This window comes from Bombina bombina, chromosome 3 (genome assembly GCF_027579735.1).
Source record: "Bombina bombina isolate aBomBom1 chromosome 3, aBomBom1.pri, whole genome shotgun sequence".
Lineage (NCBI taxonomy): Eukaryota > Metazoa > Chordata > Amphibia > Anura > Bombinatoridae > Bombina > Bombina bombina.
In genome coordinates, this window is record NC_069501.1 from 461,802,895 (window position 1) to 461,947,073 (window position 144,179).

The 144,179-nt window shown below is 40.0% G+C and overlaps 1 protein-coding gene across 1 annotated transcript; it reads right to left on the reverse strand.

Annotated features, from left to right (window-relative positions):
• Positions 1-19,333: 19,333 nt before the first annotated feature.
• Positions 19,334-103,680, reverse strand: MDM4 (MDM4 regulator of p53). Its single transcript, XM_053706694.1, has 11 exons — positions 103,559-103,680; positions 97,507-97,624; positions 91,902-91,976; positions 76,764-76,897; positions 72,825-72,874; positions 71,565-71,626; positions 70,877-70,973; positions 65,647-65,798; positions 37,187-37,339; positions 36,990-37,073; positions 19,334-20,856 (listed from the first exon to the last, which is right to left on the reverse strand). Exons 2-11 carry the CDS (start codon positions 97,585-97,587, stop codon positions 20,314-20,316), a joined length of 1,431 nt encoding a protein of 476 aa, XP_053562669.1. The 5' UTR covers positions 97,588-97,624; positions 103,559-103,680; the 3' UTR covers positions 19,334-20,313.
• Between the last annotated feature and the right edge of the window lie 40,499 nt (positions 103,681-144,179).

Here is a 144,179-nt window from a genome sequence, read left to right on the forward strand (position 1 = left end):
AAACAGAATTTATGTTTACCTGATAAATTACTTTCTCCAACGGTGTGTCCGGTCCACGGCGTCATCCTTACTTGTGGGATATTCTCTTCCCCAACAGGAAATGGCAAAGAGCCCAGCAAAGCTGGTCACATGATCCCTCCTAGGCTCCGCCTACCCCAGTCATTCGACCGACGTTAAGGAGGAATATTTGCATAGGAGAAACCATATGATACCGTGGTGACTGTAGTTAAAGAAAATAAATTATCAGACCTGATTAAAAAACCAGGGCGGGCCGTGGACCGGACACACCGTTGGAGAAAGTAATTTATCAGGTAAACATAAATTCTGTTTTCTCCAACATAGGTGTGTCCGGTCCACGGCGTCATCCTTACTTGTGGGAACCAATACCAAAGCTTTAGGACACGGATGAAGGGAGGGAGCAAATCAGGTCACCTAAATGGAAGGCACCACGGCTTGCAAAACCTTTCTCCCAAAAAATAGCCTCAGAAGAAGCAAAAGTATCAAACTTGTAAAATTTGGTAAAAGTGTGCAGTGAAGACCAAGTCGCTGCCCTACATATCTGATCAACAGAAGCCTCGTTCTTGAAGGCCCATGTGGAAGCCACAGCCCTAGTGGAATGAGCTGTGATTCTTTCAGGAGGCTACCGTCCGGCAGTCTCGTAAGCCAATCTGATGATGCTTTTAATCCAAAAAGAGAGAGAGGTAGAAGTTGCTTTTTGACCTCTCCTGTTACCAGAATAAACAACAAACAAGGAAGATGTTTGTCTAAAATCCTTTGTAGCATCTAAATAGAATTTTAGAGTGCGAACAACATCCAAATTGTGCAACAAACGTTCCTTCTTCGAAACTGGTTTCGGACACAAAGAAGGCACGACTATCTCCTGGTTAATGTTTTTGTTAGAAACAACTTTTGGAAGAAAACCAGGTTTAGTACGTAAAACCACCTTATCTGCATGGAACACCAGATAAGGAGGAGAACACTGCAGAGCAGATAATTCTGAAACTCTTCTAGCGGAAGAAATTGCAGCCAAAAACAAAACTTTCCAAGATAATAACTTAATATCAACGGAATGTAAGGGTTCAAACGGAACCCCCTGAAGAACTGAAAGAACTAAGTTGAGACTCCAAGGAGGAGTCAAAGGTTTGTAAACAGGCTTGATTCTAACCAGAGCCTGAACAAAGGCTTGAACATCTGGCACAGCTGCCAGCTCTTTGTGAAGTAACACAGACAAGGCAGAAATCTGTCCTTTCAAGGAACTTGCAGATAATCCTTTCTCCAATCCTTCTTGAAGAAAGGATAGAATCCTAGGAATCTTTACCTTGTCCCAAGGGAATCCTTTAGATTCACACCAACAGATATATTTTTACCATATTTTGTGGTAAATTTTTCTAGTTACAGGCTTTCTGGCCTGAACAAGAGTATCAATAACAGAATCTGAGAACCCTCGCTTTGATAAGATCAAGCGTTCAATCTCCAAGCAGTCAGCTGGAGTAGGACCAGATTCGGATGTTCGAACGGACCTTGAACAAGAAGGTCTCGTCTCAAAGGTAGCTTCCATGGTGAAGCCGATGACATATTCACCAGATCTGCCTACCAAGTCCTGCGTGGTTACGCAGGAGCTATCAAGATCACCTACGCCCTCTCCTGATTGATCCTGGCTACCAGCCTGGGGATGAGAGGAAACGGCGGGAATACATAAGCTAGGTTGAAGGTCCAAGGTGCTACTAGTGCATCTACTAGAGTCGCCTTGGGATCCCTGGATCTGGACCCGTAGCAAGGAACCTTGAAGTTCTGACGAGAGGCCATCAGATCCATGTCTGGAATGCCCCACAGTTGAGTGATTTGGGCAAAGATTTCCGGATGGAGTTCCCACACCCCCGGATGCAATGTCTGACGAATCAGAAAATCCGCTTCCCAAGTTTCCACTCCTGGGATGTGGATTGCAGACAGGTGGCAGGAGCGAGTCTCCGCCCATTGAATGATTTTGGTCACTTCTTCCATCGCCAGGGAACTCCTTGTTCCCCCCTGATGGTTGATGTACGCAACAGTCGTCATGTTGTCTGATTGAAACCGTATGAACTTGGCCCTCGCTAGCTGAGGCCAAGCCTTGAGAGCATTGAATATCGCTCTCAGTTCCAGAATATTTATCGGTAGAAGAGATTCTTCCCGAGACCAAAGACCCTGAGCTTTCAGGGATCCCCAGACCGCGCCCCAGCCCATCAGACTGGCGTCGGTCGTGACAATGACCCACTCTGGTCTGCGGGAGGTCACCCCTTGCGACAGGTTGTCCAGGGACAGCCACCAACGGAGTGAGTCTCTGGTCCTCTGATTTACTTGTATCTTCGGAGACAAGTCTGTATAGTCCCCATTCCACTGACTGAGCATACACAATTGAAATGGTCTTAGATGAATGCGCGCAAAAGGAACTATGTCCATTGCCGCTACCATCAAACCTATCACTTCCATGCACTGTGCTATGGAAGGAAGAGGAACGGAAGGAAGTATCCGACAAGAGTTTAGAAGTTTTGTTTTTCTGGTCTCTGTCAGAAAAATCCTCATTTCTAAGGAGTCTATTATTGTTCCCAAGAAGGGAACTCTTGTCGACGGAGATAGAGAACTCTTTTCCACGTTCACTTACCATCCGTGAGATCTGAGAAAGGCCAGGACTATGTCCGTGTGAGCCTTTGCTTGAGGAAGGGACGACGCTTGAATCAGAATGTCGTCCAAGTAAGGTACTACAGCAATGCCCCTTGGTCTTAGCACCGCCAGAAGGGACCCTAGTACCTTTGTGAAAATCCTTGGAACAGTGGCTAATCCGAAAGGAAGCGCCACGAACTGGTAATGCTTGTCCAGGAATGCGAACCTTAGGAACCGAAGATGTTCCTTGTGGACAGGAATATGTAGATACGCATCCTTTAAATCCACCGTGGTCAAGAATTGACCTTCCTGGATGGAAGGATTGTTCAAATGGTTTCCATTTTGGACGATGGAACCTTGAGAAACTTGTTTAGGATCTTGAGATCTAAGATTGGTCTGAACGTTCCCTCTTTTTTGGGAACTACGAACAGATTGGAGTAGAACCCCATCCCTCGTTCTTTTAATGGAACAGGATGAATCACTTCCAGAAGATAACCTTGGAAGACTATTTCTAGCGCCCAAGGATCCAGAACATCTCTTGCCCAAGCCTGAGTGAAGAGAGAGAGTCTGCCCCCCACCAAATCCGGTCCCGGATCGGGGGCCCGCATCTCATGCTGTCTTGGGAGCAGTGGCAGGTTTCTTGGCCTGCTTTCCTTTGTTCCAGCCTTGCCTTGGTCTCCAGGCTGGATTGGCTTGAGAAGTATTACCCTCCTGCTTAGAGGACGTAGCACTTGGGGCTGGTCCGTTTCTGCGAAAGGGACGAAAATTAGGTTTATTTTTGGCCTTGAAAGACCTATTCTGAGGAAGGGCGTGGCCCTTGCCCCCAGTGATATCAGAGATAAACTCTTTCAAGTCAGGGCCAAACAGTGTTTTCCCCTTGAAAGGAATGTCAAACAATTTGTTCTTGGAAGACGCATCCGCTGACCAAGATTTTAACCAAAGCGCTCTGCGCGCCACAATAGCAAACCCAGAATTTTTCGCCGCTAACCTAGCCAATTGGCGTCTAGGGTGAAAGAATTAGCCAATTTAAGAGCACGAATTCTGTCCATAATCTCCTCATAAGAAGAAGAATTACTAATAATCGCCTTTTCTAGCTCATCGCACCAGAAACACGCGGCTGTAGTGACAGGGACAATGCATGCAATTGGTTGTAGAAGGTAACCTTGCGGAACAAACATCTTTTTTAGCAAACCTTCTAATTTTTTATCCATAGGATCTTGGAAAGCACAACTATCTTCTATGGGTATAGTGGTGCGCTTGTTTAGAGTAGAAACCGCCCCCTCGACCTTGGGGACTGTCTGCCATAAGTCCTTTCTGGGGTCGACTATAGGAAACAATTTTTTAAATATGGGGGGAGGTACGAAAGGTACACCGGGCCTGTCCCATTCTTTATTAACAATGTACGCCACCCGCTTGAGTATAGGAAAAGCTTCGGGGGGCCCCGGGGCCTCTAGGAACTTGTCCATTTTACATAGTGTTTCTGGAATGACCAGATAATCACAATCATCCAAATTGGATAACACCTCCTTAAGCAGAGCGCGGAGATGTTCCAACTTAAATTTAAAAGTAATCACATCAGGTTCAGCTTGTTGAGAAATTTTTCTTGAATCTGAAATTTCTCCCTCAGACAAAACCTCCCTGGCCCCCTCAGACTGGTGTAGGGGCCCTTCAGAAACAATATCATCAGCGGCCTCATGCTCTTCAGTATTTTCTAAAACAGAGCAGTCGCGCTTTCGCTGATAAGTGGGCATATTGGCTAAAATGTTTTTGATAGAATTATCCATTACAGCCGTTAATTGTTGCATAGTAAGGAGTATTGGCGCGCTAGATGTACTAGGGGCCTCCTGTATGGGCAAAACTGGTGTAGACGAAGGAGGGGATGATGCAGTACCATGCTTACTCCCCTCACTTGAGGAATCATCTTGGGCATCATTTTTACTAAATTTATTATGACATAAATCACATCTATTTAAATGAGAAGGAACCTTGGCTTCCCCACAGTCAGAACACAATCTATCTGGTAGTTCAGACATGTTAAACAGGCATAAACTTGATAACAAAGCACAAAAAACGTTTTAAAATAAAACCGTTACTGTCACTTTAAATTTTAAACTGAACACACTTTATTACTGCAATTGCGAAAAAGTATGAAGGAATTGTTCAAAATTCACCAAAATTTCACCACAGTGTCTTAAAGCCTTAAAAGTATTGCACACCAAATTTGGAAGCTTTAACCCTTAAAATAACGGAACCGGAGCCGTTTTTATATTTAACCCCTTTACAGTCCCTGGAATCTGCTTTGCTGAGACCCAACCAAGCCCAAAGGGGAATACGATACCAAATAATGCCTTCAGAAAGACTTTTCTATGTATCAGAGCTCCACACACATGCAGCTGCATGTCATGCTGTTCTCAAAAACAAGTGCGCCATACCGGCGCGAAAATGAGGCTCTGACTATGATTAGGGAAAGCCCCAATAGAATAAAGTGTCTAAAACAGTGCCTGCCGATATTATTTTACAAAAAATACCCAGATTAAATGATTCCTCAAGGCTAAATATGTGTAAATATGATCGATTTAGCCCAGAAAATGTCTACAGTCTTAATAAGCCCTTGTGAAGCCCTTATTTACTGTGTGAATAAAAATGGCTTACCGGATCCCATAGGGAAAATGACAGCTTCCAGCATTACATCGTCTTGTTAGAATGTGTCATACCTCAAGCAGCAAAAGACTGCTCACTGTTCCCCCAACTGAAGTTAATTCCTCTCAACAGTCCTGTGTGGAACAGCCATGGATTTTAGTAACGGTTGCTAAAATCATTTTCCTCATACAAACAGAAATCTTCATCTCTTTTCTGTTTCAGAGTAAATAGTACATACCAGCACTATTTTAAAATAACAAACTCTTGATTGAATAATAAAAACTACAGTTAAACACTAAAAAACTCTAAGCCATCTCCGTGGAGATGTTGCCTGTACAACGGCAAAGAGAATGACTGGGGTAGGCGGAGCCTAGGAGGGATCATGTGACCAGCTTTGCTGGGCTCTTTGCCATTTCCTGTTGGGGAAGAGAATATCCCACAAGTAAGGATGACGCCGTGGACCGGACACACCTATGTTGGAGAAAAAAACATAATTTATGCTTACCGGATAAATTTATTTCTCTTGTAGTGTATCCAGTCCACGGATCATCCATTACTTATGGGATATTCTCCTTCCCAACAGGAAGTTGCAAGAGGATCACCCACAGCAGAGCTGCTATATAGCTCCTCCCCTAACTGTCATATCCAGTCATTCGACCGAAAACAAACAGAGAAAGGAGAAACCATAGGGTGCAGTGGTGACTGTAGTTTAATTAAAATTTAGACCTGCCTTAAAAGGACAGGGCGGGCCGTGGACTGGATACACTACAAGAGAAATAAATTTATCAGGTAAGCATAAATTATGTTTTCTCTTGTTAAGTGTATCCAGTCCACGGATCATCCATTACTTATGGGATACCAATACCAAAGCTAAAGTACACGGATGATGGGAGGGACAAGGCAGGATTAAGCGGAAGGAACCACTGCCTGAAGAACCTTTCTCCCAAAAACAGCTTCCGAAGAAACAAAAGTATCAAATTTGGAAAATTTGGAAAAAGTGTGAAGCAAAGACTAAGTCGCGTCCTTGCAAATCTGTTCAACAGAGGCCTCATTTTTAAAGGCCCAGGTGGAAGCCACAGCTCTAGTAGAATGAGCTGTAATCCTTTCAGGGGGCTGCTGTCCAGCAGTCTCATAGGCTAGGCGTATTATGCTCCGAAGCCAAAAGGAAAGAAAGGTTGCCGAAGCTTTTTGACCTCTCCTCTGTCCAGAGTAAACGACAAACAGGGTAGATGTTTGACGAAAATCTTTAGTAGCTTGTAAGTAAAACTTCAAGGCACGGACTACGTCCAGATTATGTAAAAGACGTTCCTTCTTTGAAGAAGGATTAGGACACAATGATGGAACAACAATCTCTTGATTGATATTCTTGTTAGAAACCACCTTAGGTAAAAACCCAGGTTTGGTACGCAGGACTACCTTATCTGCATGAAAAATCAGATAAGGAGAATCACATTGTAAGGCAGATAGCTCAGAGACTCTCCGAGCCGAGGAAATAGCCATCAAAAACAGAACTTTCCAAGATAAAAGTTTAATATCAATGGAATGAAGGGGTTCAAACGGAACTCCTTGAAGAACTTTAAGAACCAAGTTTAAGCTCCACGGGGGAGCAACAGGTTTAAACACAGGCTTAATTCTAACCAAAGCCTGGCAAAATGCCTGGACGTCTGGAACCTCTGCCAGACGCATGTGCAAAAGAATAGACAGAGCAGAAATCTGTCCCTTTAAGGAACTAGCTGATAATCCTTTGTCCAAGCCCTCTTGGAGAAAAGACAATATTCTAGGAATCCTAACCTTACTCCATGAGTAATTCTTGGATTCACACCAATAAAGATATTTACTCCATATCTTGTGGTAGATTTTCCTGGTAACAGGCTTTCGTGCCTGTATTAAAGTATCAATGACTGACTCGGAGAAGCCACGCTTTGATAGAATCAAGCGTTCAATCTCCATGCAGTCAGTCTCAGAGAAATTAGATTTGGATGATTGAAAGGACCTTGTATCAGAAGGTCCTGTCTTAGAGGCAGAGTCCATGGTGGAAAGGATGACATGTCCACTAGGTCTGCATACCAAGTCCTGTGTGGCCACACAGGTGCTATCAGAATCACCGATGCTCTCTCCTGTTTGATTTTGGCAATCAGTCGAGGGAGCAGAGGAAACGGTGGAAACACATAAGCCAGGTTGAAGAACCAAGGTGCTGCTAGAGCATCTATCAGCGTCGCTTCTGGGTCCCTGGACCTGGATCCGTAACAAGGAAGCTTGCCGTTCTGGCGAGACGCCATGAGATCCAACTCTTGTTTGCCCCAACGATGAATCAACTGAGCAAACACCTCCGGATGGAGTTCCCACTCCCCCGGATGGAAAGTCTGACGACTTAGAAAATCCGCCTCCCAGTTCTCCACGCCTGGGATATGGATTGCAAGAGTGGTACTCTGCCCAGCGAATTATTTTTGAGACTTCTAACATTGCTAGGGAACTCCTGGTTCCCCCTTGATGGTTGATGTAAGCCACAGTCGTGATGTTGTCCGACTGAAATCTGATGAACCTCAGAGTTGCTAACTGAGGCCAAGCCAGAAGAGCATTAAATATCGCTCTTAACTCCAGAATATTTATTGGAGTCCACGATCCCTGTGCCTTCAGGGAATTCCAGACTGCACCCCAATCTAGAAGGATGGCATCTGTTGTTACAATTGTCCAATCTGGCCTGCGAAAGGTAATACCCTTGGACAGGTGTACCCGAGACAACCACCAGAGAAGAGAGAATCTCTGGTCTCTTTATCCAGATTTAGCAGAGGGGACAAATCTGTGTAATCCCCATTCCACTGACTCAGCATGCATAATTGCAGCGGTCTGAGATGAAGGCGCGCAAATGGCACTATGTCCATTGCCGCTACCATTAAGCTGATTACCTCCATACACTGAGCTACCGAAGGGCGCGGAATGGAGTGAACACGGCAAGCATTTAGAAGTTTTGATAACCTGGACTCCGTCAGGTAAATTTTCATTTCTACAGAATCTATAAGAGTCCCTAAGAAGGAGACCCTTGTGAGTGGGGATAGAGAACTTTTCCTCGTTCACTTTCCACCCGTGCGACCTCAGAAATGCCAGAACTATCTCTGTATGTGACTTGGCAACTTGAAAGCTTAACGCCTGTATCAGGATGTCGTCTAGATACGGAGCCACCGCTATGCCTCGCGGTCTTAGAACCGCCAGAAGTGAGCCCAGAACCTTTGTAAAGATTGTCGGGGCTGTAGCCAACCCGAAGGGAAGAGCTACAAATTGGTAATGCCCGTCTAGAAAGGCAAACCTTAGAAACCGATGATGATCTTTGTGAATCGGTATGTGAAGGTAGGCATCCTTTAAGTCCACTGTGGTCATGTACTGACCTTCTTGGATCATGGGTAAGATGGTCCGAATAGTTTCCATTTTGAAAGATGGAACTCTGAGGAATTTGTTTAAGATCTTTAGATCCAAAATTGGTCTGAAGGTTCCCTCTTTTTTGGGAACCACAAACAGATTAGAATAAAAACCCTGTCCTTGTTCCGTCCGCGGAACTGGATGGATCACTCCCATAACTAGGAGGTCTTGCACACAGCGTAGGAATGCCTCTTTCTTTATCTGATTTGCAGATAGCCTTGAAAGATGAAATCTCCCTTGTGGAGGGGAAGCTTTGAAGTCCAGAAGATATCCCTGAGATATGATCTCCAACGCCCAGGGATCCTGAACATCTCTTGCCCACACCTGGGCGAAGAGACAAAGTCTGCCCCCTACTAGATCCGTCGCCGGGTAGGGGGCCGTTCCTTCATGCTGTCTTAGAGGCAGCAGCAGGCTTTCTGGCCTGCTTGCCTTTGTTCCAGGACTGGTTAGGTTTCCAGGCCTGCTTAGATTGACCAAAAGTTCCCTCTTGTTTTGAAGCGGAGGAAGTTGATGCTGCACCTGCCTTGAAATTTCGAAAGGCACGAAAATTAGACTGTTTGGCCTTTGCTTTGGCCCTGTCCTGAGGAAGGGTGTGACACTTACCTCCAGTAATGTCAGCAATAATTTCCTTCAAACCAGGCCCGAATAAGGTCTGCCCCTTGAAATGAATGTTAAGTAATTTAGACTTCGAAGTCACGTCAGCTGACCAGGATTTAAGCCATAGCGCCCTACGCGCTTGGATGGCGAATCCGGAATTCTTAGCCGTTAGTTTAGTCAAATGAACAATGGCATCAGAAACAAATGAGTTAGCTAGCTTAAGTGTTCTAAGCTTGTCAATAATTTCAGTCAATGGAGCTATATGGATGGCCTCTTCCAGGGCCTCAAACCAGAATGCCGCCGCGGCCGTAACAGGCGCAATGCATGCAAGGGGCTGTAAAATAAAACCTTGTTGAATAAACATTTTCTTAAGGTAACCCTCCAATTTTTTATCCATTGGATCTGAAAAAGCACAACTGTCCTCAACCGGGATAGTAGTACGCTTTGCTAAAGTAGAAACTGCTCCCTCCACCTTAGGGACCGTCTGCCATAAGTCCCGTGTAGTGGCGTCTATTGGAAACATTTTTCTAAATATAGGAGGTGGGGAAAAAGGCACACCCGGTCTATCCCACTCCTTGCTAATAATTTCTGTAAGCCTTTTAGGTATAGGAAAAACATCAGTACACACCGGCACCGCATAGTATTTATCCAGCCTACACAATTTCTCTGGTACTGCAACTGTGTTAGTCATTCAGAGCAGCTAATACCTCCCCAAGCAACACACGGAGGTTCTCAAGCTTAAATTTAAAATTAGAAATCTCTGAATCAGGTTTCCCCGAATCAGAGATGTCACCCACAGACTGAAGCTCTCCGTCCTCATGATCTGCATATTGTGACGCAGTATCAGACATGGCCCTTACAGCATCTGCGCGCTCTGTATTTCTCCTAACCCCAGAGCAATCGCGCTTGCCTCTTAATTCAGGCAACCTGGATAATACCTCTGACAGGGTATTATTCATGATTGCAGCCATGTCCTGCAAGGTAATCGCTATGGGCGTCCCTGATGTAATTGGCGCCATATTAGCGTGCATCCCGAGCGGGAGGCGAAGGGTCTGACACGTGGGGAGAGTTAGTCGGCATAACTTCCCCCTTGTCAGAATCTTCTGGTGATATTTATTTTATAGTTAAAGACTGATCTTTACTGTTTAAGGTGAAATCAATACATTTAGTACACATTCTCCTATGGGGCTCCACCATGGCTTTCAAACATAATGAACAAGTAGTTTCCTCTGTGTCAGACATGTTTAAACAGACTAGCAATGAGACTAGCAAGCTTGGAAAACACTTTAAACAAGTTTACAAGCAATATAAAAAACGTTACTGCACCTTTAAGAAACACAAATTTTGTCAAAATTTGAAATAACAGTGAAAAAAGGCAGTTACACTAACGAAATTTTTACAGTGTATGTAACAAGATAGCAGAGCATTGCACCCACTTGCAAATGGATGATTAACCCCTTAATACCCAAAAAGGAATAATAAAAGACAAAAACGTTTGTTTTTTGTTTGTTTGTTTGTTTTTTAAAACAATCACAACTGCCACAGCTCTACTGTGGCTTTTTACCTCCCTCAAAAACGACTTTGAAGCCTTTTGAGCCCTCCAGAGATGTCCTGGATCATGCAGGAAGAAGCTGGATGTCTGTGTCTGTAATTTTTGCTGTGCAAAAAAATTGCAAAATAGGCCCCTCCCACTCATATTACAACAGTGGAAAGCCTAAGGAAACTGTTTCTAGGCAAAATTCAAGCCAGCCATGTGGAAAAAAACTAGGCCCCAATAAGTTTTATCACCAAATACATATAAAAACGATTAAACATGCCAGCAAACCTTTTATATTACATTTTTATAAGAGTATGCATCTCTATTAATAAGCCTGATACCAGTAGCTCTCACTGCATTTAAGGCTTTACTTACATTAGTTCGGTATCAGCAGCATTTTCTAGCAAATTCCATCCCTAGAAAAATATTAACTGCACATACCTTATTGCAGGAAAACCTGCACGCCATTCCCTCTCTGAAGTTACCTCACTCCTCACAATATGTGAGAACAGCCATGGATCTTAGTTACTTCTGCTAAGATCATAGAAAACGCAGGCAGATTCTTCTTCCAAATACTGCCCGAGATAAACAGTACACTCCGGCACCATTTAAAAATAACAAACTTTTGATTGAAGAATAAACTAAGTATAAAAACACCACACTCCTCTTACGACCTCCATCTTGGTTGAGGCTTGCAAGAGAATGACTGGGTATGACAGTTAAGGGAGGAGCTATAAAGCAGCTCTGCTGTGGGTGATCCTCTTGCAACTTCCTGTTGGGAAGGAGAATATCCCATAAGTAATGGATGATCCGTGGACTGGATACACTTAACAAGAGAAAAACATTTTGGCGTTTCATATGCCATTAAAACTCTACTCCAAAACAGCACTTCTTACCACAGTTGGTGACTAGTATGCTCTAACCTGCTAGAGCAGTGCTTTCCAAACTGTGTGTCAGGACACGTTAGTGTGTCCCTGCTTCAGCACAAATTTTTTTTTAATTTAAAATTATTTTTACATTTATTTTTTTTTGGTTTCCGACTTTCAGCCTGCCTGCTACGCATATCAAGTGGTTGACATGTGATTGATACCTAGTGGGTCACATAACATCTTAACCTATTGGCGCAGCTCAGCCGGAACTGAAACTATTCCCATTGGCGGCACATTGGCTCCTGACTGCACGTGTAATATTCTCAAATCGGCTCGTGAATGCATGTGTAGTCAGTGAGTCAGACAGCAGTGTTTTTTTGCAGCGCGGGCAGTAGTCAGTCGGACTTGCAGAGCTCTGAGGGCAGCAGCTTAAACGCTGAGGTGAAGTCAGAAGTCAAAGTGTTGTGTTTTTTGCAGCTAGCTCCCAGTAGTGCATTGCAGCTCCTGCCCTTGATATATGGATAGGAAGTGGAAGCTTAAAAAACATAATTTATGCTTACCTGATAAATTCCTTTCTTCTGTTGTGTGATCAGTCCACGGGTCATCATTACTTCTGGGATATTATCTGCTCCCCTACAGGAAGTGCAAGAGGATTCACCCAGCAGAGTTGCTATATAGCTCCTCCCCTCTACGTCACCCCCAGTCATTCGACCAAAGACCAACGAGAAAGGAGAAGCCAAGGGTGTAGTGGTGACTGAATTATAATTTAAAAAATATTTACCTGCCTTAAAAAACAGGGCGGGCCGTGGACTGATCACACAACAGAAGAAAGGAATTTATCAGGTAAGCATAAATTATGTTTTCTTCTGTTATGTGTGATCAGTCCACGGGTCATCATTACTTCTGGGATACCAATACCAAAGCAAAAGTACACGGATGACGGGAGGGATAGGCAGGCTCATTATACAGAAGGAACCACTGCCTGAAGAACCTTTCTCCCAAAAATAGCCTCCGAAGAAGCAAAAGTGTCAAATTTGTAAAATTTGGAAAAAGTATGAAGCGAAGACCAAGTTGCAGCCTTGCAAATCTGTTCAACAGAGGCCTCATTCTTAAAGGCCCAAGTGGAAGCCACAGCTCTAGTGGAATGAGCTGTAATTCTTTCAGGAGGCTGCTGTCCAGCAGTCTCATAGGCTAAACGTATTATGCTACGAAGCCAAAAAGAGAGAGAGGTAGCAGAAGCTTTTTGACCTCTCCTCTGTCCAGAATAAACGACAAACAGGGAAGAAGTTTGGCGAAAATCTTTAGTTGCCTGCAAGTAGAACTTGAGGGCACGAACTACATCCAGATTGTGTAGAAGACGTTCCTTCTTTGAAGAAGGATTTGGACACAAGGATGGAACAACAATCTCTTGATTGATATGCCTGTTAGAGACAACCTTAGGTAAGAACCCAGGTTTAGTACGCAGAACTACCTTGTCTGAGTGAAAGATCAGATAAGGAGAATCACAATGTAGGGCTGATAACTCAGAGACTCTTCGAGACGAGGAAATAGCCATTAAAAATAGAACTTTCCAAGATAACAATTTTATATCAATGGAATGAAGGGGTTCAAACGGAACACCCTGTAAAACGTTAAGAACTAAGTTTAAACTCCATGGCGGAGCAACAGTTCTAAACACAGGCTTGATCCTAGCTAAAGCCTGACAAAAGGCCTGGATGTCTGAATTTTCTGACAGACGCCTGTGTAACAAGATGGACAGAGCTGAGATCTGTCCCTTTAATGAGCTAGCCGATAAACCCTTTTCTAAACCTTCTTGTAGAAAAGACAATATCCTAGGAATCCTAACCTTACTCCAGGAGTAATCTTTGGATTCACACCAGTATAGGTATTTACGCCATATTTTATGGTAAATCTTTCTGGTAACAGGCTTCCTAGCCTGTATCAGGGTATCAATAACCGACTCAGAAAAACCACGTTTTGATAAAATCAAGCGTTCAATTTCCAAGCAGTCAGCTTCAGAGAAGTTAGACTTTGATGTTTGAATGGACCCTGAATCAGAAGGTCCTGTCTTAGAGGTAGAGACCAAGGCGGACAGGATGACATGTCCACTAGATCTGCATACCAAGTCCTGCGCGGCCATGCAGGCGCTATTAGAATCACTGATGCTCTCTCCTGTTTGATTTTGGCAATCAATCGAGGAAGCAGCGGGAAGGGTGGAAACACATAAGCCATCCTGAAGTTCCAAGGTGCTGTCAAAGCATCTATCAGAACCGCTCCCGGATCCCTGGATCTGGATCCGTAGCGAGGAAGTTTGGCGTTCTGGCGAGACGCCATGAGATCTATCTCTGGTTTGCCCCAACGTCGAAGTATTTGGGCAAAGACCTCCGGATGAAGTTCCCACTCCCCCGGATGAAGAGTCTGGCGACTCAAGAAATCCGCCTCCCAGTTCTCCACTCCCGGGATGTGGATTGCTGACAGGTGGCAAGAGTGAGACTCTGCCCAGCGAATTATCTTTGATACTTCTATCATTGCTAGGGAGCTTCTTGTCCCTCCCTGATGGTTGATGTAAGCTACAGTCGTGATGTTGTCCGACTGAAACCTGATGAACCCCCGAGTCTTTAACTGGGGCCAAGCTAGAAGGGCATTGAGAACTGCTCTCAATTCCAGAATGTTTATTGGCAGGAGACTTTCCTCCTGACTCCATTGTCCCTGAGCCTTCAGAGAATTCCAGACAGCGCCCCAACCTAGAAGGCTGGCGTCTGTTGTTACAATTGTCCAGTCCGGCCTGCTGAACGGCATCCCCCTGGACAGATGTGGCCGAGAAAGCCACCATAGAAGAGAGTTTCTGGTCTCTTGATCCAGATTCAGAGTGGGGGACAAATCTGAGTAATCCCCATTCCACTGACTCAGCATGCACAATTGCAGCGGTCTGAGATGTAGGCGTGCAAAGGGTACTATGTCCATTGCTGCTACCATTAAGCCGATCACCTCCATGCATTGAGCTACTGACGGGAGTTGAATGGAATGAAGGACACGGCATGCATTTAGAAGCTTTGTTAATCTGTCTTCTGTCAGATAAATCTTCATTTCTACAGAATCTATAAGAGTTCCCAAGAATGGAACTCTTGTGAGAGGCAAGAGAGAACTCTTCTTTTCGTTCACTTTCCATCCATGCGACCTTAGAAATGCCAGAACTAACTCTGCATGAGACTTGGCAGTTTGAAAGCTTGAAGCTTGTATCAGAATGTCGTCTAGGTACGGAGCTACCGAAATTCCTCGCGGTCTCAGAACCGCTAGAAGGGCACCCAGAACCTTTGTGAAGATTCTTGGAGCCGTAGCCAATCCGAATGGAAGGGCTACAAACTGGTAATGCCTGTCTAAGAAGGCAAACCTTAGATACCGGTAATGATCTTTGTGAATCGGTATGTGAAGGTAAGCATCCTTTAAATCCACTGTGGTCATGTACTGACCCTTTTGGATCATGGGTAAGATTGTCCGAATAGTTTCCATTTTGAACGATGGAACTCTTAGGAATTTGTTTAGGATCTTTAAATCCAAGATTGGCCTGAAAGTTCCCTCTTTTTTGGGAACCACAAACAGGTTTGAGTAAAACCCTTGTCCTTGTTCCGACCGCGGAACCGGATGGATCACTCCCATTAATAATAGATCTTGTACACAGCGTAGAAACGCGTCTTTCTTTATTTGGTTTGTTGACAACCTTGACAGATGAAATCTCCCTCTTGGGGGAGATAATTTGAAGTCTAGACGGTATCCCTGAGATATGATCTCTAGCGCCCAGGGATCCTGGACATCTCTTGCCCAAGCCTGGGCGAAGAGAGAGAGTCTGCCCCCCACTAGATCCGGTCCCGGATCGGGGGCCCTCGGTTCATGCTGTCTTAGGGGCAGCAGCAGGTTTTCTGGCCTGCTTGCCCTTATTCCAGGACTGGTTAGGTTTCCAGCCTTGTCTGTAACGAGCAACAGCTCCTTCCTGTGTTGGTGCAGTGGAAGTTGATGCTGCACCTGCTTTGAAATTCCGAAAGGGACGAAAATTAGACTGTCTAGCCTTAGCTTTGGCTTTGTCTTGAGGTAGAGCGTGGCCCTTACCTCCTGTAATGTCAGCGATAATTTCTTTCAAACCGGGCCCAAATAAAGTTTGCCCCTTGAAAGGTATATTAAGTAATTTGGACTTAGAAGTTACATCAGCCGACCAGGATTTTAACCACAGCGCCCTACGTGCCTGAATGGCGAATCCTGAATTCTTAGCCGTAAGTTTGGTTAAATGTACTACGGCCTCCGAAATGAATGAATTAGCTAGTTTAAGGACTCTAAGCCTGTCCGTAATGTCGTCCAGCGTAGCGGAACTAAGGTTCTCTTCCAGAGACTCAATCCAAAATGCTGCCGCAGCCGTAATCGGCGCGATGCATGCAAGGGGTTGCAATATAAAACCTTGTTGAACAAACATTTTCTTAAGGTAACCCTCTAATTTTTTATCCATAGGATCTGAAAAAGCACAGCTATCCTCCACCGGGATAGTGGTGCGCTTAGCTAAAGTAGAAACTGCTCCCTCCACCTTAGGGACCGTTTGCCATAAGTCCCGTGTGGTGGCGTCTATTGGAAACATCTTTCTAAATATTGGAGGGGGTGAGAACGGCACACCGGGTCTATCCCACTCCTTGGTAACAATTTCAGTTAATCTCTTAGGTATAGGAAAAACGTCAGTACTCGCCGGTACCGCAAAGTATTTATCCAACCTACACATTTTCTCTGGTATTGCAACAGTGTTACAATCGTTAAGAGCCGCTAAGACCTCCCCTAGTAATACACGGAGGTTTTCCAATTTAAATTTAAAATTTGAAATATCTGAATCCAATCTGCTTGGATCAGAACCGTCACCTACAGAATGAAGCTCTCCGTCCTCATGCTCTGCAAGCTGTGACGCAGTATCAGACATGGCCCTAGAATTATCAGCGCACTCTGTTCTCACCCCAGAGTGATCACGCTTGCCTCTTAGTTCTGGTAACTTAGCCAAAACTTCAGTCATAACAGTAGCCATATCTTGTAATGTTATCTGTAATGGCTGCCCAGATGTACTAGGCGCCATAATATCACGCACCTCCCGGGCGGGAGACGCAGGTACTGACACGTGAGGCGAGTTAGACGGCATAACTCTCCCCTCGCTGTTTGGTGAAATTTGTTCAATTTGTACAGATTGGCTTTTATTTAAAGTAGCATCAATACAGTTAGTACATAAATTTCTATTGGGCTCCACCTTGGCATTGGAACAAATGACACAGGTATCTTCCTCTGAATCAGACATGTTTAACACACTAGCAATAAACATGCAACTTGGTTACAATCTTATTTAACAAAAACGTACTGTGCCTCAAAGAAGCACTAAACGATTAAATGACAGCTGAAATAATGAACTGAAAAACAGTTATAGCATCACTCTTTAAAAACAACACAACTTTTTAGCAAAGGTTTGTTCCCATTAGTAAAGTAACACTAATTAAATTTTAAACATAAAAATCACAGAGCAACGTTTTAAAACACAGTCACTACATAAGTCTCACAGCTCTGCTGAGAGAATCTACCTCCCTTCAAAGAAGTTTGAAGACCCCTGAGTTCTGTTAGAGCTGAACCGGATCATGCAGAAAATACAAGAGTAACTGACTGGAAATTTTTGATGCGTAGCAAAGAGCGCCAAAAACGGCCCCTCCCCCTCACACACAGCAGTGAGAGAGAAACGAAACTGTCATAATCAAAACAAGCAAACTGCCAAGTGGAAAAATAATGCCCAAATATTTATTCACTCAGTACCTCAGAAATGCAAACGATTCTACATTCCAGCAAAAACGTTTAACATGAATTAAATACCTATTAAAAGGTTTAATGTACTTTTACAGAGTAATTCCGGTGAAATACCATCCCCAGAATACTGAAGTGTAGAGTATACATACATGTCATTATAACGGTATGGCAGGATTTTCTCATCAATTCCATTCAGAAAATAAAAACTGCTACATACCTCAATGCAGATTCAACTGCCCGCTGTCCCCTGATCTGAAGCTTTTACCTCCCTCAGATGGCCGAGAAACAGCAATATGATCTTAACTACTCCGGTTAAAATCATAAGAAAAACTCTGGTAGATTCTTCTTCAAACTCTGCCAGAGAAGTAATAACACGCTCCGGTGCTATTGTAAAATAACAAACTTTTGATTGAAGTTATAAAAACTAAGTATAATCACCATAGTCCTCTCACACCTCCTATCTAGTCTTTGGGTGCAAGAGAATGACTGGGGGTGACGTAGAGGGGAGGAGCTATATAGCAACTCTGCTGGGTGAATCCTCTTGCACTTCCTGTAGGGGAGCAGATAATATCCCAGAAGTAATGATGACCCGTGGACTGATCACACATAACAGAAGAAATGCTTGATGATGAAATGCGAGTGTCTTTATCTAATATTCCACTAAATATTCAGAAACTGTGTTCATCCCATCAGCCTCATACATCCCATTAAAATAGTAAGTAGCTATTGGTGTTATTAAACTTTTTTTTAATTCTTGCACATAACATGCTGTTAATTGTAAATACATTTTGTTATTATACAATTTATGTATGTGTCCGTATCTCTTAAAACAAGTTAGTTTAACCTCCTGTTTGCTAGTACAACTGAATTACTGAGTCACGAAATGATGTAGGTCTAAAAAGTGTGTCAGCAACATGAAAAGTTTGGAAATCTCTGTGCTAGAGCATCTATTATTGTATTATTGTTCTGAGCAGGATGCAGTTGTTGATTGGCATATCAAGCTCAAAACAATAATAATGCTCCAGCAAATTAGAGCATTTTAATACTGCACTTTGTGTCTCACAAAAACTGAGATCCCAAAAGCTGTTCTCACCACTGAGTGAACAATACTTTGCATTATAGGGAAATTTAACACAATGAGACTTCTGTATAAAAAATTTATTTATTTTTAAATAAAAAATACACTTAACAATAAAAAATTTGCAATTCATTAATTCCCAATATAAGCTAAATTAATGTTTAAATCTAGAGAGCTAGTTTTTCAGTGCAGGAATACATTTGTTTTGTTTGTTTTTTATTTAATTAGCACAATAAATTAAAGGGACACTGAACCCAATTTTTTTTCATGATTCAGATAGAGCGTGTAATTTTAAGCAACTTTCTAATTAATTCCTATTATCAATTTTTCTTTGTTCTCTTGCTATCTTTATTTTAAAATCATGAATGTTAATCTTAGCAGCCAGCCTATTTTAGGTTCAGCACCATGGATAGCACTTGCTTATTGGAGGATGACATTAACCCACCAATAAAGCAAGCATAACCCAGGTTCTCAACCAAAAATGGGCCGGCTCCTATGCATCACATTCCTGCTTTTTAAATAAAGATAGCAAGAGAACGAAGAAAAATTGATAATAGGAGTAAATTAGAAAGTTGCTTAAAATTGCATGCTCTATCTGAATCATAAAAGAAATAAATTGTGTTTAGTGTCCCTTTTAACAAAAGCACATTTGCAAGATGAGCAGCCTATAGAAGCGCAGGAGACAACAACTAAAAAAATGTGGCAATCTTCAATCACTTTCAAACCAAAGAAACAACTAGAGTCTAGAGATTCAACAAGTATCAACTTTACTGAACTTGTCATCAGGAGACAACAGGTACAATATAAAAAAAAAACACCATATTTGGATTCACAATAGTATTTTGCCTTCATTAAACAAAACATACCAGATTTTTCAATATGCAGTAATACTGCTACTATGTGTCAAAAGTTGTGAAATCTGCTTAACTACAAACCTAAAAACACAAACTGCAGACTAGTGAATTAAAATTTTGCATCAAACATTGCAACAACAAACAAAGATGCCCAAAATAAAAAAAGGACATATTTGTTATTACTGAACATTGAAAGAAACTTTATACACATTTACACACAAATTATTCCAACTTATTCATTTTCTGCATGGGCATTTCTATTGCCAAAAGAAAACAAGAATATCAAAACATATACAGCAGGCTGTTTAGGGATTTTTCCTTCCCTTGTAAAGGTGCTTCATTTTGCTGATTCTGCACATAATGCTTAAGGTTTGAAGATGTTAAGTTCATTTTAAATTACTCCATACTCCATCTGCAAATGATCCCATGCATAAATAGATATACCTCTTCAAGATTTATATACATTTATATAGATATATATATCTCTTTATAAATACTTAGAAAGTTCACAACACCTGTTCTCCTTGGCATTTGGTAGTGAATAGTGTCAAGCAATAAAGGCAAAACACTTCAGTTATTTATGGCAGTGATAACGCATGCTCTCAGGCTTTGCGAAGAGTCAATGATGCTTCATTTCATATCCAAAAGTGAAATGACGGGAGCATCCCAATCTCCTGTGTAAACAAAACTCTTGAAAAAGCTGGAATTTGCTTGCAAAATTGTTGTGGTTTCTCATATCAGCATGCTGTGAGAAATTAACATAAGAGCTTATATAACCACATGTAAGTGTCATCAACTAAGACTTGCAAAGGGCAGTCAGTGCTGGCTCAAATCCAGAAGGATTGAAGTTACCCTATTGTTCTTGACACTAGTATACTATGCCACATATGTTTTTACCACCATCTGTATTGGTTTCTGGCACACCGGACAACCCTTACGTGTCTTCTGCAGGCTGCGGCCACACGGGAAGCATGTGACCAAATGAGCAGTGCGCCCATGTATTACATTTCCATTACGTGGACGGCGATGACAAAGTTGACAAGGCTCAAGGAGTGGGCGGCTAGATGCCAATGATGCCTCCTCAGACTGAGCCGTCAACAAAGTGTCTGTACTCTCTGAGAGTGTCCTGACCGGAATGTTGGTTTTGGCCAAGTCCAGCGACTCCAAGGAAGGAGCCTGTGTTTTGTCTACAAGAGAATGTGGCCTCACCACAGGGGCAGATATAGTCCTGCGGCAATCAGGGATATCAATACCACTCTTTTCTTGTTTACTGCTTTTGTCAACAAGTGTAGGAGTAGAAAGGGCATGGGTAAGGCGAGGACAATCCAAATACCAATCTTTACGCAGTGCCCAGCAACGGAAGCAGTACCGCTTCATAGGAGAGTTGAATTTGTGGCAATTTGTACACTGCCAACAATCCTATGGAAGGAATGAGGGAGGAGGAGTGAAAAGAGAAAGAAAATTATTTTGCTTGATATCTTAATTATTTTAACACTTTCCATATATAAACAACTATATAACAAAACTGTGACTAATTAAAAAAAAAGATAGTAAACATGCAATAGAGGAAGATATGGAGTATACACACATACACAATATACACAACATACATAAATAACACACAAATCCCCAAATCCAAACATTCTGAAATCCAGACTTTTTAAATTTAAATTAAAAAAACATATATATCAAAATAACTATTTTCCCCACCTGTAAATTGTAATATTTTCTGCCTGTGTCATTAGTTTGGTTTGTTTATGCAAACAATAGTTTTTATTTATTTAAAAACAACAAATATTACATTATAGATGTATATATATATATATATATATATATATATATATATATACACACACACACATATATATATATATATACACATATATATATATATATATATGCCGCTTACAACTCAATACAATGGATACAACGTTATGAATAGGAAAGTGAGTGTGGACTGCTTATTTGAGCTCTTCTCTATACTATTTTGTGATAAGAACTGTAAATAATTGTGAATATACTTGAGGCAACCTATAGCTGGTTGGCAATATCCATGCACCTCATTTTCTCATTTGCAGAGATTAAACTATTATTGAGTGTATATCATATTGTATATATTTTCATGTCATTGTGGGTTTTGTAACGGACTTTCATTTATAAATGCCTCAGAATCGAGCGGATCATGTGATGCAAATGTTTGTGTTTAATTCTTGTATTTATTTATTTTAAACCCTTAATAAAAATTAGTGATCAAAATGTCACCCAGTTTTCACTATGTTCCAGCATTCATTTTCAAACAATATCCCTTATGAAGAATAAAGCAAGGTAAGCAGATAGAAAGTCAAGATGATGTTCTTAAAAATAGGGATAGATATTTTGAATTTCTGAAATATCGGTATCGGCCAGAAACTTACAGATATTGCCGATATGAAGTAAATAAAATGAAATTTAGCTCTGTGTGCCTCAGGAAAACTATGTAGTTTTAAGTGACACAAATCATCACACAAATCATCTATAGCACATATAAGCTGGACATAGCATCTAATAATAAATAGCACTGATGAATGAGTCCAAGCCATACCACCAATGGCAAGCATGTAGAAGGACTTGCATAAACAAATATATATATGATGATTTGTGAAATGGAAAAAGTAAATTTATGCTTACCTGATAAATTAATTTCTTTTACGATATGACGAGTCCACGGATTTCATCCTTACTTGTGGGATATTAACCGCCTGCTAACAGGAAGTGGCAAAGAGCACCACATCAGAGCTGTATATATAGCCCCTCCCTTCCCCTCCACCCTCAGTCATTCGACTGAAGGTTTAGGAAGAGAAAAGGAAAGGATAAAAAGGTGCAGAAGTGACTGAAGTTCATAAAATATAAAGAAAACTGTCCTAAAAAGAACAGGGTGGGCCGTGGACTCGTCATATCGTAAAAGAAATTAATTTATCAGGTAAGCATAAATTTACTTTTCTTTTACAAAGATATGACGAGTCCACTGATTTCATCCTTACTTGTGGGATACAATACCAAAGCAACAGGACACGGATGAAAGGGAGGGACAAGACAGGAACCTAAACAGAAGGCACCACTGCTTGAAGAACCTTTCTCCCAAAAATAGCCTCAGAAGAAGCAAAAGTATCAAATTTGTAAAATTTGGAAAAAGTGTGAAGGGACCACCAAGTCGCAGCCTTACAAATCTGTTCAACAGATGCATCGTTTTTAAAGGCCCATGTGGAAGCCACAGCCGTAGTAGAATGAGCCGTAATTCTTTCAGGAGGCTGCTGTCCAGCAGTCTCATATGCCAGGCGGATGATACTTCTCAGCCAAAAAGAAAGAGAGGTAGCCGTAGCTTTCTGACCCCTACACTTTCCAGAATAAACAATGAATAATGAAGATGATTGACGGAAATCCTTAGTTGCCTGTAAGTAAAACTTTAAGGCACGGACCACATCCAAATTATATAACATACGCTCCTTCTTAGAACAAGGGTTAGGGCATAAGGAAGGAACAACAATTTCCTGATTAATATTCTTATTTGAAACAACCTTAGGAAGGAATCCAGGTTTAGTACGTAACACCACCTTATCAGAATGAAAAATTAGATAACGAGAATCACACTAACGCTGAAAGCTCAGAAACTCTTTGAGCAGAAGAAATAGCAACTAAAAACAGAACTTTCCAAGATAACAATTTGATACCCATGGAATGCATGGGTTCAAACAGAACCCCTTGAAGAACTCGAAGAACTAAATTCAAACTCCAGGGAGGAGTAATAGGTCTAAATACAGGCTTAATTCTAGTTAGAGCCTGACAAAAAGACTGAACATCTGGCACATCTGCCAAACGTTTGTGAAACAGAATTGACAAAGCAGAAATTTGTCCCTTTAAGGAACTTGCTTATAACCCTTTCTCCAATCCTTCTTGGAGAAGACAGAATCCTAGGAATCCTAACTTTACTCCATGAGTAACTCTTGGATTCACACCAATAAAGATATTTACGCCATATCTTATGATAGATTTTTCTAGTGACAGGCTTTCTAGCCTGCATCAGAGTATTGATGACCGAATCAGAGAATCCTCTCTTCGATAAAATCAAGCGTTCAATATCCACGCAGTCAGCTGCAGAAAAATTAGATTTGGATGTTGGAAAGGACCTTGAATGAGAAGGTCCTGTATCAAAGGAAGTTTCCACGATGGCAGAGAGGACATGTCCACTAGATCCGCATACCAAGTCCTGCGTGGCCACGCAGGCGCTATCACGATCACTGAAGCTCTCTACTGTTTGATTCGAGCAATCACGCGTGGAAGGAGAGGAAACGGTGGAAACACATAAGCTAGACTGAACAACCAAGGCACTGCCAAGGCATCTATCAGTTCGGCCTGAGGATCCCTTGACCTGGATCTTGGAAGTTTAGCATTCTGTCAAGATGCCATCAGATCCAATTCCGGTCTGCCCCATCGGAGAATCAATGAGGCAAATACCTCTGGGTGAAGTTCCCACTCCCCCGGATGAAAAGTCTGTCGACTTAGAAAATCCGCTTCCCAGTTCTCTACTCATTGGATGTAGATTGCTGACAGATGACAAGAGTGGGCCTCCGCCCAACGGATTATCTTGGATACTTCTCTCATCGCTAAGGAACTCCTTGTTCCCCCTTGATGATTGATATAAGCCATAGTCGTGATGTTGTCCGACTGGAATCTGATGAATTTGGCCGAAGCCAACTGAGGCCACGCCTGAAGTGCATTGAATATTGCTCTCAGTTCCAGAATAATGATTGGAAGTAGGGACTCCACCTGAGTCCAAACACCCTGAGCCTTCAGGGAGTTCCAGACTGCACCCCAGCCCAGAAGGCTGGCATCCATTTTCACTATCACCCATGAGGGTCTGCGGAAACAAGTCCCTTGGGATAGATGATCCGGCGACAACCACCAAAGAGAGTCTCTGGTCTCTTGATCCAGATTTATCTGAGGAGATAAATCCGCATAATCCCCATTCCACTGTCCGAGCATGCACAGCTGCAGCGGTCTGAGATGAAAGCGAGCAAACTGAATGATGTCCATTGCCGCTACCATTAATCCGATTACCTCCACACACTGAGCCAATGATGGCCGATGAAAGGACTGAAGTACTCGGCAAGTATTTAGAATCTTTGATTTTCTGACCTCTATTATACATGATTAAGAGCCTGTTTAGGCTTGAAGCTTTGTAATTTCTACTCAGGACCCTATATGAAATAAAGGTCTTTTAAAGAAATTGGAGGCTGGAATATTCTTTATACTTGGATTTTCTGACCTCTGTCAGAAATATTTTCATGGCTACCGAGTCTATCAGAGTTCCCAGGAAAGGAACCCTTGTCTGTGGAACAAGTGAACTCTTCTCTATGTTCACCTTCCAACCGTGAGTTCTCAGGAAAGACAAGACAACTGTGTCCGTGTGAGATTTTGTCAATTGATATGTTGACGTCTGAATCAGAATATCGTCCAGATAAGGTACCACCGCTATGCTTCGCGATCTGAGAACCGCCAAAAGAGACCCTAGAACCATTGTGAAGATTCTGGGTGCTGTGGCCAACCCGAAGGGAAGAGAAACAAACTGATAATGTTTGTCCAGGAAGGCAAACCTTAGAAACTGGTGATGATCCTTGTGGATAGGAATATGAAGGTAAGCATCCTTCAAGTCCACGGTAGTCATATATTGACCCTCCTGGATCATTGGTAAAATTGTTTGTATAGTCTCCATCTTGAACAATGGGACTCTGAGAAACTTGTTTAGACACTTGAGGTCTAAGATGGGTCTGAAAGTGCCCTCTTTTTTGGGAACCACAAATAGATTCGAGTAAAACCCCTGTCCTTGCTCCGATTTTGGAACTGGACAAATTACTCCCATGGTAACAAGGTCTTTTACACAGCGTAAGAACGCCTCTCTTTTAATCTGGTCTGCAGATAATCTTCAAAGATGAAACCTCACTCTTTGAGAAAATCCTTGAAATCCAATTGATAACCGTGGGTCACTATTTCTAGTGCCCAGGGGTCCTGAACATCTCTTGCCCAATCCTTGACAAAAAAAAAAAAAAAGAGAGAGTCTGCCCCCTACTAGATCCGGCCCGGATCGGGGGCTACCCCTTCATGCTGTCTTTGTACCAATAGCGGGCTGGTTCCCAACAGTTTGAGTTCCCAACAGTTTGAGAAATGTGATTTTAAAGTGCTACTTAAAGCTACATAGTTTCCCTGAAGTACACAGAGCTAAAATACTTTTGATTTGCTCACAGGGGTCAGCAAAACATAAAATAAATCTGCTTGCTAATTACTGTGACAAATAGAACATTATTTGTTGCATTCTGATAAAGTTTACACATTTGCAAAACATTTCACTAAAGCTGCTATATTTATTGATTTTTTTTTTAATTTAAATATTTTATTTTCCCTTTTCATGGGCATAGAAAAAACATTTTTTTTTTAAAAATGATAGTTCAGACACGTAAATGAAATGTCCACAAGAACAAACCTTGAGTAGAAAGCTATGCAGTATAGGAGACTAGTATCAATATTCTCTAGCAGTTGATAACAATGCTCTGACCATTAGGTGGCGCTGCTACACATGTATAAAACTGCCCATAAGTGACATAATAAAGAAACGTATAGTCCACTCCTCAGTACCAGGGAAATTATTTGCAATCCAATAAATATATGAGCATATTAAAAAACATAATTTATGTAAGAACTTACCTGATAAATTCATTTATTTCATATTGGCAAGAGTCCATGAGCTAGTGACGTATGGGATATACAATCCTACCAGGAGGGGCAAAGTTTCCCAAACCTCAAAATGCCTGTAAATACACCCCTCACCACACCCACAATTCAGTTTAACGAATAGCCAAGTAGTGGGGTGATAAAGAAAGGAGTAAAAAGCATCAACAAAGGAATCTGGAAATAATTGTGCTTTATACAAAAAAATCATAACCACCATAAAAAAGGGGGGGCCTCATGGACTCTTGCCAATATGAAAGAAATGAATTTATCAGATAAGTTCTTACATAAATTACGTTTTCTTTCATGTAATTGGCAAGAGTCCATGAGCTAGTGACGTATGGGATATCAAATACCCAAGATGTGGAACTCCACGCAAGAGTCACTAGAGAGGGAGGGATAAAAATAAACAACAGCCATATGCTGAAAAATTAATCCACAACCCAAAATATAAGTTATTCTCATGAAGAAAAGAAAAACTTAAAACATCAGCAGAAGAATCAAACTGAAACAGCTGCCTGAAGAACTTTTCTACCAAAAACTGCTTCTGAAGAAGCAAATACATCAAAACGGTAGAATTTAGTAAATGTATGCAAACAGGACCAAGTTGCTGCTTTGCAAATCTGATCAACTGAAGCTTCATTCTTAAAAGCCCACAAAGTGGAGACTGATCTAGCAGAATGAGCTGTAATTCTCTGGGGCGGGGCGGGGCCTGACCCGACTCTAAATAAGCTTGAAGAATCAAAAGCTTTAACCAAGAAGCCAAGGAAATAGCAGAAGCCTTCTGACCTTTCCTAGAACAAGAGAATATAACAAATAGACTTGAAGTCTTTCTGAAATCTTTAGTAGCTTCAACATAATATTTCAAAGCTCTCACCACATCCAAATAATGTAAGGATTTTTCCAAAGAATTCTTAGGATTAGGACACAAGGAAGGGACAACAATTTCTCTACTAATGTTGTTAGAATTCACAACCTTAGGTAAGAACTTAAATGAAGTCCGCAAAACCGCCTTATCCTGATGAAAAATCAGAAAAGGAGATTCACAAGAAAGAGCAGAAAGCTCAGAAACTCTTCTAGCAGAAGAGATGGACAAAAGGAACAACACTTTACAAGAAAGTAGTTTAATGTCCAAAGAGTGCATAGGCTCAAATGGAGGAGCCTGTAATGCTCTCAAAACCAAATTAAGACTCCAAGGAGGAGAAATTGATTTAATGACAGGCTTATTACGAACTAAAGCATGTACAAAACAGTGAATATCAGGAAGAGTAGCAATCTTTCTGTGAAATAAAACAGAAAGAGCAGAGATTTGTCTCTTCAAAGTACTTGCAGACAAACCTTTATCCAAACCATCCTGAAGAAACTGTAAAATTCTAGGAATTCTAAAAGAATGCCAAGAGAATTTATGAGAAGAACACCATGAAATGTAAGTCTTCCAAACTCAATAATAGATCTTCCTAGACACAGATTTACAAGCTTGTAACATAGTATTAATTACTGAGTCAGAGAAACCTCTATGACTTAGCACTAAGCGTTCAATTTCAATACCTTCAAATTTAATGATTGTCCGGCCTTAACGGAAGTGGCCAAGGTTGGCAACTGGACATCCGAACAAGATCTTCATACCAAAACCTGTGGGACCATGATGGAGCCACCAGCATCACAAATGATTGTTCCATGATGATTTTGGAGATCACTCTTGGAAGAAGAACTAGAGGCAGGAAGATATAAGCAGGTTGATAACACCATGGAAGTGTCAGCGCATCCACTGCTTCCGCCTGAGAATCCCTGGACATGTATCTGGGAAGTTTCTTGTTTAGACGAGAAGCCAGATCAGATCTATTTCTGGAAGACCCCACATCTGAACAATCTGAGAAAACACATCCGGATGGAGAGACCATTCCCCTGGATGTAAAGTCTGACGGCTGAGATCCTAATTGTCTACACCTGGGATATGAACTGCAGAAATTAGACAAGAGCTGGATTCCGCCCAAACAAGTATCCGAGACACTTCTTTTATAGCTTGGGGACTGTGAGTCCCACCCTGATGATTGACATATGCCACTGTTGTAATATTGTCTGTCTGAAAACAAATGAACGGTTCTCTCTTCAACAGAGGCCAAAACTGAAGAGCTCTGAGAATTGCACGGAGTTCTAAAATATTGATTGGTAATCTCGCCTCTTGAGATTTCCAAACCCCTTGTGCTGTCAGAGATCCCCAGATAACTCCCCAACCTGAAAGACTCACATCTGTTGTGATCACAGTCCAGGTTGGCCGAACAAGAGGCCCCTTGAACTAAACGCTGGTGATTTAACCACCACGTCAGAGAGTGTCGAACATTGGGATTTAAGGATATTAATTGTGATATCTTTGTATAATCCCGGCACCAGTGATTCAGCATACAAAGATGGAGAGGTCTCATATGAAAACCAGCAAAGGGGATCGCGTCCGATGCTGCAGTCATGAGACCTAAAACTTCCATGCACATAGCTAATGAAGGGAATGATTGAGACTGAAGGTTCCGACAAGCAGAAACCAATTTTAACCGTCTCTTGTCTATTAGAGACAGAGTCATGAACACTGAATCTATCTGGAAACCTAAAAAGGTGACCCTTGCCTGAGGAATCAATAAACTTTTTGGTAAATTGATCCTCCAACCATGTTTTCGAAGAAACAACACTAGTTGATTTGTGTGAGATTCTGCAGAACCTAAAGACTGAGCTAGTACCAAGATATCATCCAAATAAGGAAACACCACAATACCCTGTTCTCTGATTACAGAGAATAGGGCACCCAGAACCTTTGAAAAGATTCTTGGAGCTGTTGCTAGGCCAAATGGAGGAGCAACAAATTGGTAATGCATGTCTAGAAAAGAGAATCTCAGGAACTGATAATTTTCTGGATGAATCGGAAAATGAAGGTAAGCATCCTGCAAATCTATTGTAGACATATAATGTCCTTGCTGAACAAAAGGCAGAATAGTCCTTATAGTCACCATCTTGAAAGTTGGTACTCTTACATAACGATTCAAAATTTTCAGATCCAGAACTGGTCTGAATGAATTTTCTTTCCTTGGGACAATGAATAGATTTGAATAAAACCCCAGACCTTGTTCCTGAAGAGGAACCTGTATGATTACCCCTGAAACCTCCAGGTCTGAAACACACTTCAGGAAAGCCTGAGCTTTTACTGGGAGAAAAAATCTTCTCACAGGAGGTCTTACTCTAAATCCTATTCGGTACCCCTGAGAGACAATGCTCTGAATCCATTGATTTTGGACAGAAATTGCCCAAACATCCATGAAAAACCTTAATCTACCCCCTACCAGCTGAGCTGGAATGAGGGCCGCACCTTCATGCGGACTTAGGGGCTGACTTTGGTTTCTTAAAAGTCTTGGATTTATTCCAATTTGAGGAAGGCTTCCAATTGGAAACAGGTTCCTTGGGGGAAGGATTAGGTTTTTGTTCCTTATTTTGACGAAAGGAACGCAAATATTAGAAGCCTTATATTTACCCTTAGGTTTTTTTTATCCTGAGGCAAAAAAAACCTTCCCCCAGTAACAGTTGAAATAATAGAATCCAACTGAGAACCAAATAAATTATTACCTTGGAAAGAAATAGTAATCTAGATTTAGATGTCATATCAGCATTCCAAGATTTAAGCCACAAAGCTCTTCTAGCTAAAATAGCTAAAGACATGGATCTAACATCAATTTTGATAATATCAAAAATTGCATCACAAATAAAATGATTAGCATGTTGTAGTAAACAAACAATGCTATATAAGTCAGAATCCAATTCTTGTTGCGCTAAATTCTCCAACCAAAAAGTTGAAGCAGCTGCAACGTCAGCCAAAGAAATTGTAGGCCTAAGATGACCTGAATATAAATAGGCTTTCCTTAGATAAGATTCAAGCTTCCTATCTAAAGGATCTTTAAAGGAAGTACTATCTTCCATAGGCATAGTGGTTCGTTTAGCAAGAGTAGAAATAGCCCCATCAACTTTGGGGATCTTTTCCCAAAACACTATTGAAATTGCTGGTAAAGGAAACAATTTTTTAAACCTTGCAGAAGGATTAAAAGGAGTACCCGGCTTATTCCATTCCTTAGAAATCATATCAGAAATAGCATCAGGAACAGGAAAAACCTCTGGAGTAACCACAGGAGGTTTAAAAAATTAAATTTATGCTTACCTGATAAATGTATTTCTTTTACGATATGACGAGTCCACGGATTTCATCCTTACTTATGGGATATCGCCTCCTGGTCAGCAGGAGGAGGCAAAGAGCTCCACAGCAGAGCTGCATAAATAGCTCCTCCCTTCCCTCCCACTCCAGTCATTCGACCGAAGTTAGGAAGAGAAAAGAAAAGCCAAGGAGCAGAGGTGACTGAAGTTTAACAAAAATAAAAGACCTGTCTTACAAAATGACAGGGTGGGCCGTGGACTCGCCATATTGTAAAATAAATAAATATATCAGGTAAGCATAAATTTCCTTTTCTTTTACAAGATAGGACGAGTCCACGGATTTCATCCTTACTTATGGCATACAATACCAAAGCTATAGGACACGGATGAAAAGGGAGGGACAAGACAGGAACCTAAACGGAAGGCACCACTGCTTGAAGAACCTTTCTCCCAAAACCAGCCTCCGATGAGGCAAAAGTATCAAATTTGGAAAAAGTGTGAAGAGACGACCAAGTTGCAGCCTTGCAAATCTGTTCAACAAAAGCATCATTTTTAAATGCCCATGAGGAAGCCACAGCCCTAGTAGAATAAGCCGTAATTCGTTGTTGCTGTCCAGCAGTCTCATATGCAACACGGATGATACTCTTCAGCCAAAAAGAAAGAGGTAGCCGTAGCCTTCTGACCCCTACGTTTCCCAGTAAAAACAACAAATAATGAAGATGTTTGACGAAAATTCTTAGCTGCCTGCAAGTAGAGCTTCAAGGCACGGACTACGTCCAAATTATGTAACAGACGCTCCTTCTTAGAGGAGGGGTTAGAACACAAGGAAGGAACAACAATTTCCTGATTAATATTTTTGTTAGAAACAACCTTAGGAAGAAAACTAGGTTTGGTACTTAACACCACCTTATCAGAATGGAAAATAAGATAAGGAGAATTACATTGTAATGCCGAAAGCTCAGAAACTCTGCAAGCAGAAGAAATAGCAACCAAAAATACAACTTTATTAATAACTTCAAACGGAACCCCTTGAAGAACATTAAGAACTAAATTCAAACTCCAAGGAGGAGCAATTGGTCTAAGCACAGGCTGGATTCTAGTCAAGGCCTGACAAAAAGATTGAACATCTGGAATATCTGCCAGACGCTTGTGTAGCAAAATAGACAAAGCAGAAATCTGTCCCTTTAAGGAACTTGCTGACAACCCTTTCTCCAATCCCTCTTGGAGAAAAGATAAAATCCTGGGAATCCTAACCCTACTCCATAAGTAGCCTTTGGATTCGCACCAATAAAGATATTTACGCCATATCTTATGGTAAATTTTTCTAGTAACAGGCTTACGTGCCTGAATCAAAGTATCAATGACCACATCAGAGAACCCCCGCTTAGATAAAATCAAGCGTTCAACCTCCAAGCAGTCAGCTGCAGAGAAATTAAATTTGGATGATGGAAGGGACCCTCAATGAGAAGGTCCTGCCTCAATGGAAGCTTCCACGGCGGCAGAGAGGACATGTCCACCAGATCGGCATACCAAGTCCTGCGAGGCCACGAAGGAGCGATGAGAATCACGGAAGCCCTCTCCTGTTTGATCCATGCAATCACCCGGGGAAGGAGAGCAAACGGTGGGAACACATAAGCTAGGTTGAACGACCAAGGTACTGCCAAGGCATCTATCAGTTCGGCCTGAGGATCCCTGGACCTGGATCCGTATCTTGGGAGCTTGGCATTCTGACGAGACGCCATCAGATCCAATTCCGGTCTGCCCCACCTGAGAATCAGGGTGGCAAAGACCTCCGGATGGAGTTCCCATTCCCCCGGATAAAACGTCTGTCTGCTTAAAAAATCCGCCTCCCAGTTGTCCACTCCTGGGATGTAGATTGCTGACAGATAACAAGAGTGAGCCTCCGCCCACCGAATTATCTTGGATACTTCGGTCATCGCTAAGGAACTCTTTGTTCCTCCCTGATGATTGATGTAAGCCACAGGCGTGATGTTGTCTGACTGAAAGCGGATGAATTTGGCCGAAGATTGAATATTGCTCTCAATTCCAGAATATTGATTGGAAGTAGAGACTCCGACCGAGTCCACACACCCTGAGCCTTCAGGGAATTCCAGACTGCCCCCCATCCTAGTAGACTGGCGTCCGTTGTTACTATCGCCCATGAAGGTCTGTGGAAGCACGTCCCTTGGGACAGATGATCCAGCGACAACCACCAAAGAAGAGAGTTTCTGGTCTCCTGATCCAGATCTATCTGAGGAGACAAATTTGCATAATCTCCATTCCAATGTCTGAGCATGCTCAGCTGTAGAGGTCTGAGATGAAAACGAGCAAACGGAATGATGTCCATTGCCGCCACCATCAATCCAATTACCTCCATGCACTGAGCCACTGATGGCCGCGGATCGGACTGAAGGGCTCGGCATGTATTCAGAATCTTTAACTTTCTGACCTCCGTCAAGAATATTTTCATGGATACAGAATCTATTAGAGTACCCAGGAAGGGGACCCTTGTCTGTGGAACTAGTGAACTCTTTTCTAGATTCACCTTCCACCCGTGAGTCCTTAGAAAGGACAGAACCATGTCGGTATGAGACTTTGTCAGTTGATAAGACGACGTCTGGATCAGAATATCGTCCAGATAAGGCCACTTCAATGCCCCGCGGTCTGAGAACCGCCAGCAGAGACCCTAGAACCTTTGTGAAGATCCTGGGTGCCGTGGCCAACCCGAAAGGAAGGCCCACGAATTGAAAATGTTTGTCCAGGAAGGCAAACCTTAGGAACTGGTGATGATCTTTGTGGATAGGAATATGAAGGTATGCATCCTTCAAGGCCACGGTAGTCATATATTGACCCTCCTGGATCAATGGAAGAATTGTATGAATAGTCTCCATCTTGAAGCATGGAACTCTGAGAAATTTGTTTAGACTCTTGAGGTCTAAAATGGGTTGGAACATTCCCTCTTTTTTGGGAACCACGAACAGATTTGAGTAAAACCCCTGCCCCTGTTCCTGTATTGGAATGGGACAAATTACTCCCATAGTGGAGAGGTTTTCTACACAACGTAAGAACGCTTCTCTCTTTATCTGGTCTACAGACAATCATGAAAGAAGAAATCTCCCTCTTGGGAGAAAATTTTTGAATTCCAGTCGATACCCTTGGGACACGATTTCCAGTGTCCAGGGATCCTGAACGTCTCTTATCCAAGCCTGGACAAAGAGAGAAAGTCTGTCCCCTACTAGATCCGGTCCCGGATCGGGGGCCGCCCCTTCATGCTGTCTTGGAAGCAGCAGCAGGCTTCTTGGGTTGTTTACCCTTGTTCCAAGCCTGGTTGGGTCTCCAGATGGACTTGGCTTGTGCAAAGTTCCCTTCCTGTTTAGCGGAAGAAGAAGAGTGGACTCCCTTGAAATTCCGAAAGGAACGAAAAATTTTTAGTTTACCCCTTTGCTTAGTAGCTTTATCCTAGGAGATGACCCTTACCTCCCGTAATGTCAGAAATTATTTATTTCAAGTCAGGCCCGAATAGGGTCTTTCCTTTGAAAGGAATAGTCAAAAGCTTTGATTTAGAGGATACATCGGCAGACCAAGATTTTAACCATAAAGCTCTACACGCTAGAATGGCAAATCCTACATTCTTAGCCGCCAACTTGGCGATCTGAAAAGCGGCATCTGTAATAAAAGAATTAGTCAGCTTAAGGGCCTTAATTCTGTCTAGAATTTCCTCTAAAGGAGTCTCAGTCTTAAGAGACTCCTCTAAGGCGTCAAACCAAAAAGCATCCGCAGTTGTAACTGGTACAATACAAGACGTCGGTTGTAATAGAAAACCCTGGTGAATAAAAAGCTTCTTTAGAAGACCCTCCAATTTTTTATCCATAGGATCTTTGAAAGCACAACTGTCCTCAATAGGAATAGTTGTACGCTTAGCCAGGGTAGATATAGCTCCCTCCACCTTAGGGACTGTTTGCCAAGAATCCCGAAAAGTGTCAGCTATAGGATACATTTTCTTAAAATTAGTAGAGGGTGAGAACGGGATACCCGGTCTTTCCCATTCCCGCAAAATAATTTCCGAAATTCTCTTAGGAACTGGAAACACATCCGAGTAAGCAGGGACCCCTAAATGTTTGTCCATCTTACACAATTTCTCTGGTGGTACCACTATAGAGTCACAATCATCCAGATTCACTAAAACCTCCCGAAGTAACAGGCGGAGGTGTTCCAGCTTAAATCTAAAGGACATGACGTCCGAGTCAGTCTGCGGTAACGCACTCCCCGAGTCGGAGAGTTCCCCCTCAGAGAGAAGTTCCCTACCCCCCTGAACTCAGATCCCTGTGAAGGTACATCGGAGATAGCCATCAAGGCGTCAGAAGTTGCAGGAACCACATGAGTCTCAGTCCTGCTACGTTTGCCCTGTAACACTGGCAACTTAGACAAGACTTCTGTGAGGGTGGATGACATAACTGCAGCCATATCCTGCAAGGTGAACAAAGTAGACGCCGTTAAGGAACATGACGTTGTTTGCGTGGGCGTTAAAGGCTGTGATGCTTGGGGAGAAATTAGCGGCAAACCCTGAGTCTCATTGGTCTGAGAGCAATCTCCAGGAATATCTGTATTAGAAAATATTTTCTCTTTACATTGTAAGGCCCTCTCTATACAAGTGTCACATAGGGTAACAGGGGGTTTCACAATGGCCATTTAGACACATATCGCTTTGTTTAATGTCCTCCATGACACACAGAAAACAAGCAAATTTGGTTGTTACAAAAAGATCCTATAACAGAGTAGGTACTGTGTCTTTAAAAGAAAAACCATCTCTGTAAAAAACGTCCGTATAGGCAGAGGGATCGAGAACAAACTTTCTTAAATAATCTTATGTACTCACTGTGTCATATAGCTTTAAGGGGAAAAATAACACATTGTTATAAGAAAAAAAACTCAAACTCAATCACCCTGCCGCAGCTCAGCTGCGGCTCCTACCTCTACCTGTATCGAGACCTCTCGCCCGGCGCACCTACGATCGCTTGCACTATATTTCAACAAGCGAACTAGGAGCCGTGAAGAAAATGCTGCTGTCGGAACCCAGTAGTAGAAACAACTGCGCAAAAGCGGGCCAACACCAAGCCCCGCCCATCGTGGGCGTAAACAAGTTGCAGAGAGCCACAAACAGAGCCGCCATGTTTTGGAGCCATAATAAAGCAAAAACTGCATACTCCTGTACTACCCCCAGCATCAGCCTATGTAACTCTGAATAAACTGGAATAAAAAGATGCCCAAACGTTGTGTGTCATCATGAATCCCCCAGCGCTTCTAGTCCTTAACCTATCTGAGTCGCACTAGAATGTCTGGGAAAAACATAAACAATATGATGGTTCTCAGTCCCTGTACTAATGAGAATCTGCATAGTGCCACAGATCAACAATATGACAGTTCTCAATCTCTTAGCATTAGTGAGAATCTGTATACTGCCCAAATGAAGCCTTTAAGCCTATGTTCCCTGATAGAAACAAGGTCAGAGCACAGTCACTTCTGAGATAAGCTGCAGAGCCCCAGAAAGAAAAGACTGCACTTACCTTCATGTTGAGGAACAACATGAGAAATTCACAGTGTCAAGAGGTCCCTTCTCCCTCCTGAGGTCCTGTGAAGACAGATAGGCCTTAGTTAATTATCTCTAAGACCAATACTGAAGAGCAGTATAATGATCGGAGGCACAGTGCAGGGTAAAACCTCACCAGTTCCCATAATCATAACTTCCAGAAACTGCTCTTATATAAAAATAGTACACATCGGCACCATTTAAAAATAAAAAACTCTTGATTGAAGAATCTAAACTAACACCTTACTTTACCTCTCTCCTATCACAAATGCAAGATAACAAGACAATACAATAGCATTTACTCTGAATTTCAAATGAGTAGTAGATTCTTTTCTAACACATTTCAAAGTTATGTATATTTCCACTCCCACTGTACCATGTGATAGCAATCAGCCAATCACAAATGCATATACATATAGTTCTTGCACATGCTCAGTAGGAGCTGGTGATTCAAAAAAAAGTGTAAATATAAAAGTGTGCAAATTTTTTTTAATGGAAGTAAATTGGAAAGTTGTTTAAAATTACACGCTGTATCTGAATCATGAAAATTTAATAAAACCCGAGTGTCCCTTTAACTGGGAGTACTGAAGAAATTGTGTAGTGTCTAGCTTTGCAGTAGTGACTTAAATTTAATTTTATATCAGTGTGCAGTTTAAAAGGGATTTATGCCATATTTCTATATTTTATGAAGCAATTTAATAAGTTCATTTTCAAGCACTTTATTTTCCCCAGTTGTTTACTTTTAATGTTTAAAATTTTAATAATCATGTTCAGTTTATACCAGATTTGTGTAGAAATTGTGTTGATTTTTCAAAACTTTAAATTTACAGAATACCAGACCGTTATCAGTTATCGGCCTGAAAAGCGGTCAATAAATAGGTCTATCCCTACTTAAAAACACTCCTTTCAACCAAAAAGGTTGTGATAAGGGGCAAATAAGGCTTTACATAAAAATGGGCAATTTAATTTATACTGAAACATTGCCTAAAGGCATTTTTACATAACTACACCAGCCACAAACCTCAGAAGTGATCTCAGTGTCTGTATCGTCACTTAGGCTCTGAGTATCTTCTAAGTTGTCCTCATAAATTGTGAGCTCAATGACCTAGGAGGTGAAAAGACAATCCTGAGACTAAAAGTGGTTAAACTGAAATATGGTCTAATCATCAATAAATGAGGACGATGATGAAACAGAAAAAAGACTTTTGTTATGCTCACCTTTTTCTCCTCAGCTTCCCTAACTTCTTCCCCTACACTTCTTGGAGAGTCCATAGCTTCAACTTTTACCTCCATGTTGATTTGATCTGATCGGCAATCATTAAGGAACCACAAGTCATCAGTGGTGTCTGACACAAGAGCTGTGTCTATGTCCTGCAGGAAAATGGAAGAAATGTTAAAACATTGCACTCCTATACGCCATAGTAATAAGGAAGCCGACAGAACCTCCCAATGACACATTTTAGACCTGAATATTAACCCCATTCCTTAGGACTACATCATGAGAAAACTATAATAATATCACAAATTGACATCTTTAGTGACCAAATCGTCATCAGGCATCCATCCCTAAACTTTAAATTTAAAAGCCAATACGAATAATAAGAACTTATTTTGTATGTGATCTACTTATTTTGTAGCAGTGCTGTACAATTTCAAACGCTATTCTTTAAATTTCATTTTCTCATCAACTGGATATTAATAGCAAACCAAATTACATATCCTTACAATGCACAGGGCAAAGACTAATGAGGTTGACTTGGAAAACTACTGCTGTTGCTTTTTTTTTTCAAAGCACAGGTTATGACAGGTTATGTAGTGGGAAGTAGGCTGCAAGACCCACAAGAAAAGAAGGGGGGAACCAAACATTCTTGGAACGGTTATGTCTTTTCTTCCTTATAAAATGGTCTAGATTTTATTCCAGTTAATTAAATTTTTCTACAAAATCTCCACTTTTTTTTTTTTTTTTTTTTTACTGAAATAATTATATTAAAATATACCGGTAGGGTTTTAAAAAACAAATAATTTATGTAAGAACTTACCTGATAAATAAATTTATTTTGTGGTGGCGAGAGTCCACGAGCTAGTTACTGATGGGATATACATTCCTAGCAGGAGGGTGCAAAGTTTCCCAAGCCTATAAATACACCTCCCACCTCACTCATACCTCAGTTTAACGTATAGACAAGTTAGTGAGGTTTATAAGGAGAAAAATCATAAAAAGAGGAACAGGATAAATAATGTGCTTTATACAAAAAAATCATAACCCCCAAAAAAATGGGTGGGTCTCATGGACGCTCACCACCACGAAAGAAATTAATTTATCAGGTAACTTCTTACATAAATTATGTTTTCTTTCATATAGGTGGCAAGAGTCCATGAGCAAGTTACTGATGGGATATAAATACCCAAGATGTTGAAGTCCACAAGTAACTATAGAGGGAGGGATAAAATAAAAACAGCTATTTCCGCTGAGAAATTAAATCCCCAAAAAATAATTAAAGTTTTCTTAAAAATTCAGCAAACTCAAATAATAGGCTCTATAATCAAACTGAGGCAGCTGCCTGAAGAACCTTTCTACCAAAAGCTGCTTTCGAAGAAGCAAAGAACATTAAAATGGTAAAATTCATAAAATAATGAAAGCTCTCTAAGCATTTTCTGAGAGCACTGAATGAGCTGGGGTGGAGCTTATAACAGCAAATTTGGGAAATTTTGGTGCCAAAAAAAGATGCAAAATGATGACGTCATAAATAGCATCATCACATGCGAGCCAATTTCTAATACACCTATTCACTTTTGTTGCAATGTCAAACAAAACCGGTAAGAATTTAGTTTGTATATACAAAAAAAAACAAATGTAGCTAAATAAAGCCTAATGGATATTTCTATTATACTGTGTAAAAATGTGATTATCAACATTCCATGAAACATAATACGTAGCATCCTAATTTACAAATTAATTACTAGCTGCATAAAAAAAAAAAAAAGACTAACCTTAATAATATTTAGCCACCAAAATAAAGTCGCTAAAAAAGAGCACTGAATTACTGACTCAAGGCATGTATACAAACAATATATAACAACTTTACTTAAAAAGTGCCTAATCCATAGCTAAGAGTGTCTTATATAATAAAAGTATATACTTACCGTGTAAGAGACCCATTCACATATAGCAGACAGCCAAACCAGTACTGAAACATATCAGCAGAGGTAATGGTACAAGAGTATATTGTCGATCTATAAAGGGAGGCAGCAGATGAATCCCTGCGACCGATTTACAGAGAGCCTTATGAATAGATTTCCCATAGGCGAAAACATAGTATCATCAGGCAATACTCCCTTCACATCCCTCAGACAAACACTTCACTTAGAGAGTAACTGGGCTTTAATATACTTAGAAGTGCCTTTCATTGAAGAAATTAAGCACATCATGCTTTACCACCTCCTAAGGAGGCAAAGTTTTCAAACTGAGGTATGAGTGAGGTGGAAGGTGAATTTATAGGTCTTTGAGGTTTGGGAAACTTTGCCCCCTCCTGGTAGGAATGTATATCCCATCAGTAACTAGCTCGTGGACTCTCGCCACCTATATGAAAGAAATACATATTCATCAGAAAAAAAAATCCTTTGCTTACAGAAGATGTAAAGTCAAGAGGCTAATTTACCATATGAGACATACTAGAGTAATACCAAATAATGTGGAAATGAAGTACCAGTAAATATTTGCACAAATACAGCTCAGTGCAAAGCCATCACACTGCCCGATGGTTTGCCACAGTTTTGCCTAACCTGAAGCTCTATGTCTTAGTCTGGATTATGATGACTAGATATAAACTTTGTTTTGCCGATTTGAAGCTGAGGTTTTTCCCTGATGTGCAGTGAACAAAGTAAAGAGTATAATCAAGTGGCTCGCAAGTCCTCTGAAGCTTGTCAATGCTGGATAGTACGTTGACATTACACTGCAAAGAAGAGTACACTTTCCCAAAGTTAGCTGTAGGTAACCATGTCAGGCATCTGTAAATATCAAAAGGAGGTTTTTGGAATCCCATAGTTTTTAGAGGCCAAAAAAAAAAAAAGTAAGTAATAGTTGTCCAAGAAACGGGACAAAACAGCGGAATAGAAATAGCATGCTCTATATTGACTACTTTACCAGAAGCATGCTGGTAAAGATCACAATACTAAACAATGCTGGTAGAAAAATAAACAGGATTTTTTCTTTACAAAAATACTTGCATTTCTGCTGTTCCTTTATCTGGGGTTGCACTCTCTTCTTGAAGTGATGTTTTTCTGCAGCTGTTTGAAGGAGTTAACACTAATACCTGTAAAACTGGAGGTAGATCCCACAGAGAAGAGAGGTTTCTTGCCGTTTTTGATTATTTCCTCTCTCGCTTTGAAGAACCAGATCAAAGTCACTTCTACCCACCTGACCGCAGATATTTCCAAGACTGTGGATATTTCAATATTCAAGGCACCAGTACAAAGGACTCAAAGGAGCAAGATAAATGAGAATTTCTGAAGTTAATCTTGAACTGTACGTAAAGGTAGTGTTCTTCACTCTGTTTTCTTCAAAATGTTAGCAGCCTATTACTACATTACACTAAACCTTTCTTCTTAAAAGGAACATAACAGACTAACAGCAAAATGCTTGAAGCATTATAGCTTTTAATTACTGCACTACTACATGCCTTTTTGCGTTTAAAGGGCCATTATAGTGATATTAGAGCATGTAATTGTATCACTAGTAATACTGCAACGCTATGTCTTTAACACCAACAAAATGGTTAAAACACAATTAAAAGTACAGCTTGGAAGCCGCAAAGCACTGCTGATTTTGAGCGGAACCTGCCACTGATCCAATTGGGATCAGTGGCAGTTTCAGCCCAAGACAAGCAATGCTCTACGGTTTCTGAGGGGTACTTTAACTGCACATTTAACCCCCACAAAGGGCATTGCAGAGTCGCTAGCAATAAATTAAACGATCTAACAAATTAAAGCATTTAATTTTATCATGACCCTTTCTATGTTCCAGGGGGCAAACACAAAGTCTGCTTTAAAACTCCCTTCTGCTCCTGAGCTGGAAATGATTGGACATGAGCAGTTATCTACATATGTGGTTCCTGTAGAGCAGGGGTATCAAGCTCATCGTATCCGGGGGCCACTGGCCAAGTGTTCTTCTCCCATGGGGGGCCACTTCAACACAGTGAGTGCTTTGTAACTGTATATACTAGAAACTGGAAGTGACATTTACACAAGTGGTAGTGCATGGTAGGAACTGTAGTCCACAGTAGGCATGCACAGTTTATATTTATCTTGTCAGTGCCAAGTGAAGTAATCGTTCTGAAACTAAATTAATAGCAATATATTTGTTCTGATTAATTATTCTGCTTTGCAGGAGATATAAATTATCCATTCCAACAATGAATCTATTCCATGGGTAAATCTGTTTTCTATAATTGTGAATTTGTGACCATCCTTCTGTATTTATTATTTTAATTAATGGGCGTTTGTTGACATGTTTTTCATATCAATGTATTTCAGCTTCAGGTTAATTGCTCTAAATGTAATACTATTTAATACTCTGTAGATTTTAATATAAATTTGTGAAACATCAGGTTTCCTGACAACATCTAAACAAGATGTTTTGGAGAGAAAATATAGCTACAGCTAAACAGGTCTCGGGTGTAAAAACAAAAAAAAACAAAAAAAACTTGTGGCTACTTCTGGTAAATAACTGGAACCATGTCTATCAACGCATGTCTGTGCCACATTATAAAAAGCATATTATTAGTTTGATTTTCTAATTATTATTTTTTTTGTGACGTCTGCCATCCTTCATGAAAGTACTTTTTAAAAAAAGTATTACTCATCTAGGTAGGCACTGCTAATTCTAAAATAAATGCTTAATACAAAACATCAATTCTACAAAAACTGAGTTTGTTAATTCCAAAACGGTTTTGCCAGTGTCTAACTTTAAAATGTTAATGATACCCTTTGTTCTGGGATACTGAACCAGGATAAGTGTCCAAACCCACGGGTCCTCATCACAGATTTTATCAGAATGTCAAGCAACTTTACATCAAAGTCTCCAGACTCCTCATTAGCATACTCAGGAGTCCACTGTCTATATGCATGACAAAGATAAGATGGCCCATCATCCAGATTTTCAGATGCAGATATTTATGGGAAGATAGACTTTGGAGAGTTAAATGGCCAACCTCATGGGGTCACTAATGACTTTGGTAATATAGTATTATGATGGAATAGGCAAACTCTCGTAGAAAGCTTCCCCCGATTAAATCACAAACGGAGCAGACTTTTTCTTTATATATCTTTCTTTCTACAGCAAAGCTGTAATACAAGAAACATAGGCCAAGAGAAAATATACTTACACAAAAAAAGGCACACATAAATAAAAGGCAGGATTCTCCTGGTGCACCTGAGCCTCCAGGACATGTCTTCCTTAAGAACAGGCTCCAACTGCGAAAAGTATTGTTTCACTTCAACCTTGAGGAATAAGGAGGGAAAACATCAGCATGGTATGATGTAAAAGAGCACACTTGCATTGCATACACAAATACTTTGAGAAAAATACTCAAATATTCATTTTTGGTCCAAATGCAGCAGAGAGTAGACTCCGAATGCCTAGAATTCTCTGCAAAAAAAGGCCAGGTGAGTCAAATTCCCAACAAAAACATAGCCTTTGACCCAACATCATGGCTGGTAAACAGGTACAAAAAAATGGAGCCACAATGGTCCTTTTAAAACTTGTGAGCAACTATGTTCTTATGCATAGACATATAATCAGAACTGAACGCATCTTGTAAACCGATTTATTATGCATACATTTTTAAGGGGACATCTTATTTTAAGTCAAAGACAATTACGGAAATGGTGCAAACTGATGGCCCTCTTAGCAAGCTCACAGCAGAAAAACAACACCAAAATATTGCCGTGTTTCATTGAGCAATGTCCATTTTCATATTTATGAGAAGAAAAATGTAAAACGACTGCATGTATTCATAGAACAAAAACTTTTTGCCAACTTTTCCCTGGCACCAACTGCAAAGCAAGGTTCAGAGGGCTATGCCCATGTGGGAGTAAGTTTAAAAATCATCACAAAGATAATGAGTTGTGAAAACACTGAACATTATATCCTTATGGACAAAAGTGGCTTAGCTGTTGTACAGTAAGATAGGATGCAAGATGTGTTTATTGTATGCATACTTTTAAAATTAAATACTAAATTGACAAAGTTATATTTTTCCTTTAAGTCGACGGAAGGAAAAAATGTGGAATAGTGGATGTGAGACCTATAAATAAGGATAGACACAATGTCATATAGTTCTGCTGGCTGTAACATTTGTATTGATAGCTAGTGCGGCGTTTAGATTTATTTTATATATTATTTAAAAGAAAATTAAAACCTGATAACACTTTAACCACGACTATGTGCAATGACAGTATTATAATAAATACACCAATACAAACATTAAAAAAAAGGATTAAGGTGTTTAAAAATATTTATTTAGCTGGCTGTTAACAGTAAAATAGTTGTGAACATCTCTTCATTAAAAGAAAAAATAAAATGAAAATACTGACAAACTATTCACTGCATTTTTTGTTCACAACTGTATACAAATGTTAAACAGAACAACAGATTTAGTAGCTACTGTTCTGTAGATTATATTACATTCTGTATAATCCATATGGACAAAAACGCCTGCTGTGTTGGCAGCTGCAATAGAAGCTAAGCACACTGTGGAATCAACAATTACCACTAAATCTTTCTAAATTCTTACTACTTCCAAATGTATGGAATTCTTTAGATTTGTTATTAAAAGAAGAAAAATACTGGGGAGGGAATATCCCACTTGTAATCCTACCATCACTTGCAGTGAGAAGTCTGGTGGCTACTGCCCCACACTGTATGAAAAGACAAGAAAATGCCTGAAATTTTGATTAAACTTATGGTTGCTGCAGGCATCACTTAACAATGGTTTTGGTTAACATACACTTGATGTATTTTAAAATATTGAAACATACCAGATTTTTTTCTTCTTTAAATAAACACTTGCCACATAGTATAGTATAATATAGTGTTGCAATAACATCTATAAATGTTTGTGTATGCATTTACTATCAGTGTCTTATTTACTTTATTTTCTTGTTTAATTAATTACTACTCATCTGTGTGAAATCTGACACTCTTTATGCTTCCCAGTAGTAAATATGAAAAATCCATTAATCAAAAATATCCTACTTTGTATAAAAGGTTTTCAACATTCCAAAATCCACACCTATTAAACTATATGGTTACATTAACATGCTTCTCAGGTTTTATGTCTGTGAAAAAATGCACTTTAGTTTTAGGCTTCTCACCTACATATATCATAGTTGAGCCATCTTGATGGATTTGCTTCCTCTCTTTACCTTTCAATATGGGGGCAAGTATTCACTTCCTAAAGCACAGTCTTGACATTTTATTTTTCCCTCCACTTTATGTGATCTTCCGTAGTACTCCAAATACATGTATCATAATCTTAGCTTGTAACAATGTGTTTGAATTTTGTTTCAATACGAGTAAATATACTAAAGTCTCTTTTATTGATCGCTTTTTCACTTTGTGAAGTTTTGCTGCTTGAAAGAGACTGCAATAATTATTTCAGATGTCCAGACTTGTAACAGTAAATTATTAAAGTAATTCAACTTTAACCCTTTTTTTTTCTTGTCTTAAGAGACTCCCGAGTCACACTTGCAGTCATATTCTCATTCATTTTATTAAAAAGCATAATTTATGTAAGAAGTTACCTGATACATTCATTTCTTTCATATTGGCAAGAGTCCATGAGCTAGTGACGTATGGGATATAGAATCCTACCAGGAGGGGCAAAGTTTCCCAAACCTCAAAATGCCTATAAATACACCCCTCACCACCCACAATTCAGTTTAACGAATAGCCAAGTAGTTGGGTGATAAAGAAAGGAGTAAAAAGCATCAACAAAGAAATTTGGAAATATTTGTGCTTTATACAAAAAATCATAACCACCATAAAAAGGGTGGGTCTCATGGACTCTTGCCAATATGAAAGAAATGATTTTATCAGGTAAGTTCTTACATAAATTATGTTTTCTTTCATGTAATTGACAAGAGTCCATGAGCTAGTGAGGTATATAAGATGTGGAACTCCACAGAAGAGTCACTAGAAAAAATAAATAAATCCACAACCGAAAATATAAGTTTATTCTCATAATGAAAAGAAAAAACTCAAACATAATCAGAGGAATCAAACTGAAACAGCTACCTGAAAAACTTTTCTACCAAAAACTGCTTCCGAAAGAGCAAATACATCAAAACGGTAGAATTTAGTAAATGTATGCAAAGAAGACCAAGTTGCTGCTTTGCAAATCTGATCAACTGAAGCTTCATTCTTAAAAGCCCACGAAGTGGAGACTTATCTAGTAGAATGAGCTGTAATTCTCTGAGGTGGGGCCTGACCCGACTCCAAATAAGCCTGATGAATCAAAAGCTTTAACCAAGATGCCAAGGAAATGGCAGAAGTCTTCTGACCTTTCCTAGAACCAGAAAAGATAACAGACTAGAAGTCTTCCTGAAATCTTTAGAAGCTTCAACATAATATTTCAAAGCTCTTACCAGATCCAAAGAATGTAAGGATCTCTCCAAAGAATTATTAGGATTAGGACACAAAGAAGGGACAACAATTTCTCTATTAATGTTGTCAGAATTCACAACCTTAGGTAGAAATTTAAATGAAGTCCGCAAAACTGCCTTATCCTGATGGAAAATCAGAAAAGGACTTCACAAGAAAGAGCAGATAATTCAGAAACTCTTCTAGCAGAAGAGATGGCCAAAAGGAACAACACTTTACAAGAAAGTAGTTCAATGTCCAAAGAATGCATAGGCTCAAACGGAGGAGCCTATAAAGCCTTCAAAATGTTGTCAGATTCACAACCTTAGGTAGAAATTTAAATGAAGTCCGCAAAACTGCCTTATCCTGATGGAAAATCAGAAAAGGACTTCACAAGAAAGAGCAGATAATTCAGAAACTCTTCTAGCAGAAGAGATGGCCAAAAGGAACAACACTTTACAAGAAAGTAGTTCAATGTCCAAAGAATGCATAGGCTCAAACGGAGGAGCCTATAAAGCCTTCAAAACCAAATTAAGACTCCAAGGAGGAGAGATTGATTTAATGACAGGCTTGAAACGGACCAAAGCCTGTACAAAACAGTGAATATCAGGAAGCTTAGCAATCTTTCTGTGAAATAAAACAGGAAGAGAAGAGATTTGTCCCTTTAAGGAATTTGCAGACAAACCTTTATCCAAACAATCCTGAAGAAACTGTAAAATTCTAGGAATTCTAAAAGAATTCCAGGAGAATTTATGAGAAGGACACCATGAAATATAAGTCTTCCAAACTCGATAATAAATCTTCCTAGAAACAGATTTACGAGCCTGTAACATATTATTAATCTCTGAGTCAGAGAAACCTCTATGACTAAGCACTATGCGTTCAATTTCCATACCTTAAAATTTAATGATTTTAGATCCTGATGGAAAAACGGACCTTGAAACAGAAGGTCTGGCCTTAATGGAAGTGGCCAGGGTTGGCAACTGGACATCCGAACAAGATCCACATACCAAAACCTGTGAGGCCATGCTGGGGCTACCAGCAACACAAAAGATTGTTCCATGATGATCTAGGAAATCACTCTTGGAAGAAGAACCAGAGGTGGGAAGATATAAGCAGGTTGTTAACACCAAGGAACTGCTAACACATCAACTGCTTCCGCCTGCGGATCCCTGGACCTAGACAGGTACCTGTGTAGTTTCCTGTTTAGATGGGAAGCCATCAGATCTATTTCTGGAAGACCTCACATCTGAACAATCTGAGAAAACACATCTGGATGGAGCGACCACTCCCCCGGATGTAAAGTCTGATGGCTGAGATAATCAGCTTCCCAATTGTCTATACCTGGGATATGAACCGCAGAAATTAGACAGGAGCTGGATTCCGCCCAAGCAAGTATCCAAGATACTTATTTCATAGCTTGGGGACTGCGAGTCCCACCCTGATTATTGACATATGCCACAGTTATGATATTGTCTGTCTGAAAACAAATGAACGGTTCTCTCTTCAACAGAGGCCAAACCTGAAGAGCCCTGAAAATAGCACGGAGTTCTAAAATATTGATTGATAACCTCGCCTCTTGAGATTTCCAAACCCCTTGTGCTGTCAGAGATCCCCAGACAGCTCCCCAACCTGAAAGACTTGCATCTGTTGTGCTTACAGTCCAGGTTGGACGAACAAAAGAGGCCCCTTGAACTATACGATGGTGATCTAACCACCAAGTCAGAGAGAGTCGAACATTGGGATTTAAGGATATTAATTGTGATATCTTTGTATAATCCCTGCACCATTGGTTCAGCATACAAAGCTGGAGAGGTCTCATATGAAAACCAGCAAAGGGGATCGCGTCCGATGCTGCAGTCATGAGACCTAAAACTTCCATGCACATAGCTAATGAAGGGAATGATTGAGACTGAAGCAGAAACCAATTTTAATCGTCTCTTGTCTGTTAGAGACAGAGTCATGGACACTGAATCTATCTGGAAACCTAAAAAGGTGACCCTTGTCTGAGGAATCAAAGAACTTTTTGGTAAATTGATCCTCCAACCATGTCTTTGAAGAAACAACACTAGTTGATTTGTGTGAGATTCTGCAGAATGTAAAGACTGAGCTAGTACCAAGATATCATCCAAATAAGGAAACACTGCAATACCCCGTTCTCTGATTACAGAGAGAAGGGCAACGAGAACCTTTGAAAAGATTCTTGGAGCTGTCGCTAGGCCAAATGGAAGAGCAACAAATTGGTAATGCTTGTCTAGAAAAGAGAATCTCAGAAACTGATAGTGGTCTGGATGAATTGGAATATGAAGATATGCATCCTGTAAGTCTACTGTGGACATAAAATGCCCTTGCTGAACAAAAGGCAGAATAGTCCTTTATAGTCACCATTTTGAAAGTTGGCACTCTTACATAACGATTCAAAATTTTCAGATCCAGAACTGGCCTGAATGTTTTTTTTCTCTTTGGGACAATGAATAGATTTGAATAAAACCCCAGACTCTGCTCCTGAAACGGAACTGGTATGATTACCCCTGAAAAGCTCCAGGTCTGAAACACACTTCAGAAAAGCCTGAGCCTTTATTGGATTTGCTGGGATGTGTGAGAGACAAAATATTCTTACAGGTGGTCTTACCCTTGAGAGACAATACTCTGAATCCATTGATTTTGGACAGAATCTTCCCAAATGTTTTAGATTTTCCCAAATCTACCGCCTACCAGCTGAGCTGGAATGAGGGCCGCACCTTCATGCAGACTTGGGGACTGGCTTTGGTTTCTTAAACGGCGTGGATTTACTCCAACTTGAAGAAGGTTTCCAATTGGAACCAGATTCTTTGAGGGAAGTATTAGGTTTCTGTTCCTTACTTTGTCGAAAGGAACGAAAACGGTTAGAAGCTTTAGATTTACCCTTAGGTCTTTTATCCTGAGGCAAAAAAAAAACTCCCTTCCCCCTAGTGAAAGTTGAAATAATCGAATCCAACTGAGAACCAAATAACTTATTACCTTGGAAAGAAAGAGATAGTAATCTAGACTTAGATACCATGTCAGCATTCCAATATTTGAGCCACAAAGCTCTTCTAGTTAAAATAGCTAAAGACATAGATTTAACATCAATTTTGATGATATCAAAAATGGCATCACAGATAAAGTGATTAGCATGTTGAAGCAAGCGAACAATGCTAGACAAATCAGGATCCATTTCCTGTTGCGCTAAACTTTCCAACCAAAAAGTTGATGCAGCTGCAACATCAGCCATAGAAATGGCCAGAATATAAATAAGCTTTCCTTAGATAGGAAACTTGAATCCTATCTAAAGGATCTTTAAAAGAAGTACTATCTTCCATAGGAATAGTAGTACATTTAGCAAGAGTAGAAATAGCCCCATCAACTTTGGGGATCTTTTCCCAAAACTCCAATCTAACTGCTGGCAATGGATACGATTTTTTAAACCTTGAAGAAGGAATAAAAGTACCAGGCCTATTCCATTCCTTAGAAATCATATCAGAAATAGCATAAGGAACTGTAAAAACCTCTGGAGTAACCACAGGAGGTTTATAAACAGAATTTAAAAGTTTACTAGTTTTAATATCAAGAGGACTAGTTTCCTCAATATCCAATGTAATCAACACATCTTAACAAGGAACAAATATACTCCATTTTAAATAAATAAGTAGATTTGTCAGTGTCAATATCTGAGGAAGGATCTTCTGAATCAGAGGATAATTCAGTATATTGTCGGTCATTTGAAATTTCATCAACTTTATGAGAAGTTTTAAAATACCTTTTACGTTTATTAGAAGGCGGGATGGCAGACAAAGCCTTCTGAATCGCATCAGCAATAAAAACATAATTTATGCTTACCTGATAAATTCCTTTCTCCTGTAGTGTAGTCAGTCCACGGGTCATCCATTACTTATGGGATATTAACTCCTCCCCAACAGGAAGTGCAAGAGGATCACCCAAGCAGAGCTGCTATATAGCTCCTCCCCTCTACGTCATACCCAGTCATTCGACCGAAACCAAACGAGAAAGGAGAAACTATAGGGTGCAGTGGTGACTGGAATTTAATTTAAATTTAAGACCTGCCATAAAAAACAGAATTTATGCTTACCTGATAAATTACTTTCTCCAACGGTGTGTCCGGTCCACGGCGTCATCCTTACTTGTGGGATATTCTCTTCCCCAACAGGAAATGGCAAAGAGTCCCAGCAAAGCTGGTCACATGATCCCTCCTAGGCTCCGCCCACCCCAGTCATTCGACCGACGGACAGGAGGAAATATATATAGGAGAAACCATATGATACCGTGGTGACTGTAGTTAGAGAAAATAATTCATCAGACCTGATTAAAAAACCAGGGCGGGCCGTGGACCGGACACACCGTTGGAGAAAGTAATTTATCAGGTAAGCATAAATTCTGTTTTCTCCAACATTGGTGTGTCCGGTCCACAGCGTCATCCTTACTTGTAAGAACCAATACCAAAGCTTTAGGACACGGATGAAGGGAGGGAGCAAATCAGGTCACCTAAATGGAAGGCACCACGGCTTGCAAAACCTTTCTCCCAAAAATAGCCTCCGAAGAAGCAAAAGTATCAAATTTGTAAAATTTGGCAAAAGTGTGCAGTGAAGACCAAGTCGCTGCCTTACATATCTGGTCAACAGAAGCCTCGTTCTTGAAGGCCCATGTGGAAGCCACAGCCCTAGTGGAGTGAGCTGTGATTCTTTCAGGAGGCTGCCGTCCGACAGTCTCATAAGCCAATCGGATAATGCTTTTAAGCCAAAAGGAAAGAGAGGTAGAAGTCGCTTTTTGACCTCTCCTTTTACCAGAATAAACAACAAACAAGGAAGATGTTTGTCTGAAATCTTTAGTAGCCTCTAAATAGAATTTTAGAGCACGGACTACGTCCAAATTGTGTAACAAACGTTCCTTCTTTGAAACTGGATTCGGACACAAAGAAGGTACAACTATCTCCTGGTTAATATTTTTGTTGGAAACAACTTTCGGAAGAAAACCAGGCTTAGTACGCAAAACCACCTTATCTGCATGGAACACCAGATAGGGCGGAGAACACTGCAGAGCAGATAACTCTGAAACTCTTCTAGCAGAAGAAATTGCAACCAAAAACAAAACTTTCCAAGATAATAACTTAATATCTACGGAATGTAAGGGTTCAAACGGAACCCCTTGAAGAACTGAAAGAACTAGATTTAGACTCCAGGGAGGAGTCAAAGGTCTGTAAACAGGCTTGATCCTAACCAGAGCCTGAACAAATGCTTGAACATCTGGCACAGCTGCCAGTCTTTTGTGAAGTAAAACAGATAAAGCAGAGATCTGTCCCTTCAGAGAACTTGCAGATAATCCTTTCTCCAAACCTTCTTGTAGAAAGGATAGAATCTTAGGAATTTTTATCTTGTTCCATGGGAATCCTTTAGATTCACACCAACAGATATATTTTTTCCATATTTTATGGTAAATTTTTCTAGTTACAGGCTTTCTAGCCTGAATCAGAGTATCTATTACAGAATCTGAAAACCCACGCTTTGATAAAATCAAGCGTTCAATCTCCAAGCCGTCAGTTGGAGGGAAACCAGATTCGGATGTTCGAATGGACCCTGAACAAGAAGGTCCTGTCTCAAAGGTAGCTTCCATGGTGGAGCCGATGACATATTCACCAGGTCTGCATACCAAGTCCTGCGTGGCCACGCAGGAGCTATGAAGATCACCGAGGCCCTCTCCTGATTGATCCTGGCTACCAGCCTGGGGATGAGAGGAAACGGTGGGAATACATAAGCTAGGTTGAAGGTCCAAGGTGCTACTAGTGCATCTACTAGGGTCGCCTTGGGATCCCTGGATCTGGACCCGTAGCAAGGAACCTTGAAGTTCTGACGAGACGCCATCAGATCCATGTCTGGAATGCCCCATAATTGAGTTATTTGGGCAAAGATTTCCGGATGGAGTTCCCACTCCCCCGGATGGAATGTCTGACGACTCAGAAAATCCGCTTCCCAATTTTCCACTCCTGGGATGTGGATCGCAGACAAGTGGCAGGAGTGATCCTCCGCCCATTGAATTATCTTGGTCACTTCTTTCATCGCCAGGGAAGTCCTTGTTCCCCCCTGATGATTGATATATGCAACGGTCGTCATGTTGTCTGACTGAAACCTTATGAATTTTGCCTTTGCTAGTTGAGGCCAAGCTCAGAGCATTGAATATCGCTCTCAGTTCCAGAATGTTTATCGGGAGAAGAGACTCTTCCCGAGACCATAGACCCTGAGCTTTCAGGGATTCCCAGACCGCGCCCCAGCCCACTAGGCTGGCGTCGGTCGTGACAATGACCCACTCTGGTCTGCGGAAGCTCATTCCCTGTGACAGATTGTCCAGGGTCAGCCACCAACGGAGTGAAGCTCTGGTCTTTTGATCTACTTGAATCGTCGGAGACAAGTCTGTATAATCCCCATTCCACTGTCTGAGCATGCACAGTTGTAATGGTCTTAGATGAATTCGTGCAAAAGGAACTATGTCCATTGTTGCAACCATCAATCCTATTACTTCCATGCACTGCGCTATGGAAGGACGAGGAACAGAATGAAGTACTTGACAAGAGCTTAGAAGTTTTGATTTTCTGACCTCTGTCAGAAAAATCCTCATTTCTAAGGAATCTATTATTGTTCCCAAGAAGGGAACTCTTGTTGACGGGGACAGAGAACTTTTTTCTTTGTTCACCTTCCATCCGTGAGATCTGAGAAAGGCTAGGACGATGTCCGTATGAGCCTTTGCTTTTGACAGGGACGACGCTTGAATCAGGATGTCGTCCAAGTAAGGTACTACTGCAATGCCCCTTGGTCTTAGAACCGCCAGAAGGGACCATAGTACCTTTGTGAAAATCCTTGGAGCAGTGGCTAATCCGAATGGAAGTGCCACAAACTGGTAATGCTTGTCCAGAAAAGCGAACCTTAGGAACTGATGATGTTCCTTGTGGATAGGAATATGTAGGTACGCATCCTTTAAATCCACGGTAGTCATAAATTGATTTTCCTGGATAGTAGGTAGGATCGTTCGAATAGTTTCCATTTTGAACGATGGTACCCTGAGAAATTTGTTTAGGATCTTTAGATCCAAAATTGGTCTGAATGTTCCCTCTTTTTTGGGAACTATGAACAGATTGGAATAAAATCCCATTCCTTGTTCTCTTATTGGAACTGGATGTATCACTCCCATCTTTAACAGGTCTTCTACACAATGTAAGAATGCCTGTCTCTTTATTTGGTTTGAAGATAATTGAGACCTGTGGAACCTTCCCCTTGGGGGTAGTTCCTTGAATTCCAGGAGATAACCTTGAGAAACTATTTCTAGCGCCCAAGGATCCTGAACATCTCTTGCCCAAGCCTGAGCAAAGAGAGAAAGTCTGCCCCCCACTAGATCCGGTCCCGGATCGGGGGCTATCCCTTCATGCTGTTTTGGTAGCAGTGGTAGGCTTCTTGGCCTGCTTACCCTTGTTCCAGCCTTGCATTGGTTTCCAGGCTGGTTTGGGTTGTGAAGTATTACCCTCTTGCTTAGAGGATACAGAATTAGAGACTGGTCCGTTTCTGCGAAAGGGACGAAAATTAGGCTTATTATTAGCCTTAAAAGACCTATCCTGTGGGAGGGCGTGGCCCTTTCCCCCAGTGATGTCTGAAATAATCTCTTTCAAATCAGGTCCAAATAATGTTTTACCCTTGAAAGGAATGTTAAGCAATTTTGTCTTGGAAGACACATCCGCTGACCAAGACTTTAGCCAAAGCACTCTGCGCGCCACGACAGCAAACCCTGAATTTTTCGCCGCTAATCTAGCTAATTGCAAAGCGGCATCTAAAACAAAAGAGTTAGCCAATTTAAGTGCTTGAACTCTGTCCATAACCTCCTCATACGAAGATTCTTTACTGAGCGATTTTTCTAGTTCCTCGAACCAGAAACACGCTGCCGTAGTGACAGGAACAATGCATGAAATTGGTTGTAGAAGGTAACCTTGCTGTACAAAAATCTTTTTAAGCAAACCCTCTAATTTCTTATCCATAGGATCTTTGAAAGCACAACTATCTTCGATAGGAATAGTAGTGCGTTTGTTTAGAGTAGAAACCGCCCCCTCGACCTTGGGGACTGTCTGCCATAAGTCCTTTCTGGGGTCGACTATAGGAAATAATTTCTTAAATATAGGGGGGGGGGGACAAAAAGGTATGCCGGGCCTTTCCCACTCTTTATTTACTATGTCCGCCACCCGCTTGGGTATAGGAAAAGCGTCGGGGGGCACGGGAACCTCTAGGAACTTGTCCATCTTACATAATTTCTCTGGAATGACCAAATTGTCACAATCATCCAGAGTAGATAACACCTCCTTAAGCAGTGCGCGGAGATGTTCTAATTTAAATTTAAATGTCACAACATCAGGTTCAGCTTGATGAGAAATTTTTCCTGAATCTGAAATTTCTCCATCAGACAAAACCTCCCTCATGGCCCCTTGAGATTGGTGTGAGGGTATGTCAGAACAGTTATCATCAGCGTCCTCTTGCTCTTCAGTGTTTAAAACAGAGCAATCGCGCTTTCTCTGATAAGTAGGCATTTTGGATAAAAGATTTGCTATGGAGTTATCCATTACAGCCGTTAATTGTTGCATGGTAATAAGTATTGGCACACTAGATGTACTAGGGGCCTCCTGTGTGGGCATAACTGGTGTAGACACAGTAGGGGATGATGTAGTATCATGTTTACTCCCCTCATTTGAGAAATCATCTTGGGCAATATCATTATCTGTTGCATTACTGTCCTTACTTTGTTTGGACACTATGGCACAATTATCACATAAATTTAAATGGGGAGACACATTGGCTTTCATACATATAGAACATAGCTTATCTGATGGTACAGACATGTTAAACAGGCTTAAACTTGTCAACAAAGCACAAAAAACGTTTTAAAATAAAACCATTACTGTCACTTTAAATTTCAAACTGAAAACACTTTATTACTGAATATGTGAAAAAGTATGAAGGAATTGTTCAAAATTCACCAAAATTTCACCACAGTGTCTTAAAGCATTAAAAGTATTGCACGCCAAATTTCAGAGCTTTAACCCTTAAATTAACGGAACCGGAGCCGTTTTTACATTTAACCCCTATACAGTCCCAGAATGAGGCTCTGTCTATAACTAGAAGGGCAGCCCCCTGGACAGATGTGGCCGAAAAAGCCACCATAGAAGAGAATCTCTGGTCTCTTGATCCAGATTCAGCATAGGGGACAAATCTGAGTAATCCCCATTCCACTGACTTAGCATGCACAATTGCAGCGGTCTGAGATGCAGGCGTGCAAAAGGTACTATGTCCATTGCCGCTACCATTAAGCCGATTACCTCCATGCATTGAGCCACTGACGGGTGTTGAATGGAATGAAGGACACGGCAAGCATTTAGAAGTTTTGTTAACCTGTCCTCTGTCAGGTAAATTTTCATTTCTACAGAATCTATAAGAGTCCCCAAGAAGGGAACTCTTGTGAGTGGCAATAGAGAACTCTTTTCTACGTTCACCTTCCACCCATGCGACCTTAGAAATGCCAGAACTAACTCTGTATGAGACTTGGCAGTTTGGAAATTTGACGCTTGTATCAGAATGTCGTCTAGGTACTGAGCTACCGCTATTCCTCGCGGTCTTAGTACCGCCAGAAGAGAGCCCAGGACCTTTGTAAAGATTCTTGGAGCCGTAGCTAACCCGAAGGGAAGAGCTACAAACTGATAATGCCTGTCTAGGAAGGCAAACCTTAGGTACCGGTAATGATCTCTGTGAATCGGTATGTGAAGGTACGCATCCTTTAGATCCACTGTGGTCATGTACTGACCCTTTTGGATCAAGGGTAAGATTGTCCGAATAGTTTCCATTTTGAACGATGGAACTCTTAGGAATTTGTTTAGGATCTTTAAATCCAAGATTGGTCTGTAGGTTCCCTCTTTCTTGGGAACCACAAACAGATTTGAGTAAAACCGGGTGGATCACTCCCATAAACAAAAGATCTTGAACACAGCGTAGAAACGCCTCTTTCTTTGTCTGGTTTGTTGACAACCTTGAAAGATGAAATCTCCCTTTGGGAGGAGAAGCTTTGAAGTCCAGAAGATATCCCTGGGATATGATCTCTAACGCCCAGGGATCCTGGACATCTCTTGCCCAAGCCTGGGCGAAGAGAGAAAGTCTGCCCCCTACTAGATCCGTTGCCGGATCGGGGGCCCTCACTTCATGCTGTCTTAGGGGCGGCAGCAGGTTTTCTGGCCTGCTTGCCCTTGTTCCAGGTCTGGTTAGGTTTCCAGCCCTGTCTGTAACGAGCAACAGTTCCTTCCTGTTTTGTAGCGGAGGAAGTTGATGCTGCTCCTGCCTTGAAGTTACGAAAGGCACGAAAATTAGACTGTCTAGCCCTTGGTTTGGCTCTGTCTTGAGGCAGGGCATGTCCCTTACCTCCAGTAATGTCAGCGATAATTTCTTTCAAACCGGGCCCAAATAATGTCTGCCCTTTGAAAGGTATGTTAAGCAATTTAGATTTAGAAGTCACATCGGCTGACCAGGATTTTAGCCACAGCGCTCTGAGCGCCTGGATGGCGAATCCGGAATTCTTAGCCGTAAGCTTAGTTAAATGTACTACGGCATCAGAAATAAATGAATTAGCTAGCTTAAGGACTCTAAGCTTGTCTATGATTTCATCCAATGGAACTGAGCTAATGGTCTCCTCTAGAGACTCAAACCAAAATGCCGCCGCAGCCGTGACAGGCGCAATGCATGCGAGAGGTTGTAATATAAAACCTTGTTGAGTAAAGATTTTCTTAAGGTAACCCTCTAATTTTTTGTCCATTGGGTCTGAAAAGGCACAGCTATCCTCCACCGGGATAGTGGTACGCTTAGCCAGAGTAGAAACTGCTCCTTCTACCTTAGGGCCGTCTGCCATAAGTCCCGTGTGGTGGCGTCTATTGGAAACATTTTTCTAAATATAGGAGGGGGGGAAAAGGGCACACCTGGCCTATCCCACTCCTTATTAATAATTTCTGTAAGTCTCTTAGGTATAGGAAAGACGTCAGTACACGCCGGTACCGCATAGTATCTATCCAGCCTACACAATTTCTCTGGGATTGCAACCGTGTTACAATCATTGAGAGCCGCTAATACCTCCCCTAATAATACACGGAGGTTTTCAAGTTTAAATTTAAAATTTGAAATGTCTGAGTCCAGTCTATTTGGATCAGATCCGTCACCCACAGAATGAAGCTCTCCGTCTTCATGTTCTGCCACTTGTGACGCAGTATCAGACATGGCTCTAACATTATCAGCGTACTCTGTTCTCACCCCAGAGTGGTCGCGTTTACCTCTAAGTTCTGGTAATTTAGATAAAACTTCAGTCATAACATTAGCCATGTCTTGTAAAGTGATTTGTAATGGCCGCCCTGATGTACTTGGCGTCGCAATATCACGCACCTCCTGAGCGGGAGATGCAGGTACTGACACGTGAGGAGAGTTAGTCGGCATAACTTTCCCCTCGTTGTCTTGTGAAATTTTCTTAAAATGTACAGATCGACTTTTATTTAAAGTAGCATCAATGCAATTAGTACACAAATTTCTATTGGGCTCCACATTGGCTTTTGAACATATTGCACAAAGAGATTCCTCTATGTCAGACATGTTAAAACAAACTAGCAATTAGACTAGCAAGCTTGGAAAATACTTTTCAAATAAATTTGCAAGCAAAATAAAAAACGTTACTGTGCCTTTAAGAAGCACACAAAAACTGTCACAGTTGAATAACAATGAACCGGATTAGTTATAGAAACCAAATTTTCACAGTAAATGCATAAATTTAGCAAAGGATTGCACTCATTAGCAATGGATGATTAACCCTTAATATCAGAAAAACGGATAACAATTGAAAATATAAGCGTTTTTATCACAGTCAAAGCACAGTCTCACAGGTCTGCTGTGAGTGATTACCTCCCTCAAAACTAGTTTTGAAGACCCCTGAGCTCTGTAGAGACGTCCTGGATCATGCAGGGAGAAGAAGGCAGACTGTGACTGAATTTCTAATGCGTAGTAAAAGCACCAAAATAGGCCCCTCCCACTCACAATACCACAGTGAGGGAAGCTCAGTAAACTGTTTTAATTCAAAACAAACGACAGCCATGTGGAAAATAACGCCCAAAACAATTTTTCACCAAGTACCTCAGATAATTAAACGATTTAACATGCCAGCAAACGTTTAAAATCTAATTTATGAAATGTCATTAAAAAGCCTGCTGCTAGTCGCTCACACTGCAAGTTAGGCTAAAAGTTATATGCATACAGTATTTTCCCAGTGAAGTGCCATTCCCCAGAAATACTTAAGTGTAAACATACATACATATCAGCCTGATACCAGTTGCTACTACTGCATTTAAGGCTGTACTTACATTATATCGGTATTAGCAGTATTTTCTCAGTCAATTCCATTCCTTAGAAAATAATATACTGCAACATACCTCCTTGCAGGTGAACCCTGCCTGCTATCCCCTGTTCTGAAGTTACCTCACTCCTCAGAATGGCCGAGAACAGCAAATGGATCTTAGTTACGTCCGCTAAGATCATACACAAAACTCAGGTAGATTCTTCTTCAAATGCTGCCTGAGAAAAAACAACACACTCCGGTGCCGTTTAAAATAACAAACTTTTGATTGAAGAAATAAAAACTAAGTTTAATAACCACAGTCCTCTCACACATCCTATCTATTAGTTGGGTGCAAGAGAATGACTGGGTATGACGTAGAGGGGAGGAGCTATATAGCAGCTCTGCTTGGGTGATCCTCTTGCACTTCCTGTTGGGGAGGAGTTAATATCCCATAAGTAATGGATGACCCGTGGACTGACTACACTTAACAGGAGAAATCTTTTATATTCACAGGTTTATCATGTACATTAGATGTTGAAGGAACAACAGGCATTGTACTATTACTGATGGACACATTCTCTGCATGTAAAAGCTTATCATGACAACTATTACATACCACAGCTGGAGATATAATCTCCACAAATTTACAACAAATGCACTTAGCTTTGGTAGAACTGTTATCAGGCAGCAAGGTTCCAACAGTGGTTTCTGAGACAGGATCTGATTGAGACATCTTGCAAATGTAAGAGATAAAACAACATATAAAGCAAAATTATCAATTTCCTTATATGGCAGTTTCAGGAATGGGGAAAAATGCAAACAGCATAGCCCTCTGATATAGAAAAAGGCAAGAGGCATATAGGAATGGGGCTTAAAATAATGAAATTATATGGCGCCAAGTATGACGCATAATGCAAACTGAATTTTTTTTGGCACTAACAACATCCGGAAATGACACATTCGCGTCATTGTAGGCACAACTTTATGCAAGGAACTCGGCGTCAACTAAGATGCCAGATATGACGATTTTGCATCATTGGATGAAAAAGCAGTCAATTGAAAAAAAAGACTATACCCCAGGTAAGAAAAATATTTCCTAAATATGTTTTTCCCCAAATATGAAACTGATAGTCTGCAAAAGGAAATATACATAAACCTGACTCATGGCAAATATAAGTACAATACATATATTTAGAACTTTATATAAATACATAAAGTGCCAAACCATAGCCGAGAGTGTCTTAAGTAATGAAAACATACTTACCGAAAGACACCCAATCCACATATAGCAGATAGCCAAACCAGTACTGAAACAGTTATCAGTAGGAGATGAATCTCTATGACCGATAACAGAGAACCTATGAAATAGATCTCCCGCGAGGAAAACTATTGCATTCAATAGGTGATACTCCCTTCACAACCCACTGATATTCACTGTACTCAGAGGAATTAGGCTTCAAAATGCTGAGAAGCACATATCAATGTAGAAATCTTAGCACAAACTTACTTCACCACCTCCATAGGAGGCAAAGTTTGTAAAACTGAATTGTGGGTGTGGTGAAGGGTGTATTTATAGGCATTTTGAGGTTTAGGAAACTTTGCCCCTCCTGGTAGGATTGTATATCCCATACGTCACTAGCTCATGGACTCTTGCCAATTACATGAAAGAAATGTATCCATCAATGCTAGTTCTTCTGTACTTCAATGATCTTGCTTTGCATTTCAAAGCATGGATGTTCAAAACCTGCTAAGTGGTTTTATCCAGTTATAAGTAAGCCCATACCCTTAGCACAAATAAAACTATAAATAATCAGCACTGAACATGAATAAATGTTTTTATACTACAAAGGAATAAAATATGCCACAAACTTTGAACAATCAAGGTTATACTCTTAAAATATTCTCTCTACGTTGCGGCCAAGAACTGGTATGGTATCCCCAACAAAATATATATTCTCACACAAAAGTGTAATGCATTATTAGTAAACTAGTACTAAAGCCCGTGTACACGGGCCATTTTTTTCAGAACAGCGGTCCCACCCCTTGCTCTCTCCCCCCTCTCTTTTGCTCTCTCTTCCCCCTCTCTTTTGCTTTCTTTCCCCCCTCTCCTTTGTTCTCTCTCTCCCCTCTTTTGCTCTCTCTCTCCCCTCTTTGGCTCTCTCCATCCTTTCTTTTGCTCTCTCCCCCCTCTTTGGCTCCCCCCCCCTCTTTGGCTCTCCCCCCCCCTCTTTGGCTCTCCCCCCCCTCTTTGGCTCTCTCCCCCCCTCTTTGGCTCTCTCCCCCCCCCTTTGGCTCTCTCTCCCCCCTCTTTGGCTCTCTCTCCCCCCTCTTTGGCTCTCTCTCTCCCCCCTCTTTGGCTCTCCCCTCCCCTTTGGCTCCCCCCCTCTTTGGCTCTCCCCCCCTTTGGCTCCCCCCCTCTTTGGCTCTCTCCCCCCTCTTTTGTTCTCTCCCCCCTCTTTTGTTCTCTCCCCCCTCTTTGGCGCTCTCCCCCCCTCTTTGGCGCCCCCCCCCCCCTCTTTGGCTCTGCCCCCCCCCTCTTTGGCTCTGCCCCCCCCCCCCTCTTTGGCTCTCTCTCCCCCCTCTTTGGCTCTCTCCCCTCTTTTGCTCTCCTCTTTGGCTCTCTTTCCTCTTTGGCTCTCTCCCCCCTCTTTGGCTCTCCCCCCCCTTTGGCTCTCTCCCCCCCCCTCTTTGGCTCTCTCTCCCCCCTCTTTGGCTCTCTCTCCCCCTCTTTGGCTCTCTCTCCCCCCTCTTTGGCTCTCTCTCCCCCCTCTTTGGCTCTCTCTCCCCCCTCTTTGGCTCTCTCTCCTTTTTGGCTCTTTTTCCTCTTTGGCTCTCTCTCTCCCCCCTCTTTGGCTCTCCCCCCTTCTCTTTGGCTCTCCCCCCCTTCTCTTTGGCTCTCTTCCCCCCCTTCTCTTTGGCTCTCTCTCCCCCCCCCCCTTCTCTTTGGCCCTTCTTCCCCCCCCCTTCTCTTTGGCTCTCTCTCCCCCCCCCTTCTCTTTGGCTCTCTCTCCCCCCCCCTTCTCTTTGGCTCTCTGCCCCCCCCCTTCTCTTTGGCTCTCTGCCCCCCCCCCTTCTCTTTGGCTCTCTGCCCCCCCCCCTTCTCTTTGGCTCTCTGCCCCCCCCATTCTCTTTGGCTCTCTGTCCCCCCCCCTTCTCTTTGGCTCTCTGCCCCCCCCCTTCTCTTTGGCTCTCTGCCCCCCCCTTCTCTTTGGCTCTCTGCCCCCCCCCCTTCTCTTTGGCTCTCTGCCCCCCCCTTCTCTTTGGCTCTCTGCCCCCCCTTCTCTTTGGCTCTCTGCCCCCCCCCCTTCTCTTTGGCTCTCTGCCCCCCCCCCCTTCTCTTTGGCTCTCTGCCCCCCCCCCTTCTCTTTGGCTCTCTGCCCCCCCCTTCTCTTTGGCTCTCTGCCCCCCCCTTCTCTTTGGCTCTCTGCCCCCCCCCCCTTCTCTTTGGCTCTCTGCCCCCCCCCCCTTCTCTTTGGCTCTCTTCCCCCCCCCCCCTGCTCCCTCTCTGACTCTGTCTTTGCGGGACCCCGCCCGGCCACGCCCCATCGCGGCAACACCCGCCCGGTCACGCCGCTCGCGACGCCCGGCCACGCCCCTCGCGACGCTCCCGTCGGCCACAAACAGCTGTGAGGTCTGGGGAGTGCGTTGCCGCTTCTCACGCAGCAGACCTCACAGCTGTTGAGTATCTCGCGCTCCCTATCTCACAGCTGCTTGTATGCTGTGTACCTCGCGCTCCCTATCTCAAGGCCAAGTGTTTGTCTCTACTGCGCATGACGGCTTCAGACAAACACTTGGCCTTTTATAATATAGGATATACAAAACTGATCTGTATTCACTTTAAAAAAGGGACACAATAGTTAAAACTGCATGCAAAGTAAACTATATTGTGTGTAAGACTACAGATTAAAAAATTAGAAAGAAGTCCATTATATATCTTGGGGTTCATGTCACTCCAGAGCAGCGCTTATTTGTCTACCTAAATTGCCATACTTTATAAAAAGATTCAATCAAACAAATATGGAGACAGAAAACATTGTCCTGGATATGTAGAATCAATGCTGTTAAAATATCTATTATTTCATGAGTGTTATACTCATTTCAGACTCTGCCAATTCCGTTATCTTATGCTTTCATTAGGAAACTTCAAAATATAATTAAATTTGTACATCTGGCAACATAAGATTACCAAGAATTGCAAAAGCAACGCTGTATAGACCAAGACAAAAGTGTGATTGGGGTCCCTAATTTGAGGTATTACAGAGTACCTTTTTTTTTTTTTTTTGGTCTGGGTTACAGATTGGTGCAATAACTCACATAATAGAGAGGGGATGCAATAAGAACATGACTCTGCTGCCTGTGCTCAGATGGATTGGCTATTGCTGGCTACCACCTACATATAGAAAATTTGACCGCTCTCCCACCACTATTACACTAGCAACATTATGGGATGCACTCCTTAAAACTCACTAATCTCTCCTCTATCCCTTCCCCAACACTCCTCTTGCAAAATCCAACATTTCTAACCAGACTAGATATTATCCTCCTAGGCCTTAATTATATATGCCATGCCACTATATTCTACAAGACAGTACAATGAAATGGAGAGCAGAGATATCTGATATTGGGGGTTCTGCTTTTAATAACTGGTTCAGGTATATCCAGCTATTACAATTTATAATGGTCATGTCAATAAAACGAAATTATGCAAACCTCTGACACCATTTGAATTCTTATGTTACGCTACATTCTCTATAAAAGGGATATTTAAATTCACTGGTTGCACACCATTCTCACCACCTTCCCTTGTAAGAATGGAGGGTGAACTCAAAATCCAGATCTCAGAAAAGATTAAACAATGATTTTTAAATGTGTAAGTAAATCCTCCTCATCAAACAGTATAATGGAAAAATTAATATAAAGTTACTTAGGTGGTATCTGCCCTCTCCAGACTTTAACATAAGTCGTCTGCTGTAGGATGTGTGTTGGTACAGGTATTCGTCTGCACATTTGGTGTCAATGTAACTTGAAACACTCATACTGGTTGCCAGTAATGAGAGATGGAGCGGGTGGTTTCAGCTAACTTCTCATCTGGATCTTTAATATTTTTATTCAATACCCCCCCCCACACACACACACACCCCTTTAAAGTGTACTTTGCAAACTAACTGTGCATATTAATAAATAGTGCTAAAAAAATGGATCGGGGGGGGATTTTGAGAGACCAAATCATCTACATTTACCATGGAGAAATGTCATTATTTGTCAAACGGCTTGCGGTTGTCCCTCTATGTGATTTATATGGGATGAATACATTTCGATAAAATTCAATCACTTTATTAGACACTAGTACTAAAGCCCGTGTACACGGGCCATTTTTTGCAGTACAGCGGTCCCACCCCTTGCTCTCTCCCCCCTCTTTTGCTTTCTCTCTCCCCCTCTCCTTTGCGCTCTCTCTCTCTCCCCCCTTTCTTTTGCTCTCTCTGCCCCCTCTTTTGTTCTCTCCGCCCTCTTTGGCTCTCTCCCCCCCTCTTTTGCTCTCTCTCCCCCCTCTTTGGCTCTCTCTCCTCTTTGGCTCTCTCTCTTCCCCTTTGGCCCTTCTCCACCCCCCCCCCCCTCTTGCTCCCTCTCTGGCTCTGTCTTTCAAACCCTTTGCCTCTCTGACCACGCCCCCATCGAGACAACCCGCCCGGCCATGCCCCATCGCAGCGACACCCGACCGGCCACGCCTGGTCACGGCCCCTTGCCGCACCCGGTCACACCCCCATCGCGACGCTCCCGTCGGACACACCACAACACTCCGCTTCAGCCTTGCTCTGTGCTGAGTGTCAGGATCCAAACGGCCAGGTATGTTTGTCACGTGCAGTCTCTACTGCGCATGACTGCATCTGACAAACATACTTGGCCATTTATTATATAGGATGATTGGGGATGCTGGAAACTAGACAAATTGCCAAGAATCTTTACAGCAATTGCAACTTAGCTACATTTTAAAGGGACATTAAAAACTTTGAGATAGCAATATAAAATGATAAACCGTATAATAAAAAACTGCAATATACGTTCATTATTTATTTTGTCCCCTTTGCCTGTAATTCCATTCTGAAATTGTGAGCTTTTTAGTTCCTATTAGAAACGGAAGTGCAGAACACTAATATTCTACAGTCATTGGCTGCACACTCTAGTGACCTTTTTAGAGCTAATAAACTTTAAAAAATACATCTACATGTTATTCTCAAACTAATCTTTTATTTGAATGCATTATTCTATCTAGCATTTAGTTTGTGTTTAATGTCCCTTTAAAGGTTAGAACAAGTTCCTACAAGTTAGATTTACTCATGTGAAATTGATTTAATTTTGTTGCATTTTGCAGTATGAAAAATTATATTAAGGATGTTTTGTTGCTTAAATGTTTCAGATATCTTTGTTACTTATTTCAATAAACTCTATAAATAAAAAAAAGATTATATAATTCCTCCTGTGTTTGTAAATTTTGTCCTCTCTCTTACAAGTTTTATATCATTGTTTTATTTAAATAAATTGTATCCATGGACAGCGCTGCGGAATATGTTGGCGCTTCATAAATAAAGTATAATATATACATAATTTATTTATTATTGATGTTTGTATGCATACCAAAAGGTGAGACCTTCTTGTATAAAACCAGTATTTCCTGTAATGATATGATGTAGACAAAAGCTCTTAAAGGGACAGAAAACCCCACCAAAAAAAAAATTCATGATTTGGATAGAACATACTATTTTAAACAACTTTCCAATTTACTTTTATTATTTAATTAGCTTTGTTCTCTTGTAATCCTTTGTTGAAGGAGCAGAATTGCACTACAAGTAGCTAGCTGAACACATCTAGTTAGCCAATCACGAGACAAATGAGTGCAGGCACCAATCACCAGCTAGCTCCCACTAGTGTAGGATATGGGCGTATTCCTTTTCAGCAAGGGATACCAAGAGAACGAAGCACATCTGAAAAAAGTAGTGAATTTAAAAATGTCTTAAAATTACATGCTCTATCTGAATCATGCAAGTTTAATTTTGACTTTCCTGTCCCTTTAAATAGTTAAACTTTCCATTAGAAAAGCATGTTATTAACACTGTTGATACATCAGTTTTAGTACACCACTCTGTTAGACAGGGTAACACTCTTGGTGTGTTTCTTATGTGTGCCCTGAAGTATGGCATTTGTATTTGCCGGTGACACTATAAAAGTGTCTATTTTAAAAAAAAAAAAAAAAAAAGGAAAAAAAAAGGGGGAAAAAAGGGGGGCATAAAGGATCCCCAAACCATCAAACTGAAAGTCAACATGCTTTTGCAACCAGTCCGCGCAGAGCATTTCTCCCTTTTAAAAAAAATATATATATATATTTTGTAAAAAATAAAAATGAAAAAAATTACATCTTGAAAAATACACAATCTAGAATTGATTTTTTTTTTTTTTTTTTTTTTTTTTTTTTTAAAGGTCCAAAAATGTAGAAGCACTAAAGAAGCGAATGAAAAATGTGTGATTGTCCAGAATACAAAAATGTAGCGACTGCCAGTTAGCATCCTTTCATCCACATGAAATGGACAAACATTACCAGTATAGTGATCCAACAAAGGTACCTTACCTGATTGGAAGGGATATCTGTGGATCCATTACTCTGGGGGTTGTAATTTGTCCGCAGATTTCCCAAAAACCACCAGGGCAGCCCAGCCCCATCCCATTCTTCAAAGACTAAATCCAATCGTGGCTGCTTGGAATTAGCTGGACATTCAAGGTCTGTATGTAAGGAAAAACTGAGGTTAAGAGAATACTGCAGTACGCTGTCCTTTTCAGGCCACAAATTAAAAACTTAAATTATGCTTATCTGATCATTTTCTTTTCTTCAGATGGAGTCCACAGCTGCATTTATTACTTTCGGGTATTTAGAACCTGGCCACCAGGAGGAGGCAAAGACACCCCAGTCATCCCCCAGTAATTCTGCAGAGGAACAAGGAACAGAGAAGAAATACCAGGGTGAAAAGATGCCATAAGAATAAAAACTAAGAGAAGCACCACAGAAAAAATACGGGTGGGGAGCTGTGGACTCTTTCCATCTGAGGAAAAGAAAATTATCAGATAACCATAATTTAAGTTTTTCTTCATAAATGGAAAGAGTCCACAGCTGCATTCATTACTTTTGGGAAAACAATACCCAAACTATAGAGGACACTGAATGCAAAGACTGGAGGGTACAATAGGCGGCCCATTCTGAGGGCACCAGGCCTGAAAAAAACACAACCCAACCAAACCCCGCTTCGTCGGAGCTGGGCAAAATAACTAGAAGGAAAAGGCCCCAAGGACACTGACCCATAGATAGTCCGAAGGCCTAACTAGAGACCACAAGTAGACTCACCGAGCCAACACTCCTCAAGGAGAACCGTTGCCCAGCACTCGGTCCCCATACTAGTACAGTACCTAAATTCCCCTAAAAGGAGAGGATAAGGGTAAACCAAGGGATACCCAAAAAGGTACAGCAAAATCCATAAAGGAAAAAAAAAAAAACCCCAAAGCAAGTCCACAGAGACCAGAATGGATCCTGAGAACAAGGGGAGACGACACCCAACCCATGAGGAGCAACTGGGCATCAGCAGGAGAAGAAACATCTCCCAAACATAGTGCAACTGCATCGAAAAAGACAGCTGAAGACAAAGTCTTCAAAACATCAGAACTCAGAGACTGAGCAAACAGAAAATTACAAGCAGCAAACTCAGAAAGAAAACATCTGAGACCAGTAACACGCTGCCATCCGTAGGAAGACACGGAGAAAACACTATCCGTAAGGAAGAAGCGACCCTAGATAGAGATTGCCCAACCTCCAAGAATGGGACACTCTCCAGGCAATCTAGGCAGCCAAGCCTACTCACAGATCTTAAAGGGGGAGAGGCACAGAACCTTTATTAAAAAAAAAAAAAAGTCCACTGTCACCCCCAAGACTTGAAGATGGACAACAGATCTCAGATCCTACACCTAGCTGGACCAGCCTAAGCAACCGCAGATCTGAAGTAAGGGAACCAAAGGGAAACCCAAGACCGGCCCCCAAAAGGGCGGAAGAATGGACACAGCCACCTCAATCTAAAGACAAACAAGCAGGCGTTAGACCCAAGGAGATCTAGCAAGGCCACCCAACTAAGTCTCAATGCGGAGCCAGAAGCTCCCCAGATGGAAAGGAACAATTTAAAAAGCAGACCAATCCATGATACAGATAAACATCTTTTTCAACCTCCCGAAGACAGGAAAGGCCCCCAAAAAGGGAACCACACCTCCGTAAGGGCGACAAAGAGCCCCCTGAAGAGGAGAGCGTTGATAAACACCTGCCCATAAGACAGGAAGTCGTAGGAAGAACCGAGAGGACACAAGGCCACATCACTGACGAACACGGAAGAACCCCTTAAAACACCATCGTACTAGCACACATAACAGGCGTAAAAGTGACAGCTGAGCAACCGCAAACCTTCCGTTTGCTAGGCAGGAAAGCCCACCATCAGGTCACGTTAGTTGGCTGTCCCAGGGAAACCGTATCGTCCGGCACAAGACAAGGCCCAAGGAGCCCCAGCTCTCAATAAAACTGGCCAAGTTGTAAAACAGAACAGCCAGAACAAGGGCGAAGCCCAAGTACCCCGGAAACTGGAACCCCCAGGCCAGTCCTAGGATCATAAGGTCCGGTAACATCCCACGGCGGGATCCCGAAAGAGAAAACGCAGAGTAAAACCCTTGACAACAGGAAGATCAGGACAAGAAGCCCGGGCCCACAAATGTTTGGATTAAACAATCTTCCAGGCACATAAATTCCCCGTCTGATATAAAAAAAACAGACTTCCAATGGAAAAATCCATAATAAACCGGATAACAAGAGCAAGAAGCCCTTGCAAGTCCCGACCCAAAGGAAAGAGACCACCCCTTGCAGGAGCCTAACACTCCAAAGAGCCAGGGCCATAAAAGGACACTAGAGCTAACAGGCGTCCAAGCATCATTAACATGATAGTGCTTGAAAAGAGCGGCTAATCCCCCTAAGGGATAAAAGGTGCTGTTCATTTCATCAACCTTGAAAGGAGGAAAGGTTGAGTAGACCTCGCCGGGGATCGAACTAGCAACCCTCGGTTTGCTACAGTACAGAGTAGCCACAGAGCATTAGAATGCTGAGCTAGCTGTCCAGCTAGCCCCAAACTCCAGACACAAGGGGAACAGAGAGGACAAGTCACCCGAACAGAGCAACATCAACCTGCCACATCACCTCAGATTCGAAATCAGAGGACAGTAAAACATGGGTTTGGATGCCACTGGGATGGCAATACCTGAACCATATGAGTGGAAAACCAATAGGACCTCTTCTATCCCACGAAGGAGATGCAGAGCATTCCCAACACTGGGGAAGGACCCCTAACCGGAGGCCAAAAAGACCTCACTGTCTAAAGTCCCGAAAAAGGAACAACCAACTCCTGAAAGGAATCCAAGTCCCCCGAAGGCGACCCATCCACAAGGAGAAACTGACAATCCAAGAGGTCTCAATGAAGAAGAGAACCACTAAAGGAACAATTTCCTCAAGCAACACCGCCCCCGACTGGTGGAAGAGAGGCACTAAATCCTCTAATTTTCTCACCACATGGGAAGTAATACTCTAGGCTCCAAGGATATCGGAAGCAACAGAGAGAGTGACGCAGCAAAATTCACTGACCCAGTCACCAGAGAAACAGCTATTTAGGACTGAAACAATCCCGAGAGCAGCACGGACCCGTAAGTCCTCTTGAGAATGCTTAGCTGAAACTTGTAAAACAAATAACAAGAAACATAATAATGTTAAGAGCACTCGGCACCCCAACCTGACCAGCAAGGTATATTAGGCGCCATGTGTCTGAATAAGCCGCGAGACAGAAGATCTAAACTCAAGCAGGACCAGCCTGCAACCAGGGTCATAACTGCCAAGCTGGCTAAATCTGCCCTCAGAGAGGAAGAAAAACAGACAAACATGGGACTAACGTGTCCCAAACAACTTTCGTAGAAGCAAACAGTGAGTATCAATCCCAAAGAAGTTTCCGCAGGAAGTATAGTATGAAAAATAAAATTCATCCTAACCGGATAAAATAAATGACAGGCAACCCAAGGGTTAACGGACAAGAACAGAAAGATCTGCAGGACCAGCCTATCGAAAAACTTGCTCTTCTAACAAAACTGGGAAGGATCTCGATAACAAGACTTGAAGGAGATTACTTCATCCCCCCCCATGTTTAACGAGGTGAGCCATTCGAAGGAGGAGACTGATGAGTCCCATAACCGAGAAGGGTAAATGTGTCTATGTAGAACACGAAGGCGAGCCAGCCTGTAACGAAAGGCACAACACTCAGGAACAGTTACACCCGCAGAGAACTGCACATGGCCTCCTGTGTCCGAGAGACCTGGGGCAACCGGGCACAAACACAATTGCAAATAAACATCTGGTCCTTGTAGACACGCAATGCCAAAAGTATGTAAAAGCGAAAACATGCCACAACCTCAGGGGGAGAACAATCCACCCTCCGAGGAGGAAAAAACATAACCTGGATTACCCACATGTATAGCAGTAGGCGGATGGCTCAGCAGTCTCTTGAATCCCCAAGCCCGAGGAACAAGGTGCTCTAGAATAGGCTAAAGAACATAACTGACTGACCTGAGTTAATGGGGCCAATTCGCATTCTTCACAGGACGAAGAATCTGAATCAGAAAGTTGACAAAACTCAACATCAGTATCCTCCATAACTGGATGAAAGATACCCAAAAATGGACTATATATAAAACAAGTTTAACGGCACCTGACACTCACAATGGCTGGGGAACTTACCACCTCCTATGTACCAGACACCAGCGGACTAGAATTTTCCGTCGCCACACAGTCAGGAATGCGGAAATGGGAGACAAAAACATAAACACCCTCGGTCACAAGGTGAACCGTACAGTCCAACAAAAGCGCGCCCAACCTTAAGGTCGCGTCACTTTAAAAGGCCGTTATGTTCTAAGCCACGAGCCCAGTTAACACTACACATAAGCAGGTAGAATCACATAAACATGATTAAAAAAAAAACCTGTTCAATAATGCCCCTCAGGAGATATTAACCCTTGATTCCAAGATACTAAAGGAGTCCCACTGAGACCCTGTATTTTTCATGTGAGTTCGCAGGAACAAATGAGTTACAGTACATTCATGAAGAAGTAAAACGAAACGATCTTACCGGAATCTACACCGTGGAACAGGAACACGACCCTTCAAGTGTGACGGATAGTAGCCTCGCCTCCGCCATGGACTTGAGAGAAAGAAGCAGGCAGTGAAGCGAAGTTCGACAACGCCGATTGCTTGAGGAGCTGTTAACATGAGTCGGGATGGTTTCGCAGAAAGACTATTCCTGCATCTCCAGACTCTCATCCAAGCCCTCACTGAAAGACTGAAAGGATTACTTAAAACTCCCGTCCCATGTCGAAGAGTACTACTCTCCATAAGAGACAAAAACAACTTCTGACACTTCTCTGCCAACCTCCTGGGACGAAAGGCAAAGAATGACTGGGGGATGAGGGAAGTGGGAGGAGTATTTAAGCCTTTGGCTGGGGTGTCTTTGCCTCCTCCTGGTGGCCAGGTTCTTATTTCCCAAAAGTAATGAATGCAGCTGTGGACTTTTTCCATGTATGAAGAAAAATGTAGGATGGAAAGCAATATATTTAAGACATTTTTCCACACATAAGAGCAAGAGAACACACCACAAAACATAGACCCACAAGGCAGATGAAAAGGTTTGTGTTCTTAATATTATCTCTATAGATTATCACCAGAAAGAAGATACTATTAAGCCTACCTTCCCCTGGGCGCTTGTTCTGTGAGACAGAGAGAGCTTCAGCCATCCCATCCGCTCTCTCACAGTTGTCTCTAATGTTGAATATTTCTTTGGTCTCCTGTACATATTGGACGAGATAATATAAAGTGCAAATTAGTGCCTCTACCACAGGGCTTTTAAAAAGAAAGATGCAGCAATTCTGTTCCGACCACATGCTTGACTGGAAAAGTTTTTGCCCCATTATTACAGTCCATAAAAGAAATTAGCGTAGAGTGTCCTTAGTTACAAAACTGCAGTCAGTTTAGGACACTTTAAAATCACCAGTCATAAAAAGCTGTGAATATTTGGGTGAGAATACCTGTAAGGGTGGGAAATTTCCAAAAGCTGCATTCAATCATTGCAACATTAATATCCTGAATGCATTTTTGTACCCTCCATTACAAAATGTTACCATAATGCAACCTTGACAGACAAGAGGCAGCTACTAAAGCATCACCATCTAGTGGTCGGGCACAGAACTGCTGTATCACAAAACAGCACCAAGAGTGGAGCTGTGCAAGGATTGTGGGAACAGAGATGGGTAACTCTGTCCCTGCTCCGTGGACTCCAGCAAAACCTGAATGGTTTGAAAATTGGTTCTGGAGATCCAACACCGGCAGGTACAGAGAAGGGAAAACTCTGTACAAGGCAGACAAAAACCAGGTTTTACCTTCTGATGATCCAAACCACTCGTATCTTGCTTTGGGTCACGTGAGGGACTCTGTGCAGCATCTGTGAGGCGAATGAAAGAAAAAAAAAAAACCTTCCCCGGTAATAGCTGATCTTTTTTTAATCCGTGCAAAGCCTATGAGGGCCATGCTGGGAGGGGGGGGGGGCATCTGGAAACAGTGAAATCAAACCGTTTTCCTACAGCAAAAGGGGTCACCTGTGTCCCTATAAAAGCTCAACAGTCACAAAGGACAGTTAATCATAGGGCTGTGCAATAGCAAGAAACATGGAGGAGACGCTATTACAACGCAACTCAAAATCATTTGGTTAAATGTGCAGCAAAATTACTGCAATTTTTCTTAATCTTCACCTGACAATTGTGCCTACAAGGCAGCCAGGAAAAGAACTCATCCTCAATGCAAGGTTGTGGCACGCATTAAAGCAAAAACACACTCCAAAAACAATCTGTTTTATTATAAAGCCAAAGCTCTTCTAGAATTAGGATCATGTTTCGCCTTCTCCTAAAGAGTATGGGGAAGAAAAAAAGAAAAAAAAAACTTTAGTAAGCAACCTAACTTGCTGGTGGGAACCAAGAATACTCCCCATGCAAAAAGTGGGAAAATGGACAATATCTTTGACTAATAGGTTACTTTCGGACATAAAAAATAGCTCAGCGAGAGACAAGATGTGGTCCTAATTCCTGATAATCTTTGGCTTCATAATAAAGCCAAGTGTTTAAGGAGTGTTCGATTTCCTTTAATGCATTACATACCATCTTTGGATTTAAAGAAGTAACTCAAATACACTGTAAAACTAAGAAATTCTTACCAATTAAAAATGCAGGCTGGACATTCCATGGACACTTATAAATGGCTTTAATTTCTGTAGTCAGTAGGGGCTAAAGCTCATTTATTACTACGAAACCCAGGAAACTCTAGCAATAGAACTATTTAAAGCATTCAGTTGGTTTTAACTGAGAAGACTTCAGAAAGCAAAATTTTAACATAAAAAGCCAATGATTAGAGAAACTTTGTAAAGTTGTGAATATGCAGCTCATACACACGTGCACCTCCCACTCACACACATCCTGCTCCTGAACCCACCACCCACACTGCATGTCATGTACTGCATAAAGTGGCATTTTAACAGTGTCAAAAGCTGTTCAATTCCAGATATTCCTGTAAATCTGAAGGAGAAGAAACCTATGAGTGCCAAGGGAGATACCAATTACCCAGGGGAATAAAGCAACTCAAATATCTACCTGTGCAAGATACTGGGTACAGATTCTTCTTCAGCATATTATATAGAGGGCTGCAGAGGAGAATAGAAAATAAAAAGTAAAAATAAATATAATCTTGCCAAAGACTGCTAGCCATACCAATATGATGTTGCATAGTGTTCTCTGCGTACATATAATGATGAATAGCCAGAAATCAACCCTAAAAAGGTAAAAATTAAAAGGACTCAATAGGCCCCAACACAATCTTAAGAACTTAAAGTAGATGCAACTTTAAGAATGGAAAAAAGTAAATTCAGATATATATATCCATAGCTAGCCACCCATCACATAATGTAGTGTTTAATAATGTAGACATAGTCATTAACAGTTACCTGGAGTTTCTAAAAGCATTGTAACACAGATAACATAAAAATTTAATTCTGATAGCTTATTACAGCATTCATGTGATTTATACAAAGTGTAAATCCACAGCTTACAGTATAAATACACATACATACATGGCTGTAAATTTCAACAGTTGTGAGATGAGGGGGGTCTCATCTTGTAAGGTTTTTGATAAGGGGCGATATGTCTTTTCTATATTATATTTATATAATCATAACAAATACACATTTTATCTTAAAGGGATTGTGTACTATGATTTTTCTCTCCTTTAATTTGTTCCCAATGATCTATTATATCTGCTAGAACGTATTACACTGTTTACAAACAGCTCCTTTACCTTTGTCATTTGAAATAGCTGATCTAACCTGTTGTATCCCAACCTATACTGAAACTTTCAGTAACTTAAAAAGGGACATGAAACCCAAAATGTTTCTTTCATGATTCAAACTAATCATACAATTTAAAAAAAACTTTCCACTTTACTTCTATTATCTAATTTGCTTCATTTTCTTGGTATCCTTGTTGAAAGAGCAGCAACACCCTACTGGGAGCTAGCAGAAAACCAATGATAAGAGGCATATATATGCAGCCACCAATCAGCAGCTTCTGAGCATACCTGGTTATACGTTTTCAACAAAAGGATACAAAGACAATGAACCACATTAGATAATAGAAATAAAATGGAAAATTATTTTAAATTGCATGCTCTTTCTGAATCATTAAAGAAAAGAATGTGGGTTTGATGTCCCTGAAATCGTGCTCCCAATAGGGGTGTGAGAGAGATACTAAAATGTTAGTTTTCTATTGTTCTCTCTATGTACTGAGAAATAAGCTAAAGAAGGCTTTGTGTAAATAATTAGAATAGACTACTAAATCTGGTTTCATATCCAAAAATATAACTAAAGGATACTTTTCCCATGCTTTTTAAGCTCTGCAGCTGGTGTAACAAGTCATTGGAAACACTTTAAGGGGAAATCAATTTTACAGTACATTTAATAAGCATACAGAACACCCTGATTTCTATTTGTAGGGATATTTTGCAGGGTTGAAAAATCCCTTTAAGAAGCTAGGTTATAGCTAGAGGGTGTATTGTTTATGCATCATGTTTGTATGCAGTTCATGAACATACTCTCAAAATGAACCAAAAAAATATTTATGCTTACCTGATAAAATATTTTATTTCCTGCATAGAGAATCCACAAATGAATTGATTATTGTTGGGAATTCAACACCTGGCCACCAAGAGGAGGCAGAGACATCCCAGCCAAAGCATTAAGTATCCCTCCCACTTCCCATACTCTCCAAGTCATTCAGCCGAGGAAATAAAGAAAAGTAGGAGAAACACTAGGGGTTATAGATGTGTCAGAAGATTAGGAAAAATGTTGCCTTAAAAAACACAGTGCAATTTGTGGACTCTCCATGCAAGGGAAGAAAATAATCAGGTAAGCATACATTTTGTTTTCTTTCCAATGGCATGGAGAGTCCATGAATTCATTCTTTACTGTTGGGAATCCAATACCCAAGTTAGAGAGGACACAGAATTAACAGGGAGGGGAAAAAAGGCAGGTGGACCTAAACTAAATGCACCACCGCTTGAAGCACCTTTCTCCCAAAGGAAGCCTCAGCTAAGGCAAAAACATCAAACTTGTAAAATTTAGAAATAGTATGCGAAGAGGACCAGGTAGCCGCCTTACAGATTTGTTACATAGATGCTTCGTTCTTAAAAGCCCGATAAGAGGACACAGCACAACTAGAGTGAGCCGTAATCCTCTCAGGAGGCTGCTGACCAGCTTCCTCAGAAGCCAATCGAATGACGCTACTCAGAAAAAAAAGGAAAGGGTACTCGTAGTGGCTTTTTGACCCTTGCGCTTACCGTGTACACAACAAACAAGGAAGTAGATTGTCTTGGTAGCATGGAGATAGAATTTCAAAGCAAGCACCACATCCAGGTTGTGCAACAAACGCTCCATTCTGAGAAGGATTAGGGCAAAAGGAAGGAACTAAGATCACCTGATAGATATTGCGGTCGGAGACCACCTTAGGTAGAAAACCCAACTTGGTACGTAGGACAGTCTTATCCGCATGGAAAACCAGAGAAGGGGAATCACACTGTAAGGCAGATTCTTCTGAGATTCTATGAGAAGAAGAAATAGCCAACAAAAACAAAACATTCCAAGATAAAAGTTTAATATCTACAGAATGCATAGGCTCAAAATGGAGCCTGTTGAAGAACACTAAGAACAAGATTAAGGTTTCCAGGGGGAGCAACAGGTTTAAACACAGGCCTGATTCTAACTAGGGCCTGAACAATGGACTGAACATCCGGAAGAATAGCTAACTTTTCGTGTAGCAATCCAGAAAGTGCAGAAATCTGACCTTTGAGAGAACTGGTAGACAAACCTTTCTCCAAACCCTCTTGGAGAAACAACAGAATTCAAGGAACTCTCACCTTGAAGTCGATGCATCTGAATTACCACCCAAATCTGTCTCTTGCTCCGTAGTAGGTGAGGGATTCCCACAGAAAAAAAGAGAAGCTCAAACTATGAAGAGCAAAAAAACGAAAATTAATTTTAGATAGAGAAAAACTTTCAGTGCTGCACCTCTATAAGTCCCAGCTTTGACTGGTGCACTTACCAACCTCCCGCTTCATCGATGACTTCCGCGATATGCACGCTACCTTCAATGGAGTTATCAAAGGAAGAGAGAGGTGTGTGCTGCGGGTCATGTAGTGACACGTTTGGCTATGTCCGCAGCACAAGAGAGAAGCCCACGAAAAAGCAGAGCCAACTTCGCCCCGCAACTGCCTAGATGTAACAGTTTGCCAGAAGGGGGGGAAATCCCCTTTAGAGCAAGGTCAAACTGATAATAAAATCCTATACACTAAACGGATCATTGGCAACTATTAGCACAGAAACCTGCATGAGCTGCCCAAATAAAGTATATGCCAATTAAATGAGAATATTACATGTCCCCAGGACCATTTGGTAGGTTATTAGGTGTAATTAACCATTTAAATGCCTTCTGACTTGTTCACCCCTGTGAAGGAATAAGGCAGTTACCTCTGGAATCTCTGCTGTGGAGCAGTCATAGCACTTCCAGGTCTGACAGCTTCATACAACTTCTGACAGGGACCTGAGATAGAAAGGAAAGCACTGTAAACTAACACTGGTTGCCAGGTAAGGGTGTTAGCAAATACAGCTGGAAGGAGGACAGAAAAGCATGGACACAGCATAACCTCAGTCCTATCTTGCAGGGAAACTACCCATTAAAGGACTTAAATTCCAAATTTTCTTCAGAGCACTTTATTTGCCAACCTCCAAGTTACAGAGGCAAAAACTGACTGGGGGAGTATAGGAAGTGCTTTGGCTGTGGTGTCACAGCCTCCTCCTGGTGGCCAGGTGTTGAATTCCCAATATACATTTACACATACATACTCACACAGTACATACACACACAGGTTATACTAAGTCACGATAAAGAATGACAAGATTTCTGATACCTATAAAACGATCAAAGGCTATTTCAATCAATATCTTTATTACAGTGAAATGCATAATTATTAGTAGTGTTCCTCACCTGGGGTCCTTTACAGAAAAGCTGGAGATGCCCAATAATTGCCCGAGCTCATCAGCCTCACAGTGGACAATATGTTGCTGCTGCTTGTCATACAACTGTTTCACCATAATATACTGGCCCAAATGATGCATAACCTAGAGAGACATATTGCTGCTTTACATGATGTGAAAGTCAACGCATAACATGCAGAAAGAAGGATTGCCTTTGTCTGAACTCTTTGTTACCATGCTGGCATTTTTTTTTATTTTATTTATTACTTTTATGTATCCCCCGCACCAATTATGAGATCAACTTCATGTATTTTATAAATCCTCTATAAAAGCTTTCCAGGATAAAGAAAAAAAAAATTATTACAGAAATTAACAAAAAATATGTTAAGAGGATGGCCAAATTAAAACTCAAGATAAAAATAAAATAAATAAAAAAACACAGACATACAGTATGTTTTAAAAGCAGAGAAGACTGACATTGTGTTAGCAGCCCCACACCTTTCTCAAGCTTGTTTTATGCGGTTTTTAATGTCCTCTTGAGAAAGGCTATGTAATAGCTGAAATGCGTTGAGCTTTGTTTAAATAAATCCTTGAAGCTGTACCTTATAGATGTCGTGCGGATGATTCAACAATAAATGCACATTTTTACTTGAATCCTGTGAGTATATTCTAATTGCACCTCCAACTGTATTGAAGTTACTACACTATTGTTGACCTTTGTTTTGGAGGTGAGAATGGTTGGAAGACCTTGACCAGCAGAGGACGTGGACAGTTTTTACCCTGAGTGCCACAGAGTGGCCAATCTAGCTAAAAAATCCATTATATACGGTTTGGGAGAACCGGGGCTGGCAGCGATCACCTAAAGGGAAGTGTGCTAACGCTGTTTGATTCTTTACCATTTTATATAAAACATACTCCTTTGACAAAATAAAGTTGCAGTTCTCATAGCAAAATTATTATACATGAAGGTTCATAACCATGTAGTTTTCAATTTGTGTTAAATGTGCCTGCTCTATCTAAATCATGAAAGAAAAATTTTGTGTTTCATGTCCCTTTAAACTTTTTCAGAATTTGTCAGCTAGATGATGTTTAGGGCCCTCTGTACATTAAAGGAACAGACAACCCCAACATTGTTTCTTTCATGATTTTGATAGAACATACCATTTAAACAACTTTCTAATTTACTTCCATTATCAAATTGGCTTCACTTTCTTGTTATCCTTTGCTGAAAAAACAGCAATGCACTACTGGCAGCTAGATAAACACATCTAGTTAGCCAATCACAAAAGACAAAAATGTGTGCAGGCACCAATTAGCAGCTAGTTCCCACTAGTGCAGGATATGTGCATATTCTTTTTAAGCAAGGGATACCAAGAGAAAAAAGCACATTTGAAAATAGATGTGAATTTTTAGTGTCTAAAAATTACATGATCTATTTGTATCATGCAAGTTTAATTTTGACTTTCCTATACCTTTAAGCAGCTCACTACAGGCTTTGTCTGTTGCCTGGACGTCTCTCTTAAATATTGCACTGTGTGTGAAAAGCAGTAAAGATTTGGTGGCTCGGTTTCAAAGCCAATATATAGGTGCAAAATAAAAAAAAATAAAAAAAACAACACACTTTTTTGCTGTACAGCAGTTTGTGTGTGTGTGTGAATGGGGGGGGGGGGATTGCAAAAAGTCTTAGCATGGGTAATAGAAGCATGTAACAAAGTAAGTGCAACTCCTAGAACTGTACTTCTGTCTCATAAATTAAGCCCAAGTATACAAACTTCCCTTTTTAGTCTATAAGTATTGGTAGGAATTTGAAAACCAGTACTCTTTGTAGCAGTTCATGTCTATATCCCACTGAACATATACATACATAATATATTGTAAATAGATTAATATATACCCGTTACTGAGAGGGCGCCGGACACCTACAGATGAACTATAGGAAGTGAATCAGACTCAGTGAGAGGTTTGACGTCTCTAAATGGTTTATTACTTTTATGTCTCCCCCGCACCAATTGCAGCTAAATAAGTTATTTAAATGCATAAGTGTTTCAAATAAGTCACAGAGATCTGCGGGTCGAGCTGACATATTAGTAATGAAATCGCAGTGCATTTAATTCCTCCCTGACAAAGTCTCTCTCTCTACATCTCTCATTGCTTATTTATTCCTATTTTTTATTTATTTCTTCCTTTTTTTTTTTTTTAATCTTCAACAAACTTTGCATTAACACCACATTCAAAGACACCCAAAATAAATCATATGGATTAGCTGCCAGCTCAATAAATCTACTTTGTTTACACGCTTCTTTAAAGCATTATAATCAGAGGCTGTGCAAGCTTGTACAGCTCTCTGGAGGTTAGATAGGAAGAATAAATGTACATCTGATTAAAAAAAGCCATGTAAGGTCACAGATACATCTCTTTACACTTTGTGCACTCTGCATGCCGACAAAAGTTGTAGCAAAAAATAAATAAATGAAAAGGCCTAACAATGTTACAACATTTTTAGTATTGCACAAATGCTTTACTTTAACTATGTTAAACACATGATCAGAAGCCACGAAGCATTGTTACATCTGAGAAGTATAAAACGAGTGAATGGTGGCTATGTAAATATGCTGATCATGATTTGGCCCACCAGCAGTGCCCAGTTTAGGAGCAGTAATACACTGAGGCTTCCGAGTGGACTTCAAGTGTGTATTTTATTAAAGTACATAAGTCAATAGTACTTCAAAACAAATTTTTTTTAAAAAACACAAAGCTTTAGTACCAACTTGGTCTTTAGTGTCACTGATTGGTGGATATGCACCGAAGAGCTGTAACAACTAATCGACATAATCGATAATCAATTATGAAAATAGTTGTCAACGAATCTCATAATCGATTAGTTGGTTTGCAATTAGTTGGTCTGTGCACAGCACCAGCTGCTTCACTCCAATGAACTCCTGCACATAGTATTGTGTTTTATGGTTATGCCCTTAGCCTAAAGGACGTCTACAGAAGTTTACTTTTCACTTTTTTAGGACAGTATAAGTTTATTTTTAAGTTTACAACTACTCCTGTCTTATGTGCAACCCAGAAATAATAGGAGTCATTATTCAGATTATATTTATATTATATTTATATAAAATCAGGTGATTTGGGATCATGCTATGCATGATATAGTGCCAAGCTTGTTATTTACACCTAGCCCTAGATTGATGGGAGTTATTTTTTTAATTGATGTGCACTATTATCTATTTGCACAATTATTAGCGGATTGCTTGCTATTACTGATTATATGTACTGTATAGATAAATGTGTAAGGCTTTGTCCTGTTATTGATATATTGTAATTTTTTTTTATGAATTGTAATATGTACCAAATTATACATATACAAGAGTGAACTAGATATGTTTCCCTAACCTTATAGCTGGTTATTTACCATTGCATATAGATATTCAAGATATTTTTATGTTAGAATGAAGTCCAGGCTTACTTTAAGAGGCCCCTGGCATTGGTGAAAATTGGCAAAACCCTACTTATGCATCTCATTCACCTTAACACCATCTGAGTGCCTCTTCTCTGCTGCAGGCAAAATAGCTGCAAAAAGAGAACCACCTCAGCAGCATGTGGACAGGTTGACATCTTTGCATTTCCATTCAGTTTTTGAAAGAGTGAATAACAGAATGTTATTAACAGTGATAGTCTACCTCTTTCTACCTTCTTTTGAAACAGCGATTTTGTTTTGCTTAATTATAAAAAATTGTTATCCTGCTTAAAAATTGGACAAACAGTTGTGTCAATGTAAACTTGTAAAGTTTAAGTCTGAAGGTTATATATTTGTAACAATCAGTATGTGGATTTTATTTTTATTAATTTTATCCGATTAATTGAAAAAATAATCGGCCAATTAATCGATTAGGAAAATAATCGTTAGTTGCAGCCCTTCATTGGCTTACTTGTCAATTAAGCTAGTTTACAAGACCGTAACTTACCAATCCACAGATATGTGCTTTACACTAGACAACTGAACCCACACCAAAAAAAAAAAAAAAACAACTACTAACAACCATGCTCTCAAACCAAAATTAGTGAACTGTTACTTTATTTGAATGCAACACATGTTTTTTTTCCTGTAAAACCAATGTTATTAAAAACCATTTTTCCCCTTGAGGGGGAACTCCAGTTTGCACACAAACTGTAAATAAACCCACACCTTGTATGAGGTCTTTAAAGCAATGTAATTGAGCTGAAAACAACGAGAAATTATAAACTTTCTCCACGATGTGCTACACATAGTGCAATTATACACCTGCTATCTTAGTAGACCGCAGATTTAAAAGAAAGAAAAAAAAATTAGATACTTCAGCTTTACTTTTAACAAATTATATTACCCATTCACTCGACACAGGTTCCTAGACCAATCTCCCAAAATGTTTAAAACCTGCGAGTAGAAATGCTACACATTTTTAGGCACTTACCTCGTTGTACACAATCATATGAATACAAGTCAGATATTAGTGAAGGATTTGACAATATAGACTTTTTTTGGAAAAAGTTAAGAAAAACAAAATTTATGCTTACCTGATAAATGTATTTATTTCTTGACACGATGAGTCCACGGACCATCTAATTACTAATGGGATATATCACTCCTGTCCAGCAGGAGGCGGCAAAGAGCACCACAGCAAAGCTGTTAAATATCACCTCCCATCCCTCCCACCCCAGTCATTCGACCTAAGTAAAGGAGAGAAAGGAAGTAACAAGGTGCAGAGGTGTCTGAAGTTTATAACATACTAACACCCTGTCTAAAGAACAGGGCGGGCCGTGGACTCATCGTGTCGAGAAAGAAAGAAATTTATCATCAGGTAAGCAAAAATGTTGTTTTCTTTCCAATGACACGATGAGTCCACGGATCATCCAATTACTAATGGGAATCAATACCCAAACTAGAGTACACAGATGATAAGGGAGGGACAAGACAGGGAACCTTTCTCCCAAAAGCGGCCTCAGCTGAGGCAAAAGTGTCAAATTTATAGAATTTTGAAAAAGTGTGAAGAGAGGACCAAGTTGCAGCCTTGCAAATCTGTTCCATAGAAGCTTCATTTTTGAATGCCCATGAGGAAGCAACAGCCCTCGTGGAATGAGCCGTAACTCTCTCTGGAGGTTGCTGTACAGCAGTTTCATAGGCAAAACGTATGGTACTCTTCAACCACAAAGAAAGAGAAGTAGCCGTAGCTTTCTGTCCCTTACATTTCCCAGAGAAAATCACAAACAAGGCAGAAGACTGACGAAAATCCTTAGTCGCCTGTAAATAAAATTTTAGTGCACGTACCACATCCAAATTGTGCAAAAGCCGTTCCTTCTAAAAAGAAGGATTAGGACACAAAGAAGGAACAACAATCTCCTGATTAATGTTCCGGTCAGAAACTATTTTAGGGAGAAACCCTAATTTAGTATGTAAAGCTACCTTATCCGAATGAAAAATAAGGTAAGGAGACTCATACTGTAATGCCGAAAGCCCCGAAACTCTCCGAGCAGAGGAAATAGCAACAAGAAACAAAACTTTCCAAGATAACAACTTAATATCTAAAGAATGCATAGGCTCAAACGGAGCACCTTGAAGAACCTTAAGAACTAAATTAAGACTCCAGGGAAGAGTAACTGGTTTGAACACAGGCCTGATCCTGACCAAGGCCTGACAAAACGTTTGTACGTCTGGTACGTCCGCCAAACGTTTATGCAACAAAATAGACAAGGCAGATATTTGACCCTTTAGGGAACTTGCCGATAATCCTGTCTCCAAACCCTCTTGGAGAAAAGACAGAATTCTAGGAATCCTAACTCTACTCCAAGAGTAGCCTTTGGATTCACACCAAGATAGATATTTCTGCCATATCTTGTGGTAAATCTTTCTAGTCACAGGTTTACTAGCCTGAATCATGGTTTCAATAACCAACTCCGAAAAACCCCGCTTGGATAAAATTAAGCATTCAATCTCCAAGCAGTCAGCTTCAGAGAAACTAGATTTGGATGAAGGAAGGGCCCTTGAAGTAGAAGATCCTTCCTCAACGGAAGTCTCCAAGGTGGAAGAGATGACATGTCCACCAGATCTGCATACCAAATCCTGCGAGGCCAAGCCAATTCAATGAGGATCATCAACGCCCTCTCCTACTTGATTCGAGCAATGACCCGAGGAAAAAAATCAAACGGAGGAAATAGGTATGCAAGACTGAAATTCCAAAGGTACCGCCAGAGCGTCTATCAGTACCGCCTGAGGGTCCCTTGACCTTGACCCGTACCTCGGAAGCTTGGCATTCTGCCGAGATGCCATGAGATCCAATTCCGGCTGACCCCATTTGAGTATCAGATTGGAAAACGCTTCCGGATGGAGTTCCCACTCCCCCGGGTGAAAGGTCTGCCTGCTCAGGTAATCCTCCTCCCAGTTGTCCACTCCTGGGATGTGGATCGCCGACAGACAACAATTGTGGGTCTCCACCCACTGAATTATCTTGGCTACCTCTATCATGGCCAAGGAACTTTGCGTTCCTCCCTGATGGTTCATGTAAGCCACTGAAGTAATGTTGTCCAACTGGAACCTGATGAAACGGGCGAGGCTAACTGGGGCCAGGCCAGAAAGCATTGAAGATTGCTCTCAGCTCCAGAATGTTGATGGGTAGAACAGACTCCGACTGAGACCAAGTTCCCTGAGCCCTTAGTGAGCCCCAGACTGCTCCCCATCCTAGAAGGTTGGCGTCTGTTGTCACAGTCACCCAAGAGGGTCTGCGAAAGCAGGTGCCCTGGGAGAGATGATCCTGAGACAACCACCAAAGAAGAGAATCCTTTGTCTCCTGCTCCAGCTGTATTCGCGGAGACAGATCCGCATAATCTCCGTTCCACTGACTGAGCATGTTTAACTGCAAAGGTCTGAGATGAAAACGGGCGAACGGGATGATGGCCGCTACCATCAGACCGATTACCTCCATGCACTGAGCCACTGAAGGTCAAGGAGAAGACTGAAGCCCTAGACAAGAATCGAGAATCTTTGATTTCCTGACATCTGACATTCATTGATAAGGAATCTATTATGGTTCCCAAGAAAGTTACCCTTCTTTTTGGAACTAAGGAACTCCTTTCCAAATTTACCTTCCATCCGTGAGATCGCAGGAAAGATAATATTTCCATGTGGGATTTTGCTTGATGAAAAAGTATGGCGCCTGGACCAGGATGTCGTCCAGATAAGGCGCTACTGCAATGCCCAGTAATCGGAGCACCGCCAACAGGGATCCCAGAACCTTTGAAAAAATTCTGGGGGCTGTGGCAAGGCGAAAGGAAGAGCCACTAACTGGAAGTGTTTGTCTAGAAAAGCAAACCTTAGAAACTTGAGATGGTCCCTGTGGATGGGAACATGCAGGTATGCATCCTTTAAATCGACTGTTTTCATAAATTGACCCTCCTGGACCAGAGGAAGAATGAAACAAATAGGTTTCCATCTTGAAGAAGGACGGCACTCTGAGGAATCTGTTTAGACTCTTGAGGTCTAAAATTGGTCTGAAGGTTCTCTCCTTTTTGGGAACCACAAACAGATTAGAATAGAACCCCAGCCACTGTTCCTGTATCGTGACAGGAACTATCACTCCCAGGTCGGAGAGGTCTGTACACACAGTGTAAGAACACCTCTCTCTTTGTCTGGTCTACAGATAATCTTGAGAACAGAAACTTGCCTCTGGGAGGAAAGTTCTTGAACCCTAGTTTGTATCCCTGGGACACTATGTCCACCGCTCAGGGATCCTGAACATCTCGAACCCAAGCCTGAGTGAAGAAGGAAAGTCTGCCCCCTACAAGACCCGGTCCTGGATCGGGGGCAGGCCCTTCATTCTGATTTTGATTCCATAGTAGTTTTTTTTGGATTGTTTTCCCTTGTTCCAAGACTGATTGAGTCTCCAGGAAGGTTTGGCCTGCTCCTGCTTGGAAGTGGAAGGATTTCCCTTGAAATTTCGAAAGGAACGAAAATTACTCTGACGCCCCTTTTGTTTGTTTCTCTTATCCTGAGGGAGAAAATGACCCTTTCCTCCCGTAATATCAGAGATTATTTCCGTCAAATCCGGTCCAAACAAGGTATTTCCCTTGTAAGGGATCGCTAAAAGTGTCGACTTAGATGATACATCTGCAGACCAAGGTTTTAACCATAAAGCTCTGCGGGCAAGTACAGCAAAACCCAAAATTTTTGCTCCCAGTTTGATAACCTGTAGGGAAGCATCCGTAATAAAGGAATTGGCCAACTTAAGGGTCTTTATCCTATCCTGGATCTCTTCAAGGGGGGTGTCTATGCTAATAGCATCAGACAACGCATCAAACCAGTATGCCGCTGCACTAGTGACAGTTCCCAAGTGACAGACAGCACACACCTGATGCTCGTGGTAGAGGGCCACTGCAAACACCTCTCAGCAATATATATTCAAATGATTTCCACAGCACCAAAAAAGATAGAATAGTTGAACAAACTTAGCTTTTATTTATCCATTTCAGCTTATATAAAGCACTTGGCACACAGCAGCAAAAAGCGACGTTTCAGGCTGTTAACCCTTACTCATGCATGAGTAAGGGTTAACAGCCTGAAACGTCGCTTTTTGCTGCTGTGTGCCAAGTGCTTTGTATAAGCTGAAATGGATCAATAAAAGCTAAGTTTGCTGCACTAGTGACGGTAGCAATGCACACTGCAGGTTGCCATTGTAAACCCTGGTGTACAAACATCTTCTTGAGTAACTCCTCTAATTTTTTGTCCATAGGATCCTTAAAAGCACAACTATCCTCTATGGGGATAGTAGTCCTCTTGGCAAGAGTGGAGATTGCCCCTTCCACCTTACGTACTGTTTGCCAAGACTACGGCTACACCCCAAAACAAAGCAGCACAATCTTGTACTACTTAAAAAATAATAAAATCTTGCTTGAAGAATCTATTACTAACACCTAACTTTACCACTTCCTTGCTCTAACGTAGGCAAAGAGAATGACAGGGGTGGGAGGGAAGGAAAGTGATATTTAACAGCTTTGCTGTGGTGCTCTTTGCCGCCTCCTGCTGGGCAGGAGTGATATATCGTATTAGTAATTAGATGATCCGTGGACTCATCGTGTCATTAGAAAGAAAACAGAATTTATGCTTACCTGATAAATTACTTTCTCCAACGGTGTGTCCGGTCCACGGCGTCATCCATTACTTGTGGGAAATGTTCTCCCCCACAGGGAAAGGCAAGGAGAGCACACAGCAAGAGCTGTCCATATAGCTCCCCCTCTGGCTCCGCCCCCCAGTCATTCGACCGACGGTTAGGAGAAAAAGGAGAAACTATATAGGTGCCGTGGTGACTGTAGTGTATAAAGAAAAAAAATTTCAACCTGATTAAAAAAAACCAGGGCGGGCCGTGGACCGGACACACCGTTGGAGAAAGTAATTTATCAGGTAAGCATAAATTCTGTTTTCTCCAACATTGGTGTGTCCGGTCCACGGCGTCATCCATTACTTGTGGGAACCAATACCAAAGCTTTAGGACACGGATGAAGGGAGAGAGCAAATCAGGTTATCTAAACAGAAGGCACCACGGCTTGCAAAACCTTTCTCCCAAAAACAGCCTCCGAAGAAGCAAAAATATCAAATTTGTAGAATTTGGCAAAAGTGTGCAGAGAAGACCAAGTCGCTGCCTTACATATCTGGTCAACAGAAGCCTCGTTCTTATAGGCCCATGTGGAAGCCACAGCCCTAGTAGAGTGAGCTGTGATACGGTCAGAAGGCTGCCGTCCGGCAGTCTCATAAGCCAAGCGGATAATGCTTTTCAGCCAGAAAGAGAGAGAGGTAGCAGTAGCTTTTTGACCTCTCCTCTTACCAGAGTAAACGACAAACAAGGATGAGGTTTGTCTAAAATCTTTTGTTGCTTCTAAATAGAACTTTAAAGCACGAACAACATCTAAATTGTGTAATAAACGTTCCTTCTTTGAAACTGGATTCGGACACAAAGAAGGAACAACTATTTCCTGGTTGATGTTCTCGTTGGAAACAACTTTTGGAAGAAAACCAGGCTTAGTACGCAAAACAACCTTATCTGAATGGAACACCAGATAGGGTGGATCACACTGCAAAGCAGATAATTCAGAAACTCTTCTAGCAGAAGAAATAGCAACCAAAAACAGAACTTTCCAAGATAGTAACTTAATATCTATGGAATGTAAAGGTTCAAACGGAACCCCTTGAAGAACTGAAAGAACTAAATTTAGAGTCATGGGTCTGTAAACAGGCTTGATTCTAACCAAAGCCTGAACAAAAGCTTGTACATCTGGCAAGCTGCCAGTCGTTTGTGCAACAAGACGGATAATGCAGAAATCTGTCCTTTTAGAGAACTAGCTGACAATCCTTTATCCAAACCTTCTTGGAGAAAGGAGAGAATCTTTGGAATTTTAATCTTACTCCAGGAGAATCCTTTGGATTCACACCAACAGATATATTTTTTCCATATTTTATGGTAAATCCTTCTAGTCACAGGTTTTCTGGCTTGGACCAGAGTATCAATCACAGAATTTGAAAACCCACGCTTGGATAAAATCAAGCGTTCAATTTCCAAGCAGTCAGCTGCAGAGAAACTAGATTGGGATGTTTGTTCAGAGCGGCAAGGAGAATGACTGGGGGGCGGAGCGAGAGGGGGAGCTATATGGACAGCTCTTGCTGTGTGCTCTCCTTGCCTTTCCCTGTGGGGGAGAACATTTCCCACAAGTAATGGATGACGCCGTGGACCGGACACACCAATGTTGGAGAAATAAAACACTAAAATGGAACAAAGTGCAAAATGAAAACCCCTGCAGAGCACTGGAGGTCCAGAGTGGAAACTTATCCAATCGTGCACAACACAGCGTCTTCCACTCTGGACCAGTAGTGCTGTCTGCAGGTCCCATGGGGTTTCTCTACTGTGCGGGGGTTGAACACACAATAGTGCAGGTTCAAAAGTATTAAAAACACTTGCTCTAACAAGTCAGAGCTTATAATTTTTTTTACTATTATGGCCCTTTAAGAAACCTGACTGTGACTTGACTTAAATCCAGGGAGCTATATTTTACACACTGTTTCTTATGGGCTAAGTTAAATGTACTTATTTGTCAGTCAGTATTCTTACCTGTAAATCAATGACTGTGGGTAAAGGAATCACACAGAATTTTGCATGAACAATCCAGAGACAAGATGCCACCTTTGGTGCTTGAGAAAATAACTAACTACTCATTTCAATCGTGGAATAATATGTTGACATTACATTGTTGGTATTGTTTGTAAGAGTATTAAAGGGATAGTCTAGTCAAAAATAAACGTCCGTGATTCAGACAGAGCATGGAATTTTAAGCAACTTTCTAACTTACTCCTATTATCAATTTTTCTTTGTTCTCTTGGTATCTTTATTTAAAAAAGCTGGAAAGTCTAGGAGCCAGCCCATTTTTGGTTCAGCACCTGGGTAGCGCTTGCTGATTGGATGGCTACATTTAGACACTAATCAGCAAGCACTATCCATGTGCTGAACCAAAAATAGGCTGGCTTCTAAGCTTACATTCCAGCTTTTTAAAATAAAGATAACAAGAGAACGAACAAAAATTGATAATAGGAGTAAATTAGAAAATTGCTTAAAATAACATCCTCTATCTGAATCATAAAAGTTTAATTTTGACTATACTATCCCTTATCCCTTTATTATTGTTAGTTTATTTTTGGTTCATACAATTATTAATTATATAAATGTCAAGAGCCTCCCCTCTTTAGTATAAACCACTGGTTTTCAAACCTGTCCTCAGACCTCCCTAACAGGCCACATTTTGAGGTTATCTGAACTAGAACACAGGTGAACCAATCATATGATTAGTAAACATGGTTATTTTACCGGCTATCATCTAAGGTAATCCATAAAACCTGGACTGTTGGGGAGGCCTGAGGACAGGTTTGAAAACCAGTGGTATAAACTCAACTTGACTAGTGTGGACTAGGGAATATACAAGTTAAAGCAAATATTGGTACTGATGAGGGATATTGTTTAATAACCCTACCTGACCAAACCAGATTTGTTAAAGGGGCATGAAATTCAAAGTATTTATTTCCTGATTCAGGCAGAGCATATAATGTTAAACAACTTTCCAATTTACTTATATGTGATTTGCTTTGTTCTATAAAAATCCTTAGTTGAAAAGAATACCTAGATAGGCTCAAGAGCAGCAAAGCACTACTGGTTCTGATTGGTGGCTGCACATATATACCTATTTTAATTTGCTCACCTGGTGTGTTTAGCTAGCTCACTGCAGTGCATTGCTGCTCCTTTAAGAAAGGACACTAAGAGAATGAAGCAAATTTGAGAACAGAAGTAAATTGCAAAGTTGTTAAAAACGTATGCTTTAAATGAATCATGAAAGAAAACATTTGAGTTTCACGTTTCTTTAATTACTGTTTATGAAAAGTAAGAGATTAGAAACGAGCTATGGATCAGAACTGACCTAGAAAGGAACCAAAATGGAAAAGGTCTCATTTTTAGGTATCTGAATTAGCTTTAGGGTATTCTATAAATATGCTACTTTGGGAAAAAAAGGATAAATAGCGTTAAATTACCATTAAATACAGTAGATTTGCATAATTAACAAATGCACAATAGAAATACATAGAACATATACTCTGGATGTTAAATCAGTAGTAGATTTTTTTTTCTGACAAATTTCAGTTTCTTCAATATTATCCACTATCTGTATCATGTGACAGCCATTAGTCAAACACAAACACATACTGTGAAAACTTTCACATGCTCAGTAGAAGATGGTGCCTCAAAGCGTTTAGTTTTCACTTTAGTATCCCTTTAAATAAATTTACCAACTCTGAGGCAGCACTAAGGAGTATATACAAGCGCAAGAAGGCACATACATACGGCTGTTACAAGACAAAACTTAATTCTATATATATCCAAGGAGGGATGTTTGCAGTCATGTTCCTTGGAGCTGCATACCTATACTTTTACTCTACCAATGACAGTAGAGTAAAATGCAAAGTTCTCTAATGTAGAGATACTAGATAGTTTTGATTTTAGCTCATTTACTCAACAAAGCATCAGTCTTCTTAGCCTGTAACAGAGCCTTGTGAGTCACCCATAAAGTAACTAAAAAATGAACCTTCATCTGCAAAATATTTCAATACTTTCTTGAAATTAAAAAAAAAAAAAAAAAGTATTTCCAGCAGGGAGGTTCTTTGCAGTTAACAATTAGAAGCCCGCAGACAGAGAAGACCAATACATGTGGCCTCTAACAGGGAATCACCAAACAGGTAATTGAATCTGTATAAACTTGGTCTAAAAATAATGTAAGATGTTGAGAGGAAAGGATTAACTCATTCCTTTAATAGGACTGATGTGGCAACAAAATAACGCATAGGTCTCATGCTCCAGAATTAATTAATATATATATATTATTATTTTTATTAGGACTGGGCGATATGGTGGGGGGGGGGGAAATCGCAATTTTTTAAAAAAAAAAAACACAACACATTGGCGATTTAATCGCGATTTTATTAAAAATTACTTTAACACCTTAATTTTTCAATAAAACGTTTAACACTATAGAATCTTACTGTACATGTTTCTCAGTGTCCAATACACTCTTGGAGCATAAAAATACAAACCACAAAATAATTCAAATAAAATTAGCTACCTGTGCTGTGGTTACATAGAAGAAACGTTTATTTAACATTACAGAATCTTAATGTACATGTTTCTCAATGTAGAATACACTCTTGGAGTATACACTTATTTAGAGGAAAAATATAAAAAAAAAAAAATTGTGCACCGCACCACTTTGTACTACTACTGATGATTGATGATCTATCTTCTGGGAATCTACACTTGACTCAACTAAATTATATATTAAATAAATATAAATAATAAATATAATATTACATTTATCTATCTAGTAAGTAACTCTATATCGCATTCATCCTCTATAATCTATCTACTAAATAGATGATAGAGATAGAGCAGTACGTAGTAGATATTATTATAATATATTCATCATAATGTTACCAAAATATATAATTTTACAATTCACTTCACAATACATCCTACAAGCTACCCTTAATGAACATTTATAAATAAATTATATTGTATTATTGTAATATGTAATCAAACTCAATGTTAAAGGGACACTCAGGTCAAATTAAATTTTTATGATTCAGATACAGCATGTCATTTTAAACAACTTTCCAATTTACTTCCATTAAAAAAAATGTGCACAGTATTTTATATTTACACTTTTTGAGTCACCAGCTCCTACTGAGCATGTGCAAGAATTTACAGACTATACGTATATGCATTTGTGATTGGCTGATTGCTATCACATGGTACAGGGGGAGTGGAAATATACATAACTTTGAAATTTGTTAGAAAAAAAATCTACTTCTCATTTGAAATTAAGACTAAATGCTATTGTATTGTCTTGTTATCTTGCATTTGTTGATTATGCAAATCTACTGTGTTTACTAGTCCTTTTAGCGTCACAGAAGGTAAAAAAAAAAAAAGAAAAAATATCAGTAAGGCACTTTTAAGTTTTTTTACAATATTCACTTTATTGCACTCTTCCAAAACAGCAGTTTCACAGGCATTCTCAGGTCCGCCCACGGCCGCACACTGGTACGCCTCTCATCCTCCCTCTCCGCCTCAGTTTTCATGACGAACTGAAGATTTATTTATTTTTAAATTGTGTACTCTCGCGGTTTTAAAACCGTGGCGATTAATCGCGATTTAAAAACACATCCACAATTAATCGTGCAGCCCTAATATATATATATATATATATATATATATATATATATATATATATATATATATATATATATATATATATATATATATATATATATATATATATATATATATATATATACACATACACATATATACATACATAAATAAATAGATCAATGCATTCTAATGGACCATTTTGGTCAAGCATTGTACAACCAATCTTCATAAACTGTAATAAATTTTAAAAACGCCCTTGTATAGATGCAACAAAACCATTAACCAAATATAGGGGGGAAAAAACTGCCTGGGGAGTTTAAAATGGACATATCCAGAAACAAGCATAGAGACAGACAAAAAATTTGCCACATTGTATTTACCTGCTTCAAAGTAAATGTGTCTCCCTTTGCCCCCGCTGTGTGTAAAAGCTTCAACAGAGCTGGCTGTGGTCGTACCTAGAGGCAGGAGGAAGGGGGGACATTTTTTTATTGTAGAGCAATTGTATATGTAAATTAGAAGAAAATATCAAGGTTTTTGCATGCATACTTATCTAGAAGAGCACAATATATATTTGTATTTATTTCATTAAGGGGCTTTCCTAGCAGTGGGACATTACCCTACAGTGCTCACAAAAATAGCAGTATACATCATCTGCTACAAAGCAACATTTAAAGAAAAATAAACACACTTTGCATATCCCCATTTAGCTTTAGGACCATTAAATACAGTAGAACTGCATATATCAACAAGTGCATAAAAATAAGATGTAATAGCATTTACTCTGTATTGTAAATGAGCAATACATTTTTTCTAACACATTTTAACATTTGTATAATTTGATTGACCCCTGTATCATGTGAGCATTTCTGCCCTTGTATCTGTTTATATGTTTGAGCAAGTCCATCACTCTCAGGGGTTGTCTAGTCGAGAATTCTTAAAGGGACATAATACTCATATGCTAAATCACTTGAAACTGATGCAGTATAACTGTAAAAAGCTGGCAGGAAAATATCACCTGAGCATCTCTATGTAAAAAAGGAAGATATTTTACCTCACAATTTCCTCAGCTCAGCAGAGTAAGTTCTGTGTAAAAAGTTATACTCAGCTGCAGCCCAGCTGCAGGTAAAAAATAAATAAATGAAGAAATGAGCAGCAAATCAGCATCAGCAGTGCTGAGGTCATGAACTAATATGCTGCTTAGAAGTCCTTTACAATGGGATGTGGCTACTGAGGAACTTTTGAGGTAAAATATCTTTCTTTTTTACATAGAGATGTTCAGGTGATATTTTCTAGTCAGCTTTTTACAGCTATACTGCATCACTTTCAAGTGTTTAAACATGGGTATTATGGCCCTTTAAAGGGACATGAGACCCACATTTTTTCTTTCGTGATTTAGAAAGAGAATGCAATTTTAAACATCTTTCTAATTTACTTCAATTATCTAATTTGTTTTATTATCTTGATATTCTTTGCTGAAAAGCATATCTAGATATGCTCAGTAGCTGCTGATTGGTTGCTGCACATAGAATCCTTGTGTCATTGGCTCACCATTTGCATTGCTTTTTCTTCAAATAAGGATATCTAAAAAATGAAGTAAAATAAATAATAGAAGTAAATTGTAATGTTTAAATTTCTATTCTCTATCTGAATCATGAAAGAAAGATTTTCGGTTTAGTGGCCCTTTAAGTTTGTGTGCACGCACATGAATTTCAAGCAAGTCCCATTGGGTAAGTCACTGTTTAAATGAAGGAGTCTTTCCAAGTGACTGTAAAGTACCTTTCCATAATTGGAGTGTTTCAGTAGGACTACGTTTTAATGAATAAACGCATAATAATGTTCAGTTGCTCATTCATATCCACACACTGACACGTGTTGATATTAGTAAGAAGGCATGACAGTCAGTAAGCTTGTGATGTGAGTGAACATCAATGAATGGTTTATATTCAGTGTTAGGAATAGATATGTGTGATAGATAGAATTTTTTTATTTATTTAAATTGTCAAGCGTTGATTATATATTTGATATATTTGTTATATACATTTATTTTACAGGAGCTAGTTTACTTCCTTGACCATATAAATAATTACTAAACATATCTGTTAAACACCTTCTGACTAGATAACTATATGGTAAAATGTCTTTGGCACAGGGGAGCTTAGCTAAATACAGAATTAAAATCCACCTACTTTATTTTAAGTGGTTAATAACATTTTCCACTAGACAAATATGCCAAAGAAGACGGTAACTTATAATATGCCTACAGATGTCTAATTTACTACTTAGTCAACATGTCTGGCCTTTACCCCCCTCTGACGCATCAGAAAGCCGTTTCTGTAATGCCTTGTTGCTTCCTTGCATCTTGCTTTTGCTCTATTTTAACGATAACCTATCAATGTTCTTGTGGCAAGTAAGGGGAAAGTGGCTAAAGGAAGGAAATGGACAACATTAAAAATACCTTTGTGTACTATTGAAATGTGGGATATGTAAAAATTTGATGAGGTTACAAAAAAAAAAATGCTTTCACGTTTGATTGAAAATGAGCATAACCACTAAATTGGACAAAAGACTTTGCTTGGAGCAACCTAAATACAAAAAGATTTGATGATGGTCAGTTTTATTTATTTTAGGCTTCTCTATTTTTGGAAACACATAAAAGGAGACATTCAATTAAGAAAACAAAAAAAAGTTTGGTTCCTTTTGTTGACAGATTTTATATATATATTATAAATTTAAAGTTGCTTGGCTCATAATATTTTGTGCTTTACAGAAACACAAATCCAGAATGTCAGATTTTAAACAGATCATTTCTAACTGTCTGTGAATGTTTCAGTTAGCTGGTCGATCCTGTTTACATGCAGGGAGCTTTAGTTTTTTTACACCTCATTTTATGCAAAAAAATGCAGCATATTCCAAACAGAAAAATATTTTTTCCTTCCCTCAGTGGCTTATTTCTGTATGACACGACATACATTGGAACTGCGGTCTTTAAAAGGAGACACTTCACAAGTAGCCACTCTGAATTTTAAAAGTGATATGTTAGCCATATACTAAATCACTTGAAAGTGAAGAAGCATTGCAGTAAAAAAGTCATTAAAACAATATGGAAATGTGGAGAGGAAAAAAAAAAATTCATAATGCTATTGTTCATCAAGAAGTACAGACAGCACAGTCAATGCAAACAGTGATAAACTATTATCCAGCTTTATTAGAGGAAGGAGGGATAGTACAATTCAAGATAGATTACAGTAGACTTGTAAAAGTTACTTATATAATGGAGAACACAGTTGACAACCCAGTATAGGGCCCCAAAGCAGAACATGCTGTGGTCTGAGATGTTATGGCAGAAAGGGACACATGCAGGAACTGTTGGCAATTTTGCTTTGCAATGCTGCTCTGCATCAGACTGTTCTCTTCAAACAGCACTGTGCTCTGGTTGCAGTGTTTAAGTTCATTAACATAGTGCATCCAGAACAAAGTGCTGTTTGAAGAGAACAGTCAAATATTGAGCAGCACTGCAAAGCAGCAATGCATTTATTGTTGGCTGGCTCTTAAGAATTTTTTCACAAGACATTTTTTTAAAAAAACTGTCTTTCTTTGCAGCCGATTTGCAATGCAATTTTCAACTGCTGCACTATATTATAAAACTTTAAAAATGTGTTAATTAACACATTGCAATAATGAACTGGTGCTTTAGTGTAACTGCCTAATTTAAAATGTTATTTCAAAATCATCTGCAGGAAATTCTGCACTAAAAAAAAATCTCATTGCAGAAAATGGAGATAAGATCTGCCTGTGGTATAGGGCTGCAGAATGCAAGATTTTTTTATTTATTTTGTAAAACAAATGTTAAAGGGGGAAAAAAAAAAATATATATATATATATACCATTAACCCTTTTGTGTCCGAATTGATTTGTCTACATCGGAACGTTGTATGCAATCGCTTTGTTGTCTTGGTATGAACTTTCTTCTAATTCAGAAGTGAAAATCACCGCTGACTACCTAACACACCTAACACAGCCTATTACTGGGAGAGATTAAATATTTTCACTTCTGAATTAGAAGAAAGTTCATACCAAGACAACAAAGCACAGCTCCAAGAGGCAACAAGCACAGGAAGTTTCCAGGAGAGACCAGTACAGAAGGATCCACACTTCCTTCTACTCCAAGAGTCAGTCGAATAACACAGATCATATCATCCAGGATTTACTCACCACCAGATACATCCTCCAATGCGGCAAACTTACCTCATACGATTGGGGTAATTTTTGGTAAGGGTATCTAATACACTCCTACTACACTTGGATTCACAACTTTGCTCTCTAACCGAGGACTATACATATATATATATACATATTTTCTATTTCTCTCCAGAGACTCATACTAAATACAATATTTAGGAAGATCTGTAAGCGCTGTTAACCCTTTGTATCGTATTTTCTAATACTTAACATAGATACAAATATTTAACTGTAGACTAAGTCTAATAGCTGTCTTACCAGATCTTCATATCACTGACTAGCGCATTTTTAGGAGCAACGCTTGTCTCCACTCAATCACTTTGAGGGGGCACATTCTACTCATACATATATATATATATGTTATTACAATTTACCATCATCATGTTATTTATAAAGCTCTATTTGCTCAGATTTATAACCATTTAAAAGGACCATAAAAAGCAGTATGAATGTCCACAAAACAATGTTTATCCCATATAGTTAGTGTGGAGGATTTTAAATAACCCACCTTACTATCCAAACAAAGTTTCATATGGAGTACATTTTGAATCAGTTTTTCCCCCTAATGACAGCCCCTCTTTTTGTGCATACAAATGTATCCAATATAGAAGTGATTACTAATAAACAATGTCAATATTAATATCAGTATTGTACGCTCCCGAACGCATGCGCATTCGATCCAGCAGTTTGATGTGGTTGTTATAGGAGATGTAAATAGGTGCCGATAAGCAAAAATCTAGGCTGCGCACGCCGAGCAATGTGAAAAAAGTAACGCTGATATCGGCAACTACATTTACAGTAATGTATGAAAATTTGCATTGCGCATGCACGCTGCCGATATTGCTTGTAAGTGCCTAATTAGTAAAAAAAAAAGGCTCGGAAATCATTGACAATTTATATTAATAACACAAGAATAAATAGATAAATTAAGTGATTTGCTTACTTGTTTATATAAATGTAAAATTTCTATGATAAAAGAAAATTGCCTCTCATTTCCCTTTACCAGCAACCCTTCACTTTGAGCAAAAATGGATATGAAAACCCTAGCTAAAGAAGGTTAGAGTGACTCAAAAAGATGCAAACCTTGCCCTTTTGAAGGCCTGTACACTATTTCAATTTCAGGAATTGTGGGAAAATATAAACACAAAGTTTAGTACTTTCAAAAAATCAGTAGAATGTGCACTGCTACCTGACTTCTTTGCAATTAAAGGGGCATTAAACTGCTGGGCACAACTACTACACTCACCATGCTGTTCTTCTTGTGGCTGCAGCTCTTTTCAAAGCAGATCTCTTACTTTAACCCATTAGAAGCGCTGGGTAGCGAAACTCTGCAGTCCATCTACAGGCCTGCCATTGGGAGTATGGTAGTTGGTAACTGAGCTCCCAGGAACACCTGGGCTTAAACTCTTTTATCAGTGCTATTTATTATTATTAGATGCTATATCCAGCTTACAGTATATATGCTATAGATGATGTGTGATGATTTGTGTCACTTAAAACTAAATAGTTTCCCTGAAGAACACAGAGCTAAATTTATTTTGATTTGCTCCATATCGGTAAGTTTCTGGCTGATACCGATATTTCAGAAATTCCAAATATCGGCCCTAAAAATCAGCCGCTCCGATATATATCGGTCTATCCCTAATCTGAAGATATGATATTATATATAAATTACACTCAGTACATATCTATAGGTGGTAATACCACTAAGATATCATGCTGACATCATACAACAGTTCTGCATACCGGATTTCTTTCTTCAGAGGATGTGCTACGTTGAGTAGGATTCTGTCCAGCTAACTGCTGTGAGGAGGTAGACGTAGACATTGTTTGGCAGTGATGAAGCTGTCCCTTGGTCTTTAACCTACAGAAACAATGATATTAATGAATGATGCATTAGGAAATAAAAAAAAAAAAAACAGTTCATGAGACGCAAACAATTAACTTACATTCTAAAATATGCTTTGTTCTCTTGGTAACCTTTGTTGAAGGAGCAGCAACACACTACTAGATGAACATATTGACAAGAGTCATATGTGTGCAATATATATATATATATATATATATATATATATATATATATATATATATATATATATATATATATACACACACACACTCACATACATACATACACACACTGTTCTCCCTAGGACATTTTTAGCAAGTGCACCAGCGGCTAATTTTACTGACCAGCCGGCTAAAATTTTAGCCAATCTTAAGATAAAATTAGATAATATTACAAATGTTTTTTTATTACACAAATTATCATTAAATATATTTATCTTAAATGATGCATTTAGTTTGTGATTTGCATAGGAGAAAATTATATACTGTAATATTAGAAAATATTGCACTGCCCCCACCCAGCTACTTTACAATCCCACCTGGCTGTCAAAATTTGCCATGGAGAACACTGTAGCTATATAGGGATAGAGGGTTAAATAGATAGATTAGATAGATTATATCATTTATATTACACATATACAAACACACACAAACAAAATTCAATTTTATGTCTGCCAGTACCTTTCAGTCACCAAGCTGATAGATTGCTCAGTTCTTGCAACAACCTTTCACTAAGTCTTCCTAAAACACAGATGCCCATTAGATTGGAACAGTGTGCTGACCAACCTTATGAGAAAGTTCTAGAGAAAGACAGTTTATTTTTTGGGGAGTTCCCTGGGAATGTACCAGTGCACAAGTGCCAGCTCCTGGCTTGTGTCCCATGACATGCCAAGGCATGTAAAGACATATGTAGTGTCATTTGGGCCACCCAATGTGGGAAGTTGGCACAATATTGCATCAGTTCAATAAAAAGTATTTAAGAGGTAAATAAACTTAAATCTAGACAATATACAAAATAAATAAATAAACCTTGATTTCCTCTCAGAACTAAAACATAACAGAAAAAAATGCATATAAAACCACTTCACTACCAGGAACCAGGAATTTCAGAGAAAAACTTGCTAAAAATCCCCCAAAAAATTTAGAATTTTTGCTATCACCCCGTTTAAACAGAAATAGTTTGTTTTTTATTTACCAATGAATAATATATATATATATATTAACTCCTTACTTGATCCACTACAATCTGGTTTCCGCCCTAAACACTCAACAGAAACCGCTCTTGCTAAAGTAACAAATGACCTGTTATCAGCCAAAGCAAAAGGCCATTACTCATTACTAATTCTTCTTGACCTGTCCGCAGCTTTTGACACAGTTGACCATCCTCTCCTCCTAAAAATACGACATTCATTTGGCATCCGAGACACAGCCCTCTCCTGGTTTGCATCATATCTTTCAAACCGCTCGTTTTCAGTTTCCTTTAACAACACATCTTGTGATCCTATGCCTCTCTCAGTTGGAGTACCGCAAGGCTCTGTCTTGGGTCCCTTGCTTTTCTCTCTTTATACATCCTGCCTTGGAAAACTTATAGCCTCCTTTGGATTCCAGTACCACCTATATGCTGATGATACCCAAATCTATCTTTCCTCTCCTGATATCTCTCCCTCTTTACTCAACCAGATTTCTGACTGCCTCTCTGCAATTTTCTCTTGGATGTCTTCACACTACCTCCAACTCAATCTGTCCAAAACTGAGCTGCTTCTTATTCCCCCCTCTTCGAGACATCCGACACCTGACATTTCTCTGATGGTTGGAGACTCTATTCTCAACACCTCACCCCAGGTCTGCTGCCTTGGGGTCACACTAGACTCAGAACTCACATTCAACCCACATATACAAACGCTTACCAAATCCTGCCGGTCACACCTACGCAACATTTCCAGAATTCGTCCCTTCCTTACTCAAAATACTACAAAAATACTTATTCATTCCCTCATCCTGTCACGCATTGATTATTGCAATCTACTCTTAAATGGCCTTCCAAAACACCGCCTCTCCTCCCTCCAATCTATTATGAATGCTTCTGCTAGACTCATCCACCTAAGTCGACGATCTACATCAGCTGCTCCGCTCTGCCAGTCTCTACACTGGCTCCCCATTCACTCCAGAATACAGTTTAAAGTATTAACCCTAACTTACAAAGCACTCAACAGTCTAACTCCCAACTATATCTCCTCTCTCATCGTGAAATACTCCCCATCCCATCCTCTTCGATCAAACTCTGACCTACGTCTCTACACTCCTGTTATCTCTACATCCCACTCCCGCCTCCAAGACTTCGCACGTGCTGCTCCTGTCCTCTGGAACTCTCTACCCCGCTCCATCAGACTGTCTCCAACCTTGTATAGCTTCAGAAGATCCTTGAAAACCCACCTATTCAGAGAGGCTTACCATTTCTCCTCCATCCCGCATCCGAACCAAGCTAATACATGTACATGAACTGCCTGACTCACTGCTGCAAATACAACCGATGTAACAAGCTACCCCAACCTTATGTCTCTGCACCCTAAACCTATAGACTGTGAGCTCTCCGGAGCAGGGCCCTCTTCATCCTGTGCTAGATTTGTTTAGTCTTGTTATGTTTTGTATTGTATCACAGATCTTTGTCATTGTATACCCCCATCATTGTACCCAGCGCTACGGAATTTGGCGGCGCTATACAAATAAATGATAATATTTGTCGCCGCTGACTGCTTAGTTCAGTCTTACATGGAGAATAGTCTTGATAAAGGTTCCTGTGAGGACGGAAACGTTGACTGAATTTATGAATCAATAAAATTTATGTTCACTAAGACCTGTGTGTGCCTCTTCTCTACATGGAAAGTTTCTACCTATCTACCATAGACTCGAGTACACCCAGGCATTTCAACAAACAGTGAGTGCTTGGATCCCAAAACTAGATAGATAGATAGGATAGATAGGATAGATAGGATAGATAGGATAGATAGGATAGATAGGATAGATAGGATAGATAGGATAGATAGGATAGATAGGATAGATAGGATAGATAGATATATCCTATGCGAATTTTGGTATATTTGTTGCCACTATTTGGCCAGCAAATACAATCTTATAGAAAATTTCAAAAAAACGTTTTTAACTTTTTCACAAACTTTCACAAACTTCAGTCATAAGGCAAATGGTTGAAAAAGTTTATCTGGGGTCCCATTTGTTCAGAGACAGCAGACATGCATAGCTATGCCATTTTTTTTGGCAATTAGAAAGCCACCAATTGCAGCTGTGCATCACACTTTTTAAATTCCTAGCAGTGCAGAGGTTAATCAGTTAGCTTGTAAGGGTAATTTTTGCTCTGGTGTAGAGATTACCCTCCCACCCCCTAAACAGCTCTCTTCTCTCCTCCCCCCCACTAATCACCACCATTTTAGGTACTGGTAGACAGTCTGTCAGTATGCAGTTAAGGTATTTTTTTTCTCTCCTTTTTTTCTCTCCTTTAACTATATTTATTTATGTAGTGAAAGGGGTACCTCCTCCCTGATCCCCACATCACCTCTCTTACCCCCCCCCCTCCCCTCTTCACTGCCATGTTTGTTACTGCCAGACAGTCTGCAAGTAAAAACTGTTTTTTTTTTATTTTATTATTTATTTGGTATTATTAAGAATATGTTTCTGCAGTGTAGGGGGTTACCCTCACCGTCCCCTCCAAGCGAATCCTTTTTTCTGTAGTGTAGGATCCCCCCCCCCTCCAGCCCATATTTTTCTGTAGTGTAGGGCCCCATCCAACCCTTTCCATTCATAAACCTTTTTCTGTAGTGTAGGGAATCCTGCCCATCCATCCCTCCATCTCCACTGGGCCAAACCACTCGCTTCCACCGTTCCAACTCTGTCATTTTCTGTAACGATTGGAGATATGGCTTTATATGGTAAGGAAGCACAATTAGTGTTCCCTTACTATATAAAGGCAGATCCCTTCTGCCCCCTGATTGCAGCTCCCGCTATCAGCTTAGATAACAACAGGCGCCTCTATGTTGGACGTAGGTACTACATCAAAACACTTTGCTGGGCATAGTGCCTACATCCAAATGTAAAAGGGATCAAAGGGCCACAAAAGTGAAAAAATATATGCTTTAAATTTGTTGGAGCATGTAATTTTAAAGGGATAAGAAACTCAAATGTTTTTATTTCATGATTCAGATAGAGCAAGCAATTTTAAGCAACTTTGTAGTTTACTTCAATTATATTTTTTTCTTACTTCTCTATATCTTTATTTGAAAAAGCTGGAATGTAAGCTTAGGAGCCAGCCCATTTTTGGTTTAGCCCCTAGGTAGTGCTTGCTGATTGGTCTCTTTCTTTAATTTAAGCTTAAAAGCCAGACAATTTTTGACTCAGCACCTTCATTGCACTTGCAGATTGGTGAAAGAAAAAATCTGGGTTTCATATCCATTTAAGACCATTGATTGATTGGATCAGTCAACAAAAACCATTAGCTCACAGAAAAATTGACTTTTGAAATGGGTGATATTTAAATTTCATATCTATATTAAAAAGTAAGTTATTGCGAATCTTCATTACAACTGATGAATTCAACTCCATCTAAAATGATCACTGACATTCCGGATATGTTTTACAAAGGGGAGAGTTTACCAACACTTTAAAGGGAAAGGTTATATTAAGGGGTACATAAAACCCAAAATGAATTAGAGCATATATACAGAATACAAGGCAGCAGTCTGTGCTCCAGGCACATGCATACTACTTAGCCTGCCGATCTGCTTTTCAACAAAGGATACCAAGTGAAAGAAATAAAGGGACATTAAACTTATATGATTTAGATACAGAAATTTACTTTGTTCTCTTGGTATTCATTGATGAAGATAATACCTAGGTAGGTACTATGGGCATGTTTGGAGAAATACATGGCAAGGATTATGGAAGATTACCGTTGAGCACTAGATGGCAGCAGTTTGCACAATGTAACATCATACTTGCTAAACTGCAACCATATGGTACTCTAAACTTGTGCACGCTCCTGAGCCTACCTACCTGGATATAAACAAAGGATACCAAAAGAATGAAGTAAACGTAATAATAGAAGTAGATTAGAAACTTTCTTAAAATTGTATGGGTTTTATGTTCCTTAAATGTTAAACTTTGGGTTTTACTATCTTCAATAGTTGGAATAACTTAAACTGCAGAGAGAGCTTCCGCCAAAGAAAATTATGGCAATTACCAAATGCTAGAGAACAAGAAAAATGCTGGCATTGTAAGTATGTAAATTGCTGTAACATAAAGCCCTTACAACCTTACCAGTATTTAGTCTTAAAGGGACATGAAACCCATATTTTTTTCTTTCATGATTTAGAAAAAGCATTAAAAAAAAAAAAGGAAGATGCTCTGTGTCAGTGCATTTTTTTATTGCACCATATTTAGCATATAATAATGTGTTTAACACATGCAAATGGATCATGCACATAGTAAAAGCTAGCTAAACACATCTGGTAAGCCAAGGACAAGAGCCATATGCGTAAAACTGACAGTCACCAGCTAGCTCATAAAGTAATTAGCAATAAATGACATGGTAGATTATATTTGTCATTCTACACGTGTTTATATATATGTGAAGGCCCTTTTGTCACCTTGAAATTTCCATTTTTAATAACCAAAATTGACATTTTATTTAAGCCACGGGAAAGGACTATAGAGCCGATTACAAAATGTCTGCCGGATAGCTGCTATAATACCCTTTGGATAATAAAGTAACAGGCTGTAGAGCTCGTGCATCATGGTTTCGGTTGGAGCACTAATAGTTAGAGGCCAAACATATAGTGTAACGTAACCACGCCTCCAGGTGTCGTCTTTAAACGAGATCTGGGGTAAACCTCTGCCAAGTCCGAGTATTATACCGGAGATACACACAGCTAAATATACTTACTAATTATCCCATTTCTGTCGGAACTATACCAGGTTTTGCGTTTCCGTCCCGGGTAATAACCCGGAAATTGTTCCTAATTTCAAAATATTACCCTTGTTATTCTATTGCGCTTGCGCAGTAAGGATTGAACGTAAATGCGCACATATTCCAGGCTCTGGCGCATGCGCAGAATTGTGACACGTTTCTTTCCGTAGACATGAGGGTTTGATCCTCCTCGCATGCGCAATGTTATTAAAACTGACTGATTAGATTCGAAAGTCAGAGACAACGTGGTTGTTGTGGGACAAATATAGATATTTATTTTTACAAATATTTTACTTGAACTATTTATTAGTGAGCTGATTAAAATAAATTGTGGTGTTCTAACGTTCTACATCATTTATAACTAGGGTCTATTCTATTCGAGTTGAAAAAGATTATCAATACTTTTTTAAATTTTACTTTTTTGATTTTTTATAGCAATTCATTTGAAATCCTTTTAACAGCATTAGCACAAACCCGTTTGTGTTTTAAGGGACAGAAAACCACAACATTTTCTTTCATGATTCTGATAGAACATACAATTTTAAAAAAATGTACAATTTACTTCTATTATCAAATTTGCTTCATACTCTTGTTATCTTTTGCTGAAGGAGCAGCATTGCACTACTGGCAGCTAGATGAACACATCTAGTTAGCCAATCACACGTGACAAATGTGTGCAGGCACCTGATCCTAGTGTACGATATGTGCATATTTATTTTCAATAAGAGAACAAAGCAAATTTGAAAATAGTAGTAAATTTAAAAGTGTCTTACAATTACATGCCCTCTCTGAATCATATGTTTAATTTTGACTTTCCTATCCCTTTAAACATGAAGACGCCTTCCTTTCTCTGGAACTGCATGTGTACTGGTTATCATGTCACCAGACAGTGCGAATATACACTTACCAGAGCCATCTAGCATTCTTTTTCTGCAACATAGAAGTTCCAATCAATGCATGTAGTCAATGTGTATTTTCGGAAGAAATTACTTCTACTCTGCATGGTTTAATTCTAGGGTTGCCAGGTGTCTGTCCAGTATTCAACCGAACAGCCCAGCTTTCCTTCTAGGCCTTTATGCATTAGAAATATGGCTCAAAAATAAGTTACACTGTGCAATTTCCATTATATGTGTTACAGGCAACCATGGGGGTGTTCAATCATTGCTGGGTGTGTACCTCTAGCAGCCAAGGGGTTGACATCACTACTCTGTACATGTGTTACTTGCAAACAAGGGGATAAAATGACTGCTTAGGGGTCCATTTATCAAGCTACGGAGGACAGGTATGTACATATCCGCCCCTGTCCACCACACCTCGCCTCTGACGGATAGAATTCTGCTGGCAGAATTCATCATTGCACTAGAACGCTATTTGGCGATCTTGTGGAACGCTACCCACTGCCCGTGCACAGCCAATCACGCGTGGGCAGGAGCTGTCATTGAAATTTGACCACCTAAGGTGGAGAAGAGGTTAGGAAAGCAGCGGTCTGATGACCGCTGCTTCATAAATACGAACTGCAGGTTCTCTTGTGAGGAGGGGGGGGGTGAAGCCTGCCAAAGCATTTGATAAATCGACCCCATAGTTGTGAAAAATATGCAATGGGATCAATGGTGGGGCCTAAGGTTGCGCTTTTGTGGAAACATGTGATCCCAGCTACGTCCCGTAACCAATCACCTATAGGTTGTCTGGTATTTCTATGAAGCACAGCTGGCAACCTTACATACAAATACCAGCTATGGGCTAGATTACGAGTGGAGCAGTAGTCTGCACTCACGTTCAAGCATTAAAACTGCTATAAGTAATTTTTTGCTCTACGAGATTCACGCTCTTATTATGAGTTGAAAGTAAAAAGTTTGCTCTCATGTTCGTAACGTCACGGTAAAAAAGTTGCGAATGCAAAATCGGATTCCGCCATAGACTTCGATGGAGCTGAAAAAGTTGAAAAAAATAACTAGCACCCATAAGTCGCATAAATACAATTTCAGTTATTTAAAACCGTAACTTAGGATAATATTGCATCTTTCATAATCTAATGTTCATAGCATAATATGTTCTATTTATTCTTAAAGAGATATTTAAAGGGACACTGAACCCAATTTTTTTTTTCTTTCGTGATTCAGATAGAGCATGAAATTTTAAGCAACTTTCTAATTTACTCCTATTATCAAATTTTCTTTATTCTCTTAGTATCTTTATTTGAAATGCAAGAATGTAAGTTTAGATGCTGGCCCATTTTTGGTAAACAACCTGGGTTGTCCTTGCTGATTGGTGGATAAATTCATCTACCAATAAAAAACTGCTGTCCAGAGTTATGAACCAAGAAAAAAGCTTAGATGCCTTGTTTTTCAAATAAAGATAGCAAGAGAACTAAGAAAAATTGATAATAGGAGTAAATTAGAAAGTTGCTTAAAATTGCATGCTCTATCTAAATCACGAAAGACAAAATTTGGGTTCAGTGTCCCTTTAAATATATATCTGATGGATATTTGCACAAATATATATTTATACATTTACATATATATATATATATATATATATATATATATACAGTGGCGGCTCGTGGGTTATTCAAATGGGGGTTCACGGATCAGTGTGTATATATATATATATATATATATATATATAAATACATATTTAATATTATAGAGAGGTTCCCTCTGCCTTTATAAGATAGCCCCTCACCTATACCTTATATACAGATATATAATATTATAGAGAGGATCCATCTGCATCACTCACATAGCCCCTCCCCAGTAACTTATAAATCAATACATATTTAATATTATAGAGAGGTGCCCTTTGCCTCACTCACAGAGCCCCTCCCCAGTAACTTATTAATAAATATATATTTAATATTAGAGGTCCCCTCTGCCTTACACACAAAGCCCTCTCACCACAACACACAGTAACACACAATGGCACTTGGTGAAACAGACAGAAGAAAAAGTAACACAAACACACAATGGCACTTGGTGAAACAGACAGTACAAAAAGTAACAGAAACACACAATGACACACACAATAACACTTGGTGCAACACAGTGACATGCACAATAACACTTGGTGCAAAACACACTGACATACACACACAAAACACTCAGTGGAGCACACAGTAAGACTTATGGGCACACAAAGTAACACAAACACAATAACACTCAGTGCAAAACACAATGACATACACACACAAAACACTCAGTGCAACACACAGTAAGACTTTTGGACACACAAAGTAACACAAACACAGTGACATACATACAATAACACTCAATGCAATACACAGTAAGACTTATAGACACACAAAGTAACACAAACACACAGTAAGACTTATAGACACACAAAGTAACACAAACACACAGTAAGACTTATAGACACACAAAGTAACACAAACACACAGTAAGACTTATAGACACACAAAGTAACACAGACAGTAAGACTTATAGACACACAAACAGACAGTAAGACTTATAGACACACAAAGTAACACAAACACACAGTAAGACTTATAGACACACAAAGTAACACAGACAGTAAGACTTATAGACACACAAACAGACAGTAAGACTTATAGACACACAAAGTAACACAAACACACAGTAAGACTTATAGACACACAAAGTAACACAAACAGACAGTAAGACTTATAGACACACAAAGTAACACAGACAGTAAGACTTATAGACACACAAACAGACAGTAAGACTTATAGACACACAAAGTAACACAAAGACACAGTAAGACTTATAGACACATAAAGTAACACAAACACAATGACACACACACACAAAGTAAAAATGACAGAGTACTATAATGTTTGACAGTCACCACACACAATAACAAACAGTGGCACATGCACAAAATAACACAAACATTAACACACAATGTGACAGACACAGTGGCATAAATAAACACACTAAGTGTGACACACAAACTTTTTGGCACACAAAGTAACACAGTGATGTCATATCACATGTACACAGTAACACAATGAGACACAACAACACAAGTCTACTCTATACACAGCTGTACAAACCTTAAGTTATGTGTTCTTGCTGCTCAGCATGTTTCTTATGGGCTACACTGAAAGCAAAGCACTGAGCAGACACACTTCCGGTTAGTACATAAAACATCAGTAGCATGATGGGAACTGTAGTCATTTGAGGAAAGAATGTTACGCATCAAATCATGCTTTAAAAACTACAAATCTCATATGCACTGGAAAGTAGAGGGGTTTTTTTTGCTAGAAATAATAGTTCCAATTTACGGAGTCATGTTATCTGAAGGAAGGTGTAGTGATGACAGTTTGCTGCAAGTTTGTTTATGTTATGTTCAGTGCATATCAAGTCTATAAAGAACCAACATGCACTATATGTCTCACTGATGTAATCCCCATATAACAGCCTAATATTTGTATCATTTGATTTTTCACAATTACATTTTTTTTTCAGCTGAACCTTGCGTGCTGTTTCACTTTCAGGTTTTCTGTTACCAATCTCCTATCATTCTAGGATTTTTACTGAAAACGGCAGAATGATAGGAGATTGGTAACAGAAAACCTCAGTGAAACAGCACGCAAGGTTCAGCTTAATGCAAATGCAGAGAATCAGAGCAAGGTCTAAATACACTCACTGTAATAATAATATTGTGTCACGGAGCAGACAGAGCTAAAGCAAGCTTGAGAGACCAAGCTAAGATTCCCATTAACAGTACGCTAAGAAGATAGAAAAGTCAGACTGGGACTAACACTTTTGCACCGCCAGAAATGGATCTCACTGAGAGGGACACAGACCACCGCACTCACTCTGGCACATTTCTCAGGCCTAATACATCTAATACATTTTTCCAACACACACCGCACGCAGGGAGTAACTAGCAGGTAGGGAGCAGCTGAGATGTCAGTGAGTGGCAGCGCGCTGAGGTAAGAAGTGTCACTCAGATAAAAAAACAGTTGGCAACTATGCAGTACACTACACTCACGTCTGGTTATCACAGTAACTGAGTCAGTCACTAAAGTGCCGCCTGGGTTGTTGGACCCACTTGGTCCCATCATGGATGAGCCGGCCCTGGTTAGATCACTCAGTCCGGTCTCCTGCTTCTTCCTTTTCTGCCGCTGCCACTGTGATCCACAATATGGAGGGATAACATAGAGCAGGGAGGAGGGAGGGATAACACACAAGTTTAAAAAAACAGTGCTCCCCCTGCTGCCCGCCCATAGTAATGGCACTAATCGCACATTGAAAATTGTGCGATTAGCAGAGGTATAGGCTCTGTTATGGGCGGAGCAGCAGATAGATAGAAAACATGACCAAAAGGATATAGCAGCCTATACCTCCTCTACCGCACGTGCGGTAGAGAGGTATATTAAAGGATTTTTTTTTTATTTTATTTAAACTGCACAATCTAGACATTTTATTTAAACTGCACAATCTAGAACATTTTTTGGCTGAATAAATATAATTTTTCCAATAGGGGGAAATTATATTTATTCAGCCAAAACATGTAATTTCTTTCTTTTTTTCCCTTTTCCACAGGAGGCTCACGTGCGGGAGTGCACATATGGAGGAGCCTCCACTGTATATATATATATATATTTCATTATGATATAGAAGTACCCGCTCATAAGAGGATATTAAGTGTATAGTGATGGATTACCTGACACATTAGTATACAGGCAGGTAAACCAGTGCACGGAACCCACAAAAATAGTATTATATATATAAGAAATAATAAAGGTGGGTTAATCCAGCACCAAACTATTAATACACCTCTAGTAAATAGTTGAGAAGCTGTGTAAAAAAGCCACAATGAGCCACTGGATCTGAACCAAAGAAATACAATTTATTCAGAAATAAACAAACATTAAATCAAATACTCAAATATAATATAGGTTAATTCACCACGGTAATGAGTAATCCTAAAAAACTAGGGAGATAATGGCCATAAGTAATATACCGGTATATATGGATTATATAGCATAAACTCAGCACTGAGAATCTAAGCAGAAAAATTGTTATAAGCACAAATAACTGCACATTGAGATCACAATGTGCAGTTATTTGTGCTTATAACAATTTTTCTGCTTAGATTCTCAGTGCTGAGTTTATGCTATATAATCCATATATACCGGTATATTACTTATGGCCATTATCTCCCTAGTTTTTTAGGATTACTCATTACCGTGGTGAATTACCCTATATTATATTTGAGTATTTGATTTAATGTTTGTTTATTTCTGAATAAATTGTATTTCTTTGATTCAGATCCAGTGGCTCATTGTGGCTTTTTTACACAGCTTCTCAACTATTTACTAGAGGTGTATTAATAGTTTGGTGCTGGATTAACCCACCTTTATTATTTCTTATATATATAATATATATTTCATTATATATAGGTCTAGATATAAACATATACATATATATATATATATATATATATATATATATATATATATATATATATAGTCTATTGGAGACCCAGCACTCACTCAACAGTACAACCTCTGGGGTGCGCTTCAAACGCATACACATAATATCCAACAAAAGAAAAAGGCACTCTCCGGTTTTGACTCCTGCAATACTTTACTGTATCATATATATATATATATATATATATATATATATATATATATATATGATGCAAGAAGTCCAGCACTCACTATGCTAAATAGTCGTCGGGGTGCATTCCAGAATGTACACAAAAAATAGTCCAAAGAGAGCACTTGCCGTGAATCAAAGTGAATCTTTTAATCCAGTATGTAAACGTTTTCGGGGAGTGACCCCGTCATCAGACAAGTGAAAAAGAAAGACAAGTGTACTCACCAAGTGTTACAATTTAAATGCTGGTGTCTGTACACCACCTGACCCCGCGGGAGAACGCTTCTCCGAAACTGGAAGTAACCAAGTGACATCATCATCCCGGGTTCCGGAGGCGCACCGGATCACCATTGGACAAGGACCTGTGTATACAAAACGTTTGCCATGGTATTATCAATCATAGTGTTACAGGGCATTATTACAAATGCATACTTATGCCAAAAGTACAATACTCAGGTAGGCCGTGGCATTTAAACAATGCTCAATTGGTACTAAGGGGCCCAAAGTGTGCCAAGAAAATATCCCCCACACGATTACACCACCACCACCAGCTGAAATCGAGACTCATCAGATCTGGCAACATTTTTCCAATCTTCTGTTGTCAAATTTTGGTGAGCCTGTGCGAATTGTAGCCTCAGTTTCCTGTTCTTAGCTAACAGGAGTGGCACCCGGTGTGGTCTTCTACTGCTGTAGTCCATATACTTTAAGGTTCGACGTGTTGTGCATTCAGAGATTGTATTCTGCATACCTTGATTTTAACGAGTGGTTATTTGAGTTACTGTTGCCTTTCTATCATCTCACACAAGTCTGCTCATTCTCCTCTGACCTCTGACATCAACAAGTCATTTTCATCCACACAACTACCGCTTACTGGATATTTTCTCTTTTTCGGACCATTCTCTGTAAACCCTAGAGATGGTTGTGCGTTAAAATCCCAGTAGATCAGCACTTTTTTAAATACTCAGACCAGACCATTTTGCACCAGCAACCATGCCACGTTCAAAGTCACTTAAATCCCCTTTCTTCCCCATTCTGATGCTCGGTTTGAACTTCTGCAAGTTGTCTTCACCACATCTAGATGCATAAATGCATTGAGTTGCTGCCATATGATTGGCTGATTAGCAATTTGTGTTACCAAGCAATTTAACAGGTATACATAATACATATATATATATATATATATATATATATATATATATATATATATATATATATATTAAAAAAAAAAATCATACTTTATTATTCAGTTTGTAAACAAATAATGTAGTTATCCTCTTTCTTTGGCAATTTAAAATATCTAATTAACTGATTTCTAAGTATTAACAAGATTGTTTTGCAAGTTCTCAGTATACTGTAATTAATCCTTCTTTACTAGGTGTGTTACAGTATGATAAGCTTGTTTTTATATGTCATATATGAAAATGTGAGGATTTTGAAGTTTACATTTATGCAGTTTTAGAATATTTGGGTGGGGATTATTGGAGTTTTAACAATAACAGATGCTGTTCCCTTTTATGTATTACATTCAGTATACCTTAAATTAAAGTATTACATTTATATTAGCTAGGACAGACACCTGATGTGGATTCTAAAGAAACAGAACACACAACTAGTTAAACTAATTGTATAAGGAATACAATAGAGTTTGTAGCATTGAATTCCACAAAAACAATATCAATATTACTCCAAGGAAAATTGTTTAGGATGAATACTCTAATTTAAAAAGTTCCATACCATTCATACTTTAAATCTTTATTTATATAAACTAGGAACCCACATTCACACAGTAGCAGAGGATTGTAAAAACACTTAAACCTAGTTTTCAGGTAAGAATTAGAGGTTCAAATAATCATTCACCATTAGTAAACATGGGCCCACTGATATTGCAATATAGAGTAAGCTAAGCCCTTACAATCCGAGGGCTGAATTACTTTTAATTTTTAACATCTAATACAGTGGGCACCAGGATTAGGTATCTCTTATTGTTGAACCATAGTATCAAGTTAACAACTTAGGTAAGCAATTAAAAAAAGGCAGACAGGAGAGACACGGCTGCTCCTGCTGGACCCCTGACGCGCGTTTCACAGAACGCTTCCTCAGAGGGGGTGCGGGCCGCTGCTACTCAGCGTTGTTTATACTAACATTTTGCCCACCTTCCAGATGCAATTGGTGCTCTTTCCGTAATCATTTGCATCCGATTGGTCAATGTGCCTATCAATCACCTTTACCGGTTCTTAAACATCTGACTCCTATTGGTCATTGAAGGCATGTATTACAGAACGTGTCATAGCAATGGTCTAATCCAATCATAAGATTTCAGTAAGGGGGTGTGTACCGTTGCGCTGCACAGATTGGATGATCTTGTTGTGATTTACACCGACCATTAATTCATATCTTGCTTCCAATTCTGTTCTCCTATTCCTTATCGGTGCACTGTGAATGCATATGAGATTACTTTTCTATGTCTAGAATGAACATATATCTGTTTTGTGGATCGAAGTAAGTCAAATACTCGATAATACCCTTTGTCTCACCAATCGTGTACTGATCTATATGATTATTATTATGCCATCTCACCTCCTTACAATTAGACTGAACAATTTTATATTGAGATCATTTTTATTGATTTCCTTCATGAATGTTTCTAGTTTTTCATATGGTCCCTCCCAGATAAAAAAGACATCATCTATGAATCGTAACCATATTGGTATATGTTCAGTGTATAATTTAAGATGATCGGAAAATACATAAAACAGTTCCCAATAGCCAAGGAATAGGTTCGCGTATGTTGGCGCACAAGCTGTGCCCATCGCGGTGCCCTGTATTTGGAGGAAATACCTGTCATTGAAAGTGAAAAAGTTATGAGTCAGGATAAACTGTAATAGTTGGATGATGAACTCATTATGTTTATCATTGTCACAGTTATTCGTAGCCAGATAATATTTGATGGCTTTAATTCCATCATCATGTCTGATGTTAGTGTATAAGGACTCAACGTCCGCTGTGACTAGCCACATATTCTCAGATAATTTGATATTCTGTAACATTTGTAATACCTCCATTGTATCACGTACATATGATGGTAGGGTTGTCAGATATTCACGTAATCTTAAATCGACAAATTTGCTGGCATTTTCTGTCAAATTATCATTTCCCGACATGATAGGTCTTCCTGGAGGTATTGATGGATTTTTGTGTACTTTTGGTAAAAAGTACAATGTGGCAATCTTAGGGTTTTCCTTCATCAAAAACTCCATTGTCGCAAGTAATCTATGAATAGATGCTTTATTTACATCTGAATATGATCCTCCAATGAATACAATGCTATGATACACACCCTCGATGGATATTACTGCCATTGGATAAGAATAATTTTAAGATACGCCCTATAGTCCAAGTACCAAATTCGTACATTAGACTATAATGATTGACAGCCAAATCCTCCAATCCGGAACACTCGATTACGAATATAAAGTAAAAACAGAGTAATCCATATATACACTATCCTAATATACAATGTTGTTCAGTCTAATTGTAAGGAGGTGAGATGGCATAATAATAATCATATAGATCAGTACACGATTGGTGAGACAAAGGGTATTATCGAGTATTTGACTTACTTCGATCCACAAAACAGATATATGTTCATTCTAGACATAGAAAAGTAATCTCATATGCATTCACAGTGCACCGATAAGGAATAGGAGAACAGAATTGGAAGCAAGATATGAATTAATGGTCGGTGTAAATCACAACAAGATCATCCAATCTGTGCAGCGCAACGGTACACACCCCCTTACTGAAATCTTATGATTGGATTAGACCATTGCTATGACACGTTCTGTAATACATGCCTTCAATGACCAATAGGAGTCAGATGTTTAAGAACCGGTAAAGGTGATTGATAGGCACATTGACCAATCGGATGCAAATGATTACGGAAAGAGCACCAATTGCATCTGGAAGGTGGGCAAAATGTTAGTATAAACAACGCTGAGTAGCAGCGGCCCGCACCCCCTCTGAGGAAGCGTTCTGTGAAACGCGCGTCAGGGGTCCAGCAGGAGCAGCCGTGTCTCTCCTGTCTGCCTTTTTTTAATTGCTTACATAAGTTGTTAACTTGATACTATGGTTCAACAATAAGAGATACCTAATCCTGGTGCCCACTGTATTAGATGTTAAAAATTTAAAGTAATTCAGCCCTCGGATTGTAAGGGCTTAGCTTACTCTATATTGCAATATCAGTGGGCCCATGTTTACTAATGGTGAATGATTATTTGAACCTCTAATTCTTACCTGAAAACTAGGTTTAAGTGTTTTTACAATCCTCTGCTACTGTGTGAATGTGGGTTCCTAGTTTATATAAATAAAGATTTTAAGTATGAATGGTATGGAACTTTTTAAATTAGAGTATTCATCCTAAACAATTTTCCTTGGAGTAATATTGATATTGTTTTTGTGGAATTCAATGCTACAAACTCTATTGTATTCCTTATACAATTAGTTTAACTAGTTGTGTGTTACATTTATGCAGTGTGGGTTACATTTTCCAAGGGAGGCTTGCCTGTTTACACAAGTAGTGGAGCTATTATAGATAGCTAGACCATTATGGCACTGACAAATGAGGCAAGTAGTCAAGTCTGCACTGAAATAAGCAATTTTTTTGGGGTGATCCAGGTGCTGCTATCATTAACAGATATTCTTTGTGTCCTCATAGATAAATATACAAACATATTTATTGCGGAAATGTGCAGAACATCTGACCAGTCAATCATTTTACGTAGGAAACCTTTTATATGTCAAGGGCACTTGGAAATCAGGCAAAATCTCGAATTTTATGATCTACGGAAGTCTTATTATTCTATAGTAGTTCTGCTTACATACAAACCCAGTACAAAAAGAGTGGTGTCTTGCAGGGGAATAATATATTGTAATACTACAAATATAAAGTATTTTTTCACTATAGGCAGGTTGTTTTGCCCTTGTTGGGGCTCTTCAGTATGATGTAGCTGCTAGGTTATTGGACTCAAACATTGATTTTAGGTTTACGGCTATATGACAGTTTTGCTGATGATTACATTATATTTCGTAACCACACTTAGAAAGCGTGAAATAAATGCTTGAGCAGGACAGCAGCACCAACCATAGACAGCCTGTTTGGCCCATTTGGGGCTCATCCCTCCATTGTATTAATCTTAGCAAAAAACAAATATACTTATCTGTGCAAAATTGCAACACTTATAATTCAAAATCTATTTCAATATAATGGGCAGCCCTATAGCAAAGGGTGGAATGCTCGAGGACATCAGCATCAACCATAATGACTTGAGCGAGAAAGAGTCCCAAAGTAGCGAAACAGGCTGCCTATGGTTGATGTTGTGTTATTTAAGCCTCATGTATTTCAAAGTTTGCTACTCTACTGGTTTAAACTGACAGGAGCATATGGGGTGCCATATTAAAAATGCATTCTGAATTAGTAATATGCTCTGTGGTATCATTTGTATATTCTATCCATTGTATATTTATTCCTTGCTGAACTAATTAAATGGAGGGTTTATCTCACTCTATTAACAACAATACATTTATTTGGTACAATGGAAGTCCTTGCTCTAAAGGATTTCCATGGGTGTAAGTGCAGACCCTGTTCCAAGGAGTTTACAATATAAGTGTTTCAGTGCTTTGCTCAAAGAGCTTATAATCTTGTATTTAAGTAGAACTTACCTCTGGGTACATACAGTGTAGAGAAATTAAAGAAATCCCTGATGTAAGACTCCACTCAGCATGTGAAATAACACTAGTCCCCTCTGAAATCTTCAATCCTCCTGCCACTGCCATAGAGTATTCCAGGATTCGTTATACTGCTTGCCAGATATGAATCAGTCTATGCACATCTTGTATGGAGTTTTCATCCAATGCAAGAAGATAGGTGCATGACATACTGTACCTTATAATGCAGTATTTATTTCAGTTTCTAATCCGAGGTATAAAATACAGGACCATCCCATGACGTATCAAAACTTGTGCTTCACTAGGACTCTCTGCTTCAAAAATCCAACAGAAATACTTGTTCCACGGTGACTGTAGACATTCAAGTTTAGTGTCACAGATATGGTAGTCCTTGTTCCAGGGTGCTGCAGTTCTCAGATAAAATTCTAAACCAGCTGCAATGTGCTTATAACCTAGTAGTATTATTGGTGTCCCTACGTCAAGGCATTGCATTAAGGATATAAGTGCAAACATATTAATCATATAATTGTATTCTCTTTGCCAAGATCCTTAACATCATTACATTATACAGATATGTGCAGTGAGAGTGGATTTAAGCCATTCAATTTGATATAATATCAGTTTATTAAAGTTATAGCAGTATAAGCGTAATTATACTCTATTGTTAGTGTTATGATTCAAGTTCTAGTGTTACAGAGATGATTTGTATATCTTGTATCAATTAGCCTTGAAAAGTACAGAAAGCTTTAAACATACAGAACTAAATTAAAGCTAAAGATTTTTATGAAATCGGAAAGTAAAGGAAAAGCGCAACAGAAATCTGAGAAATGATCTGACCTCACTGCACATGTCTGTAGGCTCTTGGAGCAGGATCTGTATTTATAATCTAGTGTGGTAATGAAATGTTTTTCGCAAAGAGCTTACAAATTTGTTAATCTTACCTTAGATAATTACCGTTTAGTAATATAAAAATCCTTAAAGGACATCTGCCATCAGCGCATATACTGCTGACCAGATGCGCATCAGTCTGATCAGAATTTATTTCAGATTGCCAGTTGTGTTTTCTTCATCAGAACAAACAGCTGCATAAAATGCAGTGTTTAATGAAGGTCCCAGCACCAGTGAGTTTGCAGCATGGGGACATCTCCCATCAGCGCGTATACTGTTTGCCAGATGCGCATCAGTCCCAGCACCATTGAGTTTGCAGCGTATAAATTGCAGACCCTGCCGTGGGGTTTATATTCTAGGCCTTTACTAGAAGTCCTTCCTTTAGAGCATTTGCAGACTAATGATGCAGTAATTCTTACCATCCTTAAAGCTGGCTTAAAGCCTTTACTACCAGCTTCAATTCTTATAAACATATGTATAGGAAGCACAGAAAGGCATTGGTATGTCCTACAGTTATGGCTATAATATTTATAATGCTATAATATGTTCAAAATAATTATTTTAAAAATTAAAATATTTATTAAATTATATGTATTTTTAAATAAAGGTGAGAAGATAATATTAATCATTATTATGTATGGTTTGTATGCTATGTTTTTGTCAGGGTTGTTTCCCTGCTTTGTTTGCCATGTGCTGCTGGCAGAAATTTTAGTCACCTTTCTTACTGAATCTGGTACAGAGTGTGTGATGCTGCTCATTTCCTGCACGCCCTCTTATGGCCAGACTGTTGTACATCATCCGTGTGAGGCAGGTTGCAGTCTCAGAATTGTGATTTCATCACTTATTATTTAAAGTTCCTGTATTCCAGTTCCTGTGTATTACCTGGCTAGTCTGATGTCTCTTCTGGTTCCTGATCCCTGGCTTGTTCCTGACTTTGCTGTTCTCCTTGTTCCTGATTCTGGCTCATCTGACTACTCGCTTTGGCTCCTGACTCGGCTCGTTTGACTACCAGCTCTGGTTTTGACTTCTGGCTTGTTATTTGACTTGTGGGCTTTTTATTATTTTGTTATTAATAAAGGTGTTATTATTTTTGCACTTCTTGTCTCAGTCTGATTTCTGGCATCCTGACATTACGCAAGGGCCATGAATCCTGATGGTGCTAATAATCCACTTTTACCTACCATCATTTCCAAGATAGATGAACAGGATCACCGCTTGGATCAATTTGCACTAGCCTTGCAAACCCTGCTGACTCGCACTGCACATTTGGAGTGTCAAACAAGTTATAGCTGCTCCTGTTTCCTCTGCGGCACCTAGTCCTACCAGGAGCATGTCTGGTTCTGCACCTCTACCTCAGCGTTATGGAGACGATCCTAATCAGTGCAGAAGGTTTTGGAACCAGGTGGGCATGTTTCCCTCTGACAGAGCTAAGGTGGGATTTTTCATCTCTTTACTCTCTGACACTGCCCTTGCCTGGGCTAATCCCTTGTGAGAGACTAATAAACCTGTGATTTCTAATTGCCCTGAATTTGTGGCCTCCTTTTTGAAGGGTATTTGATGTTCCAGCTCGCTCCTCCTCTGTTGCCAAACGACTCATGTCCATTTAGCAAGGTACGAGATCTGTTGCTCAGTATGCCATTGAGTTCCATACGCTTGCCACAGAGGTTGGTTGGAACAATGAAGCCCTTGTTGCCGTCTTCTTTCATGTACTGTTGTGCTGATGCAGTTGGGATTCACGCGTCTCTCCGCGGCGTAGAGGGCCTTTAGGAGGAGGGAGGGGCTCTGCCTCTATTGCGGGTTACAGGGCCACCTTTTAAAGTCTTTTGCTACACGGACGGTTAAACACTTGCACCTAGGGTCCTGTCGGGGGCAGACCTTGGGTGGTTTATCCTCGTCCCCGGAACCGCTAAAGGAGAAACCTTTGGTCACAGTTGTCCTTTCCTGGATGGACTCCTACAAAGTCACCCAGGCTCTTGTTGACTCTGGTGCTGCGGGCTATTTCATTGACAGTGCTTTTGTATCACAGCACTCCATTCCTGTATTGCCTCGGTCCGTTCCGCTTGCTATTGAGGCCATTAATGGCAGGCCTCTTCAGCCTGCACTCGTTATGCACGAAACCACTCTGTTATCCATGGCTGTTGGGGCTCTCCATTTTGAAACCCTCCAGTTCCAGGTGATTAACTCTCCACATTTTCTGGTTGTTCTGGGTTATCCCTGGCTCCAAAAGCACAATCCCGTGTCGACTGGCATATGTCTGAAATTTTGTCATGGTCTCCACAATGTATTTCCACTTGTCTTTGGAAACCAGTCAAAGTCCTGTGCACTTCTTCAGTATCTCAATTGCCTGAGGAGAACCAAGAGTTCCAAGATGTTTTTTACAAGGTGCGTGCCAGTGCATTGCCTTCTCACCAGTCTTACGATTGTGCCATAGACCTGCAACCCGGAGCCATTCCTCCTCGGGGCCGGGTTTACCGTCTCTCGGTTGCAGAGAATTGTGCTATGGAGGAGTATGTTGCTGATGCTCTATCACAGGGAACCATCCCCAAATCCTGCTCTCCTGCAGGGGCTGGCTTCTTCTTCATGAAGAAAAAGGGTGGCGAGTTAAGACTATGCATCGATTATAGGGGTGTCTTACCATTAAGAATGCTTACCCTATTCCGCTCTTTACGGAACTCTTTGACTGCCTCAAGGGAGCTACGGTCTTTTGTAAACTTGATTTGAGAGGAGCATACAATCTCGTTAGGATGAAGGAGGGCCACGAATGGAAAACAGCATTTAACACCAGGAGCGGGCATTATGAGTATCTTGTAATGCCCTTTGACCTCTGTAATGCTCCAGCTGTTTTCCAGGAATTTATTAATGATGTTCCTCGAGATATGTTACAACAGTGTAATGTGGTGTACTTAGATGATATCCTCAAACACTCACCCACTCTTGAGGCTCATCGTTCTGATGTCACTCGGGTACTTCAGAGACTACATGAGAATGGCCTGTTTTGTAAACTCGAGAAATTTAAGTTCCATCAGACTCAAGTAACCTTCCTAGGTTATGTAATCTCCATTGCAGGGTTCTCCATGGATACTGACAAGTTGTCTGCAGTCCTGCAGTGGCCTCGCCCAGTTGGTCTTCGCCCTATTCAACGTTTTTTGGGCTTTGCCAATTACTATACAAAGTTTATTAAAAAAAGTTCTTCCTTTGTCAAACCTATCACTGACATGACCCGTAAGGAGAATGATCCACTCCATTGGTCACCTACTGCCAATAAGGCTTTTGAGTCTTTAGACTGCCTTTGCTGCCTCTCCAGTTCTGGCTCATCCTAACCCTGTCCTGCCTTTCATTCTTGAGGTCAATGCGTCTGAGACTAGAATAGGTGCCCTCTTGTCTCAACGTCCTACGCCTGACGGTTCCTTGCATCCATGCAGTTTCTTCTCTAAGAAATTGTCTCTGACGGAGTGCAATTATGAAATTGGCGACAGGGAATTACTGGCCATAATTTTGGCACTCAAGGAATGGAGGCACCTTCTCGAGGGTACTAGCGTACCAGTGCTCATTCGTACTGACCACAAGAATTTGACTTATCTATCCGAAGCAAAACGTTTGTCGCCCCAACAGGCCAGATAGGCGCTATTTTTGTCTCGGTTTAATTATGTGGTCTCCTACCTGCCTGGTAGTAAGAATGTTAGGACTGATGCCCTCTCTCGTCAATTTTCGCCTCTGTCCAAGGAGGAGTCTGTACCTATTCCAGTTATACCTCCTGATCATATTTTTGCCACCATACGTTCTAATTTGACTTCTCCCTTAGGGGAGGAGATCCTGGCTGCACAAACCAATGCACCTTCTGAGAAACCTAGTGGTAAGTGCTTTGTACCTGAGAATCTTCTAACTAAACTATTGCACACTTACCACTATCCTAAAGCCGCAGGTCACCTAGGCAAGAACCAAATTATTTGGTCTGTCACTCGACAATTCTGGTGGCCAGGTCTTCATTTTGATAATGCTGTGTATGTTGCCTCCTGCTCAGTCTGTGCACAGAATAAGACTCCTCAACATCTACCCGTGGGTCTTCTTCAACCTATTACTAATGGTGAGCAGCCTTGGACACATCTTTCCATGGACTTCATTGTCGAGCTCCCTGTTTCCAATGGTAATACTATTATTCTAATGGTGGTTGACCATTTTTCTAAAATGTCACATTACATAGTCTTGGACCGGGGTAGCCAGTTTGTCTCCAGATTTTGCTGTTCCTTTTGTGCTCAAATGGGGATCCAGCTTTCCTTCTCCTCGGCATATCACCCTCAATCCAATGGGGCTGCGGAAAGGTCTAATCAAGCTCTGGAACAGTTCCTCCATTGCTATGTCTCAGATCACCACAATAATTGGTCTAAACTGTGTCCTTGGGCATAGTTCGCTCGTAATAGTGCTATTAATGCTTCCTCCCAGTTATCCCCGTTAATGGCAAATTATGGGTTTTAACCATCCTTGTTGCCCGATATATTCATTTCTCAGGGTATTCCGGCTTTGGAGGAGCATCTCCAGCAACTCCATTCCACGTGGGTGCAGATTCAAGATTGCCTTCATCATTCTATGCAGCGCCAAAAGTTCCAGGCTGATCGTAGCCATCTGCCCGCGCCTTCCTACCAGGTTGGTGAGAGGGTTTGGCTGCCCTCCCGCAACTTGAACCTTCATGTGCCTTCCAATAAACTAGCTCCCCGTTATGTTGGTCCTTTTCGGATACTCAGATCGGTCAATCCTGTGGCCTACAATCTTGACCTTCCTCCTGCAATGCGCATCTCCAATGTTTTTTGTCATGATCCGTTCATCGCCATGTCACCGCGGCTTCCGGATCTCCTCTGTGTCCTTACCAGGTCACGTTGCCTAGCTGGATATTGACCCTTCCCTTGCCTGACTACTCTTAGCCTGATCCTTATAAACTACTTACTGGATATTGACCCTTGCCTTGCCTGACTACTCTGTAGCCTGATCCTTATAAACCACTTACTGGATATTGACCCTTGCCTTGCCTGATTACTCTGCAGCCTGATCCTTAAAACCTGTTTACTGGACATTGACCATTGCTTTGCCTGACCACTCTGCTGGATATTGACCCTTGCCTTGCCTAACTACTCTCAGCCTGATCCTTATAAACCGCTTACTGGATATTGACCCTTGCCTGACTACTCTACAGCCTGATCCTTATAAACCACTTACTGGATATTGACCCTTGCCTTGTCTGACTACTCTGCAGCCTGATCCTTAAAACCTGTTTACTGGACATTGACCATTGCTTTGTCTGACCACTCTGCTGCCTTATCCTAAACCTGCTTAAAGGGACATTGACCATTGCTTTGCCTGACCCCTCTGCTGGATATTGACCCTTGCCTTGCCTGACTACTCTCAGCCTGATCCTTATAAACCGCTTACTGGATATTGACCCTTGCCTTGCCTGACTACTCTGCAACCTGATCCTTATAAACCGCTTACTGGATATTGACCCTTGCCTTGCTTGACTTCTCTCAGCCTGATCCTTATAAACCGCTTACTGGATATTGACGCTTGCCTTGTCTGACTACTCTGCAGCCTGATCCTTATAAACCGCTTACTGGATATTGACCCTTGCCTTGCCTGACTACTCTCAGCCTGATCCTTATAAACCGCTTACTGGATATTGACCCTTGCCTGACTACTCTGCAGCCTGATCCTTATAAACCACTTACTGGATATTGACCCTTGCCTTGCCTGACTACTCTGCAGCCTGATCCTTAAAACGTGTTTACTGGACATTGACCATTGCTTTGTCTGACCACTCTGCTGCCTTATCCTAAACCTGCCTAAAGGGACATTGACCATTGCTTTGCCTGACCGCTCTGCTGCCTTATCCTTAAACCTGCTCAAAACGTATACAGGGAGTGCAGAATTATTAGGCAAATTAGTATTTTGACCACATCATCCTCTTTATGCATGTTGTCTTACTCCAAGCTGTATAGGCTTGAAAGCCTACTACCAATTAAGCATATTAGTTGATGTGCATCTCTGTAATGAGAAGGGGTGTGGTCGAATGACATCAACACCCTATATCAGGTGTGCATAATTATTAGGCAACTTCCTTTCCTTTGGCAAAATGGGTCAAAAGAAGGACTTGACAGGCTCAGAAAAGTCAAAAATAGTGAGATATCTTGCAGAGGGATGCATCACTCTTAAAATTGCAAAGCTTCTGAACCGCGATCATCGAACAATCAAGCGTTTTATTCAAAATAGTCAACAGGGTCGCAAGAAGTGTGTGGAAAAACCAAGGCGCAAAATAACTGCCCATGAACTGAGAAAAGTCAAGCGTGCAGCTGCCAAGATGCCACTTGCCACCAGTTTGGCCATATTTCAGAGCTGCAACATCACTGGAGTGCCCAAAAGCACAAGGTGTGCAATACTCAGTGACATGGCCAAGGTAAGAAAGGCTGAAAGACGACCACCACTGAACAAGACACACAAGCTGAAATGTCAAGACTGGGCCAAAAAATATCTCAAGACTGATTTTTCTAAGGTTTTATGGACTGATGAAATGAGAGTGAGTCTTGATGGGCCAGATGGATGGGCCCGTGGCTGGATTGGTAAAGGGCACAGAGCTCCAGTCCGACTCAGATGCCAGCAAGGTGGAGGTGGAGTACTGGTTTGGGCTGGTATCATCAAAGATTGTGGGGCCTTTTTGGATTGAGGATGGAGTCAAGCTCAACTCCCAGTCCTACTGCCAGTTTCTGGAAGACACCTTCTTCAAGCAGTGGTACAGGAAGAAGTCTGCATCCTTCAAGAAAAACATGATTTTCATGCAGGACAATGCTCCATCACACGCGTCCAAGTACTCCACAGCGTGGCTGGCAAGAAAGGGTATAAAAGAAGAAAATCTAATGACATTGGCCTCCTTGTTCACCTGATCTGAACCCCATTGAGAACCTGTGGTCCATCATCAAATGTGAGATTTACAAGGAGGGAAAACAGTACACCTCTCTGAACAGTGTCTGGGAGGCTGTGGTTGCTGCTGCACGCAATGTTGATGGTGAACAGATCAAAACACTGACAGAATCCATGGATGGCAGGCTTTTGAGTGTCCTTGCAAAGAAAGGTGGCTATATTGGTCACTGATTTGTTTTTGTTTTGTTTTTGAATGTCAGAAATGTATATTTGTGAATGTTGAGATGTTATATTGGTTTCACTGGTAAAAATAAATAATTGAAATGGGTATATATTTGTTTTTTGTTAAGTTGCCTAATAATTATGCACAGTAATAGTCACCTGCACACACAGATATCCCCCTAAAATAGCTATAACTAAAAACAAACTAAAAACTACTTCCAAAACTATTCAGCTTTGATATTAATGAGTTTTTTGGGTTCATTGAGAACATGGTTGTTGTTCAATAATAAAATTAATCCTCAAAAATACAACTTGCCTAATAATTCTGCACTCTCTGTACTGACCTCTGCATTGTCTGACCACTCTTTCGGTATACCTTCAACCAGCATAAGTCTCTTTACCTTGTACCCCCTCATCTCAGTAGAGACGGTTCTGTGACCCTGCAACACTTGTGAGTACACAGTTTTCTTTTCCTGCATAATAATTATCTTTTATTCTTTCCTGAGTGGGCTGACTGCTCTCAGCCTGATCCTTATAAACCGCTTACTGGATATTGACCCTTGCCTTACCTGACTACTCTCAACCTGACCACAAATAATAAAATGAGAATTAAAAAAATTGATAATTTAAGTAAATTGGAAACTTTTTTATAATTGTATTCTCTATCTGAATCATAATAGAAAAATGTTGGGTTTTATGTCCCTTTAAGCAAACCAACAGGTGCTTTCCCTTTGTTGCACACCCCTAGGCAGGCTCTCACCTTCATATAAGAAAACGAAAACAACCCAAATGTTTTACTGATATCCACACCCCTGTGTGTTGTACTCTTGAAATACAGGACACAGTAGAAAAATAAAGCAATATGTACCCCTGACATACTAACATCATGAGGTCTTCATGACAGTTCCTTTATGTTTATGTTCATACTTAGTTAACAATTAAATAAACACTTTAACACCCTTGAGCCAAAACATTATAGGAACATGAAATCCAAAAATGTTTCTTTAATGATCCAGACAGAGCATGCATGTGTCTGGTGCTTTATATGACAGCAGTTTTGTGAGAATGTTATCCATTTGCCAGAGCACTAGATGGCAGCAATATTTTCTGCCGTATAGTGCTCCAGACACCTATATATTTACTGAATTAGGCAATGGCTCTCAAGGAGCCTTTATTCTTAAAGACAACATACAACATGTACACACAATACCCCTCACATTAATTAAGGTATTACTTATATTCAAATGAGGGGTCTCATGGCCTAGGCAGCTGGTGATTACCTTAGGAATTTTAATCACCTTTTCCACCAGGTGCCTTTTTGATGCTCTGTTTTTTTAAAGGAACCCTAGCTCCCCAAAACAAGCACTACAACAGGGAAAGCAACCCCTCTTTTGAAAGAGAATAGCTTCTTCTTTCAAAAGAGATATCACTAGTCATGGTGGCTATCCACTTATCACCATGGCAACAGGCATCTTCTGGCAGAACCATGGGCATACATAACAACATCCAGGGGTGGAGTATCACCTATGTTACCCTCAAAATACATTGCCAAACTTGAGACTCATTATTTGTAGGCAGCTCACAGCATAACTCACAGCAGTGGCCCTGAGTGGACTCTTCCGCTAATCAATCAGCAGCTCTAGTAGCACAACCCTTCTGTACGGCTAGCTTTGCTGATTGGGTCGGCAGAAGTTTCTGCTCTGGACCCAGAATGCTCTGCAGGTGCTGAGCAGTACTTTAACTATATGTGTTTCAATTCTTTGCAGGAATGAAACACCAAGGGTTCGATAGTTCAAGCCTTCTCCTCCCTTACGACTGAAGGTTCTCACAAAAGAACCTGCAGTCAGTATTTATCAAGCAGCAGTCATCAGACCTCTGCTTCCTACCCTCTTGTCCATCCCTTAGGTGGAGAATTTCAATCTCCCCGGTCTCATCCAACCGGGGAGATTGACAGCTCCTGTCCACGCGTGATTGGCTTTGCGCAGGCAGGGGGCGGTGTTGCTATTTTGCGCTCATGTGCTATGGTAAATTCCAGCAGCGGTTTGCTGCCAACAAGAGGCGAGCTGGGGCGAACAGGGGGGAATATGTACTCCACCGTCCTCCACCCTCGCTTGATAAACCAAGCTCATAGTGGTGCAGTCGCTTAGACTTAAAATGACATGCTCTAACAAATTAGCATGTCATTTTTCATCAACAATGGCCCTTTAACATTTTAAATCACTAAATTTTAAGGTCTATCTTTTCAATGTCAGTGTCTTGTTGACATTTTAACAGAAAGTATAGACTGAATCTGAGCAAATAGAAGCTACATCACCCATTGTATATTGGGGTGTACAGGTGTGCCACACTGCAGCAAATAGGGTTACCACCCAGCCAGTATTGAGTTATGCTGTTTTATTATTTATTCAAATGTATGTTAATGAGCATGGCCGGTATTTCCTTCCATGAAAAATGGCAACCCTAGGCCAGCAAATGTTTTTGAAATGTCCAAAATAAGTTATTTTCTTTAATTTAGTAATAGCAATGCAAAGTAAGTTTTGAAGGCAATATAAGGGAAAACATGTTTATTCTGGGCAAAATAGCTATATATAGTATATACCTCAGCATAATAATAAAAAATATGAAATTGTTTTACATTTTTGTTTTATATTTATGACAAACAGTAGCACTTTAAGTGTATAATCCTTTTTCTCTAAATTATGTACTACAATAATTTTCTTAAAAATCATGTTTTTTAACCCAGATCTACCATATGAAGCGTTGTAATGTAATTAGTATATATCAAATTCTTTAGGAAACTACAGCTAGGTGGCGTATTATATAATCATTTTTTGTATTCTTGTTGCATTAGAAGCCCGGATAGCTCAGTCGGTAGAGCATCAGACTTTTAATCTGAGGGTCCAGGGTTCAAGTCCCTGTTCGGGCGTCCATTCTTTAATTATTATTTTTTTTAATTTATTTTTTTAACTGTATTAAATATGAAAAAAAAGTACAGTAATAAAAAACAACCATGGAAGTATTGATGCTTACTGAAAGAATTGCCAATTTGTATTTAAAAATACAAATATAGAGTTTTTTGTGCTTCTACATTTCAAAGATGAATAACAATAATAAAAAAACTAAAATACGATTCGCCCGAACAGGGACTTGAACCCTGGACCCTCAGATTAAAAGTCTGATGCTCTACCGACTGAGCTATCCGGGCGTTCGTTAATTGAACTCAAAGGTGCTGTGACCTAGTGGTTATCAACAAGTTGCAGTAACACAATTGCAGGCATTAAAATAAAGAATTGCCATTTTTAATGCATTTATTTATGTACATATTATTTATTTATCTATTTTTGCAACTAACCGATTTTGCAGCAATACAATTCAATTTTACTGGAAAAAAAAACAGTCTCCCGAACAGGGACTTGAACCCTGTGAGGGTTTGGCTGATAGCAAAGGCAACGATCTTTTTGGGAAACAAGTTTGAGGTAGGTTGGGGTAATAACTGCTGGGTATACGGACAGCTTTGTAGCTGAGCGTCTAGTCTTTCCCAATAATCGTGATCACAAACTGTATAGACTCATCTTTAGCATTAATTCGTGTTTAAATTACAGATCTCCAGCTTTTCACAACAGATTTTTATTTTTTATGTTTATGTCAGATACAACAAAATAGCAGATTTATCTAAAAATTGCCTTAGCTTAGCCACAGCTTAGATATTGTTGATTGTATTGATGTTCCATACCATATCATCTGGAAGGTTATTCCATGCATCAACTGCACTTTTTTATATTAAAAGTCTTTAACTAATAGTACCTATGCAATGACTTGTGATGATGAATATGCTGTTTGGGGAGATAAATGGAAAGAAAAAAATTATCTAGAACACACATATAAGGATTTATAAGTGATTTTTCTCCACGGATAAATGGAGTAGAATGGCAAGAAATAATAAAAATAAAAAAAACGCTTAATAAATATTCTCTATTTGTGTTCACAACATTACTATTTAAAGATAAAAAATATATTAAGGAAAATAGTTATTTTAAATAAAATAAGGATTTTAATTATGTGTTTAATCGTTAAACATGAGAGAAGCACATAATTAGTTGCACTTAGCACACAGTAGTGCAAAAGTGGGGAAAACAGGATTTGAACACAATATTGCAAGGACCCCATGTAGTTCAGTTTGCATACTGCTCTAAGCAATCACTGCGTATCAGACAAACTGCAGGGTAGTTATTCACACAATTTGAGCTACAGCCTTTGGAGTGAATAAAACAATTATTACTTTCAGAGGTAATTTAACGCAAAAGTAGGATAGATAAATAAACAAATAAATAATGAAATAATAAATATTGCAATTATCTTATAATTTAATTGATTAATGGGAGTTAAATCATAGGTTTGAATTAAGGTTACACTAACATATGTTGTGCAGGGATTACAAGAGAGGAGAGAGAGATAAGAGAGAGAAGAGAGAGAGAAGAGAGAGAGAGAGAGAGAGAGAGAGAGAGGAGAGAGAGAAGAGAGATTTTTTTTTCGTCTTTTTACCAAATAATGAACCTTCATGTTTAAAGATGGAGGTTTACTGTTTATCAAACTGAAACTAAACACTGAAACCAAAAAGCTATTTTTAAAGAACCAGAGAGTGCCCTCAAGTTACATACTTGTTATATATACACACCAAACATCCCAACCTGCAAAAACGAATTTCAGGGAGGTGTCTTTACCCGCTACTGCGCCGTCACCCCCCCCTCCCTCCCAGTTATATATTGGACACCTTGAAACCCTAAATAAGATAGAGACTTATCATTAAAGTAGTTTCCCACTAAAGTCACATTTTAAAAAAAGTAGCTTTATTGCACAACCACATACAACAAACCTATTTTCCAGTGATCGTACGCTTGTTGAATGCTTAAACATTTTAGAATACAAAGTTTAATTACGTGCAGTAAATAAGGTAGTATTTGGGTTTTATTTTATTAAAATCAGTGGCTTTTTGGTTACTGATGCATGCTTTGAGGGTTCTATAATGTCCCAGCAACTAAAGGCATTCCTTAAAGAAGCATTTTTCCAGATTTGGGCCACATTGGATCATGGTACTTGGAATTTCAGGGAGATTGCATTCCATTTGCTGGCATCAGGGAGCTGCTATTACAATCAGGGTGACTCCTTGAACTTCAGGGAGAGTTGGGATGTCTGACACACTGAGATACAAACAAGGGTGACACAGGCCCTTTGTATTTTCCCTAGACACATACAAAACACAGAAATGAACTGCACTCTCAAACTGGACTGGGTACACATCCCATGACCCTGCCAAGTTCACAGCCCTGGGTGCTCACCAGAACTCATAGACAGCTGCACAGATTTCAGGGACTCAAGCAGTTAACCCCAGCCAAGTATGGGTAGAAAGCCCATAGGGAAAACTACAAAACAAACGTATTAACACAACACATATAAAGCCTGTCTCTCTCTTGCAAGCACACAGCTAGATTTTGTTTTTCAAGGAGATCTTGTATGTAATGTTTTAATGCCTCAGCACAGTTTACGTCTCACATTAAGCAAGATACATACTTTGACTGTGTTGGTATAAAGAGGAATATAATCCAGACACCAATGCAGTCATAAAATATCTTTTTTTATATTATTTAAATAGACAAAGGGGCCTACCAAGGTAGAAGTGCCTAGGGCCCACAAGATCCTGTATGGTTGGGAGTAGGGTTGCACCCAGCCGGTATTTTACTGACATGGCTGGTATTTTTAATGTTCAGGTCAAAGTTAAAAAAACAGATTAAATATAGAAATTAAGATGCTATCATGGTCAAACTTCCTCTAAGTGTATTGGAATCTAATTATAAACAAATGATCATTTAAAATCAGTCATAGCAGCATAAGTTTCTGATTTATGCTGTATAAATATTAATGCAAATTTATGCTAATTAGCCTGGCTGGTATTTTTTCACAGAAAAGGTGGCAACCCTGGGTGGGATTTCTGCCCTCTTTCTTGCCCGCAGTTCCCTATTGAAGGGCAAATGTGCCAATTTCTGAGGACTGTCATGTTTCTACTCACAAACCCCCCCTAAGGCTCTGCCCCACCCACTTATGTTACACCTCTGCCCCACCTACAAAACTGCAGCTGTCCTGTTTCGTCCCATAGAGGCCCCACCCACAAAAACTCCAGTGGGACACAACTTACTAGTTCCCCCTTTCCCTTAAAGGGATATGAAACCTAAAGCTTTTCTTTTGTGATTCAGACAGAGCATATAATTTAAAAAAAAGTTTCCAATTTACTTAAATGATCAAATTTGCTTTGTTCCTATGGTATTATGTGTTGAAGAGATACCTAGGTAGGCATCTGGAGCACTAAATGGCAGGAAATAGTGCAGCCATCTAGTGCTCTTGCAAATGGATAACATTCTTGCAAAACTGCTGCCATATAGTGCTCCAGAAATGGACTGGCTCCTAAGCATATGTCCATGCATTTCAACAAAAGATACCAAGAGAATGAAGAACATTTGATAATAAAACTAAATTCGAAAGTTGAATAAAATCGCATGCTCTATCTGAATCATGAAAGAAAAATTTGGGGTTTCATATCCCTTTAAAGGTACATAAAACACAACATTTTTCTTTCACGATTCAGACAAAACATACAATTTTAAACAACTTTCCAATTTACTTCCGTTATCACATTTTCTTCAGTTTATTGTTATCCTTTGTTGAAAAGCAGTAAGGTCAGAAGCGTGCACGTGTCTGCAGCACTATACGGCAGTTTTGCAAGAATGTTATACATTAGCAAGAGCACTAGATGGCAGCACTATTCACGTCATACTGAATGCAGATTGCAAATTAATTAGTTTCATATTATTTTGATTAAAGCGACATAAAACCCAACATTTTTCTTTTGTGCTTAAAATAGAATAGTGCATGCAATTTTAAATAACTTTCTAATATACTATTAACAAATATGTTTCATTCTCTTGGTATTTTTTTGTTGAAAGAGCAGAAATGCTGTACTGGGAGCTAACTAAAGACATTGAGTGATATTTAATGTTTACTGGTAACCAAGGAAGTACAATTATTATTTTCTATGTTACTGGCAGCCAAGGAAGTACAATTATTATTTTCTATGTTACTGGCAGCCAAGGGGTAAAATGACTGATATTAGTTGTGAAAAATATACTTGGCAGGATCAAGATTGGGGTCTAAGGTAGAGCTTTGGTGTGGTGGGGGGCATTTTGTGACCCAACAGACCACCATGGCCAGTCACTTACAGATTGCAGCCTTAAGTGTCATTATGTACCTGCAACTCAAAAAGTTTGATAGAGCTGTGCGCTTGATAACAAGCTAACTCTTTAACCATTGGTTAAAATCATGGAGCCAATGCTTCTTCTAGTTGCCTGTATGTGAGGGTTGATAGGGGATGAGTGTATTCTGTGTTGTGGGTGTGGGTTGATCCAAATTTTGAAGAAACTTCCAAGATGTTTTCTCTGTAACCCTCTAACTGCTGAGCCATGTTATCCCCTGTGCTGAGCTGTTTTTCAGTTTTTAGATGCTGCTTACAAAAACTCAGCAGATTCAAACTATACGATTATTTTATGTGTATATCATGACATGTAAGAAACGTGCAACAAAAATTGTGGAACAAAAATGCATGTTTATAAACGTTTTAATATGAACAATAAATGAAAAAGCAGGAGCGGTCTCCACATATTCTTTGTAGCAATTTATTCATATACTGAAGTAACAAACAAATAGTGTGCACAGGCAGGCAGCAAAGGGAACTGACGCATTTTGCGCATGCTTACATGCACTTCCTCAGAGATCACCTGTTTACCTTATGGAGCCCTTTAAAAAGGCAGCCTAAGTTACTCATTAATGACATATTTGCAACAGTGAACTCATGTTGAGCGCATACACGATACATTAAGACTATTTGATAACTAGTTTAAGTTATCAATTCATCAGATACACAAATAAAAAAATATGTACATTCAATTAAATGAACTAATTATTTACAAAAAGTAAAACTAACTAAAAAATAAAAAAAAATCATACTCATATATGGATACATTTTAAAATTAGACATATGCCTATTAAAGGGATCTGAAAACCCAAATATTTTCTTTATGATTCAGATAGAGCATGTAACTTTAAGCAACATTCTAATTTACTCCTATTATCAATTTTTCTTCGTTCTCTTGGTATCTTTATTTCAAACAGCAGGTATCTTTATTTCAAACAGCAGGAATGTAAGCTTAGGAGCTGGCCTATTTTTGGTTCAGTGTCTGGGTAGCACTTGCTGATTGGTCGCTAAATGTTTTCAAATTATGATAGCAAGAAAACAAAGAAAAAATTATAATAGGAGTAATTTAGAAAGTTACTTAAACTTGCTGCTGTATCTGAATCATGAAAGAAAAAAAATTGGTTTTCATATCCCTTTAAGCTTGGAATACTGTATACTATTTTGATAACTTTTGCATATTAACATCAAAGCAGTAGTTGCATCCAAACCGCATGAGCAGTCATATTCAGAATTTTACACTTTAATCAGCTTTACATAAACCTCACATTGTAACCTTGGCACTCCAGATGTTTCAGAACTACATTTCCCATGATGTTTAGGCACTCTGAAGACCAGTCAAGCATCATGGGAAATGTACTTCTGAAACATCTGGAGTGCCAAGGTTTTCCATCACTGATCTATAACAAGCTGATATTGCATCCATTCCATTTCACTGACAACATCTATAGGATTGTTAGCTTGTATTTGACTTGAATAATGTCAACAACAGAACTTTAATATTTTTTATAAAATTGTAATAAACAATGTTATAAAGAATATTGAGTATATGTTATGATTCCCCATATATCCTCATATAAATAAGGGCCTTTCAGGATAGTTATGTAACTTTGATTTGCACATAGGGGCTCCCATAAGCCTCTATTAAAATAAATAGACATTTATTCACACCAGATGATCACTATAACCACAGTGATCACCTGGCTGTTAAAACTTATATAGGGGCTTTAACAAAATGGGTCTTGGGGGTCTAGGCCTTTTTGATTGCCTGTTATAAGAGCATATATGTGTTAAGTGCCCTCAAAATGTATTTTTATTTATTTATTTTAAGGTTTTAACTTTAACCCCCAAGACACACAGCATTTTAAAGAACAGGGGAATAAGTGGCACTTGGGGGTTTCTAGGGTTTAAGGGAGCTGAGATGAAGGGGTTTGAATACCAACCAATCCATCTAGCTCCCTTAAAGGGGCAGTATACTACAGAATTGTTATTGTTTAACACGATAGATAATCCCTTTATTAACCTTTCCCGAGTTTTACATAATCAACATGGTTATATTAATATACTGTTTACCTCTGTGATTACCTTGTATGTAAGCTTCTGCTTATTTCAGTCTTGTTTTTTTTAACCAATCAGTGCTGGTGCATAAATAACTCCACAGGAGTGAGCACGTGGTTATCTATATGGTACACATGAAATAGTGCTGTGTAACTGAAAAACTGTCAAAATGTACTGAGATAAGAGGTGGCCTTCAAGGTCTTAGAAATTAGCATATGAGCCTACCTAGGGTTAGCTTTCAACAAAGAATACCATGAGTACAAAGCAAATTTGATTATTAAAGTAAATTGGAAAGTTGTTTAAAATGCTTTCTGAATCATGAAAGTTTATTTTTGACTAGATTGTCCCTTTAAGCCCTGCAGGAGGGGCCACGATGAGCTCCAAATGACCCTCCTTCCTGAATGACAACACGTGGTCATTATCCCCGCTAAATACTCTGTATGGATAGCGATTATGTATTGTCATTCGTGCTTAAGGGGTTAATGGCACGTATAAAAAGAAATTTTTTTGTGCATAACATACAGAGATCCATACTGGAGAAAAGTACTGCCAAGAGCTGGCTCTATCTGGTACAATTTTTTGATAAACATCTGTTAACTCAAGGTAGAGAATTCAGTAGGAATCTTGCAGGGCCTGTTTGATTATTGGCAAATTGTTTAATCATAAGGTCAAAGGAAATGTACCAATCTTCACAAAGGATTGCACAATGTGTTAAGTTTCCCGTCTTAAGGAGTTTTTCAGGTATAAGTGACTGTGTATCCTGTATGTATGATACCACAATGCAACTCTATTAGTCATGGCTTGCAGGAAAGATGGAAGAATTATTATTAACATCTTGACAATGCCAGTAGAGCCATTTAGGCAGGGAATAACTTCAGTGCTTTTGCCTGATGGACAGGAAAGGATAGAAGGGTGAAGAGTGCAAGGCTGCAACAATGTTGCAGTCTTGTGGGTGTTACTGGCTTACCTTTTATAAGGACCTAGCAGCAGGCTTCAGGGCTCTTCTCCATTTGTTCTTGGGTGAGCTGCTTCACCTATCCTCATTCTTCTGAGTTCTAGATGGTCGTTTGAATTATACGGCTTCCTTAGGGTTGCTCTCACCTATCATGGCGGGTATAGGGTTATTCGAGCTAGTCCATGTAAGATCATGGAATTTTAACTCCCCATGATTGTTAGCCGGTTTCAGGGCCTGGTGACGGCAAGGCACCTTTAAGGGTTGGAGTATTTTTATTACACTTTAGCTGCAGGAGGTCATGGCCTATTTCCATCGCAATAAAGAGGTTGAGGTGGCGTAAAGGTCGAAGTGAAAGAGAGGGAGGGGCAGAATGATCCAGGTTGTCATTGAAGTGCCTCCAGGTTGTCATTGAAGTGCCCCCTTATTTTGTATGAAAGCTCCTGATAACCTCATTGCGTTTGTCTTGGGAGGAATGTCCTCCATTGCAGCTCCCATGGCCATTGACCTCTAGTAGGGTTGAGGAGTTATAGGGTTCTTGCCACCAAGAAGTGTTTAGTTGTTTTTTTGTATTGAAATGTTTAATAAACGTAACCAGTACATATTAAGTAGTTTTGTGTTATTTTTTGTGTTATTGGGTTATGGTTAAATTATTTTTATACTCTGGCAGCGACCTACTAGGCCTTTAAACAATTATGAAATATTACTGTGTTGCACAGTATTTTACCACCGTGAACAATATTTTTAAGATTCAAGAATTCAATGTAGACAATAAAGTATATATACAGAAATAAAATCCCTATGGTGAAATGTCTTCTAAATGTGTTGAAATCTAATCAAATTAAATTATTGTTTAACCCCTTTTTGCCAGTTTATGTTCTAAATGGCTCAGACCGTTGTGGCATCTTTGCTCAGTATTGGTTTCACCAAAAATAATCTCACTCTTGTTAAAGGGATATTAAACAGTGCTACAGATATGTTAAATAAAAAAGAAACAGATTTTGTAAAGAACAGCAAGCAACTTACTTGTTTTCTTGCACAATTAGCACTTAGAAATTCTCAGTCTAGCGGCAGCCCCTTCCCCCATTGTGATGAGCGAAGAATCTTTTTTATTTTATTTCTATAGAAACAAGTATACAACATAATACTTTACATATGATATAAGTCAGCATACAGGTACAGTTGTATACAATTTAAAGAAAACAATATACAATAAAACAGTGCAATTTGACCATTTACTCTGTTGTATCAAAGGTCTCAGTTATACCTTGGTGAGCTAATGTCTCTTACATCTCTTAAAGTCTACAAGGCCGCAGCAGTTTGCGTATATGGAAACAGTTGAATTCCCTGTATGTCCATAACAACCCAAAATCCATTTTAGAAGAGAAACGGTACAGGTAACTTAGGGTGTGATGTTATAATATAAATTTACAAAGAGGGTGTTTTAAACGTATTCATTAAATACTCTTCCCAAGCAGATTTTATCTGGATATATATATATACTGATACATCGAAATTTAAAAAAATAATATTCCTCTGTATCAGGTAATTGAGCTGAGAATTTTTTAAACTTAAGTTTTATTCTTTCAGTTCTGAGCATTAGCATATCTGACTCCATGTTATTGTCAGGGTTTTTTCCCCTGCTTTGTTTGCCATGTGCTGCTGACAGCCATTTTACTCATTTCTCTTGCTGATTCTGGTGCATAGTGTGTGATGCTGCTCATTTCCTGCACGCCCTTTTATGGCCAGACTGGTGTACATCATCAATGTGAGACAGGTTGCAGTCTCAGAATTGTGATGTCATCACTTATTATTTAAAGGGCCTCTGTTCAGTATGCTTTGCCCTTGCATTATCTCAGACCTCTTTGTGAGTTCCAGTTCCTGTGTATTACCTGGCTGCCTGATGTCCCTCCTGGTTCCTGATCCCTGGCTTGTTCCTGACTCTGCTGTGCTCCTTGTTCCTGATTCCGGCTCGTCTGACTACTCGCTTTGGCTCCTGACTCGGCTCGTCTGACTACCAGATCTGGTTTTGACTCCTGGCTTGTTATTTGACTTGTGGACTTTTTATTATTTTTTGCTATTAATATAGGTGTGATTATTTTTTCACTTCTCATCTCAGTCTGATTCCTGGCACCCTGACATCACGCAAGGGCCATGAATCCTGATGGTGCTAATAATCCACCTCTACCTACCATCATATCCAGGATGGATGAACAGGATCACCACTAGGATCAATTTGCACTAGCCCTGCAAACCCTGTTGACTTGCACTGCACATTTGGACCAAAGTGTCCCGCAAGTTATGGCTGTTCCTGTTTCCGCTGCTGCACCTAGTCCTACCAGGAACATGTCCGGTTCTGCACCTCTACCTCAGCGATATGGAGGTGATCCTATTCAGTGCAGAGGGTTTTTGAACCAGGTGGGAATTTACTTTGAGATGTTACCTCAGGCGTTTCCCTCTGACAGAGCTAAGGTGGGATTTCTCATCTCGTTACTCTCTGACACAGCTCTTGCCTGGGCTAATCCCTTGTGGGAGACTAATAAACCTGTGATTTCAAATTACCCTGAATTTGTGGCCTCCTTTCGAAGGGTATTTGATGTTCCGGCTCTGCTACTAATCGACTCATGTCCATTCAGCAAGGTACAAGATCTGTTGCTCAGTATGCCATTAAGTTCCGTACGCTTGCCGCTGAGGTAGGTTGGAACAATGTAGCCCTTATTGCCGCTTTCTTTCATGGGCTCTCTGATGCGATTAAAGACGAAGTTGCTGCCAGAGATTTACCAGAGGATCTTGAGGCATTGGTGTCTTTTTTTAATCCTAATTGACATCAGACTTAAAGAGAGGCCCTCTTTCAAGGAGCGCTTGCGGAAGCCTCCTGTTCCGTTGTCTCCTACGTGTTCGTACCCACCCATGCCTCCCTCTCCTCCCATGCCTCCTGGTCCCGAGTAACCAGGTACTGCTGAGCCAATGCAGTTGGGATTCACGCGTTTCTCCATGGCAGAGAAGGCCTTTAGGAGGAGGGAGGGGCTCTGACTCTATTGTGGGTTACAGGGCCACTTTTTGAAGTCTTGTCCTACACGGCCGGAAAAACGCTCACACCTAAGGTCCTGTCAGGGGCAGACCTTGGGTGATTTATCCTCATCCCCGGAACCGCTGGAAACCTTTGATCATGGTTGTCCTTTCCTGGGTGGACTCCTGCATAGTCATCTAGGCTCTTGTTGACTCCAGTGCTGCGGGCTATTTCATTGACAGTTCATTTGTATGAAAGCACTCCATTCCTGCTTTGCCTCGGTCTGTTCCGCTTCCTATTGAGGCCATTGATGGCAGGCCCCTTCAGCCCGCACTTGTTACTCACGAAACCTCTCCGTTATCCTCCAGTTCCAGGTGGTAAATTATCTGCATTTTCCAGTTGTTCTGGGTTATCCCTGGCTCCAAAAGCACAATCCCAGTCTCGACTGGCGCAGGTCCGAAATTTTGTTGTGGTCTCCGCAATGTATTTCCACTTGTCTTCGCAAACCAGTTAAAGTCTTGTGCACTTCTTCGGTATCTCAATTGCCAGAGGAGTACCGAGAGTTCCTAGACGTTTTTGGCAAGGTGCGTGCCGGTACGTTGTCTCCTCACCGGTCTTACGATTGTGCCATAGACTTGCAACCCAGAGCCATTCTTCCTCGGGGCCGGGTGTACCCTCTGTCTGTTGCGGAGAATTGTGATATGGAGGAGTATGTTGCTGATGCTCTGTCGCGGGGCATCATCCGCAAATCCTGCTCTCCTGCAGGGGCTGGCTTCTTGTTTGTGAAGAAAAGGGTGGCGAGTTAAGACCATGCATCGATTATAGGGGTCTTAATCGTCTTACCATTAAGAATGCTTACCCTATTCCGCTCATTATGGAACTCTTTGACCGCCTCAAGGGAGCTACGGTCTTTTCTAAACTTGATTTGCGAAGAATGTGTACAATCTCGTTAGGATTAAGGAGGGCCACGAATGGAAAACAGCATTTAACACCAGGAGCGGGCATTTTGAATATCTTGTTATGCCCTTTGGCCTATGTAATGCTCCTGATGTTTTCCAGGAATTTATTAATGATGTCCTATTAGATATGTTGCAACAGTGTGTTGTGGAGTATTTAGACAACATCCTCATACACTCACCCACACTTGAGGCTCATCGTTCTGATGTTACACAGGTTCTTCAGAGACTACGTGAGAACGGCCTGTTTTATAAACTCGAGAAATGTGAGTTCCATCAGACTCAAGTAACCTTCCTAGGTTATGTTATCTCCGTTGCAGGGTTCTCCATGGATCCTGACAAGTTGTCTGCAGTTCTGCAGTGGCATCGCCCAGTTGGTCTTCAGTCTATTCAACATTTTTTGGGGTTCGCTAATAAGGATTTATAAGTGATTTTTCTCCACGGATAAATGGAGTAGAATGGCAAGAAATAATAAAAATAAAAAAAACGCTTAATAAATATTCTCTATTTGTGTTCACAACATTACTATTTAAAGATAAAAAATATATTAAGGAAAATAGTTATTTTAAATAAAATAAGGATTTTAATTATGTGTTTAATCGTTAAACATGAGAGAAGCACATAATTAGTTGCACTTAGCACACAGTAGTGCAAAAGTGGGGAAAACAGGATTTGAACACAATATTGCAAGGACCCCATGTAGTTCAGTTTGCATACTGCTCTAAGCAATCACTGCGTATCAGACAAACTGCAGGGTAGTTATTCACACAATTTGAGCTACAGCCTTTGGAGTGAATAAAACAATTATTACTTTCAGAGGTAATTTAACGCAAAAGTAGGATAGATAAATAAACAAATAAATAATGAAATAATAAATATTGCAATTATCTTATAATTTAATTGATTAATGGGAGTTAAATCATAGGTTTGAATTAAGGTTACACTAACATATGTTGTGCAGGGATTACAAGAGAGGAGAGAGAGATAAGAGAGAGAAGAGAGAGAGAAGAGAGAGAGAGAGAGAGAGAGAGAGGAGAGAGAGAAGAGAGATTTTTTTTTCGTCTTTTTACCAAATAATGAACCTTCATGTTTAAAGATGGAGGTTTACTGTTTATCAAACTGAAACTAAACACTGAAACCAAAAAGCTATTTTTAAAGAACCAGAGAGTGCCCTCAAGTTACATACTTGTTATATATACACACCAAACATCCCAACCTGCAAAAACGAATTTCAGGGAGGTGTCTTTACCCGCTACTGCGCCGTCACCCCCCCCCCTCCCTCCCAGTTATATATTGGACACCTTGAAACCCTAAATAAGATAGAGACTTATCATTAAAGTAGTTTCCCACTAAAGTCACATTTTAAAAAAAGTAGCTTTATTGCACAACCACATACAACAAACCTATTTTCCAGTGATCGTACGCTTGTTTAAATGCTTAAACATTTTAGAATACGAAGTTTAATTACGTGCAGTAAATAAGGTAGTATTTGGGTTTTATTTTATTAAAATCAGTGGCTTTTTGGTTACTGATGCATGCTTTGAGGGTTCTATAATGTCCCAGCAACTAAAGGCATTCCTTAAAGAAGCATTTTTCCAGATTTGGGCCACATTGGATCATGGTACTTGGAATTTCAGGGAGATTGCATTCCATTTGCTGGCATCAGGGAGCTGCTATTACAATCAGGGTGACTCCTTGAACTTCAGGGAGAGTTGGGATGTCTGACACACTGAGATACAAACAAGGGTGACACAGGCCCTTTGTATTTTCCCTAGACACATACAAAACACAGAAATGAACTGCACTCTCAAACTGGACTGGGTACACATCCCATGACCCTGCCAAGTTCACAGCCCTGGGTGCTCACCAGAACTCATAGACAGCTGCACAGATTTCAGGGACTCAAGCAGTTAACCCCAGCCAAGTATGGGTAGAAAGCCCATAGGGAAAACTACAAAACAAACGTATTAACACAACACATATAAAGCCTGTCTCTCTCTTGCAAGCACACAGCTAGATTTTGTTTTTCAAGGAGATCTTGTATGTAATGTTTTAATGCCTCAGCACAGTTTACGTCTCACATTAAGCAAGATACATACTTTGACTGTGTTGGTATAAAGAGGAATATAATCCAGACACCAATGCAGTCATAAAATATCTTTTTTTATATTATTTAAATAGACAAAGGGGCCTACCAAGGTAGAAGTGCCTAGGGCCCACAAGATCCTGTATGGTTGGGAGTAGGGTTGCACCCAGCCGGTATTTTACTGACATGGCTGGTATTTTTAATGTTCAGGTCAAAGTTAAAAAAACAGATTAAATATAGAAATTAAGATGCTATCATGGTCAAACTTCCTCTAAGTGTATTGGAATCTAATTATAAACAAATGATCATTTAAAATCAGTCATAGCAGCATAAGTTTCTGATTTATGCTGTATAAATATTAATGCAAATTTATGCTAATTAGCCTGGCTGGTATTTTTTCACAGAAAAGGTGGCAACCCTGGGTGGGATTTCTGCCCTCTTTCTTGCCCGCAGTTCCCTATTGAAGGGCAAATGTGCCAATTTCTGAGGACTGTCATGTTTCTACTCACAAACCCCCCCTAAGGCTCTGCCCCACCCACTTATGTTACACCTCTGCCCCACCTACAAAACTGCAGCTGTCCTGTTTCGTCCCATAGAGGCCCCACCCACAAAAACTCCAGTGGGACACAACTTACTAGTTCCCCCTTTCCCTTAAAGGGATATGAAACCTAAAGCTTTTCTTTTGTGATTCAGACAGAGCATATAATTTAAAAAAAAGTTTCCAATTTACTTAAATGATCAAATTTGCTTTGTTCCTATGGTATTATGTGTTGAAGAGATACCTAGGTAGGCATCTGGAGCACTAAATGGCAGGAAATAGTGCAGCCATCTAGTGCTCTTGCAAATGGATAACATTCTTGCAAAACTGCTGCCATATAGTGCTCCAGAAATGGACTGGCTCCTAAGCATATGTCCATGCATTTCAACAAAAGATACCAAGAGAATGAAGAACATTTGATAATAAAACTAAATTCGAAAGTTGAATAAAATCGCATGCTCTATCTGAATCATGAAAGAAAAATTTGGGGTTTCATATCCCTTTAAAGGTACATAAAACACAACATTTTTCTTTCACGATTCAGACAAAACATACAATTTTAAACAACTTTCCAATTTACTTCCGTTATCACATTTTCTTCAGTTTATTGTTATCCTTTGTTGAAAAGCAGTAAGGTCAGAAGCGTGCACGTGTCTGCAGCACTATACGGCAGTTTTGCAAGAATGTTATACATTAGCAAGAGCACTAGATGGCAGCACTATTCACGTCATACTGAATGCAGATTGCAAATTAATTAGTTTCATATTATTTTGATTAAAGCGACATAAAACCCAACATTTTTCTTTTGTGCTTAAAATAGAATAGTGCATGCAATTTTAAATAACTTTCTAATATACTATTAACAAATATGTTTCATTCTCTTGGTATTTTTTTGTTGAAAGAGCAGAAATGCTGTACTGGGAGCTAACTAAAGACATTGAGTGATATTTAATGTTTACTGGTAACCAAGGAAGTACAATTATTATTTTCTATGTTACTGGCAGCCAAGGAAGTACAATTATTATTTTCTATGTTACTGGCAGCCAAGGGGTAAAATGACTGATATTAGTTGTGAAAAATATACTTGGCAGGATCAAGATTGGGGTCTAAGGTAGAGCTTTGGTGTGGTGGGGGGCATTTTGTGACCCAACAGACCACCATGGCCAGTCACTTACAGATTGCAGCCTTAAGTGTCATTATGTACCTGCAACTCAAAAAGTTTGATAGAGCTGTGCGCTTGATAACAAGCTAACTCTTTAACCATTGGTTAAAATCATGGAGCCAATGCTTCTTCTAGTTGCCTGTATGTGAGGGTTGATAGGGGATGAGTGTATTCTGTGTTGTGGGTGTGGGTTGATCCAAATTTTGAAGAAACTTCCAAGATGTTTTCTCTGTAACCCTCTAACTGCTGAGCCATGTTATCCCCTGTGCTGAGCTGTTTTTCAGTTTTTAGATGCTGCTTACAAAAACTCAGCAGATTCAAACTATACGATTATTTTATGTGTATATCATGACATGTAAGAAACGTGCAACAAAAATTGTGGAACAAAAATGCATGTTTATAAACGTTTTAATATGAACAATAAATGAAAAAGCAGGAGCGGTCTCCACATATTCTTTGTAGCAATTTATTCATATACTGAAGTAACAAACAAATAGTGTGCACAGGCAGGCAGCAAAGGGAACTGACGCATTTTGCGCATGCTTACATGCACTTCCTCAGAGATCACCTGTTTACCTTATGGAGCCCTTTAAAAAGGCAGCCTAAGTTACTCATTAATGACATATTTGCAACAGTGAACTCATGTTGAGCGCATACACGATACATTAAGACTATTTGATAACTAGTTTAAGTTATCAATTCATCAGATACACAAATAAAAAAATATGTACATTCAATTAAATGAACTAATTATTTACAAAAAGTAAAACTAACTAAAAAATAAAAAAAAATCATACTCATATATGGATACATTTTAAAATTAGACATATGCCTATTAAAGGGATCTGAAAACCCAAATATTTTCTTTATGATTCAGATAGAGCATGTAACTTTAAGCAACATTCTAATTTACTCCTATTATCAATTTTTCTTCGTTCTCTTGGTATCTTTATTTCAAACAGCAGGTATCTTTATTTCAAACAGCAGGAATGTAAGCTTAGGAGCTGGCCTATTTTTGGTTCAGTGTCTGGGTAGCACTTGCTGATTGGTCGCTAAATGTTTTCAAATTATGATAGCAAGAAAACAAAGAAAAAATTATAATAGGAGTAATTTAGAAAGTTACTTAAACTTGCTGCTGTATCTGAATCATGAAAGAAAAAAAATTGGTTTTCATATCCCTTTAAGCTTGGAATACTGTATACTATTTTGATAACTTTTGCATATTAACATCAAAGCAGTAGTTGCATCCAAACCGCATGAGCAGTCATATTCAGAATTTTACACTTTAATCAGCTTTACATAAACCTCACATTGTAACCTTGGCACTCCAGATGTTTCAGAACTACATTTCCCATGATGTTTAGGCACTCTGAAGACCAGTCAAGCATCATGGGAAATGTACTTCTGAAACATCTGGAGTGCCAAGGTTTTCCATCACTGATCTATAACAAGCTGATATTGCATCCATTCCATTTCACTGACAACATCTATAGGATTGTTAGCTTGTATTTGACTTGAATAATGTCAACAACAGAACTTTAATATTTTTTATAAAATTGTAATAAACAATGTTATAAAGAATATTGAGTATATGTTATGATTCCCCATATATCCTCATATAAATAAGGGCCTTTCAGGATAGTTATGTAACTTTGATTTGCACATAGGGGCTCCCATAAGCCTCTATTAAAATAAATAGACATTTATTCACACCAGATGATCACTATAACCACAGTGATCACCTGGCTGTTAAAACTTATATAGGGGCTTTAACAAAATGGGTCTTGGGGGTCTAGGCCTTTTTGATTGCCTGTTATAAGAGCATATATGTGTTAAGTGCCCTCAAAATGTATTTTTATTTATTTATTTTAAGGTTTTAACTTTAACCCCCAAGACACACAGCATTTTAAAGAACAGGGGAATAAGTGGCACTTGGGGGTTTCTAGGGTTTAAGGGAGCTGAGATGAAGGGGTTTGAATACCAACCAATCCATCTAGCTCCCTTAAAGGGGCAGTATACTACAGAATTGTTATTGTTTAACACGATAGATAATCCCTTTATTAACCTTTCCCGAGTTTTACATAATCAACATGGTTATATTAATATACTGTTTACCTCTGTGATTACCTTGTATGTAAGCTTCTGCTTATTTCAGTCTTGTTTTTTTTAACCAATCAGTGCTGGTGCATAAATAACTCCACAGGAGTGAGCACG

Excerpts from the sequence above, each read along its gene's own strand:
- MDM4 (XM_053706694.1), bottom strand. The coding sequence starts at position 97,587 with ATGTCTACGTCTACCTCCTCACAGCAGTTAGCTGGACAGAATCCTACT. Across the intron at positions 65,799-70,876 it reads GAACAAGCGCCCAGGGGAAG|ACCTTGAATGTCCAGCTAAT; the intron begins GTAGGCTTAATA and ends CCTTACATACAG. Across the intron at positions 37,074-37,186 it reads GGGAAGCTGAGGAGAAAAAG|GTCATTGAGCTCACAATTTA; the intron begins GTGAGCATAACA and ends TTCACCTCCTAG.